The 139,075-nt window shown below is 41.9% G+C and overlaps 1 protein-coding gene and 8 gene segments (V, D, J or C); all 9 read left to right on the top strand.

The window, feature by feature from the left end:
- Positions 1 to 18,593: 18,593 nt before the first annotated feature.
- On the top strand, positions 18,594 to 19,106 carry LOC132893690 (T cell receptor alpha variable 13-1-like). The segment is given in 2 exon segments: positions 18,594 to 18,639; positions 18,724 to 19,106. Coding segments are annotated over 2 exon segments (429 nt in total).
- Positions 19,107 to 32,922: 13,816 nt separating this feature from the next.
- LOC132893689 (T cell receptor beta variable 4-2-like) lies at positions 32,923 to 33,763 on the top strand. The segment is given in 2 exon segments: positions 32,923 to 33,302; positions 33,381 to 33,763. Coding segments are annotated over 2 exon segments (474 nt in total).
- A 1,577-nt stretch (positions 33,764 to 35,340) lies between these two features.
- Positions 35,341 to 35,866, top strand: LOC132893688 (T cell receptor beta variable 4-2-like). The segment is given in 2 exon segments: positions 35,341 to 35,399; positions 35,484 to 35,866. Coding segments are annotated over 2 exon segments (429 nt in total).
- Positions 35,867 to 38,406: 2,540 nt separating this feature from the next.
- On the top strand, positions 38,407 to 39,067 carry LOC132893687 (T cell receptor alpha variable 36/delta variable 7-like). The segment is given in 2 exon segments: positions 38,407 to 38,577; positions 38,727 to 39,067. Coding segments are annotated over 2 exon segments (390 nt in total).
- Positions 39,068 to 42,177: 3,110 nt separating this feature from the next.
- LOC132893686 (T cell receptor beta variable 4-2-like) lies at positions 42,178 to 42,714 on the top strand. The segment is given in 2 exon segments: positions 42,178 to 42,247; positions 42,332 to 42,714. Coding segments are annotated over 2 exon segments (429 nt in total).
- A 563-nt stretch (positions 42,715 to 43,277) lies between these two features.
- LOC132893989 (Ig heavy chain V region-like) lies at positions 43,278 to 44,000 on the top strand. The segment is given in 2 exon segments: positions 43,278 to 43,442; positions 43,598 to 44,000. Coding segments are annotated over 2 exon segments (438 nt in total).
- Positions 44,001 to 66,990: 22,990 nt separating this feature from the next.
- Positions 66,991 to 67,548, top strand: LOC132893685 (T-cell receptor beta chain V region C5-like). The segment is given in 2 exon segments: positions 66,991 to 67,112; positions 67,211 to 67,548. Coding segments are annotated over 2 exon segments (384 nt in total).
- Positions 67,549 to 71,063: 3,515 nt separating this feature from the next.
- Positions 71,064 to 71,559, top strand: LOC132893684 (Ig kappa chain V-V region HP 123E6-like). The segment is given in 2 exon segments: positions 71,064 to 71,113; positions 71,219 to 71,559. Coding segments are annotated over 2 exon segments (390 nt in total).
- A 47-nt stretch (positions 71,560 to 71,606) lies between these two features.
- On the top strand, positions 71,607 to 75,408 carry LOC132893683 (uncharacterized). Its single transcript, XM_060932825.1, has 4 exons — positions 71,607 to 71,709; positions 71,804 to 72,113; positions 74,905 to 74,957; positions 75,068 to 75,408. Exons 1-4 carry the CDS (start codon positions 71,664 to 71,666, stop codon positions 75,406 to 75,408), a joined length of 750 nt encoding a protein of 249 aa, XP_060788808.1. The 5' UTR covers positions 71,607 to 71,663.
- The last annotated feature ends 63,667 nt before the right edge of the window (positions 75,409 to 139,075 follow it).

The raw sequence follows: 139,075 nt of genomic DNA, 5'->3' as shown, positions 1-139,075 counted from the left end.
GGATTCATTAATTAGTTCTCTTTGTTAATATATTGTTTAGCTTAGTTTGGCGATTCATACTAATCATGAAATATTCCAAGGATTAAATTAAATGTGCTTTAAAATATGCAGCTGATGATAAAAGAAATGACTGACTCATAAAAGCTGGAGCTTTAATCATTTAGAAATAATAAAAACACTACTGTTCTGTTTATGAATATTTTATGCTCCTATCCAGTATAACTCCTGAGGACAGTGTAGAATTTTTCTACATAATCTCCATTTCATTCAACACACATGTTCCAGCACCTAATGAGTGTCAAGTATTCATGGAGAAAAAAAAAAATCTGATTCAACTCTAATTTATGTTGCATTTTAAGGTGTGGGCGGCACGGTGGTGTAGTGGTTAGCGCTGTCGCCTCACAGCAAGAAGGTCCTGGGTTCGAGCCCCGGGGCCGGCGAGGGCCTTTCTGTGTGGAGTTTGCATGTTCTCCCCGTGTCCGCGTGGGTTTGCTCCGGTTTCCCCCACAGTCCAAAGACATGCAGGTTAGGTTAACTGGTGACTCTAAATTGACCGTAGGTGTGAACGGTTGTCTGTGTCTATGTGTCAGCCCTGTGATGACCTGGCGACTTGTCCAGGGTGTACCCCGCCTTTTGCCCGTAGTCAGCTGGGATAGGCTCCAGCTTGCCTGCGACCCTGTAGAAGGATAAAGCGGCTAGAGATAATGAGATGAGATTTTAAGGTGTTCTTTTGACTCACACATCTGTTTAATTGCCAACAACAAATCCTACTGCACACGAATTAACTTCACTACTCGACTAATGACATTAGCTAACACTGAAAGCATACGCAGAACCATGGCCTCACTTTCGTTTATAAATGCCTTGAGACCTCAAGAATGGCACAGGAATAGTTTTAAGCATGAACAATAAATCTAATATCGTAATTTTTATGATTGAAGTGATTCATATAGGTAGCAGTCTGAGCGAATGACCTTCAGGTCCGTGATGTCACAGCAGGAAGTCTATCGGTCGCATCGCCATTTCCACTGCACTGAAACACAGAGCTGACTGCAACTACGATCCTCCATTTTGAGCTCATTTATCACCATGCCACATAGATGTGTTTTTGGCAGGTGCAGCAACATGACAGAAGGTGGATTTATATTGCATTCATGGCCCAAGAATGTTCAAACTGCAAAGATTTGGATGCGTTTTTCAAGAAGTTCATGGGCACATTGGGTGCCTACGAAGTGGTCTCTCCTCTGCTCGGCCCATTTTACTGAAGACTCGTACCAGACCCCTGATCTGTTGAGGACCATTGGCTATAAGCCTGTATTGAAAGAGGGTGCAGTCCCAACAATTAAAGGAAAAGAAAACGACAAGAAAAGTATTCATTTTATTTATTTTATTATTCTTACTATTTTATTTTTTAAGTAAATTAATGGCCCTTTTCCACTACCCTTTTTCAGCTCACTTCAGCTCGCTTCAGCTCACTTCAGCCCGACACGGCTCGCGTTTCGACTACCTTAGAGCAGCACGACTCAGCTCGCTTCAGCCCTGCTTAGCACCCAAAACTCGCACGGTTTTGGAGTGGGGCTGAAGCGAGCCAAACCGAGCCGAGTGAGGCTGGGGGCATGAGGAGACACTCCCCTGTGCACTGATTGGTGAGGAGGAGTGTCCTCACATGCCCACACACGCCCCGCGAGCACGCTGGGATCTGTAAACACTGTAAACCCGGAAGAAAAATAATTACGAATTACGAGAATTTCTGAAGCCTTATGCGCCTCGCCTCATCTATACACTCTTGCCAGTATCTGATGGCGTTGTCGGTGACAACAAGCCACAGCACCAAGACCAGCAACACTAACGACTCCATGTTTATTGTTTACTATCCGGGTCGTGAGACTACCGCTTAAAAGATCACTGATGTCACTGTTTGCACCGCCTAACGACATCACGTGACGTCCACCCACTTTCGCTAACTCCACCCAATGTGTCCACCCACTTCCAGCCAGCAGGGTTCAGCACGGTTGTAGTCGAAATGCAACTCCAACAGCCCCACTCAGCTCGACTCAGCGCAACTCAGCACGGCATGGCTCAGCCTAACTCAGCCGCGTTGGTAGTGGAAAAGCGGCATAAGTTCAGTTGCACCAGTTCTCCTGTAGTGTGAGCCGAGGGTTGTTGGTAAAACCCGGGATGGAATAGGACATGACATATTATTGCTCGGGCAGTGACCTCCCCATAGTTGTTGCTAAAACCAGTGGCGTCCCATCCCGTCCCGGGTTTTAGTAATTGCCTGAGCTGATCAGTAATAGCGGAGTACTCAGTATGGAGAAAATGGAGATTGAGTGGAGCAGCCATCTGATTTCTCTGTTGGATATTGCTGCCATCTTGCCCTTACGTGGAAGAAGCAAATGAACGGAGAAATGAAAGAACAACTGAAAGTCAGATTGTTTCAAAACAAGGTCAGCCTTCAAGAAGCAAGAACACAGACAGGTAAGCTCCAACTCTCATTTGGATACAAAACAACAAAAACAACTTTGCGGTTGATTTTAACTCTCAAAAATATATATATTTTTCCCATTTATGCAGTATACAAGGGTCAAAGATGGAGAGATACTATCCACTCAGAAATTTATTTAAAAATAAAAGTTCTGTGTATCTCCTTTAAGCAATGTCCTAGTTATTCCAATAGAGGGCAGTAAGGAGAAATGAAACTGTATAAACAGTGTTGATTGTCATTCCGATGCATACTACTGACAGAGTGGAAGCCTGGAGAACACTTGACAAGATGGCTAAAATTATTGTCTCAAGTATAATTCTGATCAGTCTTAAAGGTAAGCATGTTTATCAAACTAACTTCATTTAATAGTATTGTTCTAACTTGATCTAACAAATGTACACATCACTTTTATATTTAGCTGCAGTTATCTCTTCCCTCAACATCCAGCAAACACCACAGCATCTACTAATGACACCTAAACAGAGTGAAGCAAAGCTCAAATGCCGACATGGTGATGCCAGCTATCCTTACATGTACTGGTATCAACAAAAGACAGTCAGTGACTCCATGGAGCTCATTGGGATGCTCCAGTCTGAAAGATACACTCTTGAGGAAAAGTTTAAAGCACGATTCAACATTACAGGACAATCCACAGGAGATGCGTTTCTGCTCATATCCAGTTTAACTCCTGAGGACAGTGCAGTATATTTCTGTGCTGCTAGTAACACAGCCACACACCTTCCCTTTCTGTTTAACAAAAACCTTCACACCAAACACCTGCAAATAAGATCTGTTCTCTGATTAGTGCAATCTGTAAAAGGACGCAATACAGGAAGTGTCCAGTAGAGGTCACTGATAAAACTGGTAGCATGTTGATGTGAAGCTCATTTCAGCTGCAGCATCCGCATGATCATTCTCACTCACAAGTCAGTTTACATTGTATTTTTTACTGTATAGTTTGCTTACAATGTTGTTATACAGTATGAGAGTTTATGCATCATTATATAATCTATGGCCTGTATTTATTGTATTGACATCACTGAAGCTTACTGGATATCTCCACACAACAACTTTCAGTAAGGAAACAGAGTTTGAGAAGTGCTTTCATATTTATGGAGATGCAAAAAGTGAAGGGATCCTGCAGATCTCCAACCTTAATTCAGATGATAGTGCGGTGTATTTCTGTGCTGTGAAAGAAAGCACAGTGCCACGGTTATCTGCTGCCTACTTCAAAAACTGACTGTATTATAACTCTGTATGCTATCTGCACATCTCCCGCTACTGCCATCTCATCTGACATCTATCCTGTAGTTTGGATGACCGTTGGGGCACTACTGAAGACCTGGCAACCAGTTCCCTCCATTCCTCTCTCTGTTCTGCCTTTTTCAGGGTGTTGCTGAGTTTCAGGCCTGTCCATTCTGTGATGTTGTCCTCCCATCTCTTTCTTTGTCTGCCTCTTTTTCTTCCTCCTTGGACAGTGCCTTGCAGGATTGTTTTTGCAGGCCCTTCTGATCTTGTGACATGCCCATACCATTTAAATTTTTGCTTTTTCACAATGGTCAGGAGATCTTTGTGGGGCCCAATGTCTTGCTGCATTCTGCTGCATACGTCTTTGTTGGTTATGTGGTCTTTGTATGAGATGCCAAGGAGTGTCTGGAAGCATCTCATCTCTGTTGACCCCCTTCAGTTTGTTCAGTTCAGTTCAGTGGACGACGCAGTAGCAATAGCCCTACACCACACTCTGCAACACCTGGAAAGCAGCAGAACATATGCCAGGATGCTCTTTCCAGACTACAGTTCTTCCTTCAATACCATCCACCCGGGCAAGCTGATCAAGAAGCTTACAGACCTTGGCATCCCATCTCCCACCTGCAACTGGATTCTGGACTTCCTGACAGAAAGACCACAGGTGGTGAGAATGGGAGGACAGGTGTCTGCTGAGCTCACAGTCAGCACAGGCTCCCCACAGGGCTGCTGCCTTAGACCCAAACTCTTCACCCTGTACACCCATGACAACACCATTATCAAATATGCTGATGACACCACTATCTTGGGGCTCATCAAGGGGGAGATGAGTCAGGGTACAGGACCCTGGTAAACAACATTCTTGTCTACGGAGAGGAGAACGACCTCATCCTCAACACAGACAAGACCAAAGAAATAATACTGGACTTTAGGAAGAATTCTCCCCCTCTACAGTCTCTCATCATCAAAGGGACTGAGGTGGAAAGGGCCAACAGCTATAGATTCCTGGGACTGCAGGTTACATCTGACCTGAGCTGGACTCTTAACACCACATCCACAGTGAAAAAAGCCCAGAAAAGGCTTTATTTCATCAGGCTGCTCAGGAAAGCTGGTCTGAACCATCACCCTCTCACTCTGGCCTACAGAGGACTGATAGAGAGCATCCTCACCGCAGGCATCATTGTCTGGTACGGTAACACCACACAGGCAGAGAGGAAGGCTCTGCAAAGAGTCATAAAGACTGCAGAGAGGATCATAGGGACAAAACTTCCTTTCATGGACAGCGCTGTCAGAAAAGAGCAGAGGGAATCATCAGAGACTCACTCCACCCAGCTCACTCTCTGCTCAGACACAAACACTGCACGTACAAACTGAGACACAGCAGATTGGACAGCATCATCACTCATAGAACACAATTCTTCAACAGCTTCTTCCCTGCCACAGTCAGACTGATGGCAAAACAAAATTATTGAATAAGTGTGGCAAGATGGACTGGGTGAAAATATAGTTTGTTTACCTTATGTCCATGGGTCTCTCTCTCTCTCTCTCTCTCTCGTTACTCTGATCATGATTGGGCTCCCCCCCCCAACTTTTTCGTTTTGGTTGGCTCTCTCCGTTGCTTTGTGACAGCCAATCACCTGATTCCTGGTTGGCTCTGTGCTTTCTCTTGGCGGCCAATCGCATCACTGGCGGGATATTATAGTTTGTATACAGCCCTAATTCAGGGCGCACTTCTGATCTTTTATACACTGCGGCTACTACATCTCCCATCATATTACGCTGGTTAATGCACCATCGTTCGGCTCACCTGCTATATCTTGTCGTGGGCTCCTTGTATCCACAAGTTGTTGCTCAGCGTTATCGCATCATTACTTGATTTGCATGCTGCATCTTGCTACGAGCTCCGTGCATTAATCAGTGTCACTCAGATACCATCTCACAAGGAAGTGACTTTGCTGGCTAGAACAACTGCTGCTTTGCTTTGCCTTGCCCGTTGTTTACGACTGCATTGACGTGTCCACATCTCTGCTCTCCAATACCGTGGGCCATTGCAGCTTGAATTCTTTGCTCTCAGACTTTGTGTGAATGAGCGTGTGTGTGCATGTGTAAAGTGACTGTGGAGTACAGCTCTTGGCTGAGTGCCAGGGCTAAGGGCTTCTTGCTCATTGTTTGGTTTTTTGTTTCTTTATTATTTGGTCGTGTCATTTTGTCATTTTTGGGTTGCATCATAGAGAGGAGGCTTATTGCTGTGGAGTCTCTTGTTGCTGTTTATATTTTTTTTTATTATTTTGTTTGTGTTTTGGGTCTTTTGGACCCCTGTGTGTGTGGATGTGTGTGTGGGTGTGTGACGCCCATAACTGTGTGGTTGTATGTAGGTTTCTGTGTGTGTATGGGTGAGTGTATGAGGGTGTGTGAGGTCCATAATTACTTGTTTTTTTGTATACACAGGAGTGGAGCGCCGGTGGTGGGGACAGCATCCTTCAGATGGTGGGTCCTCTTCTGTGTGTAGTGATTGTTCTCACTGTGTGACTGACCAATTGTCGTGTTGTGTGAGGTGAGTGTGGTGCTGCACACATGTGCCTGGGGTGGATTCTTGGCATCCATATTGAGGGGCAGCTGGACACCCACCAGTGTGCCTCAGTTGCTCCTGTGTGCGCATATCTGTCTTGTGTTGTCTGAATGAGTTTATGTGTAAGTGTTTGTGTGTTACCAACAATCAGTCTACTTAAGATCCATACACCTGGTCTTCTGCCTCTGTTCTGGTGTGAATTAACAAGTCCTTTACTGTGTTTGTTTTCTCCACCCTGAATGTGGGCATGCATGAATTGTGACTTACTGTGTGACCATGGCCAATTGAGAAGCTTTGCAGTGATTTTTATTGTGTGTTTTTAAATCAGTCTGATGTCAGCTTTTTATGTTTATTGTCGTGCTCTTGTATTAATAAAATGTATTTCTGTGTATGGAAACACGTCTCTGTCATCTCGGTACCTGAACCTGTGTCCTGGTATGAGTGTAATGGTAATTTGAGTTCCCCTAGTGTCCACCTAGGGGTGGCGTAGTCAGACATCCTAGTAGCATCCGCCACAATTTGGCGTAGTCAGCAGGATGTTACTGAGTATTGACAGAGATTTATGTTCCATTCTGTAGTTTGGTGTATAAATGTTTGGTTTGAGAGCATCTGCATAAAAAAACACTTATTGCACGTCTTTTCCTCTGTTCTTAGGCAAAGCAGCAGTTATTCTTGTGGCGATCTATAACGTGTCAGGTAAGGGTGTTGATTGTGTTGGCTTGATTGTACTGTTGTTGGGATCTGAGTTAGTATGGCAGTAGAAGAGATACAGATGTTGAAGGACTTGGTGGCCCAGTTGAGAGAAGATAATGAAAGGTTACGTCAAGAGTGGGCCCCAGCTTCCTCGTCTGCTGCAGCAATTGATGGTGCAACAACTAACAACTCTGTGCCTAGTAGTGATGGTGCAGCCGCTGCCCCGGTAACAGAAAGGTTGGTTTTCATCCCACGCGAACGTAAATGTCCCGTGTTTAGTGGGAGGTCAGGGCAACGGTTGAGTGAGTGGCTGGAGGAGGCACAGGCCAGCATGAGGGCACGGCATCTGGAAGGAATTGATAAAGCTGATTTCTTGTATGACCATTTAGAGGGGGAAGCACATGACGAGATAAAGTATCGGCCTAGGGCTGACCGGAGGGATCCAGATCGCATAATTGCTATACTGAAAGAGCTTTACCGTTGTGCTGAGTCGTATGTAGCATTACAGGAGGCGTTTTTCTCTCAGCGGCAGCAGGAAGGGGAAACTCTCCAAGAGTTTTTGTTGAGTTTGTTGAAACTCATGGACAAGGTAAAGAACCAAGCCCCTGATGGTATGCCAAATGCTGAAGCTTTACTTAGAGACCAGTTTGTTGAGCACGTCCTCGATGGCGCTTTATGCAGGCAGCTAAAGCAGATGGTGCGAGGAAAACCTACCGCCACGTTGTTAGAGGTTCGGAAGGAAGCTATTAGGTGGGAGAGAGAGGGGATGCCCAGTAGCATGAGGAGTCGCAGTCATTCTGTTCCTGCAGCCCTCGGCATCCAGTATAAGGTACAAGGAAGCCCACATGACCTGCCTCAGTCATCGTCATCATCTTCCGAGGTGAGTGACATGAAGGAAATGTTGAGGTTGCAGCAGGAACAATTGCGTTGTCAGCAAGAGCAGCTGCAACAGCTCACCCAGAGTATTGTCCAATTACAACGGTCCAACATGCGAAGTCGCTCGCCCCATACTGGGCCACTAATATGCCGTCGTTGTCAACAGCCTGGCCATGTCGCTAGCGAATGCGATGGGGTTCGAGTACCATTGAGGCCTCAAGGCCTCACGCAGAATTCATCTTCAGGTAGCAATGTCCACAGACCCTCGCCCTCAGGAAACTAGTGCCCGCCGGATTGCAGAGCCACACATCCGGTGGGGCAGTTCTTGGCTCAGGAAGTGAAGCTCCAAATTTGATCAGTGTTTTGAAATTAATGGCCTCCTACCCGCATGTTGATATTGTTCTGGGAGGGGTTAAGGTGCCTTGCTTGGTGGAAACGGGGTCCATGGTGACCACTGTTACAGAAAGCTTCTTTTTACAGCATTTTAAGCCTTGGGGACAGGAGCGCCTTCACTCCTGTCATTGGTTACAACTTAGGGCAGCCAATGGCTTAGTTATTCCATATATTGGCTACCTAGAAATGGACGTGGAGCTTTGTGGGAAGTTGATGCTTCAGTGTGGTGTATTGGTGGTTCAGGACCCACCAAATACGTCAAACATTTCAACACCTGTTGTTTTAGGGATGAATGTCATTCAGAAATGTTTCAAGGAGCTTTTCGGCAGTCATGGACCAGGTCTGTTTGACTTACCTTCTGTGTCAGGGGCACCGGCCCCCATCCAAGATGCCTTCCAGCGATGTTATGGCAGTAGTCTGCAGTCATCTGGGAGGGTCACAGGTCGGGTTAAGGTGAGAGGTAAAAGGGCTTGTAGGATACCAGGTGGTACCATGAAGCTGGTGGCTGGAACTTGTTTGGATCATTATTCTGGAGCCACGGTGTTGTTAGAACCCCCAGAGTCGGGCTTACCCGCAGGCTTGTTAGTTTCTCCTGCATTGGTGCGAGTTGTTCGAGGTACAGCCTACATACCAGTTGTCAATGTGGGCACTATGGATGTATTGCTTTATCCCCGCACTGTTATGGGTGAACTGGAACATACTCACCTTGTAAGTTTACCAGCAGGTATTATGGAAGAGCCATCATACATCGCGACTGTGTCTTCTCAGTCAGTATTACCTACCGTGCCTGACCAGATCGACACCTTGGACTTGTCGTCTTTGTCCTTGGAGGACTAAAAGAAGGTACGTTCTTTGTTAAGGAAGTACACTCATGTCTTTGCGGCCACCGAGTTAGACTTGGGGTGTACTAACCTGATTGCTCATGAGATTCCCCTTCAGGATAGCACCCCAGTGCAGCAACGTTACCGACGCATACCCCCTTCAGAGTACGAGCTGGTGAAGGAACACATTAATCAATTGTTGGAAATGCAAGTAATCCGAGAAAGTTGTAGTCCCTACGCGTCTCCCATCATTCTTGTGAAAAAGAAGGATGGCAGTCTGCGTATGTGTGTGGACTATCGTCAATTAAATAGCAAGACGAGGAGGGATGCATTTCCACTTCCACGCATAGATGAGTCCTTGGATGCACTGACAGGTGCGCAATTTTTTTCTGCTCTTGACTTGGCCAGTGGCTACAACCAGGTACCAGTTCGAGAGGAGGACAGGCCCAAAACTGCTTTTTGCACACCTTTTGGACTTTTTGAGTATAACCGTATGCCCTTCGGGCTCTGTAACGCTCCCAGCACCTTCCAACGCTTAATGCAGCGGATATTTGGTGACCAACAAGGTCAATCAGTGCTTCTTTACCTTGATGACATTGTGGTCCATTCTGTGTCCGTGGAGCAACATCTCGAAAGGCTGGGTGTGGTGCTGGGACGACTGGAGTGCGAAGGGCTGAAGGTGAAACTCTCGAAGTGTGCGTTTTTCCAGCAGCAAGTAAAGTATTTGGGCCATGTCATCTCGAACCAAGGTGTAGCCACTGACCCTAGTAAGGTCGAGGTGGTTTCGTCTTGGCCAACTCTTACCACCGTCTCTGAGCTACGATCTTTCTTGGGATTTGCGAGCTATTATAGACGATTTGTGGAAGGTTTTGCCAAGTTAGCTGCCCCGTTGCATCGGTTGGTAGCTGAGCTGACCAACGCAGCCTCTAAGGCAGGTCCTTGGAAGGCAACTATACCAACCTGGTCCAGTGAGTGTGAAGCCAGTTTTAAGGCTTTGAAGACCAAGCTGACCACTACCCCCGTATTGGCATATGCAGACTTTACACTTCCTTTCATTTTGGAGGTTGATGCGAGTCATGGAGGCTTGGGTGCGGTGCTCTCACAGGAGCAAGGGGGCAGAGTTCGGCCCATAGCCTATGCCAGTAGAGGGTTGAGACCGGCAGAAAGAAACATGCAGAATTATAGTTCAATGAAATTGGAGTTTTTGGCCCTTAAGTGGGCCATGACAGAAAAATTTCGTGAATACCTGTTAGGGCACAAATGCAGTTTATACAGATAATAACCCATTGAGCCACCTGGCCACAGCTAAACTTGGTGCTACCAAGCAGCGTTGGCTGGGCCAACTTGCATCTTTTGACTATGAGGTCAAATATCGGTCGGGGCGGAGTAATGTAAATGCAGACGCTCTGTCTAGGCTGCACCCCACAGATTCCCAGATGACTGAGGCTTTAGCCCCAGGCATGGCCCTTCCACAGCCATTGCAGCAAGTGCTGCAGCCAGGGATGGTCACGGCTGCCCAGTCGGCCGTTTTGGTTTTACCAACTCATACCACAGCCGACATCATTGCTCTTCAGCAGGCAGACCCCACCCTTAGGGAAGCCTTGGGTTTCTGGAGGCGGGGGGAACGTCCTAGTGGCCAGGAGCGCAAACAGGCCTCACTGTCTGCATTAGCCCTACTGAAACAGTGGGATCGCCTGGTGGAGCAAGATGGCATTGTCTACCGAAAGGTGTTCCGTTCAGAAGGAGGTGAGATGATATTCCAGCTGTTGTTGCCTAAGGCAATGCAGAAAGAGGTGTTGACGCAGGCTCACCAGCAACACGGCCACCAGGGGATAGAGAGGACTCTGGAGCTTCTACGGCAGCGGTGTTTTTGGCCTGGTATGGCCTCTGATGTGGCAGACTGGTGTCTGTCTTGTGATCGGTGTCAGGTGGCCAAGGACAGTAATCCAACCGCACAGAGCTTTATGGGCCATCTACTGGCGAGTCGACCGAACGAGATCCTGGCCATTGATTTCACTACCCTGGAGCCTGCCAGAAATGGGCAAGAACATGTGCTTGTGATGACTGATATTTTCAGCAAGTACACCTTGGCTGTACCGACAAGCGACCAACGTGCCTCTACTGTGGCACGGGTGCTGGTGGGAGAGTGGTTCACTAAATTTGGAGTACCTGGACGAATCCATTCGGATCAGGGCCGTAGTTTTGAGAATGGGCTTATCCAGCAGCTTTGTGGGTTGTATGGTATTAAGAAAACGCACACTACCCCCTACCACCCAGCTGGAAATGGGCAGTGCGAACATTTTAATCGAACCATGCATAACCTATTGCGAACTGTACCCACCTCACAGAAAAGGGATTGGAATTCTTGCTTGCCCCAGATTTTGTTCTGTTACAACACCACTCCCCACCAGGCCACCGGGGAGTCGCCGTTCTTTCTGATGTTCGGGCAAGAACCAAGGTTGCCCTTGGACTTTTTATTGGGTAATGTCCCAGAGCCCTCTGGCACCACAGTTCATGAATGGGTCCAAGAGCATCAGACCCGCTTGCAATTGGCGTTCCATGGAGCCAGAGAGCGACTGCAGGCAGCAGCTGCACGTCGGAAGGCCCACCATGATCAGCAGGTCCGAGAGGTACCACTACCGGAGGGTCAGTTGGTATACCTCAAGGAGCTTGGCATGAGGGGCTGTCATAAAATTCATGACCTGTGGAGTTCTTCAGTGCATCGGGTTCTGAAGGCACCAAAGGAGGGGGGTGCAGTGTATAGTGTGGCACCATTGGATGACCCGAGTAAGTCTCGACAGGTGCATCGCTCCCTTTTAAAGTCAGTGGTTGGTGAGAATGCTCCTGTGCCTCCTACGGTTGGTCAATCCACTGGTTTGCCATGCACTCAGCAGGCAACTGAGCAAGAGGATGGGATTGAGTATGACTTGGCTATCTCAGACTGGCCTATCCGTCCACAGGTGTCTGAGCTAGATGCACCAGGTGCTGCTTTTCTGATTGAGGAACTTCCACCAGGGGAGTCAGTTATCAGTGGTCCTAATGGGTCGTCCCTTGTGGTCCCTAAAATAGTGGTGAATGGCCTCCCGTGTCCGGAGGACGGCTCACTGCCCGGCCCCTTTGAAGTTGCAACAACTTTGCGAAGGACCTCACGGTCCACGGCTGGGCAACACTCAAACATCCACCACCTTCCAAGATCGTTGTGCTAGCAGTCTTGCCTGTGGCCATCGTTTGGCCATCGTCGGGGCGACGATTTAAAAGGTGGGGTAGATTGTGGCAGGATGGACTGGGTGAAAATATAGTTTGTTTACCTTATGTCCATGGGTCTCTCTCTCTCTCTCTCGTTACTCTGATCATGCTGATCATGATTGGGCTCCCCCCCCAACTTTTTCGTTTTGGTTGGCTCTCTGCGTTGCTTTGTGACAGCCAATCACCTGATCCCTGGTCCCTGGTTGGCTCTGTGCTTTCTCTTGGCGGCCAATCGCGTCACTGGCGAGATATTATAGTTTGTATACAGCCCTAATTCAGGGCGCACTTCTGATCTTTTATACACTGCGGCTACTACATCTCCCATCATATTACGCTGGTTAATGCACCATCGTTCGGCTCACCTGCTATATCTTGTCGTGGGCTCCTTGTATCCACAAGTTGTTGCTCAGCATTATCGCATCATTACTTGATTTGCATGCTGCATCTTGCTACGAGCTCCGTGCATTAATCAGTGTCACTCAGATACCATCTCACAAGGAAGTGACTTTGCCGGCTAGAACAACTGCTGCTTTGCTATGCCTTGCCCGTTGTTTACGACTGCATTGACGTGTCCACGTCTCTGCTCTCCAATACCGTGGGCCATTGCAGCTTGAATTCTTTGCTCTCAGACTTTGTGTGAATGAGCGTGTGTGTGCATGTGTAAAGTGACTGTGGAGTACAGCTCTTGGCTGAGTGCCAGGGCTAAGGGCTTCTTGCTCATTGTTTGGTTTTTTGTTTCTTTATTATTTGGTCGTGTCATTTTGTCATTTTTGGGTTGCATCATAGAGAGGAGGCTTATTGCTGTGGAGTCTCTTGTTGCTGTTTATATTTTTTTTTATTATTTTGTTTGTGTTTTGGGTCTTTTGAACCCCTGTGTGTGTGGATGTGTGTGTGGGTGTGTGACGCCCATAACTGTGTGGTTGTATGTAGGTTTCTGTGTGTGTATGGGTGAGTGTATGAGGGTGTGTGAGGTCCATAATTACTTGTTTTTTTGTATACCCAGGAGCGGAGCGCCGGTGGTGGGGACAGCGTCCTTCAGGTGGTGGGTCCTCTTCTGTGTGTAGTGATTGTTCTCACTGTGTGACTGACCAATTGTCGTGTTGTGTGAGGTGAGTGTGGTGCTGCACACGTGTGCCTGGGGTGGATTCTTGGCATCCATATTGAGGGGCGGCTGGACGCCCACCAGTGTGCCTCAGTTGCTCCTGTGTGTGCATGTCTGTCTTGTGTTGTCTGAATGAGTTTATGTGTAAGTGTTTGTGTGTTACCAACAATCAGTCTACTTAAGATCCATACACCTGCTCTTCTGCCTCTGTTCTGGTGTGAATTAACAAGTCCTTTACTGTGTTTGTTTTCTCCACCCTGAATGTGGGCATGCATGAATTGTGACTTACTGTGTGACCATGGCCAATTGAGAAGCTTTGCAGTGATTTTTATTGTGTGTTTTTAAAGCAGTCTGACGTCAGTGCTCTTGTATTAATAAAATGTATTTCTGTGTATGGAAACACGTCTCTGTCATCTCAGTACCCGAACCTGTGTCCTGGTATGAGTGTAATGGTAATTTCAGTTCCCCTAGTGTCCACCTAGGGGTGGCGTAGTCAGACATCATAGTAGCATCCGCCACATAAGCATAACAATAACCATTACTACTTCACTTCACTTGTCATATGCAATATGTGATATACTATTATCTGTGAAACAGGATTATGTGTCATATACCCTTTGATAAATGTGCAATATTTTAACTGTGCAATATCCCCACATAACTTTCATTCCCCTCCCAAAATGTGCAATATTTCTATATAACTTTCCCCTCTTTTAATAATCCAGGAACAGCACTCAGGACTAGCCTTTTATTTTATTAATGTTATTTAACATTTGCCCTCTCCTTCTGTTTAATACTTGTATTTAAAATGTTGAGCATATCACCTTTTTCCCCTCCCCCCAACATATTGTATAGTGTTTCTATATTTAATATTTTTATTATAGTGTTTTTATTTTCTAATCTGTTTGACTGAGAGAGCCCTGCACAAGAATTTCAATGTGTCTGAACTGTTGGTTTATGCACAAATGGCAAATAAAACAACCTTGACCTTGATCTGTTGCCTGTATCCTTCTCTCCAGAGCTGGAGTCAGGGTCCATGACTCAGGCATACAGGAATATGGGGATGACAAGGGAGTGCATCAGTCTGATCTTGGAGCTGAGCGAGATATTTCTATTTTTCCAGATGGTATTCAGTTTTGTCAGTGCTGTTATTGTCTGTGCAATCCTGCATCCTACTTCTGGCTTGGATCCCTGGTCTGATACAATGGCTCCCAAGTACTTGAAGTTTTGAACTGTTTCCAGCTTCTGGCCATTGACCCTGATATCGGTGCTGATGCCATTGGTGTTGTTGGTCATCAGTTTGGTCTTCTCTGCACTGATTTCCATGCTGTAGGCAGTGGAGGCCTTATCCAGGCATTCTACTAGGCTGGTGATCTCTTTTTCTGATCCTGCTAGTCTGTCAGTGTCATCTGCGAAGTGGAGGTTTGTCATTGTTCTGCCACCGATGCTGACTGATCCTTCATGATGTTCCAGTGCATCAGTCATGATTCTCTCAAGGAAGATGTTGAAAAGAGTGGGAGAGAGTAGACAACACTGCCTTACTCCGACTGTTGTTCAAAACCATTCTCCGATGCTGGTGTTGTAGTACACTGCACTGGTGGCCTTGTTGTACAGTTGTTCGATGACTTTGATCAGGTTCGTGTTGATGTTGTACAACTTTATGGTCACCCACAAAGCTGCATGCCACACCCTGTCAAATGCCTTCTTGAAATCAATGCAGACATGGTAGAGGTCTTGCTGATGTTGGAGGTACCGCTCAAAGAGTATTCGGAGGTTGAAGATCTGCTCTGTTGTGCTGTGCCCTGCTCTGAATCCTGCCTATTCTTCAGCAATAATGGTCTCTGTTTGTGGCTTCAGTCTGTTGAGTAAGATCTTCAACATGACCTTGCCTGGGTGGCATATGAGGCTGATCGTGTGGTAGTTCTGACAGTATCATAAATTTTCTTTCTTGGGGAGGGTGATGATGAGTGACTATGTCCATGGTGTTGGCCACTCTCCTGTCTGCCAGATTGCGTTGCAGATTTTTAGTAAGGTGCTAATTATGGCATCCCTTCTGGCTTGAACCACCTCTGCTGGAATGTTGTCAACCCCTGCTGACTTCCCCTTCTTCAGCGATCTTACTGCTGCTTCCACTTCTTCTCAAAGGATGGAGTGACTGTCAATATCTGTGCTTGTGGGGACATTTAGAACTTCTGTATCTCCTAAGGTTCTGTGGTTATACAGGTTGGAGCACTATTCTGTCCATCTCTTCAGAATGTCTTGGTCTTCAGTGAGGCACTTTCCATCTTTGTCCTGTATTGTAGAACTTTTTCCCTGTTTTGTCCTTGTCAGTTCTTTCACCAATTGATATGCTTTCTTGCTGTTGTTCCTCTTGAGGTTCACTTCAATGTCTTGGCATTGCTCACTGATACATTTCTCTTTTGCCTCCATCATGATCTTTTTGATTTCTTTGTTTACTGCCCTATTCTGCTCTGCTGCTTGCTCCTTCTTCTGTTTCATTCTTCTTTTTCTTCAACTCTCTACGTTTGTCGCACAGCTGTAGTATGTCAGATGTGACCCATGGTTTCTTGACTGGCCGATGTTTGCCAAGAATTTTGCTCGCTGTTTCTGTTACTGCTGCGTCGAAGCTAACCATCAATGTGTCATCTGAATCTATCAGAGTGAGTGGTGCAAACTTCCCTCCTTTCATTGCTTATGAAAAGCTTCTGCTACTTCTGGATCCTCCAGCTTCTCAAGGTCAAACTTGATCCTTGTGTTACTCTGCTTGTGAACTTTCTTCGGACACAGTCGGAATGTCATCATCATGACATCATGGTCACTCCCAATGTCAGCTCCTGGAAAGCGTTGTATCTGTGTAATGTTCACACTGGATCAAAACCATCTCTGCACCATGATGTAGTCTGATTGTGGTGTTCTCCATTTGGGCTATGCCATGTCCATTATCTGGATTTTTTGTGTGGACCAAGTGTACTCACCAGCTGGAGATCGTTGTTTCTGGCAAATTCCAGAAGCCTCAAGCCTCATTCATTTGTGTCTTTGTTGCAGTGCGGCCCACAAACACCCTCCGAGTCTTTGCAGGAGTTCTCTTTTATCTTGGTTTCCCAATCACCTTTCACAACAAGGATGTATTTCTTGGGAGTTTGGTTCAAGAGTTCTTGGAGTTGGTTATAAAACTCCCCTTCATCATCATCATAGTCTGATGTAGGGGCCTATGCTTGTACTATTGTGATGTTTAAAGGGGTTGTTCTCAGACAGATGGTGATAAGTCAACTGGACACTGGACGACAGCTCATGACAGTGTTCACGGTATCCTTGTGAACAAGGAACCCCACGCCCTGTTCGTGTTTGTCCTCTCTTCCGCTAAAATATAGTTTGTGACTGTCCTGGGTCATTGTTTCTCCCATGTTCTTCCACCTTATGGTACTTCACAGGGCCCTAGGATGTGCCAATGGTATCTGGTCATCTCGTGTGCCAGTTCTTCCACTTTGCCTGTTGTTCTCAGCATTCTAACATTCCAGGTGCCAATGGTGATGTTGTTCCTGGCACAAATCTTGCTGCTCTGTACACCAGTTGCATACTTTTCCACCTCTGCCCTGATGTGCAGCAGAAGGTGTGACCCTTGATAACCTGGGTGATGACCAATCCGGTATGGAATTAGAAATGGTTGTCATCCTCATGAAGCATGTCTAGGGCAAGTTGAGCCTGGCAGAGCCCATCCCTCTCCAGACTTGACCACAGCCGAAATCCTCCACAAGGGGGCTCACCTTGGTCATGAACACGTGGCCCTTTGGGTTCATCTGGGAGCCCTTCCGCCCTGGCTGGTGATCTGCATCTAGGAGGTCTTTCGCCCAGTGATGTTGTGTTAATACCACCCCCTCACGTGGTTTAGCCCACCAGCTGAAGCAGTTTACCGGGGTGTGGCGCTTGAAGCTAACACGTGAGAGATTAGGAGATGGATGAGGACCAATGGTCCCCATCCATTCTACAAGGTAGAACGCAGCATGCCAGACATCAAAGGTGCTACCTCTATCCAGAACCCACTACACCCCAATACAGAATGTATGATAAATTAGTTTTTGATACATGTTTTGTGTAAGACAGCTAGCTGTACTTGCAAAGTGACCTCTATGTTGATGTCCCAATAACTGAGCAACATTTGTCTTCATTTTTCCAGCTGCTACTGCTACAGAAAGCAACAGAAACAACTGACCTTACTCTCAACTAGTGTGTAATATTCCCTGGAAGTATTACACTGTATGTAATATTAGAAATGAAGAAAAACGTTGCTCACTTATTGTGACCTCAACATAGGTCACTTTGCAAGTACAGCTAGCTGTCATACACAAAACATATATCAAAAAATAATTTACCATATATTGTATATTTGCTGAACTAATCGTAACTTATAATTTTGCTGTAAAACAATAGCATATAAATAATCTTTTCATGAAGCAGACACAGGTGTAAACACTCACTCATTACCTATTTGTCCTTTGCCACTCCTTTTCCTGTCATAACTGACGCATGACCATACCCCCTCTGTCAAATTTATGCTATTGTATCTGCATTATTTTGTCTTGGATTTATTAATTAGTTCATTTTTTGGTATATGATTGTTTACCTTAGTTTGGCAATTCATACTAATAATGACAAATTCCAAGGATTAAATTAAATGTGCTTTAAAATAACCAACCGCCGATACAATAAATTACTGACTAATATAAGCTAAGAGTTTAATTATTTAGAAATTGCAAAAACACTAATGTTCTTTTTCCTAAAATGTTCTGCTCATATCCAGTATAACTCCTGAGGACAGTGTAGAATTTTTCTACATAATCTCCATTTCATTCAACACACATGATCCAGCACCTAATGAGTGTCAGGTATTCATGGAGAAAAAAAAAATTTGATTAAATTCTAATTTATGTTACATTTTAAGGTTTTTTTTCTTCACTCATACTCATCTATTTAATTCCTAACAATAAATCCTACTGCACACGATTTAACTTTACGACTTGACTAATTACATTAGCTAACACTTAAGCAATGTTCTAGTTATTCCAATAGAGGGCAGTAAAGAGAAATGAAACTGTATAAACAGTGTTGATTGTCATTCTAATGCACACTACTGACAGAGTGGAAGCCTGGAGAACACTTGACAAGATGGCTAAAATTATTGTCTCAAGTATAATTCTGATCAGTCTTAAAGGTAAGTGTGATTATCAAACTTACTTCATTTAATAACTTTGTTCTAACTTCTTCTAACAAATATACACATCACTTTTATATTTAGCTGCAGTTATCTCTTCCCTCAACATCCAGCAAACACCACAACATCTACTCATGACACCTAAAGAGAGTGAAGCAAAGCTCAACTGCCAACATGGTGATGCCAGCTATAACTTCATGTACTGGTATCAACAAAAGACAGTCAGTGACTCCATGGAGCTCATTGGGATGCTCCAGTATGGAAGATCCACTCCTGAGGAAAAGTTTAAAGCACGATTCAACATTACAGGACAATCCACAGGGGATGCGTTTCTGCTCATATCCAGTTTAACTCCTGAGGACAGTGCAGTATATTTCTGTGCTGCTAGTAACACAGCCACACACCTTCCCTTTCTGTTTAACAAAAAGCTTCACACCAAACACCTGCAAATAAGATCTGTTCTCTGATTAGTGCAATCTGTAATAGGACGCAATACAGGAAGTGTCCAGTAGAGGTCACTGATAAAACTGGTAGCATGTTGAAGATTTGAAGTTCATTTCAGCTGCAGCATCCACATGAAGTTGAATTCCATCACTCTCACTCACAAGTCATTTTACATTGTATTTTACATTATATATATATTGCTTACATTATTGTGATACAGTATTAGAGTTGAAAGGTTATTGTATAGTCTATGGCCTGTATTTACTGTCACTGTGTTACAAGGACTCTTGTTCATCACTCTTTCACATTAAGTCGAGCAGCATGATTCTGTAGGAATTATGTCTCATTCCTAACAATAACGCCAACTGGACTTGATTTGTCTGTTCTAGTTCTGTAAGCTCGGATGGCACAGTGTTAGAGTGTTTAGCACTGTCACATCACAGTGAAACGATTTTGGTTTCAAACCTTGCAGCCAACTTTCTGTGTATAGTTTGCATGTTCTCCCCATGTCTGTGTGGGTTCCCTCTGGGTGTGCCAGTTTCCTCCCACAGTACAAAGACATGGATCAGGTCAACCCGCTACTCTAAACTTCCCAGAGGTGCCCACTGCTCTTTAACTATCTCTTAATAGCATCAGTTCAGAGTAAAGATGTTCTCCAGACTCCACCATATCTACTGGGAAATCTAGAGGACACTGCTGTGCTCTACTGCTCTCATAACGTATCAGGCTATAACCGTATACTTTGGTCGAAGGTGAGCAGCTCTGGGAGTGAGATGAAATATCCTGGGAACCTTTTCCTAGAAACTCCAAACCCTGAGGAGCCAAGGTTTAGTCTGAGTGGGAATGGAACGTCGAAAGGATCACTGAGTATACCAAGCCTCTCTCGAGAAAATAGTGCAGTTTATTTCTGTGCAGCATATGTACACAGTACTTTTCCTCTTTTGTGACAACAGTGCGAAAACCCCTCCTCTCATGCCACCTCAAAAAAAAGGAGAGATGAAGTGGGGGAAAAGGATTGGGGGGGCTCATTGCACAGACTCCTGTTACTGACTGCAACAGAAATTTAATTAGGTTTTCTTTTTTACTATCTAATCTATTGTTTTTCCCCTTAACCTGAATTTATAATTCTAGACCTTCATCATTATCTGTAGCCGCTTTATCCTGTTCTACAGGGTCGCAGGCAAGCTGGAGCCTATCCCAGCTGACTACGGGCGAAAGGCGGGGTACACCCTGGACAAGTCGCCAGGTCATCACAGGGCTGACACATAGACACAGACAACCATTCACGGTCAATTTAGAGTCACCAGTTAACCTAACCTGCATGTCTTTGGACTGTGGGGGAAACCAGAGCACCCAGAGGAAACCCACGCGGACAACATGCAAACTCCACACAAAGGCCCTCACCGGCCACAGGGCTCGAACCCAGACCTTCTTGCTGTGAGGTGACAGCGCTAACCACTACACCACTGTGCCACCCTAATTCTAGACCTTATTTTTGCAAACAAATATTAGTTTATGACACAGGATGGTCACTGTATTATAACTCTGTATGCTATCTGCAGGGCGGCACGGTGGTGTAGTGGTTAGCGCTGTCGCCTCACAGCAAGAAGGTCCTGGGTTCGAGCCCCGGGGCCGGCGAGGGCCTTTCTGTGCGGAGTTTGCATGTTCTCCCCGTGTCTGCGTGGGTTTCCTCCGGGTGCTCCGGTTTCCCCCACAGTCCAAAGACATGCAGGTTAGGTTAACTGGTGACTCTAAATTGACCATAGGTGTGAATGTGAGTGTGAATGGTTGTCTGTGTCTATGTGTCAGCCCTGTGATGACCTGGCGACTTGTCCAGGGTGTACCCCGCCTTTCGCCCGTAGTCAGCTGGGATAGGCTCCAGCTTGCCTGCGACCCTGTAGAAGGATAAAGCGGCTACAGATAATGAGATGAGATGCTATCTGCACATCTCCAGCTGCTACTGCTACAGAAAACAACAGAAACAACTGATCTTACTCTCGACTAGTATGTAGTGTTCCCTGGAAGTATTACACTGTATGTAATATTAGAAATGAAGAAAAATGTTGCTCAGTTATTGTGACAATGACTGAACTGATTTTAACTTATAATTTTGCTGCAAAACAATAGCATATAAATAATCTTCTCATAAAGCACACACAGGTGTAAACACTCACTTGTTACCTGTTTGTTCTTTGCCACTCCTCTTCCTATGATAAACCATGCTTCACCACACACCCTCTGTCAAATTTATGCTAATGTTTCAGGTTATTTTGCCTTGGATTACTTAATTAGTTCATCTTTTTTTGTTATATAATTGTTTAGCTTACTTTGGCAATTCATACTAATAATGAAATATTCCAAGGATTCAATTAAATGTGCTTTAAAATAACCAATCGCCTATAAAATAAATTACTAACTAATAAAAGCTGGAGGTTTAATTATTTAGAAATGCCAAAAACACTAATGTTCTGTTTATTAAAATTTTCTGCTGGTATCCAGCATAACTCCTGAGGACAGTGTAGAATTTTTTTACATAATCTCCATTTCAGGCGGCATGGTGGTGTAGTGGTTAGCACTGTCGACTCACAGCAAGAAGGTCCAGGTTCGAGCCCCGTGGCTGGCGAGGGCCTTTCTGTGCAGAGTTTGCATGTTCTCCGTGTGGGTTTCCACCACAGTCCAAAGACATGCAGGTTAGATTAACTGGTGACTCTAAAGTGAGTGTGAATGGTTGTCTGTGTCTATGTGTCAGCCCTGTGGTGACCTGACGACTTGTCCAGGGTGTACCCTGCCTTTTGCCTGTAGTCAGCTGGGATAGGCTCCAGCCTGCCTGCGACCCTGTAGAAGGATAAAGCGGCTAGAGATAATGAGATTATATCAGGGCCCTGTACTACGAACGGAGGTCAACCTACCCAGAAGTAACCCAGGGTTCCCCCGCTAAACCGGGTTTGACAAAACCTGGTTATCTTGTTTGGGGTTAAACGGTACTACGACGCCAGTTATGAAGTTGATTTGTTGAACCTGGTTTAACCTAATCAGGGTTAATGCGCGTTCACATTAAAGGGGAGGTTATCAGCGCAAATCACCACTGTTCACAATGGCACTGTCGCCGTACTTCACGGAGGAAGAATGCGCTGTCATAATGCAAAGCTACGAGGAGTTCAAAACAACATTAAGAGCAAAATCTAACACAGCGGCTGCCAATAAGGAGCGGCAAGCATGTTGGCAACGAATTGCCGATCGGGTAAATGCGTAAGTACATTCTCCCTTCTACATGTTCCAGAACAGAAGTATAGGATGAGAGAAAGCTTCATGATCAATCACAAGTCACAGAAAATGGTCCTTCGACGTGGCCCCAGTCATATATAGCTTGTTTAATGTCCGAAAAATCCTGAATAAAATTTGGTATGGTAAATTCATGGAGTAGCCTACTTAAGCTGATATGTGCACAGAGTCACATGAATTAGGATGACTGACTGTTCAGTCCCTTTGACTAAGTTGGTGTCGGTCCTGTGAACATTTCAGAGGCAACAGCAGTGCCAAACGCACCTGGCAACAGGTGAAAATGAAATATAAAAACATCATTCAGGTGTGTGTGTGTGCGCGTGCAAGCAAGCATTCATTTGCCTTTTATTTATTCAAGTTTTATCTGTTTGCCTAATAGTTCAAATTGTTTTGTATATAGTTTATAATGTTGTTGTGTGATATTAATGATAATATTGTGGGAAAACTACTTTGCACGGACGTTCATTTAATTTATTCTATCGTCATTTTGTTTGTTCTATTTTTGTGTATTTTATTTATTTATCTGTTTGTCTAGTTGTATCTATTTTTCTAATAATAATATATTTTTTGCATTAATAGTTTTTTCCTATTAAAATAATCTTGTGTTCTTGTTATAACTTTATCTATTTATCTGACTGTTTAGTTGTATCTATTTTTGTTACAATTTCAATATTTTTAATATAGAAAGTTTGTTTTTTTCTATTAAAATGTTCGTGTGATAACTACTGTAGTTCTTGTTATATATATTGTAGTTGTATCTACTTTGTATCTCAGACTTAAATATTTTTGTAAAACAAGTGTTTTTCTATAAAATATTCTTGCGTTCTTGATAACTATGTTCTTGAGTGTTTTGTTTTTTTTTTTTACAGAAAAGCCGTTCTGCATGGACATTCATTGAAGCCTCAATTGTTTTTTAATGGTTATTTATGAGCGTTTAGGGGTTACAATAATGTAAGTCTAGGTTGCATTATATAAAAGGTATGTCCAGAAATATTGATGTCACTGTCTAAGCAGAGGGATCTGGTTTCTTTGGACACTGTCTTCTTAAAACTGAATAAATATTTAAAAAGAGCCAAATGAGCCAGTCTTTTGAACGGCTCTTTTCAAAGAACGGATCACAAAGATGCGGATCCCATCAAAGAGCCATAAATCCCATCTCTAATCTGCGCTCCGATATCGCACGGGTCATCCAGGTACGCTGGCATTGTCTCTAGAGGAAATGTCGGTGGAGAGGTGGTGTTTAAAAAGGGTGTGGTTAATCGGAAACCTCGGGTTAACCAAGAACATAACCTGAGACGAGCAGGTTTGAGATGCACCGTAAATTGCCATGGCAGCATACCTCGGTTTGAACATAGCCAACTTTCGTAGTATGGGTTAATCGGGAAGTTACGCTGCACGTGATCAAGTTACTCTCGAAGTTACCCTGGTAAGCCAGAAAACCCGCTTCGTAGTACAGGGCCCAGATCTCCATTTCATTCCACACACATGTTCCAGCACCTAATGAGTGTCAAGTATTCATGTAGAAGAAAAAATCTGATTCTAATTTATGTTGCATTTAAAGGTTTTTCCTTTGAATCACACTCATCTGTTTTATTCCTAACGATAAATCCTACTGCACACGATTTAACTTCACTACTCGACTAATTACATTAGCGAACACTTAAGCAATATTCTACTTATTCCAGTAGAGGGCAGTAAAGAGAAATGAAACTGTATAAACAGTGTTGACTGTCATTCTGATCCACACTACTGACAGAGTGGAAGCCTGGAGAACACTTGACAAGATGGCTAAAATTATTGTCTCAAGTATAATTCTAATCAGTCTTAAAGGTAAGCATGATTATCAAACTTCATTGAATAGCTTTGTTTTAAATTCTTCTAACAAATATACACATCACTTTTATATTTAGCTGCAGTTATCTCTTCCCTCAACATCCAGCAAACACCACAACATCTACTAATGACACCGAAACAGAGTGAAGCAAAGCTCAACTGCCAACATGGTGATGCCAGCAATACGTACATATACTGGTATCAACAAAAGACAGTCAGTGACTCCATGGAGCTCATTGGGATGCTCCAATATGGAAGATCCACTCCTGAGGAAAAGTTTAAAGCACGATTCAACATTACAGGACACGCAGCAGGAGATGCGTTTCTGCTCATATCCAGTTTAACTCCTGAGGACAGTGCAATATATTTCTGTGCTGCTAGTAACACAGCCACACACCTTCCCTTTTTGTTCAACAAAAAGCTTCACACCAAACACCTGCAAATAAGATCTGTTCTCTGATTAATGCAATCTGTAATAGGACGCAATACAAGAAGTGTCCAGTAGAGGTCACTGATAAAACTGGTCGCATGTTGAAGATGTGAAGCTCATTTCAGCTGCAGCATCCACATGATCTCTACACTCATAAGAATTCCCAAGAAGTTCAATTCCGTCATTCTCACTCACAAGTCATTTTACATTATATATATTGCTTACATTATTGTGCTACAGTATTAGAGTTGAAAGGTTATTGTATGATCTATGACCTGTATTTACTGTCACTGTGTTACTAGGCCTGTTGTTTGTCACTCTTTCATATTAAGGAGAGCAGCATGATTCTGTAGGAACTATGTCTTGTTCCTAACAATAATGCCAACTGGACTTGATTTGTCTTGACTAGTTCCATAAGCTCAGATGGCACAGTGGTACAGTGTTTAACACTGTCACATCACAGCGAAATGGTTTTGGTTTCAAACCTTGCAGCCAACGTTCTGTGTATAGTTTGCATGTTCTCCCCACGTCTGTGTGGGCACGGGCGCAGATAGAGGGGGGGACGGGGGGGATTCGTCCCACCCAGATTTAAATTCACCTTGTTCGGTCCCCCCCCACTTATAGGGAGGAAAAAACGTCTATGCTGTCTTTCTTTGCATAAGGCAAACCTCACGGAAAAATCAAAAGACTAATTAGCATTCGGTTTATTGAGGTGCACAGCAGTACAGACATAGCTGCAACTGCGCAGACTGCACAGGTTGCGAGCTCGAGTTTGGTTGCTATGGTTACAAGTTTGATAGGCATATCGGGGACAGGGCCTCCTAGTTCAGGACCCCAACACGGCATGATGAAGGGTGCCAAAAGGCAGAAAACGATTGCATCGTTTTCATCTCATCTCATTATCTCTAGCCGCTTTATCCTGTTCTACAGGGTCGCAGGAGCCTATCCCAGCTGACTACGGGCGAAAGGCAGGGTACACCCTGGACAAGTCGCCAGGTCATCACAGGGCTGACACATAGACACAGACAACCATTCACACTCACATTCACACCTACGGTCAATTTAGAGTCACCAGTTAACCTAACCTGCATGTCTTTGGACTGTGGGGGAAACCGGAGCACCCGGAGGAAACCCACGCGGACACGGGGAGAACATGCAAACTCCACACAGAAAGGCCCTCACCGGCCACGGGGCTCGAACCCGGACCTTCTTGCTGTGAGGCGACAGCGCTAACCACTACACCACCGTGCCGCCCGATTGCATCGTTTTTTTAAAAAAAAAAACGACTGTAAGTAAACTGTGCCTTACTTTATCATATCACCTTGCAATGTTTTGATAGTCTGTTCAAAGTAATGTCGTAGTGAAAGTAAAATCGTACGGAGTAGAGATGCCTTTCTGGTAGCCTCCTTCTTTCGGTGGTAGCCTGTAGATACAGTGCTCAGAAGGCAGTTTTAATGTTTAATCTGGCGTTCCCTGCCATAATTTCAGCGAGCATATTGTTTCATAAGGAAACTTTGCGAAGAGTTGTTGACTGACTGCCGCTCACGCAACACACAGGCATAGTTAGAAAGTCAGGATGCACTGGTTTACACTTTACACACACACACACGTAGCCCAGCCTCTCGCTATGTTTAACAGTTGGAACTTCACGGTTTTAAAACTAGTTTTGCAGTTTTGCAATTTCTGTGCGTGATGATAATGTGTAAACTTTGGATTTCCATAGGCTATGTTAAAATGTTATCATTGTCCTGGCCTGCAGGTAGTTCCTGGTGATGGCAGTGAGGGAGGTGAAATAACATGTATACATACTACCGTTCAAAAGTTTGGGGTCACCCAGACAATTTTGTGTTTTCCATGAAAAGTCACACTTTTATTTACCACCATAAGTTGTAAAATGAATAGAAAATATAGTCAAGACATTTTTCTGGCCATTTTGAGCATTTAATCGACCCCACAAATGTGATGCTCCAGAAACTCAAGCTGCTCAAAGGAAGGTCAGTTTTATAGCTTCTCTAAAGAGCTAAACTGTTTTCAGCTGTGCTAACATGATTGTACAAGGGTTTTCTAATCATCCATTAGCCTTCTGAGGCAATGAGCAAACACATTGTACCATTAGAACACTGGAGTGATAGTTGCTGGAAATGGGCCTCTATACACCTATGGAGATATTGCACCAAAAACCAGACATTTGCAGCTAGAATAGTCATTTAGCACATTAGCAATGTATAGAGTGTATTTCTGATTAGTTTAAAGTGATCTTCATTGAAAAGAACAGTGCTTTTCTTTCAAAAATAAGGACATTTCAAAGTGACCCCAAACTTTTGAACGGTAGTGTGTATATATATATATATATATATATATATATATATATATATACACACACACACACACACACACACACATATACATATATATATATATATATATATATATATATATATACACACAAAATGGAATCATTTGCTGACAGCTCAGTCCCCCCCAGTTCAAAAATCCTATCTGCACCCCTGTGTGTGGGTTCCCTCTGGGTGTGCCAGTTTCCTCCCACAGTAAAAAGACATGCGAATAAGGTCAAGTCAAATCAAATGAAGTTTATTTGTATAGTGCTTTTCACAATCGGCATTGTTGCAAAACAGCTTTACAGAAAATTAAAGACTTTAAATATGAGCTAATTTTATCCCTAATCTATCCCCAATGAGCAAGCATGTGGCGATGGTGGCAATGAAAAACTCTCTCAGACGACATAAGCAAGAAACCAGACTCAAAAAGGACCCCATCCTCATTTGGGTGATAACAGACAATGTGCTTATAAATAACTTGCTACTATTACAGTGTCCTATAGAGTCACTAAGTATAACTTTGTAACCAGGAAATTCATTGTAGTTTTAACATGAAGTCTGTTTTGTTGAAGTTATAAACTGTTCTTTGATGGAAATTTGAGTGGAAAACTGTTCATGACAACTGTAGTCCTAAAGTTAGCAGGTTAATTGTCATCCTCAGCCATAACAGCATTACTATAAGTGTCCAGAGCATCTTCCAAGTGTGACTTTCAACTGTCCATATGGGGCCGTCCTCTACAGGAGTGATGTGAGGAGACTCCAGCCAGCCCTAAGGCATCAGGATGGATCAGGCAGGTGCGAGGAGCGGAAGAGGTCAACATCTGGGTCTCAGGATCGACGTGTAACTCGGAGGGACAGACAGAGTGGGCAGGGGGCCTCCAGCAAGACTAACTATGACAGCATAACTAAAAGCAGAGAGCCAGAAGGTAACACAGCAGGTCAACCAGCTACTCTAAATTGCCCAGAGATGTGGATGTGAGTGTGAATGGTTGTTGCCTCTGTGTTAGCCCTGCAATAGATCGGCAGGTGTCCCAGGATGTACCTCACCTTTCACCCAAAGTCAGCTGCAATTGGCTCCAGCTTCCCCCGTGACTCTGACGGCTAAGTGGTACAGATAAAGGATGGATGGATAAATGGATAGCTCCATTAGCTAACACTTAAGTAACATTCTAGATATTCCAATAGAGGACACTAAAGGAAATTGAAACTGAATGTATAAACCATTTTGATTGTCAGCCTCATGCACAATAGTTACAGAAGGGGAAGATCCCATTGAGCACTGTATTTCCTTTTCAAAATGATGGATAGAATTATGCTGACAATTAGATTGGTCAAACTTCAAAAAATATTGCTATTGTTATTAACAGGTGAGATATTCTGCTGGAATATAACAAGGAACAAATATGTTCACTTCAAAGTCCATACACCTTGATACTACTGTACACTACTCTTTTTACTATCTTGTAATCACATCAGTTTGGAGTAAAGATGTTCTCCAGACTCCACCAGACCTACTGAGAAATCTGGAGGATACTGCTGTGCTCTCCTGCTCTCATAACGTATCAGGCTATCACCGTACTGTATCTTTTGGTACAAGCTGAGCAGCTCTGAGAGTGAGATGAAATATCTTGGGAACCTTTTCCTGGAAACTCCAAACCCTGAGGAGCCGAGGTTTAATCTGAGTGGAGATGTCAAGTCGAAAGGATCATTGAGTATTCCCAGCCTGTCTCGAGAAGATACTGCAGTTTATTTCTGTGCAGCATATGTACACAGTGCTTCTCCTCTTCTGTGACAACAGTGCAAAATCTCCTCCTCTTTCTCCACCTTAAGAGAAGACATGAAGTGGGGAAAAGGATTTGGGTGGCTCATTGCACAGACTCCTGTTACTGACTGCAACAGAAATTTAATTAGGTTTTCTTTTTTACTATCTAATCTATTGTTTTTCCCCCAACCTGATTTTATAACTCTAGACCTTATTTTTGCAAACAAATATTAGTTTATGACACAGGATGGTGCTTCATGTGCTGATTTTTCATGTTGTGTTGCTCTGGTTTACAGGTAGTTCTTTTAAAAATTTTCCATAGTACACCAAGATGCAGTCATGCACATAAAGGCTTTACTAAATCTGACAAAAAGGTTCAGATTAATGTACAAATATATATGATGTATATTCCTTTTCACATAACATGCTATTAATGTTGTTCTTCTTTTCAGATCCTTCATTAAGCAACAAAATCATTCAGCCTGCTGATGTGATCAAGAATTCAGGAAATAATGTGAACCTTAGTTGCAGTCACACTTACAGTAACTTTTTTTACCTTTACTGGTATCAGCAAACAAGACAAGACACATCACTGAAGCTTACTGGACATCTCTACACTACAACCTTCAATAAGGAAACGGACTTTGAGGAGCGCTTTCATATTTACGGAGATGCAAAACGTGAAGGGATCCTGCAGATCTCCAACCTTAATTCACATGATAGTGCGGTGTATTTCTGTGCTGTGAGAGAAAGCACAGTGCCACGGTTTTCTGCTGCCTATTTCAAAAACTCACTGTATTATGACTCTGTATGCTATCTGCACATCTCCAGCTGCTACTGATACAGAAAGCAACAGAAACAACTGATCTTACTCTCGACTAGTATGTAGTGTTCCCTGCAGTATTACACTGTATGTAATATTAGAAATTAAGAAAAATGTTGCTCAGTTATTGCGACATCGACATAGAGGTCACTTTGCAAGTACAGCTAGCTGTTTTACACAAAATATACTTCAAAAACTAATTTACCATATATTGAATATTTGCTGAACCGATCATAACTTATAATTTTGCTGCAAAACAATAGCATATAAATAATCTTCTCATTAAGCACACACAGGTGTAAACACTCACTCGTTACCTGTTTGTCCTTTGCCACTCCTCTTCCTATCATAACTGATGCTTGACCATGCCACTTCTGTCAAATTTATAGCATTGTTTCAGATTATTTTGTCTTGGATTTCTTAATTAGTTCATTTTTATGATATAATTGTTTAACTTAGTTTGTCGATTCACACTAATAATGAAATATTCCAAGGATTAAATTAAATGTGCTTTAAAATAAACAACCAATGATAAAATAAATTACTGACTACTAAAAGCTGGAGATTTAATTATTTAGAAATGCCAAAAACACTAATGTTCTATTTATTCAAATTTTCTACTCAAATCAAGTATAACTTCTGAGGACAGTGTAGAATTTTTCTACATAATCTCCATTTCATTCAACACACAAGTTCCAGCACCTAATGAGTGTCAAGTATTCATGGAGAAAAAAAAATCTGATTCAATTCTAATTTATGTTGCATTTTAAGGTTTTTCTTTTGACTCACACTCATCTATTTTATTCCTAACAATAAATCCGACTGCACACAAATTAACTTCACGACTCGACTAATGACATTAGCTACCGTAATACTGGAAGCATTTACGCAGAACCATGGCCTCACTTTCGTTTATAAATGCCTTGAGACCTCAAGAATGGCACAGGAATCGTTTTAAGTGTTAACAATAAATCTCATATCGTAATTTTTACGATTGAAGTGATTCATATAGGTAGCGGTCTGAGTGAATGACCTTGAGATCCGTGATGTCACAGCAGGAAGGCTATCGGTCGCATCGCCATTTGCGCGTTACTAAAACACAGAGTTGAATGCAACTCCGATCCTCCATTTTGAGCTAATTTATCGCCATGCCACATAGATGTGTTCCTGGCAGGTGCAGCAACATGACAGAAGGTGGATTTATGTTGCATTCATGGCCCAAGAATGTTCAAACTGCAAAGATTTGGACACGTTTTGAGAGAAGATCACAGGCATATTGGGTGCCTATGAAGTGGTCTCTCCTCTGCTCGGCACATTTTACTGAAGACTCGTATGAGACCTCTGATCTGTTGAGGAGCATTGGCTATAAGCCCCTATTGAAAGAGGGTGCAGTACCAATAACTGAAGGAAAAGAAAACTACAAGTATTTATTTTATTTTTTAAAAGGAAAGTAAGTTCAGTTGCACCAGTTCTCCTGTAGTGTGAGCTGAGGGTTGTTGGTAAAAAACCTGGGACGGAATGGGACGTGACATATCACTCAGGCAGTGACCTCCCCACGGTTGTTGCTAAAACCAGTGACGTCTCATCATGTCCCAGCTTTTAGTAATTGCCTGAGCTGAGCAGTAATGATGGAGTACTCAGTATGGAGAATGAGTGGACCAGCCATCTGATTTTTCTGCTGGATATTGCTGCCATCTCGCCCTTACATGGAAGAAGCAAATGAACAGAGAACTGAACTAACAACTAAAAGTCAGACTGTTTCAAAAACAATCGGCCACAAGATCGGCCTTCAAGAAGCGAGAACACAGATGGGTAAGCTCCGACTCTCATTTGGATACAAAACAACAAAAACAACATTGTTTACCTGCATTTAGATTAATACATGTAACTTGTATTGTGTATTTAAGTTACAGGTATAAGTTGATTTAATTTGCTTCAGAATGTGATTGTCTCAGTTCATCTGATTATTTAATTAGTCTTTTACGTTTTATCAGTGAAAATGCATGCATGTACATGTACAGTATGTTACATAAGTTATAGCACCTATCCTGTTTTAATGAGAGTCAACCCACAATCAATGAAGTCAAATCAGTCTTAGTTGAGCAAGTCGGTAACGGTATTTCTTACTTTCACCATAAATTTTTATTTAAATGACTTTGGTCTAAAGCTGTCAAAGGCCTCAGCCTTAAAACAAGTTACCGCTGTGATGTCACACATTCAGGGCTGGCTGGCTCAGCGGGGCAGCTCGAATGCTAACTTTGCGGGCAATTTTCACTCTCAAAAATATATATATTTTTTAATTCCCATTTATGCAGCATACAAGAGTCAAGGATGGAGATACTATCCACTCAGAAATGTATTTAAAAATAAAGGTTCTGCGTATCTTCTTTCAGCAATGTTCTAGTTCTTGGGTGGCCAACCCGCGGCTCGCGAGCCGCATGCGGCTCTTTGCCCGGTGTCATGCGGCTCTTACGTTCATATCGAAGTTTGTGTTTGTGTTTTTTTTTTTTTTATGTGCGTGTGCGCTTTGCTTGAGTTCAGTATGGTATTTTCGTCAAATGCATCTTCGCTTTGCTTGGGTATATTACGGTATTTTCAGGTCATGTCAAATGCACATGTGCGTGAGATAATCGCTAAGTTTTTGGGCAAGGTGTATCTTGTGTCAAGTAGCCTCTCAAAATGGCAATGAAAAAATGCACAGCAAAACGAAAATATGAAGACGAACATAGGACATTTTTAACAGAGTGTGAGAGTTTATACTTTTTGTTGAACGTAATGGCAAGCCATTCTGCCTTATATGTCAGTCGTCATTAGCTCATTTCAAAGCTTCCCGCCTCCCTGAATAAGCAAGGAGCCAGATATGCAACACTAATTGAAAACCTGCACGAAAGCTTTGTAACCCGGTTCTGTGGTATACAACTGAAAAGGCCACAGATTACGTTCCTCGTCGACCCACTCAATGCGGAGATGGACTGTTTGAAAGCCCCGCTTGTCACAGGTGAGGCTGCGGCTGAGTTGGAGATGATCGATCTTCGTGAGGAAGACCAACTGAAACGTGTTTTGAGGGAAGGCACCATTGAGTTTTGGAAAAGTGTGCCATTGGAAAAATACCCGAATGTGAAACAGGCTGCGCTTAAGATACTGTCAATGTTTGGGTCAACATACGTCTGCAAGTCTGTGTTCTCTACCATGAAACACGTGAAGTCAAAGCATCGTTCTGTTCTGACTGACACCCATGTGAAAGAACTGCTTCGAGTGGCAACGACGGAATACAAGCCAGATTTGAAGAGGATTGTTCAAGGCAAGGAATGTCAGAAGTCCCACTAAGCAACATGCATAGTAAGTGCACACAATATTGATTGATGTAAATGACTGGCCTGTGGTATTAGTACTGACTGAAGGAGTAAATTTCTCTCATGTTGGCGTGTGACATTTACTATTAATCTGGCTGAGCAGAGGTGTGTGTGTGTGTGTGAGAGAGAGAGAGGAAGGGATGGGTGATGTTCGTGTGCCCATGTGTATGATGTGGCTCTTTGCGGTAATACAGTAAAAAATGTGGCTCTTGGTCTCCAACTGGTTGGCCACCCCTGTTCTAGTTATTTCAATAGAGGGCAGTAAAGAGAAATGAAACTGTATAAACAGTGTTGATTGTCATTCTGATGCACACTAATGACAGAGTGGAAGCCTGGAGAACACTTGACAAGATGGCTAAAATTATTGTCTCAAGTATAATTCTGATCAGTCTTAAAGGTAAGCGTGATTATCAAACTTCATTTAATAGCTTTGTTCTAACTTCTTCTAACAAATACACATCACTTTTATATTTAGCTGCAGTTATCTCTTCCCTCAACATCCAGCAAACACCACAGCATCTACTAATGACACCTAAACAGAGTGAAGCAAAGCTCAAGTGCCGACATGGTGATACCAACTATAACTACATGTACTGGTATCAACAAAAGACAGTCGGTGACTCCATGGAGCTCATTGGGATGCTCCAGTATGAAAAATCCACTCCTGAGGAAAAGTTTAAAGCACGATTCAACATTACAGGACACTCTAAAGGAGATGCGTTTCTGCTCATATCCAGTTTAACTCCTGAGGACAGTGCAGTATATTTCTGTGCTGCTAGTATCACAGCCACACACCTTCCCTTTCTGTTTAACAAAAAGCTTCACACCAAACACCTGCAAATAAGATCTGTTCTCTGATTAGTGCAATCTGTAATAGGACGCAATACAGGAAGTGTCCAGTAGAGGTCACTGATACAATTGGTAGCATGTTAATGTGAAGATCATTTCAGCTGCAGCATCCACATGATCTACAATCATGAGAATTCACATTTCAAACTTCATTCATATGAACGTCAATTAAATTATTCTCACTCACAATTTAGTTTAGTGCTGCTGAGGAATATCATGCTTACACTGCCGAAGCTACTGTATATTTAACCCTCTATGGTACGAATTATGATCGCAATGGGTAAAAAAATATTGGTAATGTTGCCTGAAAGTAATACTGTACCAAAGAGAGTTAACAGTTATTCCACGAAATCGAGTCGTACATGAGCTGATAACCGACAAGGCACATAGGAACGAGTCGTCTCAAAACCATGTACGACGAGATAGAGTGAAATAGCGGTTTTATTCTATCCACAGTCACTGGATTTTGAGAAACAAAGCATTTTTATTTTTATGCAAATTTGATAAATAAAAACTTTATCCAAAACATCCGGCAAAATCATTTCCACTTAGAATGTAAACAAACCAGTGAAATGACAGTAGCAATTTGTGGAAAATACTTTAATAATAATAATAATAATTAATTATAATTCTTGAAAAATAAAGGACATATATGTTCTTACCATCAAATACTTTTATTCCATGTTTTGTTGCTTTTTATTGTATTTTGGGGGGCTGTTTTTGAGTCGAGGGTTGTTTTTTTTTTTTTGACCTCAGTTGGTTCACCAACATGCTCCACCATTTTGTTTTTCTTGACTCACAGTAAATGATTAAATGACTGACAGCATAGTAGTAGATTAGCCAATCAGAGTGCATGATTGCTCATATCCAGTGAATGTGGAAAGAATAATGGAGTTTTATCTTGTTTAGTGTTTGCCATGTAGTTTGTTTACTGTATTGTTTACTTTTATGTCCATTTCTTGTGTTTCTTTTTGTGTTATTTGTTCTTATGTGTCTATTTTTCATTTTGCACTGCCAGTAACGAGAGCTGCTAAACTATGTTTCGTTGTTTTCTAAAACAATGACAATAAAGTTCTATATCTCTTGTTCATCATATACTTTATAGGTTATGATGTAGGCTATGGCCTTTATTTATTTCACTGTCTGTCACTCTGGAACATGCAGCAGAATGATTCTTGGGGATCTACAAGGGTGAGTCAAATGAAAACTATTATTTTATTTTGCATTGTTTATTTCAAATAGGTGTCACATAAGTGTAGATTTTTTTTCTCCATATTCTCCATTTCATTCAACACACATGATCCAGCACCTAATGAGTGTCAAGTATTCATGAAGAAAAAAAATCTGATTTAATTCTAATTCATGTTGCATTTTTAGGTTTTTCTTTGACTCACACTCGTCCATTTTATTCCTAACAATAAATCCTACTCCACATGAATGAACTTTATTGCTCGACTAATGACATTCGCTAACACTTAAGCAATGTTCTAGTTATTCCAGTAGAGGGCAGTAAAGAGAAATGAAACTGTATAAACAGTGTTGATTGTCATTCTGATGCACACTATTGACAGAGTGGAAGCCTGGAGAACACTTGACAAGATGGCTAAAATTATTGTCCCAAGTATAATTCTGATCAGTCTTAAAGGTAAGCGTGATTATCAAACTCACTTCATTTAATAGCTTTGTTCTAACTTCTTCTAACAAATATACACATCACTTTTATATTTAGCTGCAGTTATCTCTTCCCTCAACATCCAGCAAACACCACAACATCTACTAATGACACCTAAAGAGAGTGAAGCAAAGCTCAAGTGCCAACATGGTGATACCAACTATTTGTACATGTACTGGTATCAACAAAAGACAGTCAGTGACTCCATGGAGCTCATTGGGATGCTCCAGTATGAAAAATCCACTCCTGAGGAAAAGTTTAAAGTACGATTCAACATTACAGGACACTCTAAAGAAGATGCGTTTCTGCTCATATCCAGTTTAACTCCTGAGGACAGTGCAGTATATTTCTGTGCTGCTAGTAACACAGCCACACACCTTCCCTTTCTGTTTAACAAAAAGCTTCACACCAAACACCTGCAAATAAGATCTGTTCTCTGATTAGTGCAATCTGTAAAAGGACGCAATACAGGAAGTGTCCAGTAGAGGTCACTGATACAATTGGTAGCATGTTGAAGATGTGAAGATCATTTCAGCTGCAGCATCCACATGATCTACAATCATGAGAATTCACATTTCAAACTTCATTCATATGAACGTCAATTAAATTATTCTCACTCACAATTTAGTTTAGTGCTGCTGAGGAATATCATGCTTACACTGCCGAAGCTACTGTATATTTAACCCTCTATGGTACGAATTATGATCGCAATGGGGAAAAAAATATTGGTAATGTTGCCTGAAAGTAATACTGTACCAAAGAGAGTTAACAGTTATTCCACGAAATCGAGTCGTACATGAGCTGATAACCGACAAGGCACATAGGAACGAGTCGTCTCAAAACCATGTACGACGAGATAGAGTGGAATAGCGGTTTTATTCTATCCACATTCACTGGATTTTGAGAAACAAAGCATTTTTATTTTTATGCAAATTTGATGAATAAAAACTTTATCCAAAACATCCGGTAAAATCATTTCCACTTAGAATGTAAACAAACCAGTGAAATGACAGTAGCAATTTGTGGAAAATGCTTTAATAATAATAATAATAATAATAATAATTAATAATAATTCTTGAAAAAATAAAGGATATACGGTATATGTTCTTACCATCAAATACTTTTATTCCATGTTTTGTTGCTTTTTATTGTATTTTGGGGGGCTGTTTTTGAGTCGAGGGTTGTTGTTTGTTTGTTTTTTTTACCTCCGTTGGTTCACCAACATGCTCCACCATTTTGTTTTTCTCGACTCACAGTAAATGATTAAATGACTGACAGCATAGTAGTAGATTAGCCAATCAGAGTGCATGATTGCTCATATCCAGTGAATGTGGAAAGAATAATGGAGTTTTATCTTGTTTAGTGTTTGCCATGTAGTTTGTTTACTGTATTGTTTACTTTTATGTCCATTTCTTGTGTTTCTTTTTGTGTTATTTGTTCTTGTGTGTCTATTTTTCATTTTGCACTGCCAGTAACGAGAGCTGCTAAACTATGTTTCGTTGTTTTCTAAAACAATGACAATAAAGTTCTATATCTCTTGTTCATCATATACTTTATAGGTTATGATGTAGGGTATGGCCTTTATTTATTTCACTGTCTGTCACTCTGGTACAAGCAGCAGAATGATTCTTGGGGATCTACAAGGGTGAGTCAAATGAAAACTATTATTTTATTTTGCATTGTTTATTTCAAATAGGTGTCACATAAGTGTAGATTTTTTTTCTCCATATTCTCCATTTCATTCAACACACATGATCCAGCACCTAATGAGTATCAAGTATTCATGAAGAAAAAAAAAATCTGATTTAATTCTAATTCATGTTACATTTTTAGGTTTTTCTTTGACTCACACTCGTCCATTTTATTCCTAACAATAAATCCTACTGCACATGAATGGACTTTATTGCTCGACTAATGACATTCTCGCTAACACTTAAGCAATGTTCTAGTTATTCCAGTAGAGGGCAGTAAAGAGAAATGAAACTGTATAAACAGTGTTGTCATTCTGATGCACACTATTGACAGAGTGGAAGCCTGGAGAACACTTGACAAGATGGCTAAAATTATTGTCTCAAGTATAATTCTGATCAGTCTTAAAGGTAAGCATGATTATCAAACTCACTTCATTTAATAGCTTTGTTCTAACTTCTTCTAACAAATATACACATCATTTTTATATTTAGCTGCAGTTATCTCTTCCCTCAACATCCAGCAAACACCACAACATCTACTAATGACACCTAAAGAGAGTGAAGCAAAGCTCAAGTGCCAACATGGTGATACCAACTATTTGTACATGTACTGGTATCAACAAAAGACAGTCAGTGACTCCATGGAGCTCATTGGGATGCTCCAGTATGGAAGATCCACTCCTGAGGAAAAGTTTAAAGCACGATTCAACATTACAGGACAATCCACAGGGGATGCGTTTCTGCTCATATCCAGTTTAACTCCTGATGACAGTGCAGTATATTTCTGTGCTGCTAGTAACACAGCCACACACCTTCCCTTTCTGTTCAACAAAAAGCTTCACACCAAACACCTGCAAATAAGATCTGTTCTCTGATTAGTGCAGTCTTTAAAAGGACGCAATACAAGAAGTGTCCAGTAGAGGTCACTGATACAACTGGTGGCATGTTGAGGACTCGAAGTTCATTTCAGCTCCAAACCGTATACTTTGGTACAAGGTGAGCATCTCTGGGAGTGAGATGAGATATCTTGGGAAACTTTTCCTGGAAACTCCAAACCCTCAAGAGCCGAGGCTTAATCTAAATAGAGATGGAAGGTCGAAGGGATCGCTGAGTGTTCCCAGCCTCTCTCGAGAAGATAGTGCCTTTTATTTCTGTGCAGCATATGTACACAGTGCTTCTCCTCTTCTGTGACATCAGTGCAAAAACCCCTCCTCTGACTCCACCTCAGAAGAGAAGACATGAAGTGGGGAAAAGGATTGGGGTGGCTCATTGCACAGACTCCTGTTACTGACTGCAACAGAAATTTAATTAGGTTTTATTTTTTACTATCTAATCTATTGTTTTTCCCCCCAACCTGATTTTATAACTCTAGACCTTATTTTTGCAAACAAATATTAGTTTATGACACAGGATGGTGCTTCATGTGCTGATTTTTCATATTGTGTTGCTCTGGTTCACAGGTAATTCTTTACAGATTTTCCATAGTACACCAAGATGCAGTCATGCACAAAGGCTTTACTAAATCGTACAAAAATTTCAGATCAACGTCCAAATATATATGATGTATATTCCTTTTAACAGAACATGCTATTAATTTTGTTCTTTTCAGATCCTTCATTAAGCAGCAAAATCATTCAGCCTGCTGATGTGATCAAGAATCCAGGAAATAATGTGAACCTCAGTTGCAGTCATACTTACAGTAACTTTAATTACCTTTACTGGTACCAACAAACAAGGCAAGACACATCACTGAAGCTTACTGGATATCTCACCATAACAACCTTCAATAAAGAAACAGAGTTTGAAGAGCGCTTTCATATTTACGGAGATGCAAAAAGTGAAGGGATCCTGCAGATCTCCAACCTGAATTCACATGATAGTGCAGTGTATTTCTGTGCTGTGAGAGAAAGCACAGTGCCACGGTTTTCTGCTGCCTACTTCAAAAACTGACTGTATTATAACTCTGTATGCTATCTGCACATCTGCAGCTGCTACTGATACAGAAAGCAACAGAAACGACTGATCTTACTCTCGACTAGTATGTAGTGTTCCCTGCAGTATTACACTGTATGTAATATTAGAAATTAAGAAAAATGTTGCTCAGTTATTGCAACATCGACATAGAGGTCACTTTGCAAGTACAGCTAGCTGTCTTACACAAAATATACATCAAAAACTAGTTTACCATATATTGTATATTTGCTGAACCGATCTTAACTTATAATTTTGCTGCAAAACAATAGCATATAAATAATCTTCTCATAAAGCACACACAGGTGTAAACACTCACTCGTTACCTGTTTGTCCTTTGCCACTCCTCTTCCTATCATAACCCATGCTTGACCACACCCCCTCTCAAATTTATGCTAATGTTGCAGGTTATTTTGCCTTGGATTTCTTAATTAGTTCATCTCTTTTTGTTATATAATTGTTTAGCTTAGTTTGGCAACTCATACTAATAATGAAATATTCCAAGGATTAAATTAAATATGCTTTAAAATGAACAACAGATGATAAAATAAATTGCTGACAAATAAAAGCTGTAGGTTTAATTATTTAGAAATTTAAAAAAAAAAAACACGAATGTTCTTTTTACTAAAATTTTCTGCTCATATCCAGTATAACTCCTGAGGACAGTGTAGAATTTTTCTCCATTTCATTCAACACACATGTTCCAGCACCTAATGAGTGTCAAGTATTCATGGAGAAAAAAAAAATCTGATTCAACTCTAATTCATGTTGCATTTTAAGGTTTTTCCTTTAACTTGCACTCATCTATTTTATTCCTAACAATAAATCCTACTGCACACGGATTAACTTCACTCCTCAACTCATGACATTAGCTAACACTGAAAGCATATATGCAGAGCCATGGAAAAGGTATTGGAGGTGAGATTGACAAGAGAGGTAGCAATCTGTGAACAGCAGTACAGGTTTATGCCAAGGAAGAGCACGTCGGATGCAATTTTTGCTCTAAGAATGTTAATGGAGAAGTACAGGGAAGGCCAGAGAAAGCTATTATTGTGTGTTTGTTGACCTGGAGAAGGCATACGATAGAGTACTGAGAGATGAGTTATGGTATTGTATGAGAAAGAGTGGAGTGAATGAGAAGTATATTAGAGTGGTACAAGACATGTATGAGAACAGTGAAACAGCAATGAGGTGTGCAGTTGGAACTACTGAATGGTTCAAGGTGAAGGTGGGACTCCATCAAGGATCTGCTTTGAGTCCTTTTTTGTTTGCCATAGTGATGGATAGCTTGACGGACGAAGTGAGGCAAGAGTCACCATGGAACATGATGTTTGCGGATGATATTGTGATATGTGGTGAAAGTAGAAAGGAGGTTGAGTTGGGTTTGGAGAGATGGAGGTATGCATTGGAACGAAGAGGAATGAAGGTGAGCAGTAGCAAAACAGAATACATGTGCATCAATGAGAATGGGGATGAGAGTGTAGTGAAGATGCAAGGAGTAGACGTAAAGAAAGTTGGTGAATTCAAGTACCTGGGGTCAACTCATCTCATCTCATTATCTCTAGCCGCTTTATCCTTCTACAGGGTCGCAGGCAAGCTGGAGCCTATCCCAGCTGACTACGGGCGAAAGGCGGGGTACACCCTGGACAAGTCGCCAGGTCATCACAGGGCTGACACATAGACACAGACAACCATTCACACTCACACCTACAGTCAATTTAGAGTCACCAGTTAACCTAACCTGCATGTCTTTGGACTGTGGGGGAAACCGGAGCACCCGGAGGAAACCCACGCGGACACGGGGAGAACATGCAAACTCCGCACAGAAAGGCCCTCGCCGACACCGGGGCTCGAACCCAGGACCTTCTTGCTGTGAGGCGACAGCGCTAACCACTACACCACCGTGCCGCCCCCTGGGGTCAACTGTGCAGGAAAATGGGGACTGCGATAGTGAGGTGAGAAAGAGAGTGCAGGCAGGGTGGAGCAGTTGGAGAAGGATTTCGGGAGTCATTTGTGATTGGAAAGTCCCAGCAAAAGTGAAAGGTAAGATGTATAAGACAGTAGTGAGACCAGCTGTGATGTATGGATTGGAGATCGTACCCTTAACGAAGAGACAGGAGGCAAAGTTGGAGGTGGCGGAGTTGAGGATGTTAAGGTTTGCAATGGGAGTGACAAGGTTGGAAAGGATAAGGAACAAGCATATCAGAGGGACAGCACATGCGGAGAGCTTGGGAATTAAGTTAAGAGAGATGAGACTGAGATGGTATGGGCGCATCCTGAGAAGAGATGCAGAGCATGTTGGAAGGAGAATGTTGAGGATGGAGCTGCCAGGCAAACGAAAACGAGGAAGGCCAAAGAGGAGATACATGGATGTGGTGAGAGAGGACTTGAAAGTGGCAGGTGTGGTAGAGAAGGCTGCGGAAGAGAAGGAGCAATGGAGATGAAAGATCCGCTGTGGCGACCCCTTATCAGGAGCAGCCAGAAGAAGAAGATTAATACATGTAACTTGTATTGTGTATTTAAGTTACAGGTATAAGATTATTTAATTTGCTTCAATGTGATTGTCTCAGTTCATCTGATTTTTTAATTAGCCTTTTGCATTTTATCAGTGAAAATGCATGCATGTACATGTATGTTGCATAAGTTATAACACCTATCCTGTTTTAATGAGTCAACCCACAATCAATGAAGTCAAATCAGTCTTAGCTGAGCAAGTTGGCAATGGAATTTCTTACTTTCAGCATAAGTTTTTATTGATATGACTTTGGTCTAAAGCTGTTAAAGGCCTCGGCCTTAAAACCGGTTACCGCTGTGACGTCACGCACTCAGGGCTGGCTGGCTCAGCAGGGCAGCTCGAATGCCAACTTTGCGGTCGATTTTAACTCTCAAAAATGTTTTTTATTCCCATTTATGCAGCATACAAGAGTCAAGGATGGAGATACTATCCACTCAGAAATGTATTTAAAAATAAAGGTTCTGCGAATCTCCTTTCAGCAATGTTCTAGTTATTCCAGTAGAGGGCAGTAAAGAGAAATGAAACTGTATAAACAGTGTTGATTGTCATTCTGATGCACACTATTGACAGAGTGGAAGCCTGGAGAACACTTGACAAGATGGCTAAAATTATTGTCTCAAGTATAATTCTGATCAGTCTTAAAGGTAAGCGTGATTATCAAACTTACTTCATTTAATACCTTTGTTCTAACTTCTTCTAACAAATATACACATCACTTTTATATTTAGCTGCAGTTATCTCTTCGCTCAACATCCAGCAAACACCACAACATCTACTCATGACACCTAAAGAGAGTGAAGCAAAGCTCAAATGCCAACATGGTGATACCAACTATAGATACATGTACTGGTATCAACAAAAGACAGTCAGTGACTCCATGGAGCTCATTGGGATGCTCCAGTATGGAAGATCCACTCCTGAGGAAAAGTTTAAAGCACGATTCAACATTACAGGACACGCCTCAGGGGATGCGTTTCTGCTCATATCCAGTTTAACTCCTGAGGACAGTGCAGTATATTTCTGTGCTGCTAGTAACACAGCCACACACCTTCCCTTTCTGTTGAACAAAAAGTTTCACACCAAACACCTGCAAATAAGATCTGTTCTCTGATTAGTGCAATCTGTAATAGGACGCAATACAGGAAGTGTCCAGTAGAGGCCACTGATAAAACTGGTAGCATGTTGAAAATGTGAAGTTCCTTTCAGCTCCAAACCATATACTTTGGTATAAGGTGAGCACCTCTGGGAGTGAGATGAAATATCTTGGGAGTCTTTTCCTGGAAACTCCAAACCTTGAGGAGCCGAGGTTTAATCTAAATCGAGATGGAAGATCTAAAGGATTGCCAGCTTCTCTCGAGAAGATAATGCAGTTTATATACACAGTGATGGTTGTCTGTGTCTATGTGTCAGCCCTGTGATGACCTGGCGACTTGTCCAGGGTGTACCCCGCCTTTCGCCTGTAGTCAGCTGGGATAGGCTCCAGCTTGCCTGCGACCCTGTAGAAGGATAAAGCGGCTAGAGATAATGAGATGAGATGAGATGAGATATACACAGTGCTTCTCCTCTTCTGTGACAACAGTGAAAAAAACCCCTCCTCTTACTCCACCTCAAAAGAGAAGACATGAAGTGGGGAAAAGGATTGGGGTGGCTCATTACACTGACTCCAGTTACTGACTGCAACAGAAATTTAATTAGGTTTTCTTTTTTACTATATACTCTGTTTTTCCCCCAACCTGATTTTATAACTCTAGACCTTATTTTTGCAAACAAATATTAGTTTATGACACAGGATGGTGCTTCCTGTGCTGATTTTTCATATTGTGTTTCTCTGGTTCACAGGTAATTCTTTACAGATTTTCTATAGTACACCAAGATGCAGTCATGCACATAAAGGCTTTACTAAATCGTACAAAAAGGTTCAGATCAGATTCCAAAAATATATGATGTCTATTCCTTTTCACATAACATGCTATGAATTTTGTTCTTCTTTTCAGATCCTTCATTAAGCAGCAAAATCCTTCAGCCTGCTGATGTGATCAAGAATCCAGGAAATAATGTGAACCTCAGTTGTAGTCACACTTACAAGGACGTTTTTTACCTTTACTGGTATCAACAAACAAGACAAGACACATCACTGAAGCTTACTGGATATCTCCACACAACAAACTTCAATAAGGAAACAGAGTTTGAGGAACGCTTTCATATTTACGGAGATGCAAAAAGTGAAGGGATCCTGCAGATCTCCAACCTGAATTCACATGATAGTGCGGTGTATTTCTGTGCAGTGAGAGAAAGCACAGTGCCACGGTTTTCTGCTGCCTACTTCAAAAACTCACTGTATTATAACTCTGTATGCTATCTGCACATCTCCAGCTGCTACTGATGCAGAAAGCAACAGAAACAACTGATCTTACTCTCGACTAGTATGTAGTGTTCCCTGGAAGTATTACACTGCATGTAAAATTAGAAAAGAAGAAAAATGTTGCTCAGTTATTGTGACATCGACATAGAGGTCACTTTGCAAGTACAGCTAGCTGTCTTACACAAAATATACTTCAAAAACTAATTTACCATGTATTGGGTTGTGGCAGTGCAATGGAGTTTTTTCTTGTTTAGTGTTTACCATGTAGTTTGTTTCCTGCATTGTTTAATTTTATGTCCATTTCTTGTTTCTTTTTGTGTTATTTGTTCTTATGTGTCTATTTTTCATTTTGCACTGCCAATACCGAGAGCTGCTAAGTTATGTTTTGTTGTTTTCTAAAACATTGACAATAAAGTTCTATCTCTTGTTCATCATATAGTTTATAGGTTATGATATAGGCTATGGCCTTTATTTATTGAATGTATTAATTACACTGGTATTCTCGTACAAGCAGCAGAATGATTCTTGGGGATCTACAAGGGTGAGTCAAATGAAAACTATTTTATTTTGCATTGTTTATTGCAAATAGTTGTCACAAAAGGATAGATTTTTTTTTGACATATTCTCCATTATGGTGGTGTAGTGGTTAGCACTGTCGCCTCACAGCAAGAAGGTCCTGGGTTCAAGCCCAGCAGCCAGCGAGTGCCTTTCTGTGTGGAGTGTGCATGTTCTCCCCATGTCCACGTGGGTTTCCTCCCGGTGCTCCGGTTTCCCCCACAGTCCAAAGGCATGCAGGTTAGGCTAATTGGTGGCTCTAAATTGACAGTAGGTGTGAATGTGCGCATGAATGGTTGTCTGTATCTGTGTCAGCCCTGTGATGACCTGGCGACTTGTCCAGGGTGTACCCTGCCTCTCGCCCATAGTCAGCTGGGATAGGCTCCAGCTTGCCTGCGACCCTGTAGGACAGGATAAGCGACTACAGATAATGGATGGATGGATATTCGCCATTTTTATTCAACACACATGTTCCAGCACCTAATGAGTATCAAGTATTCATGAAAAAAATTCTGATTCAATTCTAATTCATGTTGCATTTTAAGGTTTTTCTTTGACACACACTCATGTTTTATTCCTAACAATAAATCCTACTCCACACGAACGAACTTTACTGCTTGACTAATGACATTAGCTAATACTTAAGCAATGTTTTGTTATTCCAATAGAGGGCAGTAAAGAGAAATGAAACTGTATAAACAGTGTTGTCATTCTGATGCACACTATTGACAGAGTGGAAGCCTGGAGAACACTGGACAAGATGGCTAAAATTATTGTCTCAAGTATAATTCTGATCAGTCTTAAAGGTAAGCATGATTATCTAACTCACTTCATTTAATAGCTTTGTTGTAACTTCTTCTAACAGATATACACATCACTTTTATATTTAGCTGCAGTTATCTCTTCCCTCAACATCCAGCAAACACCACAGCATCTACTAATGACACCGAAGCAGAGTGAAGCAAAGCTCAACTGCCAACATGGTGATACCGACTATAGATACATGTACTGGTATCAACAAAAGACAGTCAGTGACTCCATGGAGCTCATTGGGATGCTCCAGTATGAAAAATCCATTCCTGAGGAAAAGTTTAAAGCACGATTCAACATTACAGGACAAGCCACAGGGGATGCGTTTCTGCTCATATCCAGTTTAACTCCTGAGGACAGTGCAGTATATTTCTGTGCTGCTAGTAACACAGCCACACACCTTCCCTTTCTGTTGAACAAAAAGCTTCACACCAAACACCTGCAAATAAGATTTGTTCTCTGATTCATGCAATCTGTAAAAGGACGCAATTCAGGAAGTGTCCAGTAGAGGTCACTGATAAAACTGGTAGCATGTTGAAGATGTGAAGTTCAGCTGCAAACCATATATTTTGGTACAAGATGCGTAGCTCTGGGAGTGAGACAAAATATCTTGGGAATCTTTTCCTGGAAACTCCAAACCCTGAGGAGCCAAGGTTTAATTTCAGTGGAGATGGAAAGTCGAAAGGATCATTGCGTATTCCCATCCTCTCTCTAGAAGATAGTGCAGTTTATTTCTGTGCAGCATATGTACACTGTTTTTCCTCTGCTGTGACAACAGTGCAAAACCCTTCCTCTCACTCCACCTCAAAAGAGAAGACATGAAGCAGGGAAAAGGATTTGGGTGGCTCATTGCACAGACTCCTGTTACTGACTGGAACAAAAATTTAATTTGGTTTTCTTTTTTACTATATACTCTATTGTTTTTGCCCTAACCTGATTTTATAACTCTAGACCTTATTTTTTGCAAACAAATATTAGTTTATGACCCAGGATGGTGCTTCCTGTGCTGATTTTTCATATTTTGTTGCTCTGGTTCACAGGTAATTCTTTGCAAATTTTCCATAGTGCACCAAGATGCAGTCATGCACATAAAGGCTTCACTAAATTGTACAAAAAGGTTCAGATCAACATCCAAATATATATGATATATATTCCTTTTAATATCACATGCATTTCATTCTGCTCTTCTTTTCAGATCCTTCATTAAGCAGCAAAAGCATTGAGCCTGCTCATATGATCAAGAATCCAGGAAATAATGTGAACCTCAGTGTCAGTTATACAGTAACTTTTTTTTTTTACCTTTACTGGTATCAACAAGACAAGAAACATCACTGAAGCTTACTGGATATCTCCACACAACAACCTTTCAGTAAGGAAACAGAGTTTGAGAAGTGCTTTCATATTTACGGAGATGCAAAAAGTGAAGGGATCCTGCAGATCTCCAACCTTAATTCACATGATAGTGCAGTGTATTTCTGTGCTGTGAGAGAAAGCACAGTGCCACGGTTATCTGTTGCCTACTTCAAAAGCTGACTATATTATAACTCTGTATGCTATCTGCACATCTCCAGCTACTACCATCTTATCTGACATCTATCCCGTAGTCTGGACAACCATTGAGGCACCACTGAAGATCTGGCAACTAGTTCCCTCCATTCCTCTCTCTGTTCCGCCTTTCTCAGGGTGTTGCTGAGTTTCAGGCCTGTCCATTCTGTGATGTCCTCCCATCTCTTTCTTTGTCTGCCTCTTTTTCTTCCTCCTTGGACAGTGCCTTGCAGGATTGTCTTTGCAAGCCCTTCTGATCTTGTGACATGCCCATACCATTTCAATTTTCGCTTTTTCACCATGGTCAGGAGACCTTCGTGGGGCCCAATGTCTTGCTGGATTCTGCTGTATATGTCTTTGTTGGTTATGTGGTCTTTGTAGGAGATGCCAAGGAGTTTCCGGAAGCATATCATCTCTCTTGCTTGTATCCTTCTCTCCAGAGCTGCAGTCAGGGCCCACGACTCACAGGCATACAGGAATATGGGAATGACAAGGGAGCACATCAGTTTGATTTTGGACCTGAGTGAGATATTTCTATCTTTCCAGATGGTATTCAGTTTTGACAGTGCTGTTATTGTCTGTGCAATCCTGCATACTACTTCTGGCTTGGATCCCTGGTCTGATACAATGGCTCCCAAGTACTTGAAGCTTTGAACTGTTTCCAGCTTCTGGCCATTGACCCTGATATCAGTGCTGATGCCGTTGGTGTTGTTGGTCATCAGTTTGGTCTTCTCTGCACTGATTTCCATGCTGTAGGCAGTGGAGGCCTTATCCAGTTATTCTACTAGGCTGGCGATCTCTTTTTCTGATCCTGCTAGTCCGTTCCATGTCATCTGTGAAGCGAACGTTTGTCATTGTTCTGCCACCAATGCTGACTGATCCCTCATGATGTTCCACTGCATCAGCCATAATTCTCTCAAGGAAGATGTTGAAAAGAGTGGGAGAGAGTAGACAACCCTGCCTTACTCCTACTGTTGTTCAAAACCATTCTCTGATGCTGCTGTTGTAGTACACTGCACTGGTGGCCTTCTTGTACAGTTGTTCGGTGACTTTGATCAGGTTCACATTATTGTTGTACAATTTTATGGTCACCCACAAAGCTGCATGCCACACCCTGTCAAATGCCTTCTTGAAATCAATGAAGACATGGTAGAGGTCTTGCTGATGTTGGAGGTACCGCTCAAAGAGTATTCGGAGGTTGAAAATCTGCTCTGTTGTGCTGTGCCCTGCTCTGAATCCTGCCTGTTCTTCAGCAATGATGGTATCTGCTTGTGGCTTCAGTCTGTTGAGTAAAATCTTCAACATGACCTTGCTTGGGTGGCATATGAGGCTGATTGTACGGTAGTTCTGACACTATCATAAATTCATTTTCTTGGGGAGGTTGATGATGAGTGACTATGTCCATGGTGTTGGCCACTCTCCTGTCTGCCAGATCTTGTTGCAGATTTTTAGTAGGGTGCTAATTATGGTATCCCCTCTGGCTTGAACCACCTCTGCTGGAATGTTGTCAACCCCTGCTGACTTCCCCTTCTTCAGCGATCTTACTGATGCTTCCATTTCTTCTCAAAGGATGTAGTGACTGTCAGTATCTGTGCTTGTGGGGACATTTAGAACTTCTGGATCTTCTAAGGTTCTGTGGTTATAGAGGTCAGAGCAGTATTCTGTCCATCTCTTCAGAATGCCTTGGTCTTCAGTGAGACACTTTCCATCTTTGTCCTGTATTGTAGAACTTATTCCCTGTTTTGTCCTTGTCAGTTCTTTCACCAATTGATATGCTTTCTTGCTGTTGTTCCTCTTGAGGTTCACTTCAATGTCTTGGCATTGCTCACTGATCCATTTCTCTTTTGCCTCTGTCATGATCTTTTTGATTTCTTTGTTTACTGCCCTATACTGCTCTGCTCCTTGCTCCTTCTTCAGTTTCATTCTTCTTTTTCTTCAACTCTCTGCATTTGTCGCACAGCTGTAGGATGTCAGATGTGACCCATGGTTTTTTGACTGGTTGATGGTTGGTTTGTTTGTTTGTTTGTTTGCCAAGAATTTTGCTTGCTGTTTCTGTCACTGCTGTGTTGAAACTAACCATCAATGTGTATTCTGGGTTTATCAGAGTGAGTGGTGCAAACTTCCCTCCTTTCATTGCTTATGAAAAGCTTCTGCTATTTCTGGATCCTCCAGCTTCTCAAGGTCAAACTTGATCCTTGTGTTACTCTGCTTGTGAACTTTCTTCAGGCACAGTCGGAATGTCATCATCATGAGTTCATGGTCACTCCCATGGTTGCTCCTGGAAAGCGTTGTGTCTGTGCAATGTTCACATTGAATCAAAACCGTCTCTGCACCATGATGTAGTCTATCTGATTGTGGTGTTCTCCATTTGGGCTATGCCATGTCCATTGTCTGGAGTTTTTTTTTTTTTGTGGACCAAGTGTATTCACCAGCTGGAGATCGTTGTTTCTGGCAAATTCCAGAAGCCTCAAGCCTCTTTCATTTGTGTCTTTGTTGCAGTGTGGTCCACAAACACCCTCCGAGACTTTGCAGGCATTCTCTCCTATCTTGGCATCTCAATCGCCTTGCAAACAAGGATGTCTTTCATGGGAGTTTGGTTCAAGAGCTCTTGGAGTTGGTTATAAAACTCCCCTTCATCATCATCGTAGTCTGATGTAGGGGCCTATGCTTGTACTATTGTGATGTTTAAAGGGGTTGTTCTCAGACAGATGGTGATAAGTCGACTGGACACTGGACGACAGCTCATGACAGTGTTCATGGTATCCTTGTGAACAAGGAACCCCACTCCCTGTTTGTGTTTGTCCTCTCTTCCGCTAAAATATAGTTTGTGACTGTCCTGGGTCATTGTTTCTCCCATGTTCTTCCACTTTACTTCACAGAGCCCTAGGATGTGCCAGCGGTATCTGGTCATCTCGTGTGCCAGTTCTTCCACTTTGCCTGTTGTTCTCAGCATTCTAACATTCCAGGTGCCAATGGTGATGATGTTCCTGGCACAAATCTTGCTGCTCTGTACACCAGTTGCATACTTTCCACCTCTGCCCTGATGTGCGGCAGAAGGCGTGGCCCTTGATAACCTGGGTGACAACCGATCCGGTATGGAATTAGAAATGGTTGTCATCCTCATGAAGCATGTCTAGGGTAAGTTGAGCCTGGCAGAGCCCATCCCTCTCCAGACTTGACCACAGCCAAAATGATCCTCAAGGGGGCTCACCTTGGTCGTGAACACATGGCCGTTTGGGTTTGTCTGGGAGCCCTTCCGCCCTGGCTGGTGATCTGCATCTAGGAGGTCTTTCGCCCAGTGGTGTCGTATTAATACCACCCCCTCATGTGGTTTAGCCAGCTGAAGCGGTTTACCGGGGTGTGGCGCTTGGAGCCAATACATGAGAGATTAGGAGATGGATGAGGACCAGTGGTCCCCATCCATTCTATAAGGTAGAACGCAGCATGCCAGACATCAAAGGTACTACCTCTATCCAGAACCCACTACACCCCAATACAGAATATATGGTAAATTAGTTTTTGATATATGTTTTGTGTAAGACAGCTAGCTGTACTTGCAAAGTGACCTCGATGTCGATGTCACAATAATTGAGCAACATTTTTCTTCATTTTTCGAGCTGCTACTGCTACAGAAAGCAACAGAAACAACTGACCTTACACTTGACTAGTATGTAGTGTTCCCTGGAAGTATTACACTGTATGGAATATTAGAAACAAAGAAAAATGTTGCTCAGTTATTGCGACATCGACATGGAGGTCACTTTGCAAGTACAGCTAGCTGTCTTACACAAAATATACATCAAAAACTAATTTACAATATATATATATTGTGTATTTTCTGAACTGATCATAACTTATAATTTTGCTGCAAAACAATAGCATATAAATAATCTTCTCATGAAGCACACACAGGTATAAACACTCACTCGATACCTGTTTGTCCTTTGCCACTCCTTTTCCAATCATAACTGACACTTGACCATGCCCCCTCTGTCAAATGTATGCTATTGTTTGAGGGGTTTTTTTGTCTTGAATTTATTAATTAGTTCATTTTTTTGTAATATAATTGTTGAGCTTAGTTTGGTGATTCACACTAATAATGACAAATTCCAAGGATTAAATTAAATGTGCTTTAAAATAAACAACCGACGATAATAAATTACTGACTAATAAAAGCTGGAGGTTTAATTATTTAGAAATGCCAAAAACACTAATGTTCTGTTTTAGTAAAATTTTCTGCTCATATCCAGTATAACTCCTGAGAAAAGTGTAGAATTTTTCTACATATTCTCCATTTCATTCAACACACATGTTCCAGCACCTAATGAGTATCAAGTATTCATATAGAAAAAAAAATCTGATTCAATTCTAATTTATGTTGCATTTTAAGTTTTTTTTTCTTTTGACTCACACTCGTCTATCTTATTCTGAAAAATAAATCGTACTGCACACAAATTAACTTCACTACTCGACTAATTACATTAGCTAACACTTAAGCAATGTTCTAGTTATTCCAATAGAGAGCAGTAAAGAGAAATGAAACTGTAGAAACACTGTTGATTGTCATTCGGATGCACACTATAGACAGAGTGGAAGCCTGGAGAACACTTGACAAGATGGGTAAAAGTATTGTTTCCAGTATAATTCTGATCAGTCTTAAAGGTAAGCATGATTATCAAACTCAATTTAATAGCTTTGTTCTAACTTCTTCCAACAAATATACACATCACTTTTACAACCCCGATTCCAAAAAAGGTGGGACAAAGTACAAATTGTAAATAAAAAAGGAATGCAATGATATGCAAGTTTCAAAATTCCATATTTTATTCAGAATAGAACATAGATGACATATCAAATGTTTAAACTGAGAAAATGTATCATTTAAAGAGAACAAATAGGTGATTTTAAATTTCATGACAACACCACATCTCAAAAAAGTTGGGACAAGGCCATGTTTACCACTGTGAGACATCCCCTTTTCTCTTTACAACAGTCTGTAAACATCTAGGGACTGAGGAGACAAGTTGCTCAAGTTTAGGGATAGGAATGTTAACCCATTCTTGTCTAATGTAGGATTCTAGTTGCTCAACTGTCTTAGGTCTCTTTTGTTGTATCTTCCGTTTTATGATGCGCCAAATTTTTTCTATGGCTGAAAGATCTGGACTGCAGGCTGGCCAGTTCAGTACCTGGACCCTTCTTCTACGCAGCCATGATGCTGTAATTGATGCAGTATGTGGTTTGGCATTGTCATGTTGGAAAATGCAAGGTCTTCCCTGAAAGAGACGTCATCTGGATGGGAGCATATGTTGCTCTAGAACCTGGATATACCTTTCAGCATTGATGGTGTCTTTCCAGATGTGTAAGCTGCCCATGCCACACGCACTAATGCAACCCCATACCATCAGAGATGCAGGCTTCTGAACTGAGCGCTGATAACAACTTGGGTCGTCCTTCTCCTCTTTAGTCCGAATGACACGGCGTCCCTGATTTCCATAAAGCACTTCAAATTTTGATTTGTCTGACCACAGAACAGTTTTCCACTTTGCCACAGTCCATTTTAAATGAGCCTTGGCCCAGAGAAGACGTCTGCGCTTCTGGATCATGTTTAGATACAGCTTTTTCTTTGAACTATAGAGTTTTAGTTGGCAATGGCGGATGGCATGGTGAATTGTGTTCACAGATAATGTTCTCTGGAAATATTCCTGAGCCCATTTTGTGATTTCCCATACAGAAGCATGCCTGTATGTGATGCAGTGCCGTCTAAGGGCCCGAAGATCACGGGCACCCAGTATGGTTTTCCGGCCTTGACCCTTATGCACAGAGATTCTTCCAGATTCTCTGAATCTTTTGATGATATTATGCACTGTAGATGATGATATGTTCAAACTCTTTGCAATTTTACACTGTCAAACTCCTTTCTGATATTGCTCCACTATTTGTCGGCGCAGAATTAGGGGGATTGGTGATCTTCTTCCCATCTTTACTTCTGAGAGCCGCTGCCACTCCAAGATGCTCTTTTTATACCCAGTCATGTTAATGACCTATTGCCAATTGACCTAATGAGTTGCAATTTGGTCCTCCAGCTGTTCCTTTTTTGTACCTTTAACTTTTCCAGCCTCTTATTGCCCCGTCTCAACTTTTCTGAGATGTGTTGCTATCATGAAATTTCAAATGAGCCAATATTTGGCATGACATTTCAAAATGTCTCACTTTCGACATTTGATATGTTTTCTATGTTCTATTGTGAATACAATATCAGTTTGAGATTTGTAAATTATTGCATTCTGTTTTTATTTACAATGTGTATTTTGTCCCAACTTTTTTGGAATCAGGGTAGTATATTTATCTGCAGTTATCTCTTCCCTCAATATCCAGCAAACACCACAGCATCTACTAATGACACCTAAACAGAGTGAAGCAAAGCTCAAATGCCGACATGGTGATACCAGCTATAGATGCATGTACTGGTATCAACAAAAGACAGTCAGTGACTCCATGGAGCTCATTGGGATGCTACAGTATGAAAGACCCACTCCTGAGGAAAAGTTTAAAGCACGATTCAACATTACAGGACAATCCACAAGGGATGCGTTTCTGCTCATATCCAGTTTAACTCCTGAGGACAGTGCAGTATATTTCTGTTCTGCTAGTAACACAGCCACACACCTTCCCTTTCTGTTTAACAAAAAGCTTCACACCAAAAACCTGCAAATAAGATCTGTTCTCTGATTCGTGCAATCTGGAATAGGACGCAATACAGGAAGTGTCCAGTAGAGGTCACTGATAAAACTGGTAGCATTTTGAAAGATGTGAAGTTCATTTCAGCTGCAAACCATTTCCTTTGGTATAAGATGAGCAGCTCTGGGAGTGAGACGAAATATCTTGAGAAGTCTTGTCTTTGAGAAGTCAGTGCAGTGTATTTCTGTGCAGCATATGTACCGTACGCAGTGCTTCTCCTCTGCTGTGACAACAGTGAGAAAACCCCTCCTCTCACTCCACCTCAAAACAGAAGACATGAAGTGGGGAAAAGGATTTGGGTGGCTCATTGCACAGATTCCTGTTACTGACTGCAACAGAAATTTAATTCTGTTTTCTTTTTTACTATATACTCTATTCTTTTTTCCCTAACCTGATTTTATACCTCTAGACCTTATTTTTTCCAAACAAATATTAGTTTATGACACAGGATGGTGCTTCCTGTGCTGATTTTTCATATTGTGTTTCTCTGGTTCACAGGTAATTCTTTGCAAATTTTCCATAGTACACCAAGATGCAGTCATGCACATAAAGGCTTCACTAAATTGTACAAAAAGGTTCAGATCAACATCCAAATAAATATGACATGTATTCCTTTTCACATAACATGCTATTAATGTTGTTCTTCTTTTCAGATCCTTCATTAAGCAGCAAAATTATTCAGCCTGCTGATGTGATCAAGAATCCAGAAAATAATGTGAACCTCAGTTGCAGTCATAGTTACAAGGACTTTTTTTTTTTACCTTTACTGGTATCAACAAACAGGACAAGGCACATCACTGAAGCTTACTGGATATCTCTACACTACAACCTTCAATAAGGAAAAAGACTTTGAGGAACGCTTTCATATTTACGGAGATGCAAAACGTGAAGGGATCCTGCAGATCTCCAACCTGAATTCACATGATAGTGCGGTGTATTTCTGTGCTGTGAGAGAAAGCACAGTGCCACGGTTTTCTGCTGCCTACTTCAAAAACTCACTGTATTATAACTCTGTATGCACATCTATCTGCATATGTATCTGCACATCTCCAGCTGCTATTGATACAGAAAGCAAGAGAAACAACTGATATAGAAACTAGAAAATATGACCATCATCCCTGTCTTATCCACACTGTGTTGGCTCCCAATCAAATTTCATATTGATTATAAAATACTACGATTGACCTTTTAAAGCACTGAATGGTCTTGCACCACAGTACCTGAGTGAACTTCTGCTCCTCTATGACCTGCTACGCCTACTTGGATCAAAAGTTGCAGGCAACAGTATCTGCTGGTACCTCATGTAGTGAAGGCTACATCAGGGGGCAGAGCCTTTTCTTACAAAGCCCCACAGTTATGGAACAGCCTTCCAAGTAGTGTTCGGGAATCAGACACAGTCTCAGTGTTTAAGTCTAGGCTGTAAACATATCTGTTTAGTCAAGCCTTTTGTTAATGGTGTTTTATGAGGTAAAGGTGTAGATCTGGAGGGTCCTCAGACAGTGTTTTGGTAAACTGGGATGTATGGATGCTGTCAGTCCCCACTCACTTGCTCACTCGAGTTTGTTGATGGTGTAGTGGCTGGCTGCTTTATGTCCCGGGGCTCCCTCATGCCTGTGTTACCTTCTGGCTCTCCCCTTTTAGTTATGCTGTCATAGTTAGTTGCCGGAGTCCCTGCTTGTACTCAGTGCAATATGTATACTGTTCCTACTTATTCAGGTGACATTGGGCATACCTAACAACCTGTGTTTTCTCTCCCTCTCTCTCTCTCCCCCCCCCCCCCCCACCCCCAAATCTGTCCCTCTGAGTTACATGTCGGTCCTGGGATCAAGATGCTGACCTCTTCTGCTCCTCGGACCTGCCTGATCCATCTTGGTGCCCTGTGTCTGGTTGGAGTCTCATCGCATCGCTCCTGTGGAGGACGGCCCCATGAGGACAGTTAAAAGTCACACTTGGAGGACGCTCTGGACTCTTACAGTAATGCTTTTATGGCTGAGGACTACAGTTGACTTGTTAACTTTAGGACTGCAGTTGTCATGAACAGTTTTGCACTCAAGTTTCCATCAGTGAAGAGTTTATAACATCAACAAAACTCACTTCTTGTTAAAACTGTTAATATTATAGTCATGCTGTCTGTTGTTGCCAAATGAGGATGGGTTCCCTTTTGAGTCTGGTTCCTCTTGAGGTTTCTTCCTCATGTCGTCTGAGGGAGATTTTCCTTGCCACTGTCACCACAGGCTTGCTCATGGAGGATAGATTAGGGATAAAATTAGCTCATGTTTTAAGTCGTTCAAATTGTGTAAAGCTGCTTTGTGACAATGTTTATTGTTAAAAGCACGATACAAATAAACTTGACTTGATCTTACTCTCGACTAGTATGTAGTGTTCCCTGGAAGTATTTCACTGTATGTAATATTAGAAAACAAGAAGAATGTTGCTCAGTTATTGTGACATCTACACAGAAGTCACTTTGCAAGTACAGCTAGCTGTCTTACACAAAATATACATCAAAAACTAATTTACCATATATTGTGTATTTGCTGAACCGATCTTAACTTATAATTTTGCTACAAAACAACAGCATATAAATGATCTTCTCATTAAGCACACACAGGTGTAAACACTCACTCGATACCTGTTTGTCCTTTGCAACTCCTCTTACGATCATAACCCATGCTTCATTATGCCCCCTCTGTCAAATTTATGCTCATGTTGCAGGTTATTTTGTCTTGGATTTATTAATTAGTTCATCTTTTTTATATATAATTGTTTTACTTAGTTTGGCAATTCATACGAATAATGAAATAGGCCAAGGATTAAATTAAATGTGCTTTAAAATAAACCACTGACGATAAAATTAATTGCTGCCGAATAAAAGCTGTAGGTTTAATTATTTATCAATGAAAAAAAAACACGTTCTTTTTCCTAAAATTTTCTGCTCATATCCAGTATAACTCCTGAGGACAGTGTAGAATTTTCCTTCATAATCTCCATTTCAGTTAACACACATGTTCCAGTACCTAATGAGTGTCAAGTATTCAAGTAGAAAAAAAAATCTGATTTCAATTCTTACTCATGTTGCATTTAAAGTTTTTTTTCTTTAACTCAGTCGTCTATTTTATTCCTAACAATAAATTCTACTGCACACAAATGAGCTTTACTACTCGACTAATTACATTAGGTAACACTTAGGCAATGGTCTCATTATTCCAATAGAGGGCAGTAAAGAGAAATGAAACTGTATAAACAATGTTGTCATTCTGATGCACACTATTGACAGAGTGGAAGCCTGGAGAACACTTGACAAGATGGCTAAAATTATTGTCTCAAGTATAATTTTGATCAGTTTTAAAGGTAAGCATGATTATCAAACTCACTTCATTTAATAACTTTGTTCTAACTTCTAACAAATATACACATCACTTTTATATTTAGCTGCAGTTATCTCTTCCCTCAACATCCAGCAAACATCACAGCATCTACTAATGACACCTAAACAGAGTGAAGCAAATCTCAGCTGCCGACATGGTGATACCAACTATAACTACATGTACTGGTATCAACAAAAGACAGTTGCTGACTCCATGGAGCTCATTGGGATGCTCCAGTATGGAAGATCCACTCCTGAGGAAAAGTTTAAAGCACGATTCAACATTACAGGACACGCAGCAGGAGATGCATTTCTGCTCATATCCAGTTTAACTCCTGAGGACAGTACAGTATATTTCTGTGCTGCTAGTAACACAGCCACACACCTTCCCTTTCTGTTTAACAAAAAGCTTCACACCAAACACCTGCAAATAAGATCTGTTCTCTGATTAATACAATCTGTAATATGATGCAATACAGGAAGTGTCCAGTAGAGGTCACTGATAAAACTGGTAGCATGTTGAAGATCTCGTCTCCTCTCTAGCCGCTTTATCCTTCTACAGGGTCACAGGCAAGCTGGAGCCTATCCCAGCTGACTACGGGCGAAAGGCGGGGTACACCCTGGACAAGTCGCCAAGTCATCACAGGGCTGACACATAGACACAGACAACCATTCACACTCACATTCACACCTACGGTCAATTTAGAGTCACCAGTTAACCTAACCTGCATGTCTTTGGACTGTGGGGGAAACCGGAGCACCCAGAGGAAACCCACGCGGACACGGGGAGAACATGCAAACTCCACACAGAAAGGCCCTCGCCGGCCCCGGGGCTCGAACCCAGGACCTTCTTGCTGTGAGGCGACAGCGCTAACCACTACACCACCGTGCCGCCCCATGTTGAAGATTTGAAGTTCATTTCAGCTGCAAACCGTATATTTTGGTACAAGGTGAGCATCTCTGGGAGTGAGATGAAATATCTTGGGAATCTTTTCCTGGAAACTCCAAACCCTCAGGAGCCGAGGTTTAATCTACATGGAGATGGAAGGTCTAAAGGATCGCTGAGTGTTCCCAGCCTCTCTCGAGAAGATAGTGCAGTGTATTTCTGTGCAGCATATGTATACAGTGCTTCTCCTCTTCTGTGACATCAGTACAAAATCTCCTCCTCTCACTCCACCTCAAAAAAGAAGACATGAAGTGGGGAAAAGGATTGGGGTGGCTCATTGCACAGACTCCTGTTACTGACTGCAACATAAATTTAATTTGGCTTTCTTTTCAACTATATACTCTATTGTTTTTCCCCCCTAACCTGATTTTATAACTCTAGACCTTATTTTTTGTAAGCAAATATTAGTTTATGACACAGGATGGTGCTTCATGTGCTGATTTTTCATATTGTTTTGCTCTGGTTCACAGGTAATTCTTTGCAAATTTTCCATAGTACACCAAGATGCAGTCATACACGAAGGCTTTTCTAAATCATACAAAACATTCAGATCACATTCCCCACATGATGTATATTCCTTTTCACATAGCATGTAATTCATTTTGTTCTTCTTTTCAGACCCTTCATTAAGCAGCAAAATCATTCAACCTGCTGATGTGATCAAGAATCCAGGAAATAATGTGAACCTCAGTTGCAGTCACACTTACAGTAACTTTTATTACCTTTACTGGTATCAACAAACAAGACAAGACACATCACTGAAGCTTACTGGATATCTCTCCACATCAACCTTCAATAAGGAAAAAGACTTTGAGGAGCGCTTTCATATTTACAGAGATGCAAAAAGTGAAGGGATCCTGCAGATCTCCAACCTTAATTCACATGATAGTGCGGTGTATTTCTGTGCTGTGAGAGAAAGCACAGTGCCACGGTTTTCTGCTGCCTACTTCAAAAACTCACTGTATTATAACTCTGTATGCTATCTGCACATCTCCAGCTGCTACTGATACAGAAAGCAACAGAAACAACTGATCTTACTCTCGACTAGTATGTAGTGTTCACTGGAAGTATTACACTAGATGTAATATTACATTTGTAGTTTCTGATATACTGTACAATGGAAAGTTGAAAGTTTGTGAACCCTTTAGAATTTTCTACATTTCTGTATAAATATGACCTAAAACGTCATCAGATTTTCACAAGTCCTAAAAGTAGATAAAGAGAACCCAGTTAAACAAATGAGACAAAAACTATTATACTTGGTCATTTATTTATTAAGGAAAATGATCCAATATTACATACACTGACAGTCAATGAAAATGTCCAGGTGACATTTATGAAAATAATTTTATTCATAAGCTATGAAATCATGTACTAGAAGCTTACAGATCAATATACTGACATCAATATACTGACACTCGAGATGAATAAACAAAAAATCACAATTGTTGTGAGCTTTGATAATGTACAGTCCGAACAAAATGGATACCCTGTAATTGGAAAGTTGCAGCTTCAGTACCGAGTATTGTCCCCACCAACAGCAATACAAGCTGTCAGTCTGCGACGCATACTGCGTATCAAACGGCGAATCCTGTCTTGTGGAATGGCCTGCCACTCCTCTTGAAGAGCCTGGATCAGTTGACCTCTGTTCATGGGACGAGGAACACGGTTCTGGATCTGAACACCAAGGTGATCCCATAAATGCTCAATGGGATTGCGATCAGGTGAATACGCAGGCCATGGCAGGGTTTGGACATTCAATCGACGCCCAACTTCTGAAAAACTTAGGCCGGCTTGCACCATGCCGAGGGCCCGCCATCTGTCATCTAGATTTAACCGTGGCATCTTGGACATAAGGAATACAAAAGTCGGCTTTTTCATGGCCTTAATAAAGGCTATCCAACCCATCCTTTCAACCATGTACAAATTTTTGTTTTTCTCCAAAACAGCACTTTGAGCTGATTCCTAAAGACCACTCCCTGAAGACTATTGAAAAATGTTTGGATTGAGGAGAACTCATTAATGACTTCTGTGCACGCTATTCAATAGAAACATCTCAAAACAAACATTTCCCCAACTCCGTATTGCATAACATGTTGAATTATTGACCTGGACTTTTTCATTGACTGCCAGTGTATCTGTGAGTGGCAAAAGTATGTGAACCTTTGCTTTCAGTATCTGGTGTGACACCCTTGTGCAGCAATAACTGCAACTACCGTAAACATTTCCGGTAACTGTTGATCAGTCCTGCACACTGGCTTGGAGGAATTTTAGCCCATTCCTCCATACAGAACAGCTTCAACTCTGGGATGTTGGTGGGTTTCCTCACATGAACTGCTTGCTTCAGGTCCTTCCACAACATTTCGATTGGATTAAGGTTAGGACTTTGACTTGGCCATTACAAAACATTAACTGTATTCTTCTTTAACCATTCTTTGGTAGAACGACTTGTATGCTTAGGGTCGTTGTCTTGCTGCATGACCCACCTTCTCTTGAGATTTAGTTCATGGACAGATGTGCTGACATTTTCCTTTAGAATTATGGCAAGCTGTCCTGGCCCAGATGCAGCAAAACAGGCCCAAACCATGATACTACCACCACCATGTTTCACAGATGGGATAAGGTTCTTTTGCTGGAATGTAGTGTTTTCCTTTCTCCAAACATAACGCTTCTCATTTAAACCAAAAAGTTCTATTTTGGTCTCATCCATCCACAAAACATTTTTTCCAATAATCTTCTGGCTTGTCCACATGATCTTTAGCAAACTGCAGACGAGCAGCAATGTTCTTTTTGGAGAGCAGTGGCTTTCTCCTTGCAACCCTGCCACGCACACCATTATTGTTCAGTGTTCTCCTGATGGTGGACTCATGAACATTAACATTAGCCAATGTAAGAGAGGCCTTCAGTTGCTTAGAAGTTACCCTGGGGTCCTTTGTGACCTCGGCGACTATTACACGCCTTGCTCTTGGAGTGATCTTTGTTGGTCAACCACTCCTGGGGAGGGTAACAATGGTCTTGAATTTCTTCCATTTGTACACAATCTGTCTGACTGTGGATTGGTGGAGCCCAAACTCTTTAGAGATGGTTTTGTAACCTTTTCCAGCCTGATGAGCATCAACAACGCTTTTTCTGAGGTCCTCAGAAATCTCCTTTGTTCATGCCATGATACACTTCCACAAACGTGTTCTGAAGATCAGACTTTGATAGATCCCTGTTCTTTAAATTAAAAAGGGTGCCCCTCGCACCTGATTATTCATCCCATTGATTGACACCTAACTCTAATTTCACCTTCAAATTAACTGCTAATTCTAGAGGTTCACATACTTTTGCCACTCACAGATATGTAATATTGGATCATTTTCCTCAATAAATAAATGACCAAGTATAATATTTTTGTCTCATTTGTTTAACTCAGTTCTCTTTATCTACTTTTAGGACTTGTGTGAAAATCTGATGATGTTTAGGTCATATTTATGCAGAAATATAGAAAATTCTAAAGGGTTCACAAACTTTCAAGCACCACTGTATGTGCGAGCTAAAGGTGCTTTATATGTCATAAGACATTTACTTTTTATCACAGCTGCATACCATGAAAACAGTTTCTGATTGTGCAGGCTGACTGTTTCCAATGAACTTACATTTCTGACATGCTCTTCCTTTGTTTCTTATTTCTTTCGTGCCTTTTATAACAAAGTCTTTTTATGTGTGATTACGTGTAGAAACATACTTTAACCAGAATTGCATACAACCAGAAACAATGTTGGAACAGTCGAGCTGAAAATGTTTCTCTCCAAGGTGAGCCAACAGGTGGTGATATAACTCAAGAGGTTTTAGTTAAATCATGAGGTTTTGGAAAGAAAACTGGTATCTCCTTCTGCTTCCAGTGGCTTCTGTCACTTTGTCTCATTCTGACCAGAAAAGGATATTTGATTTGTTTGATGATATCTTCTTTCTTCTTGTATCCAGTAGGATACTGAATCTTTCAAAATGTGTAATATTTTACTTTTGTAACAATCTCCTTTGAACATGATGACAATATAGGTGCCAGGTTATGAACTCGGTGAAGGAAAGAGAGCACAACTCCGGGTTTGATCAGTTATAACTATGCCACAGCAACACCAAACTATGAGGCTGGATACACAACAGGGTTCAAGCATAACAGAGTTGACACTGTCACTGGAGATCTGACCATCTCGAATCTCAACCTGTCAGATTCTGCAATGTATTACAAAACATACTGGAAGGCAGGCTGTGTTCACAGCTGGCTTGACCACATGAAGGTTAATTTCAGTGCAGTATTCCTGAGTTTAGATTTTTTTTCTTACAGAGTCTCTCCTAGGAAATGAAATCAAATTGCTCTCGCGTGATAGAATTTTAACATTGACAAAATTGTCAAATCTGCTTTAACAGATTAGGGGAAATTATCAATAATTTTTCCCCTTACATGTTGGCTGCTAATTGGTGGTGTCGTGGTTAGCACTGGCACCTCACAGCAAGTAGGTTCTGGGTTCGAGCCCAGTGGCCAGCAGGGGCCTTTCTGTATGGAGTTTGCATGTTCTCCCCGTGTCTGTGTGGGTTTCCTCCAGGTGCTCCGGTTTCCCCTACTGTCCAAAGACATGCAGTTAGGTTAACTGGCTACTCTAAATTGTCCATAGGTGTAAACGTGTGTGTGATTGGTTGTTTCCTGAGCCTAATGGGATGGTTGTGACAGGAAGGGCATCTAGTGTAAAACTATGCTTTGATTCATATGACATGCAGGTCAATAAGGTCCACATGGACCCAGACCTGGCAACAGTCCCTTATGAAAAAGAAGTTCATTCAAGTGTGCGTCTAGTATACTTCTTTTAAACTAAAAATAAGAGTATGCTTTCAGTTTAATTTTTATTTAGTTACCAGAGATATACTTCATAAAGTTATACATAAGTATACTTGGCTTATACCAAAAAGTATATACTGTAGAAAAGCCTAAGTGTATTTAGCTTGTACTTAAAGTTTTGATGAAGATATACTTAACAAAAGTGTAAAAAAGTATTAAAATATTTGTGCCTTACGTTTAAGTGTACTTGCCCTGTAGTTGTGCTTCAGCATTGTTGACTCTGTGGTTCCATATAAGTTTTTTTTTTTTTTTAATTTCTCCTGAGTGGAATTATTTTTATTTATTTATTTTTTAAAGAGCTTGGATGTCATTTTTCAGTTGTCATTGCCATGTTTTTATACTTTGGCATTTAATGCAATGTTGCTTTAAATTCTGATTTTTAAAGAAAATGAATATGTTCTTAATCCTGAGTATCTGTTGTTATTTTGTGAATTCTTACCTTTATAACTTCATTGCAACTTCTCATCTCATTATCTCTAGCCGCTTTATCCTGTTCTACAGGGTCGCAGGCAAGCTGGAGCCTATCCCAGCTGACTACGGGCGAAAGGCGGGGTACACCCTGGACAAGTCGCCAGGTCATCACAGGGCTGACACATAGACACAGACAACCAGTCACACTCACATTCACACCTACGGTCAATTTAGAGTCACTTAAGGTGTCTACTACTAGTGTGCATGAGGTAAGGGTTAGTGCTAGAAAGCTAATAGTATACCTCGAAAGGAAATTGCAGTATACTTCAAAACTAAAAAGTGAACTAGAAGTATAAAACAAGTAAACTCATCATATATTTCCAGTATACTATGAAGTATGCTTTTGTAAACTAAAGAGTGGACTACAAGTATAGAACTAGTAAACTATTAGTATATACGTTTACTTGTGGTATACTTGCAGTACAAAATAAATACTAGTTGTATACTCAGAGTTTACTTCTCTTAGACTTAACGTATACTTTTTAAAAAATAAAAGTGGGCCAATTTAGTCCCAGGAAGTATTAGATTAGTTTACTTACAAGTATACTGTAAGTACATTGATATCAGGATACTTGGTACACAAAAAGTGTACTTAAGGAAATATACTTTACTTAAGTATACTTAATAAAATTAACTTGAAATATACTTTGTTTTGATAAGGGGTGTTGGAAAAGGGAGGAGAAGATGACATGTTGGCTGCTAATGAAGAGATGAGAAAATAGAGCTTTTTGTCCTTGGCACAATGTGCTACATTCGGCAGAAACCCAACGCCATTCTCTAAATGAAGCATGATATTGATAGAATCACGGTCTGAGTATGTTTTTCCTCAGTAGGAACTGGGAAACTGGCCACAGTTGAGGGCAAGATAGATAGAACCAAAGACAGAACAATCCGAGAAGAAAATCTGTCCAACTTTGCAAAAGACCTGAAACTGAGATGGAGGTTCACCTACCAACCAGACAACAACCCTAAGAACACTCGAAAAGCTGCAATGGAGTTGGTCAGAACTAAGAATTTGTTGGAATGGTTAAACCCATTAAAAGCCAGTTAAACCCAGACCTTAATCCATGAAACAATCTTTCACAAGAATTAAAAACCACTCACTTAACAGTCTTCATTCAATCTGACAGAGCTCGAGCAGACACTGACATGTAGCACTGACATGTAGACAAGTGTTTCAGGTGGAGCAGGCCATACCGCTAGCTTTGTGATCAGCTACAACTTCAACACTACAAAAAAGTGTGTTATGTCAAACAAAGAAGTTAAATAATTTCTACATACAGCTGAAAACAAACTGAAATAAGCAGCCGTCACCCAATAAACCTTCCAAAAAAACCACCATTCACGAGTGTTTTGCCAATAGGGGGAGATGTGTACAGGTGTAAAGGTCCTAAAAACCCTTTGTGCTCTTTCAGTAGTTGCTCACTCTAATGCTCAGTCACCAAGTCTCTCTTTCTCTCCAATTATATAAGGGCCTTTTGTATCTGAATGAGTTTCTCACTCAAGATGTGTATCAGAAGGACATATGCAACTGTTTCTATGTTGTGCCTGTACATGTATTTGTTTCCAGGTAGTACCTTTTAAAATACAGTACTTTAACTACTGTCAAATATGATGTTAAATCCTGTGTTTATTGGGAATTATGGTGGATTTATTTATTTATTCAAAATTGACATCATTTTTCATCTACAGGGAGGACAAACTGCGCTCAAGTTCACCAGAGTTCTTCACTCCTAGTGAAGGAAACACAGAATGTAACAATTGAGTGTAGCCATAATGATGATAACTTATGTTATGGTATCAGCAAAAGGTTGACAGTAGAATGGCGCTGATTGGATATAGCTATGACAAGAATGAGCCAAAAATGAGGATGATTTTAAAAATCGGTTCAAGCAGAGCAGACAGAGCACAACACAAGGACAAATTACCATCATTAATCTACTTCAGTCAGACTCTGCTGTTTATTACTGTGCAGCACGCGAGCACAGTGCTGCAGATTCACATCATCTCCTTACTAAAAACCCCAAACGCCCAGGAGTACAAATATGGGCTTGGCATTAAAGTAAGCAGCTGTGTGTCTGACTTGCTATCTTTTGAGGTTATACTACTATTTGGTGTTTCCTATTTCCGTTTTGGGGCGGCACGGTGGTGTAGTGGTTAGCGCTGTCACCTCACAGCAAGAAGGTCCAGGTTCGAGCCCCGTGGCCGGCGAGGGCCTTTCTGTGTGGAGTTTGCATGTTCTCCCCGTGTCCGTGTGGGTTTACTCCGGGTGCTATGTTTCCCCCACAGTCCAAAGACATGCAGGTTAGGTTAACTGGTGAATCTAAATTGACCGTAGGTGTGAGTGTGAATGGTTGTCTGTGTCTATGTGTCAGCCCTGTGATGATCTGGCGACTTGTCCAGAGTGTACCCCGCCTCTCGCCCATAGTCAGCTGGGATAGGCTACAGCTTGCCCGCGACCCTGTAGAACAGGATAAAGCGGCTAGAGATAATGAGATGAGATGAGATTTCCTTTTTTTTTTTTTAAGGCAGGAACAACTGGCTGTATTTTACACGCTGCAACAATAAACCTGTTGGTACTGTTTTGTGCTTTAAATCCTTGTGATTCCCTTTGGTATCATTAATTCAGTCTCGCCTGTTTACTGATTGGTCCTATTAAAGGAACAAATGTACACAGATAAAGAGAGCAACAGCAAGCACACATGAAGGCAGATTTCTGTGCTTATCAACATGTGCTCTGTATTTATGCAAGTAACAGCATCACTTTGCTTCACTGTATAAGCTGGCCATGGGGAAGCCATGGCCTAATGGTGAGAGAAGCAGCTTTGGGACCAATAGTTCGCTGGTTTGATTCCCTGAACCAGCAGGAATGGCTGAGGTGCCCTTGAGAGAGGCACCTAACCCTTAACTGCTCCCTAGGCTGCTCTGGGTATGTTGTATGTTGCTCTGGATAAAGGCGTCTGCTAAATGCTATGAATGTAATGTCATTTGGAGCTCATACGATTTGATGGCACTGTATATGATGCAAAAAGAAAAGGGCTAAAAGCATTTCTTTGCATTCGGTCCAGTAGGGGGAGATATAACTCAAGAAGTTTAGATGAGGCTATAGGATTGTCAGTGGAGAGAAAAACAGTGTTTCTCCTTCGTACAGCTCCTTTGCAATCACTCTGTCTCATTCAGAAAGATGTGGGTTTGGGCTTACAGGCTCTGCATTCTTCTCTCTCTATTATCCAGTATGATATCAAGAATTTAAATTCCATCTAAATCTGTAGTGTTACTTTGCTTTGCTTTGCTTTTATTATTGCCATATACTGTATGTTATGTACTTATATGTATTTTTCCCTACAGGTCTGTCAGACTGTGTCCAGGTTAAGCAGCCATCAGATCTGATTGCAAATCTCAATGATAAAGTTCACATCTCCTGTCAACATAATGATGACAGTTTAGATGTCATGTTGTGGTATCAGCAAAGGAGGGAAACTGCAACTATGGCTTTGATCGGCTATAGTTATGCTACAGTTCCACCAAACAATGAAGCTGGATACCCAGCTACACGGTTCAAACAGAGCAAGACTAACACTGTAACTGGAGACCTGACCATCTCTAATCTCACCCTGTCAGATTCTGCTGTATATTACTGTGCTGCCAAAACTACACAGTGCTTGTGTTTCATCACCTGCCTGACTTAAAACCCACGCATACAGGAAATTCACACAACAGTGCTGCAGCTCAGTAATACACATCATGTCAGAGGAGCATCATCAAGTTTCTTCTGAACCAAGTCAAGAGCAACATGACTGGAGCTCTCTTATACATACTCTTGATCATTTTGCTGAAAGGTATGCAACTCGAAATTACTTGTAAGATACTAAATCAAATGTAAGTAAGTGTCATGCTATAGATACTTAATCCTATAACATTCCCATGTCTCTTTTAGGCTCCTGTTGGGGTGTGTTGATCACTCAATGGCCTAAATATATCTCCAGTTTTAAAAGCACCTCAGGGGACATGCACTGTTATCAGAATGACACAAACTATGAGTACACTTACTGGTACAGACAAATCGAAGGGAAAGAGCTCGTACTTATATCCAGATCTGTCTCTGGCAATCCTAGCCAGGAGAAAGGTTTTGAAAATGGCTTCAAAGCCTGGGGAACAAACAAGAAGTGGTCACTGACAGTGGATGTTCAAGAGAACAGTGATGCAGTTTACCTGTGTGCTGCTCGTTTCCACAGTGAAGAAATGCTGTTTGTCTGTGGGACAAAAACATACTGAATGGCTGCCAGTGATCACAGCTGACTCAACCATATAAAGGTTAATTTCAGTGCAGCATTACTGAATTCTCAATAGGAAATCAAAATGCATGAGAATCCATGCATGTTAACTTTTTCTCATTTCGAATATACATGTAAAACCGGTAAATAAATGAAATCCTGTTTCAATTTCAGTTGAAATGCTGACAAATACAGTGTCATGCAAAAGTATTCATCCCCCTCGGTGTTTGTCCTGTTTTGTCACATTACAAGCTGGAATTAAAATGGATTTTTGGAGGGTTAGCACAATTTGATTTACACAACATGCCTACCATTTTAAAGGTGCATATTGTTTATTATTGTGACACAAACAATAATTTAAGATGAAAAAAAAAACCAGAAACCTGGAGTGGACATAGGTATTCACCCCCCCAAAGTCAATAGTTTGTAGAGCCACCTTTTGCTGCAATCACAGCTGCAAGTATCTTGGGGTATGTCTCTATTAGCTTAGCACACGTAGCCACTGGGATTTTTGCCCATTCCTCAAGGCAAAACTGCTCCAACTCCTTCAAGTTAGATGGGTTGTGTTGGTGTACAGCAATCTTCAAGTTATGCAACAGAGTCTCAATTGGATTGAGGTCTGGACTTCGATTAGGCCATTCAAAGACATGTAAATGTTTCCCTTTAAACCACTCCAGTGTGGCTTTAGCTGTAGGTTTAGGGTCATTGTCCTGCTGGAATGTGAACCTTCATCCCAGTCTCAAACCTCTGGCTGACTCAAACAGGTTTTCCTCCAGAATTGCCCTGTATTTAGTGCCATCCATCTTTCCTTCAGTCCTGACCAGCTTTCTTGTCCCTGCAGATGAAAAATATCTCCACAGCATGATGCTGCCACCACCATGCTTCACTGTAGGAATTGTGTCCTCAGGGTGTTTGCTTTGCACCATAAATGGCATTTCCCATGATGACCAAAAGGATCAATTTTAGTCTCATCTGACCAGAGAATCTTCTTCCATGTGCTTAGGGAGTCTGCCACATGCTGATGGGTAAACCCCAAACGTGTTTTCTTAAGCAATGGCTTTTTTCTGGTCACTCTTCCATAAAGCCCTGCTCTGTAGAGTGTACGGCTTAAAGCGCTCCTATGGACAGATACTCCCATCTCCGCTGCGGACCTTTGCAGCTCCTTCAGTGTTATCTTTGGTATCTTTGTTGCATGTCTGATTAATGCCCTCGTTGTCTGGTCTGTGAATTTTGGTGGGCAGCCATCTCTTGTCAGGTTTGTAGTGGTGAAATATTCTTTCCATTTTGCTATAATCGATTTAATGGTGCTCCCTGAGATATTCAAAGTTTGGGATTTTTTTTATAACCCAACCCTGATCTATAGTTTTTCACAGCTTTGTCTTTGACCTGTTTGGAGGCTCCTTGATTCTCATGTTGCTTGCTTAGTAGTGTTGCAGAGTCAGGGTCCTTCCAGAACAGGTTGATTTATACAGACATCATGTGACAGATCATGTGACACTTTAACTGCACACAGGTGGATCTTAATCAACTAATTATATGACTTATCAGGTGAATTTGTTGGACCAGCTCTTATTTATGGGTTTCATACGAAAGGGGGTGAATACCTATGCACACCCGATATTTCTGTTTTTTCATCTTAATTATTGTTTGTGTCAGAATAAAACAAACAATTTGCACTTTTAAAGTTGCAGGCATGTTGTGTAAATCAAATTGTGCTAACCCTTCAAAAATCCTTTTTAATTCCAGGTTGCAATATGACAAAACAAGACAAACACCAAGGGAGATGAATACTTTTGCAAGATACTGTACAGGTGGAAACATGATTTCAGTGACTTTGACTGTGGCATAGTGCTCGTGCCAGACACGATAGTTTGGGGGTTTTATTTTATAAACTACTAAATGTAACTATAATCACTTAAAAATATGACTTGACCTGTATGGCCAAGAAGGGAAGGTACACAGTCAGTGTATCTAATAATGTGAATACACTCTGCTGAGTGTATTATCCCAGTCAGAGTAATGGAACGGGACAAATTTATCCACAAACTATAAAATAAATTTCTTAGATCTGAAACTAATCCCCCTGCCCCAAAATTATTCAAAACACAACCATTCCTAAGTGTTTTGCCAATAGGGGGAGATGTCTACAGTAGAACATGTGCTGTTCAGGTACCAAAAAGTAACTGTGCTCTTTCAGTGGTCACTCACTCTCATTCCGAGTTTCTCACTCAAACTGTGCATCAGAAGGATGTATACAACTGTTTGTATGTTGTTCGTGCTTTTACTTTTGTTCATAGGTAGGACCCTAAAATACAGTGTTTTAAATATTTAAACATATATTTTGTGCTTATTTTATTACAGTGCTTTTTCAAAATCGGCACTTGTTATTTTTCGTCTACAGGGAGGACAAACTGCAAAGTTCACCAGAGTTCTTCACTCCTAGTGAAGGAAACACAGAATGTAACAATTGAGTGTAGCCATAATGATAATAACTTATATGTTATGTTATGGTATCAGCAAAAGGTTGACAGTAGAATGGTGCTGATTGGATATAGTTCTGGCACAAGTGAGCCAAACAACGAGGATGATTTTAAAAGTCGGTTCAAGCAGAGCAGACAGAGCACAAAACAAGGACAACTTACCATCTCTGATGTACTTCAGTCAGACTCTGCTGTTTATTACTGTGCAGCACGCGAGCACAGTGCTGCAGATTTGCATCATCTCCTTACTAAAAACCCCAAACACCCAGGAGTACAAACAGAGGTTTGGCTTTAAAGTAAGCAGCTGTGTGTCTGACTTGTTATCTTTTGAGGTTATACTACTATTTGGTGTTTCCTATTTCCGTTTTTTTTTTTTTAGGCAGGAACAACTGACTGTATTTTACACGCTGCAACAATAAACCTGTTGGTACCGTTTCCATGCTTTAAATCCTTGTGATTCCCTTTGGTATCATTAATTCAGTCCCGCCTGTTTACTGATTGGTCCTATTAAAGGAACAAATGTACACAGATAAAGAGAGCAACAGCACGCACACATGAAGGCAGATTTCTGTGCTTATCAACATGTGCTCTGTATTTATGCAAGTTACAGCATCACTTCGCTTCACTGTATAAGCTGGCCATGGGGAAGCCATGGCCTAATGGTGAGGGAAGCAGCTTTGGGACCAAAAGTTCGCTGGTTTGATTCCCTGAACCAGCAGGAATGGCTGAAGTGCCCTTGAGAAAGGCACCTAACCCTTAACTGATCCCCAAACTGCTCTGAGTATGTTGTATGTTGCTCTGGATAAAGGCGTCTGCTAAATGCTATGAATGTAATGTCATTTAGAGCTCATACGATTTGATGGCACTGTATATGATGCAAAAAGAAAGGGGCTAAAAGCATTTCTTTGCATTCTGTCCCAGTAGGGGGAGATATAACTCAAGAAGTTTAGTTGAGGCTATAGGATTGTCAGTGGAGAGAAAAACAGTGTTTCTCCTTCGTACAGCTCCTTTGCAATCACTCTGTCTCATTCAGAAAGATGTGGGTTTGGGCTTACAGGCTCTGCATTCTTCTCTCTCTGTTATCCAGTATGATATCAAGAATTTAAATTCCATCTAAATCTGTAGTGTTACTTTGCTTTTATTATGGCCATATACTGTATGTTATGTACTTATATGTATTTTTCCCTACAGGTCTGTCAGACTGTGCCCAGGTTAAGCAGCCATCAGATCTGATTGCAAATCTCAATGATAAAGTTCACATCTCCTGTCAACATAATGACGACAATTTAGAAGTCATGTTGTGGTATCAGCAAAGGACGGAAAGTGCAACTATGGCTTTGATCGGCTATAGTTATGCTACAGCTCCACCAAACAATGAAGCTGGATACCCAGCTACACGGTTCAAACAGAGCAAGACTAACACTGTAACTGGAGACCTGACCATCTCTAATCTCACCCTGTCAGATTCTGCTGTGTATTACTGTGCTGCCAAAACTACACAGTGCTTGTGTTTCATCACCTGCCTGACTTAAAACCCAAGCATACAGGAAATTCACGCAACAGTGCTGCAGCTCAGTAATACACATCACGTCAGAGGAGCATCATCAAGTTTCTTCTGAACCAAGTCAAGATCAACATGACTGGAGCTCTCTTATACATACTCTTGATCATTTTGCTGAAAGGTATGCAACTCGAAATGACTTGTAAGATACTAAATCAAATGTAAGTGTCATGCTATAGATACTTAATCCTATAACATTCCCATGTCTCTTTTAGGCTCCTGTTGGGGTGTGTTGATCACTCAATGGCCTAAATATATCTCCAGTTTTAAAAGCACCTCAGTGGACATGCACTGTTATCAGAATGACACAAACTATGACTACACTTACTGGTACAGACAAATCGAAGGGAAAGCGCTCGTACTTATAGCCAGCTCTGTCTCTGGCAATCCTAGCCAGGAGAAAGGTTTTGAAAATGGCTTCAAAGCCTGGGGAACAAACAAGAAGTGGTCACTGACAGTGGATGTTCAAGAGGACAGTGATGCAGTTTACCTGTGTGCTGCTCGTTTCCACAGTGAAGAAATGCTGTTTGTCTGTGGGACAAAAACATACTGAATGGCTGCCAGTGATCACAGCTGACTCAACCACATGAAGGTTAATTTCAGTGCAGCATTAGTGATTCTCAGAAGGAAATCAAAATGCCTGAGAATCCATGCATGTTAACTTTTTCTCATTTCTGATATACATGTAAAACTGGAAAAATAAATGAAATTCTGTCTCAATTTCAGTTGAAATGCTGACAAATACAGTGTCATGTAAAAGTACTCATCCCCCTTGGTGTTTGTCCGGTTTTGTCACATTACAAGCTGGAATTAAAATGGATTTTTGGAGGGTTAGCACCATTTGATTTACACAACATGCCTACCACTTTAAAGGTGCATATTATTTATTATTGTGACACAAACAATAATTAAGATGAAAAAAAAACCCAGAAATCTGGAGTGTGCCTAGATATTCACCCTCCAAAGTCAATATTTTGTAGAGCCACCTTTTGCTGCACTTACAGCTTCATGTCTCTTAGGGTACGTCTGTTTTAGCTAAGTACATCTAGCCACTGGGATTTTTGCCCATTCATCACGGCAAAACTGCTCCAACTCCTTCAAGGTAGATGGATTGTGTTGGTGTACAGCAATGAAGTTATGCCACAGAGTCTCAATTGGATTGAGGTCTGGGCTTTGATTAGGCCATTCCAAGACATTTAAATGTTTCCATTTAAACCACTCCAGTGTGGTTTTAGCAGTATGTTTAGGGTCGTTGTCCTGCTGGAACGTGAAACTTGGTCCCAGTCTCAATACTCGGGCAGACTCAAACAAGTTTTCCTCCAGAATCACCCTGTATTTAGTGTCATCCATATTTCCTTCAGTCTTGACCAGCTTTCCTGTCCCTGCAGATGAAAAATTACCCCACAGAATGATGCTGCCACCACCATGCTTCACTGTAGGAATGGTGTTCTCAGGGTGTTTGCTTTGCGCCAGACATGGCATTTCCCATGATGACCTAAAGGATCAATTTTAGTCTCGTCTGACCAGAGAATCTTCTTCCATGTGTTTGGGGAGTCTGCCACATGCTGTTGGGTAAACCCCAAATGTGTTTTCTTCAGCAATGGCTTTTTTCTGGCCACTCTTCCATAAAGTCCCGCTCTGTAGAGTGTACGGCTTAAAGCGCTCCTATGGACAGATACTCCCATCTCCGCTGCGGACCTTTGCAGCTTCTTCAGTGTTATCTTTGGTATCTTTGTTGCATCTCTGATTAATGTCCTCCTTGCCCGGTCTGTGAGTTTTTGTGGGCGGGGCCTTCTCTTGTCAGGTTTATCGTGGTGCCATATTCTTTCCCTTTTGCTATAATGGATTTAATGGTGCTCCCTGAGATATTCAAAGTTTGGGATTTTTTTTTTATAACACAAATCTGATCTATACTTCTTCACAACTTTGTCTCTGACCTGTTTGGAGGCTCCTTGATTCTCATGTTGCTTGCTTAATCATGTTGCAGAGTCAGGGTCCTTCCAGAACAGGTTGATTTACACAGACATCATGTGACAGATCATGTGACACTTTGATTGCACACAGTTGGATCTTAATCAATTAATTATGCGACTTATCAAGTGAATTTGTTGGACCAGCTGTTATTTAGGGGTTTCATACGAAAGGGGGTGAATACCTATGCACACCCAATATTTCTGTTTTTTTCAGAATCAGAAGCACTTTATTGCCAGGTATGTTACACACATGAGGAATTTGACTCCGGTTCGACTTAGCTTTCATAGTACAGACAGAAAAAAGTATAGAAAGAAAAACACACACAGAGAGAGAGTCTCACTGCAGTGAACTCCAGGGGGAGAATTGCGTTTCTACAGCAACGGCCTTGAGGCAGTGCTGGCTATGGAGCCAAGATAAGATTGGAATTTGTTTAGACTTAAGATGGGTAGACGTGTCCTTTTTCGCCTAACCCGCTTGTCCATTCTGGCCACCAAAACGATCCATTTCTCTTTGCAAAGCCATCAACTTCTGCACAGTGCTGCAGATTCACATCATCTCCTTACTAAAAACCCCAAACACCCAGGAGTACAAACAGAGGCTTGGCGTTAAAGTAAGCAGCTGTGTGTCTGACTTGTTATCTTTTGAGCTTATGCTACTATTTGGTGTTTCTTATTTCCATTTTTTTAAGGCAGGAACAACTGGCTATATTTTACACGCTGCAACAATAAACCTGTTGGTACTGTTTCCATGCTTTAAATCCTTGTGATGCCCTTTGGTATCATTAATTCAGTCTCGCCTGTTTACTGATTGGTCCTATTAAAGGAACAAATGTACACAGATAAAGAGAGCAACAGCACGCACAAATGAAGGCAGATTTCTGTGCTTATCAACATGTGCTCTGTATTTATGCAAGTAACAGCATCACTTCGCTTCACTGTATAAGCTGGCCATGGGGAAGCCATGGCCTAATGGTGAGAGAAGCAGCTTTGGGACCAAAAGTTCGCTGGTTTGATTGCCTGAACCAGTAGGAATGGCTGAAGTGCCCTTGAGAGAGGCACCTAACCCTTAACTGCTCCCTAGGCTGCTCTGGGTATGTTGTATGTTGCTCTGGATAAAGGCGTCTGCTAAATGCTGTGAATGCAATGTCATTGGGAGCTCATACGATTTGATGGCACTGTATATGATGCAAAAAGAAAGGGGCTAAAAGCATTTCTTTGCATTCTGTCCCAGTAGGGGGAGATATAACTCAAGAAGTTTAGTTGAGGCTATAGGATTGTCAGTGGAGAGAAAAACAGTGTTTCTGCTTCATACAGCTCCTTTGCAATCACTCTGTCTCATTCAGAAAGATGTGGGTTTGGGCTTACAGGCTCTGCATTCTTCTCTCTCTGTTATCCAGTATGATATCAAGAATTTAAATTCCATCTAAATCTGTAGAGTTACTTTGCTTTGCTTTTATTATTGCCATATACTGTATGTTATGTACTTATATGTATTTTTCCCTACAGGTCTGTCAGACTGTGCCCAGGTTAAGCAGCCATCAGATCTGATTGCAAATCTCAATGATAAAGTTCACATCTCCTGTCAACATAATGACGACAATTTAAAAGTCATGTTGTGGTATCAGCAAAGGAGGGAAAGTGCAACTATGGCTTTGATCAGCTATAGTTATGCTACAGCTCCACCAAACAATGAAGCTGGATACCCAGCTACACGGTTCAAACAGAGCAAGACTAACACTGTAACTGGAGACCTGACCATCTCTAATCTCACCCTGTCAGATTCTGCTGTGTATTACTGTGCTGCCAGAACTACACAGTGCTTGTGTTTCATCACCTGCCTGACTTAAAACCCAAGCATACAGGAAATTCATGCAACAGTGCTGCAGCTCAGTAATACACATCACGTCAGAGGAGCATCAAGTTTCTTCTGAACCAAGTCAAGATCAACATGACTGGAGCTCTCTTATACATACTCTTGATCATTTTGCTGAAAGGTATGCAACTCGAAATGACTTGTAAGATACTAAATCAAATCTAAGTGTCATGTGACTTCAGTGGACATGCACTGTCACTGTATCAGAATGACACAGACTATGTATTTTTCCCTACAGGTCTGTCAGACTGTGTCCAGGTTAAGCAGCCATCAGATCTGATTGCAAATCTCAAGGATAATGTTTCCATCCCCTGTCAACATGATGACAACAATTTAGATATTATGTTATGGTATCAGCAAAAGATTGACAGTAGAATGGTGCTGATTGGATATACCTATGGCACGAGTGAGCCAAACAACGAGGATGATTTTAAAATTCGGTTCAAGCAGAACAGACAGAGCACAACACAAGGACAACTTACCATCTCTAATCTATTTCAGTCTGACTCTGCTGTTTATTACTGTGCTGCACGCGAGCACAGTGCTGCAGATTCACATCATCTCCTTACTAAAACCCCCAAACACACCTGAAAACAAACTGTTGCTGGGTTTCCATTAACCTGCTAAAAAACAAGTCATGGAAACTTTTGAATTTCAAACAGTCTCTCAAATATCCAAAAACCTTTATACACTTCCATGAGATGACTAATAATGAAATCAGAAATGAAATGGAAATACATTTATTGAATTCGATTAAACACTGCCACAGCTACTGCAGTGGATGCAAGCAAAATCCCATGCCAAATATCAGGTCTAGTTGATCTGAATGATGACTGCAAGATGAGGAATCCCAGTTTTAATCGCATAGCATCACTCAATGGAAACCAATTACATTTGGTTGACTTTAAAAAAATAATTAATTTAATTTTGCACAATAAATACAGGGTTTCTGCAATGGAAACCAGGCGAGTGCCTCTGCTTCAAACTGGAATTTTATGCTTCTGGTTTGTTTTCAGATGTCATTTTTTATTACGGCAGCACGGTGGTGTAGTGGTTAGCGCTGTCGCCTCACAGCAAGAAGGTCCGGGTTCGAGCCCCGTGGCCGACGAGGGCCTTTCTGTGCGGAATTTGCATGTTCTCCCCGTGTCCGCGTGGGTTTCCTCCGGGTGCTCCGGTTTCCCCCACAGTCCAAAGACATGCAGGTTAGGTTAACTGGTGACTCTAAATTGACTGTAGGTGTGAATGTGAATGGTTGTCTGTGTCTATGTGTCAGCCCTGTGATGACCTGGCGACTTGTCCAGGGTGTACCCCGCCTTTCGCCCGTAGTCAGCTGGGATAGGCTCCAGCTTGCCTGCGACCCTGTAGAACAGGATAAAGCAGCTAGAGATAATGAGATGAGATGAGATTTTTTATTACCACAGTAGTATCTCTCAGTGGCATTTTAGCATGAAACTGTCAGTACCTAGCCTGGGAAATCCCATGCTGCTTTGCACAATCGTTCCGATCTGAAAAGACAGCATGGAAACTATGGTCTAAAGGCTCGCCTGAGTTAGGGAGCCAATCAGAGAGTGGGGAGGGGTGGAAAGACGGTGACGCGTACTACTTGACAAACGGAAGCTTGTAGTTTATTTGGGACTGTTTACGGATCACATTTAACATGGCGGCGAGCGATACGAACCAAACTTTTGATCAAGCTTTGTCTTGCACAAACGGCAGTAATCGTTCGGTGCCATTGTTTTCCTATTTTTGTTTTGCCTTCTCTTTCTCTTTCCTTCTCTTCTTCGCCTCTTCGTCTTCTTCGTCGCTCTAACTACGTAACCAGGTACAACTGCCATGATTGGCCATGGGCTACGTATACGCCAAATTATAGACATTCGCAACGTCCAATAAATGTCCGTTGACAATCGTAAACCACACCTCCCCTACGAGAAATTCAATAGGCGGATTCCAGACCATATTTCACTTGTGATATGGTCTGGTGTTAACCAGACTAGTCAGTACCAATGGTGTCGTCTGAATCCAAATGAGGCATTTTAGAAACTATTTTAGGTCAGTTTAGGCCAATAGGGGGAGATGTTGCTCAATCTGTACCAAACCCCCCCCCACCACCACCACCTGTCTCCACTTATCTGTTTTCAGTTTTCAATATAAAAGCGACTGAACCTCAACTCATTTTATTTTCAGAAGGATGTATCGCATTACTTATGCACTTGGCTTTCATTTTATTGTTTTTTCTTTAAGTATGGAATGTTATATCTATCTGTCTATCTCAGAGTATCTATCTATCTGTCTATCTATAGACAAATAGCCTACATATGTTAAGTTGCAGTTTATCAAATGTGCATTTAAAATCGTTCTAATAATATTACTTTCATGTTCAACAGGAATGGTGGATAGCATTAACTTTCAACAGGATCCACACTTGATTGTCAGCCAAACTGCCAAAGCAAAGATTCCATGTAGCCATAATGACAGAACATTAACCTTCATGCTTTAGTATCGCCAAGAGAGAGACAGCACTAACCTCACCTTGATCAGCTATGGCCGCAGTGCTGGAACTCCATTTTATGAGCCTGGCTTCACTGAGCGATTTGAAATGACCAGGCAGGACGTATTATCTGGAGAGCTGTCCATCTCTAACTCCAGCCTGTCAGACTCTGCTGTTTATTACTGCGCAGCCAGGATACACAGTGCTACATTTCCAATCATTTGCTTACTAAAATGCTTCTAGAATCTGGTATGTAATGTTACAGTTAGAGGCTGTTATCTGACAGTTTGAAAATGGTTAGCCACAACCAGGTGCTGTGGATTTCTACTAGCAAGAACTTTCATTAAGAACCATTTGTTCTGTTTCCCTTTGATTTATTTATTTTTTCGTATATTATATTTTTATCTTCACCTTAGGGTACTAAGTTGAGTACTTTAGAAGAAGAGAAATAAGAGCAAAATTATTAGCTCCTTTAACCAGGGATGCCAAGTCCCAGAATTCTATCTAATCACAAAATGCTTCCATATCAGACTCCATTTCTCAGGAACCCAACAGACCACAAACCTTGTCACATACTTAATCACGTCACTCATTCATAAGACTATAATCACCAGACTTCTATCTCAACCAATAAACTTGCATTTGTATTCAAACCCAAGCCAGTTCCCTAACCATCATATGAATATAATAATTTCAGAGAAGCATTACATGTGATATTCCACTTGAAAATGGTAAACATAGTGAAATGAGCAAAAATTAAACCTAATAAAGGCGGCATGGTGGTGTAGTGGTTAGCACTGTCGCCTCACAGCAAGAAGGTCCTGGGTTGGAGTCCAATGGCCGACGGGGGCCTTTCTGTGTGGAGTTTGCATGTTCTCCCTGTGTCTGTGTGGGTTTCCTCCAGGTGCTCTGGTTTCCCCTACAGTCCAAAGACATGCAGGTTAGGTTAATTGGTAGCTCTGAATTGACCGTGAGTGTGAATGGTTGTTTGTCTCTATGTGTCAACCCTGTGATGACCTGGTGACTTGTCCAGGGTGTACCCCGCCTCTCACCCATAGTCAGCTGGGATAGGCCCGTGACCCTGCACAGGATAAGCAGTTACAGATAATGGATGGATGGAAACCCAATAAAGACAGCTTACACTTTCAGAAATGAAAGTGCCAAACTGTACCTTTAATTTGTTGCAAGGGTTGTACCATTAATGGTACAGCTTTTGTGTTTTTCATGGATTTTACATGAAAAACACTTTTTACGTTCTTCAATTTAGATATTATTCAAGGATGAGGCTTAGTCGATGAAGAGAGAAACAAGCAGAACTCCATGCCAACAGCATTGACAGGGATGGCTCCAGCAGAATTAGTCCTTCTTTTCACTAATTTCTATGCCTGAAATTCCCCCAAGAAGGAAGGTATTAGTTCAAACATGTGACCTTGCTGTGACCTTGACCCTGCTGGAATCAATTCCAAACTCTAATCTCCTGGTTACAGTGATAATTTCATATAAATCCTCCAAACATTCAACCACTCATTCTTGAGAAATTGTGTTAACAAAAATCTCTCACTGATACACAGAGAACAAATAATAATAATAATAATAATAATAATAATAATAAATTATAATTCTCCACTACCTATCTGAAGCTTATGTTTTATTTGAATGATGTACAAAAGCAGTACAGATAAAAATAACGATTATAAACTGATTACATGGAGCCCTAAAATGTTATAAATGGTTTCATAGTCCTTCGTTGGAACTCGACACACTCCTCCCATGTATAGCAATATAAATGCAGTGTGAATGTGTGCATCACAGGATGTGTGAGCAGTGCATCATAAGGATGTTCAAGCTGTTTGGATTCTGTGTGTTCTTCAGTTTGATTTTTGGTAGGACTTAAAAAAAACATATTGGACATTCAGATGTCATATTTGATTTTATTAGGTATTAGAGTCTTTGGCTTCGTTAGACTTATTTGAATTAAAGTGTCTCTTAAAGTTGTGGTATTTATTTATTTATTTATTTATTTATTTTTACAGGGAGAGCAAGCTGTGTAAAAGTTCACCAGATCCCATTGCTACTAGTCAAGGAAGGAGAAAGCATAACGATCCAGTGCAGTCATGATGACAATAGCTTATTGCTTATGCTGTGGTATCAGCAAAAGAGTGACAGTAGAGATTTTTCCCTCATCACTTATGCATATGGTACGAGCCAACCAAGCAACGAATATGGATTTAAAGATCGGTTCACACTAAGCAAAGACAGCACACTGAAAGGAAGCCTGACTATCTCTAAACTCCTCCAGTCAGATTCTGCTGTTTATTACTGTGCTGCAAGTAAACACAGTGCTGCACACTTATACGCCAGCCTTACTAAAACATCTCTATCTCTATCACACACACACACACACACACAGCATCTGCTTCAATGGGCTTTTTTGTTTCTGACGCTCCAGTATTTTGCAATATGATATATTAAGTAGCACATACATTTTGAGGTACGCCAGTAGTTTGTTATATATATTTATTTTTTTTAAACAAATGTACTGTATGTGTCAGTATATATGTGTCACGCCACGGGATTTTTTGCTCCAGATGTTCTGTTTACAGAACGTGAAGAAATGCTGCTGAACATCCATCCATCATCTGCAGCCGTTTATCCTATACAGGGTCACAGGCAAGCTGGAGCCTATCCCAGCTGACTATGGGCAAGAGGTACACCCTGGACAAATCGCCAGGTGATCACAGGGCTGACACACAGAGACAAACAACCATTCACACTCACATTCACACCTACGGTCAATTTAGAGTCACCAGTTAACCTAACCTGCATGTCTTTGGACTGTGGGGGAAACCGGAGCACCCGGAGGAAACCCACGCGGACACGGGGAGAACATGCAAATTCCGCACAGAAAGGCCCTCGTCGGCCACGGGGCTCAAACCCGGACCTTCTTGCTGTGAGGCGTCAGTGCTAACCACTACACCACCATGCTGCCCTGGTGCTGAACAGTGCATGATATTTTGCACCGTTTTCACTAGCTGATAATAATAATAATAATAATAATAATAATAATAATAATTTACTTTTTTAAACAAAGATTGCAAACATATAATTATTTAGATATTTAAAAATGAGGACTTCCTGGCTTAAATGAAGCTTGTGACACTCCACCCACTTCCAATGGTAGATATGCAGTGTGAATGCCTTTAAAAAAAATGAGTCAGAGTCAGTCAAGCTGTGGATGAGAAGGATGTCTGGTACTTATGGATTGTGCGTGTTCTTCATTTTGCTTTTTGGTAGGACATTTTTAACAGGATAAGGCACTTACAGACATTCAATGAATAAATACATGAAGTAATATTGACTCATATTGGTTTTTGAAATTGATGCTGTTGAAATTATACAGTGTTTTTGTTTTCAATTTTGACACTTTCTTTTTTTTTTCAACAGGGAAGGCAAACTGTGTCAAAGTTCAACAGATGCCATTGCTCCTAGCCCAGGAAACAAGCGATGTAACAATCAATTGTAGTCATGATGACAATAACCTACGAGTAATGTTATGGTATCAGCAAAAAAGCCATACAGTTATGACACTAATTGGATATACGGCTGGAGCAACGGCTGACCCAAACTACGAGGATGGATTTAAAGATGGGTTCAAAATGAGCAGACAGGGCACACGTATAGGACATCTGACCATCTCTAATCTCCACCAGTCAGACTCTGCTGTTTATTACTGTGCAGCCAGTGAGCACAGTGCTGCACACTTACACAACAGCCTTACTAAAACATCTCACACACACACACACACACACACACACACACACACACACAGGCTTGTTATCTGAGATATATACTGTAGATAGATAGATAGATAGATAGATAGATAGATAGATAGATAGATAGATAGATAGATAGATAGATAGATAGATAGATAGATAGACTACCATTCAAAAGTTTGGGGTCACCCAGACAATTTTGTGTTTTCCATGAAAAGTCACACTTTTATTTACCACCGTAAGTTGTAAAATGAATAGAAAATATAGTCAAGACCATTTTTCTGGCCATTTTGAGCATTTAATCGACCCCACAAATGTGATGCTCCAGAAACTCAATCTGCTCAAAGGAAGGTCAGTTTTATAGCTTCTCTAAAGAGCTCAACTGTTTTCAGCTGTGCTAACATGATTGTACAAGGGTTTTCTAATCATCCATTAGCCTTCTGAGGCAATGAGCAAACACATTGTACCATTAGAACACTGGAGTGAGAGTTGCTGGAAATGGGCCTCTATACACCTATGGAGATATTGCACCAAAAACCAGACATTTGCAGCTAGAATAGTCATTTATCACATTAGCAATGTATAGAGTGTATTTCTGATTAGTTTAAAGTGATCTTCATTGAAAAGAACAGTGCTTTTCTTTCAAAAATAAGGACATTTCAAAGTGACCCCAAACTTTTGAACGGTAGTGTAGATAGATAGATAGATAGATAGATAGATAGATAGATAGATAGATAGATAGATAGATAGATAGATACCAACCATCTGGTCTGAGTTTTTATACAAATGAAGCACCTGATGATTAATCTGTAAGCATATTGTGTTACATTTCCATTAAGTGATATTTTAATAGAAAGCTTGGACATATTTCCCAAAATTAAAGTCTGAAAGAGAACTGCTTGCAGCACTGTGTAATGTATTTGCAGTATTAATTCAGTGTCTAAGATGGGTATGATGGTTCACTTTCTCTGCACGTGCTTCAGGTAATTCCAAAGTTTACAAACCTTTTTCTTGCAATTATTACTGGATATGGTATGAGTAAGGAGGGGATGGTAGTGCAGGAGAAGACGTGGTAAGGCTCACTAAGATCTGGGTAGCAGGCAAATGAGATATTTCATAAGCAATGTATAGTATGTCTTTGTTCAGTTGCATGTCTCTAAGTATAAATTTAAATTTGGATCAGTAGGGGGAGATATTTCTCTATCAGTACAATTCTATTCTCTCTCGTTCTACAGTGAATAATGTTCGTAAACTACATTCATTTTATTTAACTGATAACCCTTTAACCCTTTGATGCACAACATGGGTCAAAAGTGACCCGGCTGAGTTTTTATTTAAGCTGGGTTTGCTTAGCTTGTGCATCAAAGGGTTTAAAAAATAATAATTATTATTATAATTATTATTTTTATTATTATTATGGAACATGGTGGTGTAGTGGTTAGCATTATCACCTCACAGCAAGAAGGTTCTGGGTTCGAGTCCAGCTGCCAACAGGGGCCTTTCTGTGTGGAGTTTGCATGTTCTCCCCGTGTCTGCGTGGGTTTCCTCCGGGTGCCTTAGTTTCCCCCCACATTCCAAAGACATACAGGTTAGGTTAACTGGTGGCTCTAAATTGACCATAGATGTGAATGTGAGTGTGAATTGTTGTTTGTCTCAGCCTTGTGATGATCTGGTGACTTGTCCAGGGTGTACCCCGCCTCTCGCCCATAGTCAGCTGGGATAGGCTCCAGCTTACCTGCGACCCTGTAGAACAGGATAAGCGGCTACAGATGATGGATGGATGATGGTAAACACATTTGGAGATTTTTTTAAAAATCAGACTTCCTGGCTTAAATGAAGCTTATGACACTCCACCCACTTCCAATGGTAGATATGCAATGTGAATGCCTTTAAAAAAAAAAAAATGAGTCAGAGTCAGTCAAGCTGTGGATGAGAAGGATGTCTGGTACTTATAGACTGTGTGTGTTCTTCATTTTGTTTTTTGGTAGGACATTTTTTTAACAGGATAAGGCACTTACAGATGTTCAATGAATAAATAAGTGAATGAATATTAATTCATATTGATTTTTGAAATTGATTCCATTGAAATTATAGTGTTTTATTTTCAATTTTGACTTTTTTTTTTAAATAGGGAGGACAAAGTGTGTCAAAGTTCAACAGATGCCATCGCTCCTAGCCAATGAAGAAAAGGATGTAACAATCGAATGTCGTCATGATGATAGTGCTTTACTTCGTATGTACTGGTATCAGCAAAACAACCATACAATTATGGCACTAATTGGGTATACGGCTGGAGCAACAAGTAAACCAAACTATGAGGATGGATTTAAAGATCGGTTCAAACAAAGCAGACAGAGTACAACTGAAGGAAGCCTGACCATCTCTAAACTCCACCAGTCAGACTCTGCTGTTTATTACTGTGCAGCCAGTAAGCACAGTGCTGTACATTTACACAACAGCCTTACTAAAACATCACAGACACACACACACACACACACACACACACACACACCACACACACACACGGGGATTGTTATCTGATGAGGTTTTATATATTGCTATGTGGTATTTATACCGATATAGTAACTCAACACTACCATGATTATTTGAGTTCTTATATAAATGAAGCAACTGATGATCTTCACAGCTGTTAGCATTTGTTCAGAAAAGCTGTGTGGATTCATTTGTAGGCTATTGTGTTGGTCTTCCATTAAGTTGTGCAAGATTTTTTTTTCATGTTCTATTTGTATTATCCTCATGCTTAGCAAGAATTGTATATGACAGGTTTGGGAATAAGGAACATAGCTAGCTCTCTCTCTCTCTCTCTCTCTCTGATTACCAGCTTCTCCTGCAAGAACACAGAAAAACACACAAGGGTAAATTGACAATAATTAAACACAGGTGAAACTCATCACATGTTACCTGCCAGTTCTACCTGACTCCTCGCCATCCACAGCTGATGCTCAACCATGCCCCCACTGCCACATACCCCAACAGCCCAACTCAGGCTGGGGAGCCATCTGGCCTACAACTGACTCTCCCTGGCAGGAGAGGTAATCCACCACCACCATCTGTGCCACAGGCCTTTGTACTACCTCAAGCGTAAAGGACTGAAGAACTAGATACCAATATCCTTCATGCAGTGCAGCCACTGGAGTGGGGCATGGTCAGAATAGAGAGTGAATGGGCATCCCAGAAGGTAGTATGGGAGAGTGAAGACCACCCATGTAATGGCAAGACACTCCATCTTGATTGTGCTATACTTCTGTTAGGGTTTTGCTGGGAATCAAACCCAGGTCGCTGGTGTAGTAATCCAGCAAACCCCCACTAGGCCACCAGGGGAATGACTCAAGTGCAGAGGAGTGAGGCGAAAGTAGAGTAGAAAAAAAACAGTTTATTTACAATGCAAAAAATCCAAGGCAAAAAACAAAAGTATAATCCCAACGCTCAGAAGATATACAAGAAAAAATAAAAAATCCAAAAGTTCAAAGTCAAAACAAAAAGCCAAAGATAAGAAAAGAAAAGGCAAAAATCCAAATGCTCAGAAGATCCCAAAATGGTAAATACAAAGTCCAAAATGTCCACAATAAAACAAAGTACAAAAGACCACAAAGACAAAGGCAAGAAACACGGAACAGAGATCTCAGGTGATAACATAACAGCACAAAGACTCCATGACTAGGGACCAAACTGAGGAAGTATTTATACACAGGGTAATTAGAAACTAGGCGGGGCAGGAAATGAGGAACAGGTGGGTGTAAAAGGCACATGGAAACAGGCAATAAAAACAAACACAAAACACAGAAGCAGTGGCAGCCTCTAGAGGCCAAAACAAACATGACCAGATAAGGCAATGACAGCGGCCTCTAGAGGCCAAGACAGTCCCCAGTCCTAACAGGACCCCCCCCCCTCAAGGAGCGTCTCCTGACCTTCCCAGGGCGATCCGGATGGGCCGAATGGAAGTCCCGACACAGACCCTTGTCTAACACATCCCGAGCGGGAACCCAGCAGTGCTCCTCAGGGCCATAGCCCTCCCAGTCCACTAGATAATGGAGCCCACCGTGGACCAGGCGGGAGTCAAGCCGGCGGCGCACGGTGAACACAGTCTGACCCTGGAAGATGCGGGGGGGCAGGGGATTCCTAGGGGCAGGGGCATACGTGGACAACAGTACAGGCCACAACAGGGAAACATGGAATGTGGGGTTGATCCTTAGAGTCCGGGGCAACTGGAGCCGGTAGGCAACAGGGTTCACCCTGTGCACAACCTTGAAGGGGCCAATGTAGCGAGGAGCAAGCTTGCAATTCTCCACCCGCAGCGGAAGGTCCTTGGCGGACAGCCAAACCCGCTGCCCAGGGCGGAAAACGTGGGCAGGTCTTCTATGGTGGTTGGCCTGAGTCTGGTTGGACCTGGAAGTCTGGATGAGAGTCCTCCTGACCTTGTTCCAGGTCTTGCGACACCGTCTCACGTACTGGTTGACCGAAGGCACCCCAGCGTCCTCCTCCTGGTCCGGAAACAGAGGTGGCTGGAACCCGAATTGGCACCGGAATGGCGACAACCCAGTGGCCGATGACTGCAGGGTGTTGTGGGTGTACTCCGCCCATGGCAGCCAGGTGCTCCATGATGTCGGGTTATCCATCACCAGGCCTCACAGGATGGTTTCCAGGTCCTGGTTGAGTCTCTCCGTCTGGCCATTGGACTGGGGTTGGAACCCAGAGGAGAGGCTGGCAGTGGCCCCGATGAGCTTGCAGAACTCGCGCCACACTCAGGAGGAGAACTGGGGCCCCCGGTCTGAGACGATGTCCTGTGGGAGACCAAAGACTCGGAAGACATGAGTAAAGATAAGTTTGGCAGTTTCAAGAGCAGAAGGGAGTTTGCACAGTGGTATGAAGCGGCAGGCCTTCGAGAATCTGTCGACAATGACCAAAATGACTGTGTTACCTTGTGAGTCAGGAAGACCCGTGATGAAGTTGACTGCCACATGGGACCAGGGACGCCGGGGAATGGGCAGAGGATGCAGGAGGCCCTGGGGATGCTGTCGTGGGTTCTTGCTTCTGGTGCACACCTCACAGGACAGGACAAATGACCTCACTTTCTTCTCCATGCTGGGCCACCAGAAGCATCTTTTCAAGAAGTCCAGGGTCCTCCGAGCTCCTGGGTGGGCGGTGAGAGGGGACGAATGACCCCACTGGAGAACCTTGGCCCGGGCTTGACAAGGGACGTACAGGAGGCCCGGTGGCCCCGTCCCAGGACCTGGGTCCTGGCGTTGAGCTTGTCGGACGGCCTCCTCAACACCCCACCGGACAGGGGCCACAATCTGGGACACCAGGATAATAGGCCCAACTTCACTTTCCCTGTTGTTGGGCAAGAATAGCCTGGAGAGCGCATCCGGTTTGGTGTTCTTAGAGCCAGGGCGGTACGATAGAGTGAAATTGAATCTACTGAAAAACAAGGCCCACCTAGCCTGTCATGGGTTCAGTCTCTTGGCTTGCTGGAGGTACTCCAGGTTCTTGTGGTCCGTCCAAGCCAGGAATGGATGTTGTGCTCCCTCCAGCCACTGCCTCCACTCCTCAAGGGCCAGATTAACCGCTAGCAGTTCTCGATCCCCCACATCATACCGGGACTCCGCAGGGCTCAGGCGGTGGGAGAAGTATGCGCAGGGGTGCAGCTTTCCTTCCGAGCGTTGAGAGAGCACCGCGCCGACACCACTGTCCGAGGCGTCCACCTCCACGATGAACGGTTGGGAAGTGTCCGGGAGGACCAGAATGGGTGCCGTGCAAAAGCGGTGCTTGAGGTCCTTGAATGCCTTTTCCGCCCGAGGAGACCAGACATAAGATCTACCAGTCTTTTTGGTGAGATCCGATATGGGTGCTGCTACAGAACTGAAGTTCCTGACGAACTTGCGGTAGAAGTTAGCAAATCCTAAGAACCACTGAACTTCTTTGACGGACTTGGGAGTAGGCCAGTCCCGGACGGCCAGGGTCTTGGCTGGGTCCATTTGGAGTTGTCCCGTCTGTACAATAAACCCCAGGAAGGAGACCTCGGGGGCATGAAACTTGCATTTCTGGGCTTTAGGAAACAGATTATTCTGTAGTAGTCTCTGGAGGACTTGGCAGACATGGTGGTGGTGCTCCTGTAAGGTCTTGGAAAATATCAAGATGTCGTCGAGGTAGACAAAAACGTACTGGTTAATCATGTCCCTCAAGATGTCGTTGATTAGGGCCTGAAAAACTGCCAGTGCGTTGGTGAGTCCGAAGGGCATAACTTGACACTCAAGCACAGTGAACCCCTTTAACCCATCTGAAGCATTGAACACATGCACACACGAACACACACACACACACACACACACACACACACACACACACACACACACACAAGTGAGCAATAAGCACACACACATACCCAGAGTGGTGGGCAGCTATGCTACAGCACCCCAGGGGTTAGGTGCCTTGCTCAAGGGCACTTCAGCCCAAGCCCACCTCATGTTAACCTAACAGCATGTCTTTGAATTGTGGAGGAAACCAGAGCACCCAGAGGAAATCCACAAAGACATGGGAAGAACATGCAAACTCCACACAGAAAGGCCCCCATCAGCCACTGGGCTCGAACCCAGAACCTTCTTGCTGTGAGGTGACAATGCTAACCACTACACCACCGTGCCACCCTGATGAATTTATTTGATGGATAAAGTCCTTCTTAGTATGCTAGCAGTTCTGAGGAGGACGATCTTCTGCACTTCTTGTATCTTGATATTACTACAGTAGGTTTTTTGTTATTGTATTTCTCCATCCCTTTCTTGACTGGACCAGGAGCTCCCATAACCACTGGTATGGTTGTGATCTTCATACCCCACATTCTCAATTTCTATTTCCTGATATTTATATTTGGAGAGCTTTTCTGTTGTTTTTAGGGAGGTGTTTCTTTCAGTGGTGACAGACGTGTCATTATTATCTCATATCATTATCTCTAGCCGCTTTATCCTGTTCTACAGGGTCGCAGGCAAGCTGGAGCCTATCCCAGCTGACTATGGGCGAGAGGTGGGGTACACCCTGGACAAGTCGCCAGGTCATCACAGGGCTGACACATAGACACAGACAACCATTCACACTCACATTCACACCTACGGTCAATTTAGAGTCACCAGTTAACCTAACCTGCATGTCTTTGGACTGTGGGGGAAACCGGAGCACCCAGAGAAAACCACGCGGACATGGGGAGAACATGCAAACTCCGCACAGAAAGGCCCTCGCCGGCCACGGGGCTTGAACCCGGACCTTCTTGCTGTGAGGCGACAGTGCTAACCACTACACCACCGTGCCGCCATTATTATTATTATTATTATTATTATTATGTCCTGGGTATGACATTAAACTGCATCCCCCAGCTATGGGTCAAATAGTGAAGCCATGGATGCAGGTGGTGGATCCTCTCATCAGGCATCTGGAACATCTTTTCTAGTCATGGCTGCTGAGGGATGTCAGTCTCTTGACTGGCACTGCAGTCAACCATGGCAGCAGGTGGTTGATATCCTGACTGGGCACCTGGGACATCCTTCACAGAAGTGCCCACCAGGAATCTCATCAGCTTAAACTGATACTGCAGGGCAGCTGCCAACTGACCAAGCTGTCAGGATCTTTTCCTGCTGTTTGACTCTTCAGCTGACAGCCCAGAGGGTGGGTAGTGTACCTGCACAATGCACCTCCCACCTTAAAACCCTTATGCAGGCTTAACCGGCAACCCTTCAAGACACAAAGCGATGAGTCCCCTTATGGTACCAGCAGGTGTGAGACCCGGCAGCTGGTAGTAAGGACTTGCATTTGTGTGGCCCAGGAGTGATGGTCATGGATGCACTGAGGGTGACCGTGGTCCAAGGTCCTTCCTGGGTAACCAGGCAGCCCTTTTCAGGGACACCCCGCCTGCCTCAATCTGAGGATGCCTCAAGAAAACGTGAGGTAAACAAGGCTCACCTACCCCCTTACCTAGCTGGTTTCCCATGGCCAGCAGGTCTCCAACCAAGTGGGTGCAACCACAAACCTACTCTACATTTTGCCTGTTTGAACATACAAACCTTGCTTGACAACGACTCAAAACACGCTCAATGAAAATCAGCTCTACTTAGCAAAGAACTTGAGACATACAGCATCGATCTTGCAGCACTCTCAGAGGTGAGGCTATCAGACAGTAGTGAGAAAAGAGAGCAGACACACACATTCTTCTGGTCAGGCACCCCACACAGATCACCTTGACAAGGCACATCAGGTGTTGGATTTGCCATATCCAACCGACTGCTCTCAAAGCTCTCAGAAATGCCAAAGCCAGTCTCTGACAGGATCATGACTCTCTGCTTTGCAGTCAGCCCAACTATACATGCAACAACTCTGATTGTGTATGCTCCAACCCTCTGCAGTGAACAGACTGACACTGAAGCCTTTTACACCCAATTGAAAGCAACCCTCAGTTGTATACCACGCAATGACATCGTAATCATCCTGGGGGACTTCAGTGCACGAGTTGACAGTGATTACAACACCTGGCCAAATGTTCTCGGAAAGTTTGGAAGAGGGTCCTACAACAGCAATGGAGAACTGCTCCTACAACTTTGCTCAGAATTTTAACTTGCCATCTCTAACACCTTCTTCAAGACCTCAGACCATCATTTCTTCTCATGGAAGCATCCCAGATCAGCCCACTGGCACCTGCTCAATTACATCTTAGTCAGCCAGAAACATCTGAAGGATGTTTGTATCACACGTGCCATGAGAGAAGATGAATGTGACACGGACCACATTACGATTAGAAGTAGGATGAAGCAATCAGTGCACTGCACTCTTAGGAGGTCAGCCAGCAAACCACTGAAGAAGTTGGATGTGCAGAAAATGGATGATATGGACATTAGACAAACACTCACCCAAGCTTTCCAAGCCCACTTCACTCAGGCACCAGACACCTCTGCTGAAGAAAAGTGGGAGAAGTTCAAGACCTGCCTAATGACACAGGCTGAAGAGGCACTCGGCCACCCCAAACGCAAAAGTCGAGATTGGTTCGAGGACAGAGTTGGAACCATATCAGACCTTATACAGGAGAAGAGAAGAGCTTTACAAGCAAAGCTTGCAAACCCCAACTGCCCAAGAGCCCAGCAGGAGTTCACCAGAGCCAAAGCCACACTGCAGTAAGAATTTCGTCAGATGAAAGACAAATGGTGGAACGATTTGGCAGACAAGATACAAGGGATGGCTGATGCCGGCGACACACGAGGGTACTTCCAAGCACTTAAAACAGTGTACGGCCCACAAGGTGACCAGTCCTGTCCCCTACTCGCTGCCGATAGCTCCACAATCCTAACTGAGCACTCAGAGATCCTAGAGAGATGGAGAAAGCACTTCAATCAGTTGCTCAACCAAAGCTCCAATGCGAATCCAGCAGTCATAAGCAATATCCAGCAATTCCCAGTCCTGATAAGCACAGACGATGACCTTACCCTGGAAGAGGTGAGGAGAGTAGTGAAGACCCTTGCTCTGCGTAAAGCTCCTGGTATAGATGGCATCCCAGCTGAGATGTACAAGAAAGGAGGAGACTGCATTGTTGAAGTGCTATTTGATGTCCTGTCAACAATCTGGCATGAGAGGAAAGTCCCTCAGGACTTCAAAGATGCCTCAGTCATTCCTATCTTCAAGAAGAAGGGCAGCAAGCAGGAATGTGGAAACTACAGAGGCATAGCGCTCCTCGCTATTGCAGGAAAGGTCCTTGGCAAGATTATTCTCTCCTGCATCAAGCCCATCTTGGACGCAGTCCTCCCAAAGTCTCAAAGCGGCTTCAGAAGTGCAAGGTCGACCATTGACATGATTTGCACCTTGAGACAGCTCCAGGAGAAGGCAAGAGAACAGCATAGACCTCTATACATAGTGTTCATAGACTTTATTAAAGCCTTCGACACTGTGAACCAGGACTGTCTCTGGCTGCTCTTACAGCGATACGGCTGCCCTCCAGGCATCACTAGCCTCATCACTCAGCTTCACACTGGTATGAAAGCGCAAGTGTCAACAGACGGAATGACCTCAAAGCAGTTTGAAGTGAATCAAGGAGTTAAACAGGGCTGCGTGCTTGCACCGACCCTCTTTTCACTCTACCTGTCTGTTGTCCTCGAGCTCTGTCCTGCCAACAACAATGATGGTGTCTCCTTATGCACTCGCTCAGATGCCAAGCTCTTCAATGCCCGATGACTCAAGGCCAAGACAAAGACCTGAAGAGTGTGTGTGAGGGAGCTGCTTTACGCTGGTGATTCAGCCATGGTGTTCCACTCAGCACAGAATCTCCAGACCATGCTGAACTCCTTCTGCACTGCTGCTTCAAGCCTCGGACTGACCATCAACGTGAAGAAGACAGAAGTGATGTTCCAGCCACCACCTGCCTCAGACGATCAGCCACCAGACATCCTGCTCAATAACAAATGTCTGAACTGTGTTGAACATTTCACTTACCTAGGGAGCACAGTCCCACACGACACCAGCCTTACAAAGGAAGTAGAGAAGAGAATCAGCACTGCCTCTGCTGCCTTTGGGAAATTGCAAACCAGAGTGTGGAAACGTCCTGGTATCAGACTTAGCACCAAGTGCAAAGTCTACAGAGCAGTTGTCCTCTTGTGCCTTCTCTACTCCTCTGAATCTTACACATTGTACCGTTGTCATATACACAGACTCCAGAAGATGCAGATGTCTCACCTCAGGCAACTACTCAAGATCAAGTGGAGTGACAGGGTCAGCAACATGGAAGTCAGGATTATAGCAGGAATCCCAAGCGTTGAAGCCTTGTTGACACAGAGCCAGCTGCAATGGACAGGCCACGTGGTGAGGATGGAGGACACCAGGCTTCCTAAAGCAGTGTTCTATGGGGAACTGTCGGAGGGAAAGAGAACTGTTGGACGACCCAAACTGTGTTACAAGGACTGCCTCAAGAGACATCTTGCTGCCTGCAGCATTAACATCAACTCATGGGAAGAAATGGCACATGATCGCAAGACCTGGCACCACCTCATCAAGAATTCTGTGAAAGTTGTTGAAGATCGCCTCAAAGCTGAAACCCAGCAGCGCAGCCTGAGAAGAACCAGCCGAGCCAACGCAAGTGACACTCCTCCCAACATTGGCAACAAACATCAATGCCAGCACTGTGGCCAAACATGCCTACACCGTATCGGCCTATTCTCCCATCGACGAAGATGCCAGTTATGCCATACTCTGCATGAGTGACAGCCTGATGTGACGTATTATTATTATTGTTGATAGTAGTAGTAGTAGTAGTAGCAGTAGTACTAGTAGTAGTGAATAGTTCATTATTTATTTTTTATTTTTTTATTATTATTTTTTTAATAATGATTGCAAACACATTTGGAGATTTTAAAAAAATCGGACTTCCTGGCTTAAATGAAGCTTTTGACACTCCACCCACTTCCAAAGGTAGATATGCATTGTGAATGCCTTTTTTAAAAAATTAGTCAGAGTCAGTCAAGCTGTGGATGAGAAGGATGTCTGGTACTTATGGATTGTGTGTGTTCTTCATTTTGCTTTTTGGTAGGACATTTTTTAAACAGGATAAGGCACTTGCAGATGTTCAGTGAATAAATAAATGAATGAATATTAACTCACGTTGATTTTTGAAATTGATTCCATTGACATAGTGCATTTTGTTTTCAATTTTGACTTTTTTTTTTTAAACAGGGAAGGCAAACTGTGTCAAATTTCAACAGATGGCATCACTCCTAGCCAATGAAAAAAATAATGTAACAATCGAATGTCGCCATGATGATAGCGGCTTACCTCGTATGTATTGGTATCAGCAAAACAGCCATACAGTTATGACACTAATTGGATATACCATAGCAGCAGCAAGTAAACCAAACTACGAGGATGGATTTAAAGATCGGTTCAAACAGAGCAGACAGAGCACAACTGAAGGAAGTCTGACCATCTCTAAACTCCGCCAGTCAGACTCTGCTGTTTATTACTGTGCAGCCAGTAAGCACAGTGCTGTATATTCACACAACAGCCTTACTAAAACATCACACACACACACCAGAGGCGTGTTATCTGATTTATATATTACCATCTGGTATTTATGCAGATAGAGTGACTAAACTCCACTATGATTATTTGAGTTCTTATACAAATCAAGCACTTGATTATCTTAACAGCTATTAGCATTTTATTCAGAATGCTAATGCTGTGTGGATTCATTTGTAGGCATATTGTGTTACACTTCCATTAATTTGTACAAGATTTTTTTTTCATGTTCTATTTACACTATTACCATGGTCAGCAAGAAAGTTATATTGTGCAATGCATCAGTTTTTACAGTCATGCTCTGTATTTATCCATCCATTATCTGTAACCACTTATCCTGTGCAGGGTCACGGGCAAGCTGGAGCCTATCCCAGCTGACTATGGGGGAAAGGCAGGGTACACCCTGGACAAGTCACCAGATCATCACAGGGCCGTCACAACTCACACTCACACCAAAGTCAATTTAGAGTCACCAATTAACCTAACCTGCATGTCTTTGGACTGTGGGGGAAACCGGAGCACCCAGAGGAAACCCACACAGCCACGGGGAAAACATGCAAACTCCACACAGAAAGGCCCCTGTCGGCCACGGGGCTCAAACCTAGAACCTTCTTGCTGTAAGGCGACAATGCTAACCACTACACCATCGTGCCACCTGCTCTGTATTTATGACATTCTTAATCTTTCATTAAATTCTGTTTTCTTGCAAAACATTTGTTATTTATTAAATGGTTAATGCGGTATCATATTTTATGCTGGATCATAGATAGTACTCAATATGGCTTGTAAAATAGTAGCTATGAAGATCCTATATCATTCAAAAATCATTGAAATGTCAACATATGAACATATTTAGGACTATTAAGCCTGTATGGCCTAGGTAAATCGTGAGTGTTCTAGACCTGACCATAGGAATTTGCTCTTAAAAACAGGCATGTTCAAAATGCAAATACACTGTATCTGAATGTCTTTTTCTAAATGATAGAGTTTGCTTTTGCTTTGTTAGTGCAAAAGGACCCAACCTTGATCCTAGAGTACCTGCTGTCCTTCACGTTTTAGTGTCTTCCCTGATCTTGACACACCTGAGCTACTAATCTGCTAATTAACACTCCTTCCTAAGTTGAAATGATTGAACAGGGAAAACATTAAAAGGAGCAGGACCAGGGTTGGTAACCATAGTGTTTCAGTGGCATTTAGTTTCTTACTTGTTTCTTATTAGGCACAGCTCTATTTTTCTCATTACTGCATTAAATTGATTACTGTAGTTATTGGCAGTGTTGGGAGTAACGCGTTACAAAAGTAACGAATTACTGTAATGCATTGCTTTTTGCAGTAACGCGGTAATATAAGGCATTACAGAAAAAAAATTGGTAATATTCTACTCGGTACAAATGTCAGTAACGCGCGTTACAATGCATTTTTAACCTGGAATGAAGTGGTGGGCTTTTTTTTCCTTCATACAAATTTGCCAAAATCACCGCGAGATCAGCAGAGGCGAAACGTCCGCGCAAAATGTTTCACTTCCTTTTCCTTTAGGCTAGTCAGACAGGAGAGAGAGATGAGTGAACCTGCAGCTGATCTAACATCGGATAGCACATTCTCCAGATGGGCGTACGCCCATTACTTTAAGTTTGTGAAAAATAAGGATGTGAAGAACATCGTAGTCAAATGCACTTTGTGTGCTAAACCTAAAGAACTGTCCACTTCCCGAAATAGCACCAGTAATTTAACTAAGCATTTCCAGAGGTGCCATAGTAACATGAAGTTACCAAGGAAGCAAGCGGAGGATGAGAGTGGCGATAAAATCACAAAACAGCCAAAATTAACGTTTTGCCGCTCTGAGATGCTCCTTCAGCCTCAAGAGGTTAGGAGACTTGTGGCGGAGTATGTCTATGTCGGAGTATGTGGCGGAAGTCAGACTAAAGTGATTGAGCTGCCTTTCCTTCGAGGGCTAATATGCCTAAGCACTTCAATATCATTAAAAGCACTTTGATTTTGTTATTTCTAATTCTGTTTTTCGAAATGTGACTGGGTAGCCTCATATAGCTAATAGTCACTGTCTAGCTGTGATTTAAAAGGCTTGTGGGTTTTTTTTTCAGGCCAGTTTTATTGTAGGCTACGATTTGCCATAATATGTTCATTTTTGTTAAATTTCTGAAATGGAGTCATATCCCTTAGGGCTAATCTTTTTTTTTTTTTTATGAAGCATAAACTATGCTTAATGCTGTAAACTTGAAAACAATAAAGGCATAGAAATGCTAATTTTGTATCCTGTCATATCTTTAGACATTACAATACAATACAGTTCAATTAATGTTAATATGAATAGGCCTAAAGTTACAGTATTTCTATCACAATTTGCCAGACTTTCACCTTTTGTCTGTTCTTGTGATGATTGTTTCTTGTATTGTGCCTTGAGCCATCACTGTGGCTATTATATTCTACTGTTTTTTAACCATAAGCCTAGCTCAGTCAGATACCACATCACCTTCCACTGGATGTGTGATGAGCTAATTGAGTGTCTTGAGCTACATTTAGATTGCCAAATCCATATTTCCAGTTATTTTGGTGAGAGTAACTTAAAAGTAATGCAATAGTAGTGTAATGCCTTACATTTTAAATACAGTAATATTGTAATGTAACTAATTACTTTAAAATGACAGTAACAAGTAATAAGTAATATAAAACAGTTTTGAAGTAACTTGCCCAACACTGGTTACTGGGAGAGTTCTTCTGATTTGTGTCCAGATCAAGTTTTGCATAAGCATCTACATATCTCAGGATCATTGCAGCTTCAGATCAGCAGGAGGAGCTGTTTCTCAATCAAAACATTTCTTGGTTCTGGTTAAAATGTTGAAGTTTATGACATCATCGCCTGCCCATCTCTAATACTGTAAATTAAATGTAAATGGTTTAAAATGAGGCGGCACGGTGGTGTAGTGGTTAGCGCCGTCACCTCACAGCAAGAAGGTCCGGGTTCGAGCCCCGGGGCCGGCGAGGGCCTTTCTGTGCGGAGTGTGCATGTTCTCCCCGTGTCCGCGTGGGTTTCCTCCGGGTGCTCCGGTTTCCCCCACAGTCCAAAGACATGCAGGTTAGGTTAACTGGTGACTCTAAATTGACCGTAGGTGTGAATGTGAGTGTGAATGGTTGTCTGTGTCTATGTGTCAGCCCTGTGATGATCTGGCGACTTGTCCAGGGTGTACCCCGCCTTTCGCCCGTAGTCAGCTGGGATAGGCTCCAGCTTGCCTGCGACCCTGTAGAACAGGATAAAGCGGCTAGAGATAATGAGATGAGATGGTTTAAAATGAGCCAGACTCACTCAAGATGTGCATCAGATGGGTGGATGGTACTCATGGACTCTGCCTGGTCCATGCAGAGCCTATACTGTTGTTTGGTTGGACATTAAAAAAAAAAAAGCATATCTCTGAGACCGTGGACAAGATAAAGCCGTGACTGAAGTTGAGTGAATGAATGTCCATGACTCCATCGATCCTCACCAATGAAACAAGTGACGTAACAATCCAGTGTTGTCATGATGATAGTAACTTATGTATTGGTATCAACAAAAAAGCCTTCCAATCATGGCAGTAATTGGATATACTATTGGAGCAACTGATATTTTATAGATATATAGTGTCTGAACTCTAACTATGATAATTTTATACAAATGAAGCTGCTGATGATTCAAACATTCTATTCATATTATTCCCATGTTTCAGTAGGAGCAGTGCATAGTGCAAGATTTCAGTATCTGCAAGGATTATTTAGCTAAACCACCAATCAAAGCTCTCATGTACCCATGCTCTTTAGTTACCTAATTTTATTAGTTTAAAAAAAAAAACACTCCAGAAAATCCATTTAAGGTTATGTAATGTTGTGCATATTGTATACTATAAAATTTCAAGTAAAATTTACTAAATATGAAAGCCTCATGAAATTTGCCCAATAACGCAGACATGAGCATCAGTCAGAAGCCATGCTAAGGAAAGCCTGCAAGAAGCTGATTCTTTCTGGTTGTTCATTTGGATTTTTTTAATGGGATATCTTAGCAACTCATTACAGAAATTAACATTACAACCTCTCCTGGTACATTATGCTAGTTGTACACATACTTTGAAATAAATTGCTAATGATGGATTGTAAAAATAGTGAGCTAACATTAATTTTTATGGTTAGCCTCGCCATATCGAGCTAATAAGCTACTGCTCCTAAGTCTACTGATCTTACTAGTGATATTAATAAAGCAGACATGTGGATGTAAAAACTGACACAGTTTGATATGTACAGCATTGTAATAATATGATATAATATAATGCAATATAATGTATTATTATACATCCATGACACTTTTTTGATGGAATAAAAACATGTTCTATTCCCTTCTAGTGGGTTTCATTCATTTGGTTTGATAGCATGCAATATTGTTAGCATATCACTTATCCTATGTGTATTACATCACTCTACCCAATGGAGAATGAGTGTTGAATATGGTGTACGATATTGCATGGTTGTCAAGACAACATGATGTCACATGTCAGAGATGTAAAACTTCTACACTAGCGAGTGACTGAGAATTTATAAACAAACATGGCTGCCAGGTTTGCGTTGTTAAATATGTAAGATTTTGAGAGAATTTTGAAAGAGAAAGATGTGTTGAACACCTGAAAGGAATGTGTATAATAATAATAAGAAGAAGAACAAGAAGAACAAGAAGAAGAATATTGGCTGGCTTTTTGTGGTATATCAGATATATTCCATTCAGCTACTCATCTTCGACTCATTCAGTATCATGCTAGCTAAATGGAATATATCTGATATACCATTCAATGCCAGCCAGTATTATTTAAATATAATATATTTGCACTCAGTGTTTACAGGGTGCAAATATATTTAGCTCAGTGCCACATTATCTTGGACAAGTTACTGCGTACTGTTTTAGTCTGTTTTTAAGTGCCATGTAGAGTGAAGATAGTATTAAAACTGCATGAACTTAGAAGAAGAAACCTTTATTCGTCACATGCACACTTCAAACACAGTGAAATTCATCCTCTGCATTTAACCCATCTGAAGCAGTGAACACACGCACACACTCAGAGCAGTGGGCAGCCACACCAGAGCGCCCGGGGAGCAGTCAGGGGTTAGGTACCTTGCTCAAGGGCACTTCAGCCCAAGGCTGCCCCACGTCAACCTAACTGCATGTCTTTGGACTGTGGGGGGAAACCGGAGCACCCGGAGGAAACCCACGCAGACACGGGGAGAACATGCAAACTCCACACAGAAAGGCCCTCGCCGGCCGCTGGGTTCGAACCCAGAACTTTCTTGCTGTGAGGCAACCGTGCTAACCACTACACCATCGTGCCGCCCAAATTTTAATTCATTGTATTTATTTCAAATGTTAGAGTATATAATTTTTTGACAGCACCCCTAACGAAGCCAGACGGCACCCCAGGGTGCCAGAACACCCCAGTTGAGAAAGGCTGCTCAATAATAATAATAATAATAATAATAATGACAACTTCTTAATAAGCAGAAGTATTTAATTTCACAACATTTTCAGTCCCAACTCAACACCAACACAGTGATCAGAAACATTAGTAAGCATTTTTACACCCAGTGAAATTTCTACACCGGTGTCATCTTATTGTCACAAAGAATCCATCCATCCATTATCCATATCCGCTTATCCTGTGCAGGGTCATGGGCAAGTTGGAGCTTATCCCAGCTGACTATGAGCGAGAGGCGGGGTACACCCTGGACAAGTCTCCAAATCATCACAGGGCTGACACATAGAGACAAACAACCATTCACACTCAAATTCACACCTACGGTCAATTTAGAGCCACCAGTTAGCCTAACCTGCATGCCTTTGGACTGTGGGGGAAACCAGAGCACCCGGAGGAAACCCACGCGGACACAGGGAGAACATGCAAACTTCACACAGAAAGGCCCCGTCAGCCACTGGGCTCGAACCCAGAAACTTTCATGCTGTGAACCGACAGTGCTAACCACTACACCACCGTGCCGCCCTGTCACAAATAATTTGTGAATAATTGTGATTTGAGGGGCGGCACGGTGGTGTAGTGGTTAGCGCTGTCGCCTCACAGCAAGAAGGTCTGGGTTCGAGCCCCAGGGCCGGCGAGGGCCTTTCTGTGTGGAGTTTGCATGTTCTCCCCGTGTCCGCGTGGGTTTCCTCCGGGTGCTCCGGTTTCCCCCACAGTCCAAAGACATGCAGGTTAGGTTAACTGGTGACTCTAAATTGACCATAGGTGTGAATGTGAGTGTGAATGGTTGTCTGTGTCTATGTGTCAGCCCTGTGATGACCTGGCGACTTGTCCAGGGTGTACCCCGCCTTTCGCCCGTAGTCAGCTGGGATAGGCTCCAGCTTGCCTGCGACCCTGTAGAAGGATAAAGCGGCGAGAGATAATGAGATGAGATGAGATGAGATTGTGATTTGAGCCTCTAAGAGTGTTCATCTCCTCCCCAGATGGATTTCTGCAACACTGACACTAACAAAAGACTCATGAGGGAGACTTGCCTGTTTAATGTACAACTCTAAACATTATTTCGTATAGTTAAGCCTACTCAATATAACATGGGGTAAAATTTACCCAGTAAAAATGACTGCATTTTATAGACCTGGTGCAGGGAGAAATAAATGAACTGCAATAGCGTTACTTTCAATACTTTTAGAGGATTTCCTGGTTTATATGTGGAAGCTGAGCACAGCCCGCCCCTCTGTAATGGTATGAGGCTCATGTCAATGTGTTCACTCAAGCTGTGCCTCATAAGAATGGCTGGATTTTGTGGATTCTGTGTGTTCTTCATTTTGTTTTTCGGTAGGACATTGAAAAAAAAAGGTTGCATGATATGAGCCTTTGTCTTTGCTTTAGAAATAAAAAAAAAAGTGTTTTAATATTTCAAGGTTTGATGTTTGACAACGATTTCCTTTTTTTCCAACAGTGGGAGCAAATTGTGCAAAATTCCAACAACAACCATCAGTACTGGCAAATGAAGGGGATAATGTAACAATCAATTGTAGTCATAATGACAGTAGCTTACAAATAATGTATTGGTATCAGGAAAATATCAGCACAGTTATGGCACTGATTGGATATACCTATGGAGCAGCTGGTGATCCAAACTATGAGGATGGATTTAAAGATCGGTTCAAAATAAGCAGACAAGGAACACTTAAAGGAAATCTGGCCATCTCTAAAGTCCTCCAGTCAGACTCTGCTCTTTATTACTGTGCAGCCAGTATGCACGATGCTCTATGTTCACACAAACACATTACTAAAACTTCACACATGCCAGAGGTTTGTTATCTGATGAGGTTTTATATTAGCATCTGGTATGGCTATAGTGACTGAACTTGAGTATGATTGTTTGAGTTTTTATATAAATAATATTACTGAGGGTCTTAACTGCTATTTTCTCTTGTCTAAAAAAAAAAAAAGCTTTTTGGATTTTTTATAGCCTTACCATTACTGATTACAGATTGAATAATGCACTTATCTACTCACTAAATTATTCTCTTTTGTTGCAAGATATTTTGCAGATAGCTTAAGTATTTTAGCCCACAAGAGTGACAGAGCTTTGCTGTAAATAACAGAAGATCTTGTTCAGTTTAGTTCTCTGAATTGAGCAGATGTCCAAAAATTTATGTCTGCAAACCTCCCAATAAAAAAAATATATATATATTTTTTTATATATATAAGATTGATATTGGTTTTGGGGCGGCATGGTGGTGTAGTGGTTCGCGCTGTCGCCTCACAGCAAGAAGGTCCGGGTTTGAGCCCCGTGGCCGACGAGGGCCTTTCTGTGTGGAGTTTGCATGCTCTTCCCATGTCCGCGTGGGTTTCCTCCGGGTGCTCCGGTTTCCCCCACAGTCCAAAGACATGCAGGTTAGGTTAACTGGTGACTCTAAATTGACCGTAGGTGTGAATGTGAGTGTGAATGGTTGTCTGTGTCTATGTGTCAGCCCTGTGATGACCTGGCGACTTGTCCAGGGTGTACCCCGCCTTTCGCCCGTAGTCAGCTGGGATAGGCTCCAGCTTGCCTGCGACCCTGTAGAACAGGATAAAGTGGCTACAGATAATGAGATGAGATGAGAATTTCTGACATTTGTTCGGACAGAGATCACACTTTAAAGCCCACTGTTTCAAAAGTTAATTCAAAGAAATTGTACAAGGAATTGAATAGCAATTTTAACAAAATAATTTTATTACGAGTTAATTAGAGACCTTTTTTTTTACCTTTAAAAGTAGACAGCCTTTCGATTTCATAATCAGTGAAATTTAGTCCCGTCTGAAATTTGGTCATTGTGTTGTAGTATCCAAAAATAAAAAATAAAAATCAGGCCATTCTGTGGCTCTATTTAATTTGAGGGGATTAAAGCAAATAATGTGCATGAAATCACTCATTTTGTGTAGTCAAGCACACAGAGGAAGTCTATGTGCACATGCGTACATTTACCTTAGTTGTCGTCTTCTTCATCTTTAGGGTTTTACGGCACCTGGCATCAATTGTTGCATTACTGCCATCTACAGGTATACCTTTGAAGATGCACTGACCGTTCCATCATTCTGTCGATAAACGAACAGCTGATCACACCTAGGTGCTCGCTGGTCGCCGATATTTATTAGTTTGGTCCTGCGTTTCCTTTCCTTCGTATATAACATAACGTCTTTTCTTCTTCTCACTTTCCATTACTGTAGTCGGTCTTTCACGTTTCATTCACACACTCACGTCCTCCATTTTTGTCTCCTGTTTCAAATTTGTATCCCACAATGCCTTGTGCGAATAGGGAAAGCCCACCATGTGATGCATGACATAGTATCTTGTATTGCGTCATGGTGAAGAAAGAAAAAATAGCAGAGAATTTAGGGCCATGTGACTCTTAAATTAATTAATTGTTATATTAAACAAATTGGAAGTCTGTGATTCAAATTCAGTAGCTTTCGGTCCACTAAACAAAAATAATTGGGTGTCAGGGAAAATTCTTTTTGTGACCTAAACTTGAAAAATCTGAAAGGCAGTCTACCTTTAATGCTTTTAGGGAATTTCCTGTTTTATGTGTAGAAGATGAACACACCCTGCACCCCACCTCTCTGTAATGGTACAAGTCTCATATCAAGGTGTTCACTCAAGCTGTGCCTTCTAAACATGGATGGTTCTTATGAACTCTTTGTGTTCTTCATTTTGTGTTTTGGTATGACTTTTCTCTTTAAAACACTGCATTATAATGACTTGTGCCTTTGATTCGGAATTAAAATATCTTATTGATGTTTGACAGCTATTTCCTTTCTTTCATCAGGGAGGACAAACTGTGTCAAATTTGAAAAGTTTTCATCACTCCTAGGCAATGAAACAGAAGAAGTAACAATCCAGTGCAGTCATGATGACAGTAACTTATTAGTAATGTTATGGTATGTGCAAAACAGTAGCACAGTTATGGCACTGATTGGATATACTTATACTGCGACGGGGAAGCCAAATTATGAAGACTGATTTAAAGATCAGTTCAAACAGAGTAGACAGAGTATGATGAAAGGAAGTCTGACCATCTCTAATCTCCACCAGTCAGATTCTGCTGTTTATTATTATGCAGCCAGTCAGCACAGTGCTGTATATTCACACAAACACTTCACTAAAACCTCAAATACACTGAAGCACAAATGCAGCACCTGTTTTAAACCGCAGTGAGGGTTGTTTTTTTGTTTGTTTGTTTGTTTGTTTGTTTGTTTTTGTTTTATTTAATCTGATGTTTTAGAAATGGAAAAATGGTGAGAATTAGCTATAATAATAATAATAATAATAATAATAATAATAATAAACATTTATAGTGCTGCATGAATATATGATTGATTAAAACAATATCTACTTATTAAAAGCTAAAAATATACAATAATATAAAAATGAGCTAAAACTACAATAAAAATCTCGTCTCATCTCATTATCTCTAGCCGCTTTATCCTGTTCTACAGGGTCGCAGGCAAGCTGGAGCCTATCCCAGCTGACTACGGGCGAAAGGCGAGGTACACCCTGGACAAGTCGCCAGGTCATCACAGGGCTGACACATAGACACAGACAACCATTCACACTCACATTCACACCTACGGTCAATTTAGAGTCACCAGTTAACCTAACCTGCATGTCTTTGGACTGTGGGGGAAACCGGAGCACCCGGAGGAAACCCACACAGACACGGGGAGAACATGCAAACTCCGCACAGAAAGGTCCTCGCCGGCCACGGGGCTCGAACCCGGACCTCCTTGCTGTGAGGCAACAGCGCTAACCACTACACCACCGTGCTGCCCTATGATAAAAATATAACATTAAAAAATAAAATGTCTTATTGAATTTTATTTATAAAAGCTAACTTAAATAAACTCCAATAAATATTACAGCATGTCTTTGGACTGTGGGGGAAACCGGAGCACCCGGAGGAAACCCACGCGGACACGGGGAGAACATGCAAACTCCACACAGAAAGGCCCTCGACGGCCACGGGGCTCCAACCCGGACCTTCTTGCTGTGAGGCGACAGCGCTAACCACTACACCACCGTGCCGCCCTACGATAAAAATATAACATCAAAAAATAAAATGTCTTATTAAATCTTATTTATAAAAGCTAATTTAAATAAACTCCAATGAATATTACAGCAGTATTTAGACAATGGCAGCTAGAATATTCTGAACAGCTATTATTGAAACTTTTTCTGAGTTATGACATCTCAGCTCAAACTCTAATGCATATCTGTCTAGAGTAGGGAAGTAACTGAATATATTCGGAACAGATCAAATACAGGAACAAATACAACATAATTTACATTATGCCCGAAACATTCACAGGCCATCTGGGCAGGTCTCAGGACAGAGAAGTTGTCCTCATCTCATTCTCATCTCATTATCTCTAGCCACTTTATCCTTTTCTACAGGGTCGCAGGCAAGCTGGAGCCTATCCCAGCTGACTATGGGCGAGAGGTAGCGTACACCCTGGACAAGTCGCCAGATCATCACAGGGCTGACATATAGAGACATACTCACAGTCAATTTAGAGCCACCAATCAGCCTAACCTGCATGTCTTTGGACTGTGGGGGAAACCAGAGCACCCAGAGGAAACCCACATAGACACAGGGAGAACATGCAAACTCCACACAGAAAGCCCCCCGTCAGTGACTGGGCTCGAACCCAGAACCTTCTTGCTGTGTGGGGACAGTGCTAACCACTACACCACCATGCCGCCCCACAGTTGTTCTGAGATTCAGAATGTGCTGTTAAAAATGTTAAAATACAAATAAGCTGGGGCGGCACGGTGGTGTAGTGGTTAGCGCTGTCGCCTCACAGCAAGAAGGTCCTGGGTTCGAGCCCCGGGGCCGGCGAGGGCCTTTCTGTGCGGAGTTTGCATGTTCTCCCCGTGTCCGCGTGGGTTTCCTCCGGGTGCTCCGGTTTCCCCCACAGTCCAAAGACATGCAGGTTAGGTTAACTGGTGACTCTAAATTGACCGTAGGTGTGAATGTGAGTGTGAATGGTTGTCTGTGTCTATGTGTCAGCCCTGTGATGACCTGGCGACTTGTCCAGGGTGTACCCCGCCTTTCGCCCGTAGTCAGCTGGGATAGGCTCCAGCTTGCCTGCGACCCTGTAGAACAGGATAAAGCGGCTAGAGATAATGAGATGAGATGAGACAAATAAGCTGTATCTAAATATCTTTTTCTCTGTGACAGTTTGCTTCTGTTTAGTCAATGCAAAGTTTCCCAACCCTGATCCTAGAGTACCCACTGTCCTTCACATTTTAGTGTTTTTCCTTGCTCTCAGCACAACTGATTTTACTAATTAGCTAATTATCACTCCTTCCTGAGTTGAAGTGACTGTGTCAGAGCAGAAAAAAAAAAACACTAAAAGTTGGAGTACATGGGATTCTGTAGGATCAGGGTTGGTAACCATGTTGTTAATACTTGCGATCCATCCATCCATTATCTCTAGCTGCTTATCCTGTGCAGAGTCACAGGCAAACTGGAGCCTATCCCAACTGACTACAGGCGAAAGGCGGGGTACACCCTGGACGAGTCGCCAGGTCATCACAGGGCTGACACAGAGACACAACCATTCACACCTACGGTCAATTTAGAGCCACCATTTAACCTAACCTGCATGTCTTTGGACTGTAGGGGAAAACGGAGCACCCGGAGGAAACCCACACAGACACGGGCAGAACATGCAAACTCCACACAGAAAGGCCCCCGTCAGCCAGGACTCGAACCCAGGACCTTCTTGCTGTGAGGTGACAGCACTAACCACTACACCACCATGCCACCGTAATTGCGATTTCATTACTATTTAATCTTTTGTATAAAACTCAACTCCATATGACTAATCACTGCATTAAAGTGATTATTATAGTTATAAGGAAAGTTGCATGGTTTGAATCCATATTAGGTTTTCCATAAAGGATGAATTTTGATATCTTCAAGTTCACTTACAGTACATGTCTTGAAGGATCACTGCAATTTTGGGTCAATAGGGGGAGACGTTTCTCAATCAGATCTCTCTCTCTCTCTCTCTCTCTCTCTCTTGCTCAGAGCTCTTTGTTTAAATGTGAAAGATCACCACATCAGCAATCCCCACCCAACTGTAATAAAGTAAATGAAGTAATGCTCTAAAACGAGTCAGACTCACTCAGGCTGTGCATCAGAAGGATGTATGGTACTTGTGGACTCTGTGTTTTCTTCATTTTGTTTTTCGGTAGGACTGATAGACTGTATGAATGAATTAATTAATTAATGAATGAATGATCACATTGACTCTAATCCATTGAAATTATAGTGGGGTTTTTTTTTTCAATTTTGACAACTTTTTTTTCTTCAACAGGGAATGCAAACGGTGTAACATTTCAAGAGACTCCATCAATCCTAGTCAATGAAATAAAAAACATTACAATCAATTGTAGCCATGACGACAGTAATTTAGAGCGTATGTATTGGTATCAGCAAAACCGCCATACAGTTATGGCACTGATCGGATATACCATTACAGCACTGAGTGATCCAAAATATGAGGATGAATTTAAAGATCGGTTCAAAATAAGCAGAGAGGACACATTTACAGGACGTCTGACCATCTCTAATCTCCGTCAGTCAGATTCTGCTGTTTATTACTGTGCAGCCAGTCAGCACAGTGCTGCACACTTACACAACAGCCTTACTAAAACATCTCACACATCAGAAGTTTATCATCTGGAGTGGTTTTTCTATTACCATCTGGTGTTTATAAGCATATGATACCTGAACACTATTATGATTATTCTTTTTATACAAATGAAACTAATGATGTTATGTTGTAGACAACAGTATATATTGGGGGGGTTTGTCTTTGTTTGTTTTTCATGCTGTTTCTAACTGGAATATTTTTACCTGCTGATATTTTATAGAATGAATAAATAAATAAATGAATGCTGCAAAAACATCACTCCAGCACTACAAGTTGACTTTTTTTTTTAATGTATTTATTTATTTGTCTCACAAGCTTCATATCTGACTGTTCACTTGGAAGCAAAAATCCCCCATTGACATTATTTTGTTGCATCCTGTGGGATCCCCTTCCTGATGCACACCTCTGGTCTCAAACCCATGCCCAGTGAATACGTCTTGCATGTTTAAGTTAAAAGATTTGTAATTATATTTTTACTTCTACTGTATCTGTTTAGAACACATTAGCTATAGAACCCCACAACCACCTTGCATACCCTTGGAGAGGTAAAAAAAAAAGTCAATCTCTTCCCACACCATATGGCGCATTGGGCGGCGGCAATCTCCGTTTCCGTAGCCCTCAGCCTCTCACCTATTATATAGCTAGGGTTACAGTGGGGGGGCTAGTCCTCTGGTAACCGCGAGAGTTTGACTACCCACTCACATCTGTATTGCAGCGTGCCTTGCCAGACAGCAGTAGGTACCATTTTTATGATGGTCTTTGGCATCTCCCGATCGAGACGCGGACACGCTAACCACTAGGCCAACTCGCAGTCCCTTGAAAAGGTAATTGCCACCAATCCCCTGAAGACTTCCATATACCCCCAAAAGTCCCCATCCCCACCAATTACCCCAACAGCCAACTGCTCTCACACCTACAAATAACATCTGTGTAACACATGAAGAATATTCTTGGAAAGTTCCGGGAATGTTATCACAGGAGAATCTCATCTCATTATCTGTAGCCGCTTTATCCTGTTCTACAGGGTCGCAGGCAAGCTGGAGCCTATCCCAGCTGACTATGGGCGAAAGGCGGGGTACACCCTGGACAAGTCGCCAGGTCATCACAGGGCTGACACATAGACACAGACAACCATTCACACTCACATTCACACCTACGGTCAATTTAGAGTCACAAGTTAACCTAACCTGCATGTCTTTGGACTGTGGGGGAAACCGGAGCACCTGGAGGAAACCCACACGGACACGGGGAGAACATGCAAACTCCACACAGAAAGGCCCTCGCCGGCCATGGGGCTTGAACCCGGACCTTCTTGCTGTGAGGCGACAGCGCTAACCACTACACCACCGTGCCGCCCCCACAGGAGAATATTGTTGAAAATGTGTAAACATTTGAATGTATTTAAGATGAGTAAACCTATATAACCTAACTGAATCATGAGCCTTACATAGTTGACCATAAAAAGTGCTGTTAAACCCATGCCACAAACACACGTCAGTATCTGCTGAGTTTATTCACAAGTAGCCAACTTCTGGGTCATTTACTGATAGTTGCAGAGAAGACATAAGTTTGTTAAAGTTGTGTCATTTCATAAGGGTTGTATCCATGCTTTTGACATAGTATTGTATTGAAAAGCTTATATTTAATAAAAAGGGTGGAATGATGGATACACCACAGATTGAATACCCCAGAAATGCTAAATGCTTACAATTACAAATGTCCTCCTACAGCTAATTGCCACCATGCCCTTGAACTGAGATGGGAAGGAACGAAGTATAATTACTTCATTACTGTACTTAAGTAGAGGTTTCAGGTATCTGTACGTTACTTTCGTATTCATTGCTCTGACAACTTTTCACTTTTTCTCCCAACATTTTAACACAAACATCTGTACTTTGCACTCCTCATGTTATTTTAGAAATTGTTGTATTAAAGTAATTACTCAAGTTGTTTAGAGAATCCTTGTCATTTGAGTCTTAATTAGTTATTCCCTAAAGAATTAATTTTTACAGGCCTAGTTAATTTCTGACAATCCAGGGCCAAGGCCAGGGAGCAGACGAACAGGCTAAACCGACAGTTTGCTAGCTGCACAGAGTCGTCACTCAGGGTCCACTACATCGAGACTGTGTCTGTTCCCCGAGCTCAACAAAAAGGCAGAAATATTCAGAGAGTTTGTTCCAGTAACCTAATCAATATAAAATTAGATCATACTGACTGTACAGCTGCTGCCAGCTCCTTTGATCTAAAGGTGGGGCTATTAAATATTAGATCTCTTACATCTAAAGCGCTAATGGTTAATGAACTCATTACTGATCAGAAGTTTAATGTACTTTGTTTAACTGAAACATGGATTAAGCCAAATGAATATATAGCATTAAATGAAGCGAGTCCTCCTGGATACAGTTATATACACCAGCCTCATCTAACTGGCAGAGGAGGTGGCGTTGCGGTTATTTATAATGATTATCTAGGTGTAACACAAAAACCTGGTTATAAATTTAATACATTTGAAGTTCTTCACACTCATATAATGTATGTAGCCTCTAAAAATAAGTCTACCCAGTTAATTTCATTACTTATTATTTACAGGCCCCTGGGGCCATATTCTGAGTTTCTTTCTGAATTTGCAGATTTTATCTCAGATCTGGTTATTTCCTTAGACAAAGCTTTAGTTGTCTGAGATTTTAATATTCACTTCGATAACCCAGAAGACCCTTTAAAAACAGCGCTTGTGTCCATTTTAGATTCAGTAGGGATTAATCAGAATGTCATAGGACCGACCCATAATGGTGGTCACAACCTCGATCTAATACTAACATTTGGGTTAAACGTAGAAAATATAGTCATACTTCCACAGTCTGAAGTTCTCTCATCTCATTCAAACTATGTCTGAGTAATAATATATGCACCTCACCACGCTACTGTATTAAACGTACATTCACGTCAACTACTGCACAGAGCTTTATAAATGATCTCCCAGAGTTATCAACTTTGATTGGGTCACTGTCAGCCCCTGCAGAACTTGATCAGGCAACTGAATGCTTAGAGTCAACGTTACGCCATACTTTAGATAATGTAGCTCCCTTAAAAGGAAAATGGTCAGAGACAAAAAATTAGCACCCTGGTATAATGATGACACTCGCACATTAAAACAGACCACTTGAAAATTGTAACATAAATGGCATCAAACAAAATTGGTAGTGTTCATATTAGCGTGGAAGGAGAGCTTCCTGAAGTATAGAAAAGCTCTTAGTGCTGCTAGATCAACATATCTCTCCTCCCTAATAGAAGATAACAAAAATAATCCTAGATTCCTATTTAATACTGTAGCAAAATTAACCAGGAATAAGTCCACTATAGACACCTGCAGTATGTAATAGCAATGATTTCATGAATTTTTTTAATGACAAAAATTGAGAATATCCGACAAAAAATTCAAACTACTAATTTAAGGTCAGACAATGTAAGTGACCTTGTAGTTAACCATATAACTGTATCAGATCATCAATTAGAATGTTTTACTCCCCTAAAAGAAACTGAATTACTTTCATGAATCTCCGCATCAAAAGCCTCAACTTCCATACTAGATCACTTACCTACACATCTATTCAAACAGATAATACCTGAAGTAATTGAACCACTTCAAAAAATAATAAATTCTTCTCTTACAATTGGCTATGTACCCAAATCCTTTAAACTAGCAGTTATCAAACCCCTGATTAAAAAACCTGACCTTGATCCCTGTCAGCTGTCCAATTATCGGCCAATATCAAACCTCCCCTTTATCTCCAAGATCCTTGAAAAAGCTGTGGCACAGCAGTTATGCTCATATTTACATAGGAATAACATCCATGAAATGTATCAGTCAGGATTTAGACCTAAATCATAGCATGGAGACAGCTTTGGTGAAAGTAGTAAATGACCTACTGTTGGCGTCTGATCAGGGCTGTGTCTTGCTGCTTGTGTTGCTTGACCTTAGTGCAGCATTTGATACCATTGATCATTCCATTCTTCTGGATAGACTAGAAAAATGTTGTGGGAGTTAAGGGAACGGCCCTCTCTTGGCTCAGCTCTTATTCAACTGATCGCTATCAGTATGTTGATATAAATGGTGATATTTCTAGACGTACTGAGGTAAAGTTTGGTGTTCCACAAGGTTCTGTCTTGGGTCCACTGCTTTTTTCTTTATATATCTTTATATATCTTTCTTTTTTTCTTTATACCTCTGGGTGATATTATTCGTAAACATTGTATTAGTTTCCACTGGTATGCTCATGACACACAGTTGTATGTTTCTGCAAAACCTGATGAGAGACACCAGCTTAATAGAACTGAGGAATGTGTAAAGGACATTAGACACTGGATGCTTATTAATTTCCTTCTGCTTAACTCTGACAAGACTGAGGTACTTGCACTAGGACCACATGCAGCTAGAAGTAAGTTTTCTGATTACACAGTAACTCTGGATGGCCTTTCTGTTTCTTTACGTGCAGCAGTAAAAGACCTTGGAGTGATTATTGACCCCAGTCTTTCATTCGAAACTCACACTGATAATATTACCAGGATAGGTTTCTTTCATCTCAGAAATATTGCTAAGATAAGAAATTTAATGTCACTACATGACGCGGAAAAACTAGTTCATGCTTTCGTTACCTCCAGGTTGGATTATTGTAATGCCTTACTCTCTGGATGTTCCAATAAGTGCATAAACAAGCTCCAGTTAGTTCAAAATGCAGCAGCAAGAGTCCTTACTAGAACTAGAAAATATGACCACATCACCCCTGTCTTATCCACACTGCATTAGCTCCCAATCAAATTTCGTATTGATTATAAAGTATTACTATTGACCTTCAAAGCACTGAATGGTCTCGCACCACAGTACCTGAGTGAACTTCTGGTCCTCTATGACCTGCTATGCCTACTTAGATCAAAAGGTGCAGGCTATCTGCTGGTACCTCGTATAGTGAAGGCTACATCAGGGGGCAGAGCCTTTTCTTACAAAGCCCCACAGTTATGGAACAGCCGTCCAAGTAATGTTCGGGAATCAGACACAGTCTCAGTGTTTAAGTCTAGGCTGAAAACATATCTGTTTAGTCAAGCCTTTTGTTAATGGTGTTTATGAGGTAAAGGTGTAGATCTGGAGGGTCCTCAGACATAGAGTGTTTTGGTAAACTGGGATGTATGGATGCTGTCAGTCCCTCACTCGCTTGCTCACTCGAGTTTGTTGACGGTGTAGTGGCTGCTGCTTTATGTCCCGGGGCTCCCTCATGCCTGTGTTACCTTCTAGCTCTCCCCTTTTAGTTATGCTGTCATAGTTAGTTGCCGGAGTCCCTGCTTGTACTCAGTGCAGTATGTATACTGTTCCTACTTATTCAGGTGACATTGGGCATACTGTACCTAACAACCTGTGTTTTCTCTCCCACTCTCTCTCTCTCTCTCTCTCTCCACCCCTCCCCCCAAATCTGTCCCTCTGAGTTACATGTTGGTCCTGGGATCGAGATGCTGACCTCTTCTGCTCCTCAGACTTGCTTGAGCCATCCTGGTGCCCTGTGTCTGGTCGGAGTCTCATCGCATCGATCTTGTGGAGGACGGCCCCATGAGGACAGTTGAAAGTCACACGTGGAGGACTCTCTGGACTCTTACAGTAATGCTTTTATGGCTGAGGACTACAGTTGACTTGCTAACTTTAGGACTGCAGTTGTCATGAACAGTCTTGCACTCAATTTTCCATCAATGAAGAGTTTATAATATCAACAAAACTGACCATGTTAAAACTGTTAATATTATAGGCATGCTGTCTGTTGTTGCCCAAATGAGGATGGGTTCCCTTTTGAGTCTGGTTTCTCTCGAGGTTTCTTCCTCATGTCGTCTGAGGGAGTTTTTCCTTGCCACCGTCGTCACAGGCTTGCTCATTGGGGATAGATTAGGGATAAAATTAGCTCATGTTTTAAGTCATTCAAATTCTGTAAAGCTGCTTTGCGACAATGTTTATTGTTAAAAACACTATACAAATAAACTTGAATTAATTTTGAAAATAAAACTTTGTTCAGGTTTACTTGCACATCTCATGAAAATATCAATGAACTTTTGGGTCAATGGTTTGCACTTACGTCACGAATCTCCCATGATGCTCTCCAATTTTGTTGCATCCGCCATCTTTGTGGTATAGCATCCATGGCAACTGAGGAGAGTACACTGGCAAGCTGTAATTTTTCACAAATATATCACAAATTAAGTAATAGTGACAAGGTCAGATACAGGGAAAAGATAAAAGAATGTTCAGGGGTGGATCCGTACAGCAATGTTATAGAGTATGAAGATGACGTACGGATGTGGCTGAGTGTGAATTGCACAGACATTGTGAATTACCTGGTGTTAACTACTAGCTTCGTCACTGGGAAGCAGATGAAAGCATACAAAAGTTTAACGCAAGCTTACTGTAAGGATCTAGTAGGTTCCTGATGCGGGCAAATGTTACACAAAACACCCCCCCCCCAAAAAAAAAAAAAACTAATTATTGACATCTCCTACAGTAAGGCAACATTTTACTGAGCTCAACTATCTACACTTTACTGGGGTTTTGTGCTCTGCATTTGTAGCTGCAAAATAAATTGGAGTAGCGCTTACATGTAGATCACTTACAGTATGTTGCATCTTTATATATATTTTTTGTCTATGGTTCACATAAGTGGTAGAAATATAAACTTACCCTTTATGAAATGATCTGCACATACTCGTACATATTTGTAGCTGGTCTCTTTTATGTCTGATCTATTCAGATTTCTCTCAATCTCTGTCAGTCTCCCTCACATATTTCAACAGTGAAAAAAGTTCTTGTTCTTTTTCTTAAATAAACTTGCCTCACCTGCCCCATGTAAATAGTTCACAATTTCTTAATGACTGTAAATCTATAATTATTCAGAGTCCTAAATCATGGATTTTTGTTGTTTTTGAAGACTTCCTAGGGGCGGCACGGTGGTGTAGTGGTTAGCGCTGTCGCCTCACAGCAAGAAGGTCCAGGTTCGAGCCCCGTGGCCGGCGAGGGCCTTTCTGTGCGGAGTTTGCATGTTCTCTCCGTGTCCGTGTGGGTTTCCTCCGGGTGCTCCGGTTTCCCCCAAAGTCCAAAGACATGCAGGTTAGGTTAACTGGTGACTCTAAATTGACCGTAGGTGTAAATGTGAGTGTGAATGGTTGTCTGTGTCTATGTGTCAGCCCTGTGATGACCTGGCGACTTGTCCAGGGTGTACCCCGCCTTTCGCCTGTAGTCAGCTGGGATAGGCTCCAGCTTGCCTGCGACCCTGTAGAAGGATAAAGCGGCTAGAGATAATGAGATGAGAGATGAGATGAGATGAAGACTTCCTGATTTAAATGTGGAAGCTCATGACATCAGCAGTCCCCACCCACATATAAAGTAAAGAATGTGTAAACGCTCTAAAATGAGCCAGACTCACTCAGGCTGTGCATCAGAAGGATGTATGGTACTTGTGGACTCTGTGTGTTCTTCGTTTTGTGTTTCGGTAGGACTGAATGAATGATCATACTGGTTCTAATCCACTGAAATGATAGTGTGCTTTTATTTTCAATTTTTGACAACTGTTTCTTTTTTGCTTCAACAGGGAATGCAAACTGTGTAACATTTCAAAAGACTCCATCAATCCTAGTCAAAGAAACAGAAAACATTACAATCAGCTGTAAGCATAACGACAATAATTTAGATCGTATGTATTGGTATCAGCAAAACCACCGTACAGTTATGGCACTGATTGGATATACCCTTTCAGCAACAAGTGATCCGAAGTACGAGGATGAATTTAAAGATCGGTTCAAAATAAGCAGAGAGGACACACTTACAGGAAGTTTGACCATCTCTATTCTCAGTCAGTCAGATTCTGCTGTTTATTACTGTGCAGCCAGTCAGCACAGTGCTGCACACTTACACAACAGCCTTACTAAAACATCTCACACATCAGAAGTGTGTTATCTGGAGAGGTTTTTTTTTTCCCCTATTACCATCTGGTGTTTTACAAGCATATGGTATCTGAACACTATTATGATTATTCTTTTCATACAAATTAAACTAGTGATGTTATGCTGTAGACAACAGTATAATTTTCTCTTTATTCTTCTCCCAAAATCTCTTAAATAAGTTTTCCATGAGATGGACAGCAATTACACTAGAAACAGTTTAAAACAGACTAGTAGTTATATTTACTATTTATTTAATATATATCTGACTTTAAGGTCCTCTGCTTCAAAGGCTCATTCTTAGAAATCTTTAGAATACATATAAATCGCAAGAACGGCACATCAATAAGACAAAAATTACAATTTTAATGAGTTAGAGACCTCAAACCTTGTACTTTTTATGCTTTTAGGGTGTTTCCTGTTTTATACCGTATGTCAAAGCTGAACACAAACACCACCCCTCCCCAAGTCATGCCTCATAAGGTTGGATGCTTCTTGTGAACTCTGGACCTAGTGATGGTAGAGGTAGGTTTGTTAAAGTTGTGTCATTTCATAAGGGTTGTATCCATGCTTGAAATAGTATCATAGTGAATAATGTATAGACCTGGTAACTTGTCCAGGGTGTACCCCGCCTCTCGCCCAGTCAGCTGGGATAGGCTCCAGCTTGCCTGCGACCCTGGACAGGATAAGCAGCTACAGATAATGGATGGATGGTTAGATAATGTATATTAAATGAAAGCGTGGAATGATGTACAACCCCGATTCCAAAAAAGTTAGGACAAAGTACAAATTGTAAATAAAAACGGAATGCAATGATGTGGAAGTTTCAAAATTGTATATTTTATTCAGAATAGAACACAGATGACATATCAAATGTTTAAACGGAGGAAATGTATCATTTAAAGAGAAAAATTAGATGATTTTAAATTTCATGACAACACATCTCAAAAAAGTTGGGACAAGGCCATGTTTACCACTGTGAGGCATCCCCTTTTCTCTTTACAACAGTCTGTAAATGTCTGGGGACTGAGGAGACAAGTTGCTCAAGTTTAGGGATAGGAATGTTAACCCATTCTTGTCTAATGTAGGATTCTAGTTGCTCAACTGTCTTAGGTCTTTTTTGTCGTATCTTCCATTTTATGATGCGCCAAATGTTTTCTATGGGTGAAAGATCTGGACTGCAGGCTGGCCAGTTCAGTACCCGGACCCTTCTTCTATGCAGCTATGATGCTGTAATCGATGCAGTATGTGGTTTGGCATTGTCATGTTGGAAAAGGCAAGGTCTTCCCTGAAAGAGACGTCGTCTGGATGGGAGCATATGTTGCTCTAGAACCTGGATATACCTTTCAGCATTGATGGTGTCTTTCCAGATGTGTAAGCTGCCCATGCCACATGCACTAATGCAACCCCATACCATCAGAGATGCAGGCTTCTGAACTGAGCGCTGATAACAACTTGGGTCGTCCTTCTCCTCTTTAGTCCGAATGACACGGCGTCCCTGATTTCCATAAAGAACTTCAAATTTTGATTCGTCTGACCACAGAACAGTTTTCCACTTTGCCACAGTTCATTTTAAATGAGCATTGGCCCAGAGAAGACGTCTGCGCTTTTGGATCATGTTTAGATACAGCTTCTTCTTTGAACTATGGAGTTTTAGCTGGCAACGGCGGATGGCACGGTGAATTGTGTTCACAGATAATGTTCTCTGGAAATATTCCTGAGCCCATTTTGTGATTTCCAATACAGAAGCATGCCTGTATGTGATGCAGTGCCGTCTAAGGGCCCGAAGATCATGGGCACCCAGTATGGTTTTCCGGCCTTGGCCCTTATGCACAGAGATTCTTCCAGATTCCCTGAATCTTTTGATGGTATTATGCACTGTAGATGATATGTTCAAACTCTTTGCAATTTTACACTGTCGGACTCCTTTCTGATATTGCTCCACTATTTGTCGGCGCAGAATTAGGGGGATTGGTGATCCTCTTCCCATCTTTACTTCTGAGAGCTGCTGCCACTCAAAGATGCTCTTTTTATACCCAGTCATGTTAATGACCTAGTGCCAATTGACCTAATGAGTTGCAATTTGGTCCTCCAGCTGTCCCTTTTTTGTACCTTTAACTTTTCCAGCCTCTTATTGCCCCTGTCCCAACTTTGAGATGTGTTGCTGTCATGAAATTTCAAATGAGCCAATATTTGGCATGAAACTTCAAAATGTCTCACTTTCGACATTTGGGATGTTGTCTATGTTCTATTGTGAATACAATATCAGTTTTTGAGATGTACAAGTTATTGCATTCCGTTTTTATTTACAATTTGTACTTTGTCCCAACTTTTTTGGAATCAGGGTTGTATGCCCCAGACATTGAGTACCCAAAAATTTTTAAATACTTAATTACAAAATGTTCATGTCAGGATGTGGTTTTGAGTACAGACACAGAATGGTCAGATAAGTCAGTCAGTCTTTTAATCCAATAAGTAGGCAGTTCACAAGAGGCAAGGCTTAAGATTCGGTGTTTACAAAAGTTCATAGAGCACAGGGAAGAAAATCACTCAAGAGAATCCAAAAGCTAAGACAGAGAGTTCCGTCCATAAGCATAAAAGTCCATGGCTTTTTGGTTAATCCACAAACAGAGAAGGTTCAGAGAATACAGTCCATGAGAGAAATATCCACAAAGAGAGAAGTCAGTCCACTTACAAAGAGTAATCAAGCCAAAGTAATCCACAAGGCCACTTGGCTGAGTAGACTCCACCACAAGCACTTGACAACATACAGAAAGCTCATAAGTGAATACGGAGGCCTGTCTCAGCTCAGTTTAAATCCCCAGCAAATGAGTCATGTGACCATCAGGTGAATCCACTCATTGAAGCTCAGCTAAAAGTGTTCCAGAAGACTGTTTCCACCTTGTGTTGACCACCAGGAACTGTGCAAGGTCTGACAGTCCTACAGCTAACTGCCACCATGCCCTTGAACTGAGGTGGGAAGGAACGAAGTACAATTACTTCATTACTGTACTTAGAGGTTTCAGGTGTCTGAACGTTACTTTCGTATTCATTGTTCTGACAACTTTTTACTTTTTCTCCCAACGTTTTAACACAAACATCTGTACTTTATACTCCTCACACCATTTTACAAATTGTTGTATTAAAGTAATTACTCAAGTTATTGAGGGAGTCCTTGTCATTTGAGTCTTAATCAGTTATTCTCTAAGAAATGGATTTTGAAACTAAAACTTTGTTCAGGTTCACTTGCACATCTTTAAGTGTCAATGAAATTTGGGGTCAATAGGGGGAGATGTTTCTCAGTATACTGGGCTTGATTCTCTCATAATTTCAACAGTGAAAAATTCTTGTTTTTAAATAAACTGCCTCCTCCAGCCTCATGGAAATAGTACAGAGCATTTTTTAACATAGTTACTGGGAGACCAAATGGTCTCCCAGTGGCCAGATTTGGTCTCCTAGTCAATGCCAAACCAGCTTCACTGGGAGACCAAATTTTAAACCGAGTTATGTCTTATCATTTGGTTCAATCAGTTGCAATTAATTAACCAAGTACCATGTAAGTATACATTTAACAAGGAAAACTTGGCACTGCATTAACTATGTTGATATTATGCTGGCTGAAACGAGGATTCGTAATGCGGCAATTTGCATCACAGAATATGCCGCAGCGGTGCAGCCGCATGGACTCTGGGGCCTGTGATTGTATTGCCCAGACCAGTTGGTCTCCTAGTGGAAAATCCTTAAAAAATGCTCTGAGTTCACAGGTTGTTGTTTTTTTTTAATTATAACTGTAAATCTATCATTTTTTTAAAGTCTGAAAACATGGATTTTTGTTCTTTTGGAGGACTTCTTGGTTTAAATGCGGAAGCTCATGACATCAGCAGTCCCCACCCACCTGTAACAAAGTAAAGGAAGTGTAAATGCTTTAAAATGAGTCAAGCTCACTCAGGCTGTGCATCAGAAGGATGTATGGTACTTGTGGACTCTGTGTATCCTTCATTTTGTTTTTCTGTCGGACTGATGAACTGTATGAATGAATGAATGAATGATAGATCACACTGACTCTAATACATTGAAATGATAGTTCGTTTTTGTTTTCAATTTTTGACAACTATTTCTTTTTTGCTTCAACAGGGAATGCAAACTGTGTAACATTTCAAAAGACTCCATCAATCCTGGTCGATTAAACAAAAAGCATTACAGTGAATTGTAGCCATGATGACAATAACTTAGATTACATGTATTGGTATCAGCAAAACCGCTGTACAGTTATGACACTGATCGGATACACCTGTTCAGCACTGAGTGATCCAAAATACGAGGATGAATTTAAATATCGGTTCAAACAGAGCAGAAAGAGCATGACTGAGGGAAGTCTGACCATCTCTAATCTCCGTCAGTCAGATTCTGCTGTTTATTACTGTGCAGCCAGTCAGCACAGTGCTGGACACTTACACAACAGCCTTACTAAAACATCTCACACATCAGAATTGTGTTTTCTGGAGTGGGTTTTCTATTACCATCTGGTGTTTATCAGCATATGGTACCTGAATACGATTATGATGATTCTTTTTATCCAAATGAAGCTAATGATGTTATGTTGTAGACAAGAGTATATAATTTTTTCCTCCTTTTTTTAATTATCTGACTTTAATCCTTGTCCAAAATGTAGGTCTAAAGTGTTGGTTTTTTTTATACATAGATATCAGACCTTAAGGTCGTCTGCTTCAAATGTTCATTGTTAGAAATCTTAAGACTACAAAGAAATTGCAAGAGCAGCATAATTTTTTGAACAGAATTACAATTTTAATAAATTTTCTTTTACTGCTTTTAGGGGACTTCCTGGTTTATATGTGGAAGCTGAACACATCCCACCCCTCTGTAACTGTATAAAGTCAAATGTCAATGTGTTCACTGAAGCTGTGCCTCATGAGGATGGATGGTTCTTGGGAACTCTGTATGTTTTTCATTTTGATTGTTGGTAGGACCATTTCATACTTTTCCATCATATTAACTTTTGTCTTTGATTTGGAATCTTATTGAAGTTTAACAACTATTTCCTTTTTTCCACAGGGAAGGCAAACTGTGTACATTTTAAAGAGTTCCCATCACAGATAGTCAAAGAAACAAAAGAAGTAATTATCGAGTGTAGTCATGATGACACAAATTTAGATAATATGTTATGGTATCAGCAAAAAAGCATCACTGACATGAGTCTAATCGGTTATATCTACGGTGAGACTGGTAAGCCAAACTATGAGGATGGATTTAACGATCGGTTCAAACTGAGCAGAAAGAGCATGACTGAGGGAAGTCTGACCATCTCTAAAATCCTCCAATCAGACTCTGCTGTTTATTACTGTGCAGCCAGTCAGCACAGTGCTGCACACGTACACAACCACCATACTAAAACCTCAAACCCTGCTTCAAACTGTGGATTGTTCACTAAGACAGTTGAACATGTGAGTAGAGATAACCAGACTGTGGCATGCTCCAGAGAGCTTCTGAAGTATAAAACAGCAGCTCTTGTCCTTTCTTTAAATTATCTGATTTGGTTGTGACTTTCTGAAAAACGTATATGAGAGGTTCCTATTATATTAGAAATAATCTACTGTCAAGGAATTAATTGCACTATTTCATCAATTATTTGGATTTAATTTGAAGAGTTGTGTTTTTTAAAGCCTTTCAGAAGCCTTTTTATCTGATCAAGATTTATATTACCAGCTGGTGTTTCGTATGGAAATGATGACAACAAGCTCAAGCAAATACTAGAGCATACAATAGACTGAACAGCTTTTTCTATGGTATGGTATCTGGCAGAGGTGGGACAAAGTCACTAATGTGCAAGTCACAAGTAAGTCTCAAGTCCTACCACTCAAGTCCGAGTCAAGTCACAAGTCAAGGCACTTTTGACCAAGTCAAGTCCAAGTCCAAGTCCTACCCAAGCCAAGTCGAGTCCAAGTCCAAGTCTCATTTTTTTCCAAGTCCCTAACAAGTCACCATTTATTCTACAGGCAATCAACACATTTTTGATCACAAATGTATTACCTCTCCACACTGCAGTGTATGTCCTCCTTTGCCAGTCACCTTGGATAAAAATGTCTGCTAAATGTAATGTAATGTCAATGATTCATAGAGGCAGCACAAGTAACTACAGTACACCCATTCTTTTCCATTTTAAAATGTTTTAGAGCTTGTGCCCCAAGACAATCAAAGAATCTCAGAGGAGCCAATGATTAGTTAGTTAACGTTAGTAAAGCATCCTAAATTTTCAGTGAGTTTAGTTTGAGTGAGTCAGTGTACATCTGAGGCTAAGGGTGTGAGAATGAGTGAAAGTATGACCATTTCCTTAAATTTTTTATTGGAAAATTAGTGAGAAATTAAAACAAAATTCTAAACAAAACTAGTACTGGTACTGTGTAACAAAAATCATTTTCTTTTCATTTCATTCATGTCATTTTTCACATAAAAATGCTTTTCATGTGCATTTTAAGACATGAAACTCAAAGTCCAAGCTAACAGATGATCTGTGTACTTTTAGAATCAAAGAATGGTTTTCCTTCTGAAGTTAGGCACTGTCCCAACATACAACATGACATGCCTTTAACACAATACAACGTGACTTGAGTACGTTTGTGTGTGTGAGAGAGACCAACTAACTGACAAAAAATTCCGGAAATATCTGTTCTCCACTACTGAGAGAGGGATGTTGCATCCAATGACCAAATCTGTTAGTACTGAATTTGTGATGGCTTTTTGTTGTGGGTGGGTGGGTAGCATTGTACTGTGTATCTTTTGCAGTAAGGAATCCAGAAATGGACGGCTGCTCTGTCTCACTTGGGATGATCTTGTTCTTCAGATATTCTGCAAATCTAAACAAGGAAAAAAAATGTAAAATTAGTAGGCCTACTTGTTTTCTGTTTTTAATCATGTAGACATTACCATGTTTTTATCATTTTCAATATCAAAGTCTGAGTTCATTTAATCTGAACATATTTGTTTATACACAGTATAATGTTTAATACAAGCCAGCCAGGATGTTCCCTTAAGCAGTTTAGCTAGACCACAATGCATTCACTAAACACTCGCTAAAATACCGGTAGCCTCAGTAAACACAGAACGTTGTGACGATGTAGCCAGAATCAGAGTCCTCTAGGGCTCTGGCCAGAATGTGAGAATGAAGCCCTGGCAACATTCTAGAGAGCCGTATAATAAAGTAGAATAAACAGTTGTTGTGAATTTCAGAATGTTCAGCGGAATCCTCCAGATCCAATTTGCGTGCTTTTGGCGAATTTGGTTTCTCGCCAGAGACTAATAAATGCACTGGTAAAGCCATGCTATGTAGAGGCATTGTGTGCCCTGTCGTTTGGGTAAGACTGTGGGATAATGCCTCGCGTCGGAGTAGGCTACACTCCAATCTGTCGGGATGTACTGCGCTATAAAACGTCAGCTGAGCTTACATTTTACATAGCCCAAATGGCCCATTATTCACATTGCCTACATGACACCAGAGAGAGGAAGAGAATAGAATTGAATGTCTCTGATGACGTGTAATCCCAGCACTAATAACACACATCGCACAGCGTCCACGACTTGGTGCAGTACGTAGCAAACAGTTAAATGCCTGGTTTAACTTGCATTGCTAGTCATCTCGTCTCAGTGGTTTAAATACCTTTCATGACAAGCACTGACTTTCCCATTGCAAAGAGCGAACTTCTGTTTTACATACTTAGTTTGCAGTCTGGGTAACTGTTTATTTGATTCACGTTTTATCCTTTGCTGTCCGGTTCTTATCATAAGTCTGTGTCGTTCTGACCAGAGCCTTTATAACAATCTTGTAAACGTTCTCTGCTCTGACCAAATCACCACCTTCTGGCTATGCCTTCCCAATGTGTGTTAACTGGTAGTCTAGCCCACATAATCTAACACTAGACTGAACACAAAAGCAATCCAATAAAAAAAAAAAATCTACTTCACTATTTTATATTCAGCAAAGCAAAACAAATCCTTGACAGCATTAATACATTAACACATTCCACTTCTAGCCACCAACTAGCCTGTACAGATTCTTGCTACCTGGCTTTGTTACTTACTTTTCCTTATGCAGCCTCAGGTGACGAGCGAAGTTTGATGTGGTTGACTGGCTGTCCGAAATTGTGGCTCCACATGTTCTGCACGTAGCAATGCGTTTGCCCTCTGTATTGGAGTATTCTTTAAATCCAAAGGAAATTACGCGGGGAATCATGTTTTTATCCGTCCGTTCATCATTCAGCGTCCTCGTTGCCCATCACCGTTTGGTTTTTCATTTGAACCAGTTGAAGTGCTTGAGCAGGGCCGGAGTGGGCCCTGTTTTCACTCCGGGAGTTTAATTCACATTCAGGCCACTTTGAAATGGAGGAAGAATTTGAGTACATTAAAAAAGATAAAACAAATAACTGTTCTTTCACAATGCTTTTTATTTGGTTTAAATTCAGGTAGTGACAATGTATGTTGTTCGTCGTTCTCTGCATTACCTTAGGGTTAATAAAACTTCCATTACGCGGTAGTTTAATGACCACAAACGTAATGCAGAGACCGACGAACGATTTCATCTAGTATGAGACGGGGCTCCACTTAAAATTGGATGGTGTGTGGCCGCGTGTCTAATCCGCATATACATTTATCTGTGTCACCAACATGTCCCAAAGTTCCTTAGTGAAAATATTTGAAAACACATCCAAAGGACTGAAGAATGCATCTTCAGAAATCGGCATCTTCGGCCCGGGTGTGGGAATGAACTTTTACGTCGGGGGCGAAATTCAGCTGCCTGCCACTCCAAATAGCAAAGCAGCGAGTATGGCTGATTGTTTCGCGTTATTTAAGACGAATTACACAACACATTTTTAGTCACATAGTCTTAAAATAACGAAAGCACCCATCTCGCGTGCATTTGAACCAATGCTTGTGCATTACATGCCGCATACGCCTTGAAAATAATGGCAAATCAGCAATGCTGGGTACTCAGCAACCGGCAGATAAAGCGTGAGGGCGCATTAGGCAACTCAAAAATGGTTAAATGAAATGTAGGCTAAAGCAAGTGTTCGATTCTGCTTAGAATATTGGCATACGCATACACCTCTTCTAAGTTATATATTTAACAACAATTATTTAACATCAAATATGACTTCTAGGCCTATGTGTTCATAACCACAATGTGCGCACGCCTGTGGAAATGCACGGTGTGACAGCGAGATGAAATAGGCTGGATGAGGAAATAACGCGCAACAGCACATTTGGGACCTGTTCATCTAAAACTGTTAATAACTGGGATGTAAAGCAATGTCCGGTTCTTCTTAGAATTAAGACATACACCACATCTATACAGTGTAAATTGCGAGATTTCACATGACATCAAAAAGCTGAATTGACATCGCAAACTATCGACACATTATAGGCCTAGCATAGACTGATAAAATCGACAAACAGGGTTATCATACTCCATATCTTTCGTAACCTACCAGCTGGTCTTGAGAACATATCTGTCAATTTGGCACATTTTGCTGCCACCTTTTTTAATCTTCGCCCTTTCGGTTCCACCTGGCCTCTTTCAGCCCTCCATCACTGACGCGCGCTGTTTCGCGCCAATGTTGTTTAAGTTCCCCGCAATACAGAGGAGGAGTCTTGGACCAAACCAACTGCAATAGAGGGGAGGGGAGAATTTCCTTATTTGGTAGCGCCTATTTAATCTGCTGCGATGCTGTCGGCGTCTGGGCTGCCATATGAAAATGCAGAGTGCAGTGGAATTGATGATTAATGCAAGAATAAGATCAGTGACCAAAATTAGTGACAATTATTTTCCCCATGCTCCAAGCAGGCCACCATTGATGGTTTGGGCCGGGGATGGTCCCTGAGTGACACCTAGTGCTAGTGGATTGAGCTGGCGTAGCCTAAGACAAGGAGCTACACCGCATTCAAATAATAACGAGTGTACTTGGATTCAAAATCGGGGGGGGGAATATTTATACCTGATACGCCAAGTCATTGCAAGCTAAAACTGTCAAGTCCAAGTCAAGTCTCGAGTCAACAGCGTGCAAGTCCGAGTCGAGTCGCAAGTCATTCCTCATCTAGGGATTTCAAGTCTCAAGTCATCAAAATGGTGACTCGAGTCTGACTCGAGTCCAAGTCACATGACTCGAGTCCACATGTCTGGTATCTGGTTAATATTAGTTTCATCATCATCGTAATTTATTCTTCCTCGAATGAATGATTGTACCCCAAAATAACCATCATAGGTGAAAATTCCCACATTCACCAATTATCACAAAAGCCAGTTGCCCTTATACCTATATTTACCCCACTTCTTATGAAATTTGCAGTAATTGGTGCAGTTTTTCAGGTAAGATTCACTGGATACAAGTGTTGGTATGGCAGTTCAGGGGTTCATCAGGTAAAGCTACTGAAGCTGTATGTTGCTGTCAGTTCTTTTTTTTTTTTTGTCAGTGTGACAGAGTTGGCTTCAGGTTTGTTCATGTAAAGTTTCCCAGCCCTGATCCTAGAGCACTCCCTGTCCTCCATATTTTAGTGTCTTCCTTCCTCTCAACACACCTGATTCAGCTCATCAGAAAATGAACACTCCTGTTAGAGTAGAGAAATTGCTCCAAATTGTGCTGTTCATAAGCAGTGGATTTTGATATATCTTCAGGTTCAGTTCCACATCTGTAAGGATCAATGCAGTTTTGGGTCAATAGGGGGAGATATACCTTAATCAGAACTCTCTCTCTCAGACTCATCTCATCTCATCTCATCTCATTATCTCTAGCCGCTTTATCCCTCTACAGGGTCGCAGGCAAGCTGGAGCCTATCCCAGCTGACTACGGGCGAAAGGCGGGGTACACCCTGGGCAAGTCGCCAGGTCATCACAGGGCCGACACATAGACACAGACAACCATTCACACTCACATTCACATCTACGGTCAATTTAAAGTCACCAGTTAACCTAACCTGCATGTCTTTGGACTGTGGGGGAAACCGGAGCACCCGGAGGAAACCCACGCGGACACGGGGAGAACATGCAAACTCCACACAGAAAGGCCCTCGCCGGCCCCGGGGCTCGAACCCAGGACCTTCTTGCTGTGAGGCGACAGCGCTAACCACTACACCACCGTGCCGCCCTCTCTCTCAGACTTCCTTGTTTAAATGTGGAAGCTCATCACATCATCACACCCAACCCACCTCTAATAGTACAAATGAAATGTCAATACTCTAACATGTCAGACTCACTCAGGCTGTGCATCAGAAGGATGTATGGTTCTTGTGGACTCTGTGTTTTCTTCATATTGTTTTTCGGTAGGACTGATGGATTGTATCAATGCGTGAATGAATGATCATATTGGCTGGAATCCATTGAAATGATAGTGTGTTTTTGTTTTAATTTTTTTGTCAAATGTTTCTTTTTTGCTTCAACAGGGAATGCCAACTGTGTAACATTTCAACAGACGCCATCAATCCTCATCAAGGAATCAGAAAACATTACAATCAATTGCAGCCATGACGGCAATAATTTATATTACATGTATTGGTATCAGTAAAACCGCCGTACAGTTATGGCACTGATCGGATATACCAGGTCTGCACTGAGTGATCCAAAGTACGAGGATGAATTTAACGATCGGTTCAAAATAATCAGAGAGGACACACTTACAGGACGTCTGACCATCTCTAATCTCCATCAGTCAGATTCTGCTGTTTATTACTGTGCAGCCAGTCAGCACAGTGCTGCACAATTACACAACAGCCTTACTAAAACATCTCACACATCACAAGTGTGTTATCTGGAGTGGGTTTTCTATTACCAGCTGGTGTTTGTGAGCATATCGTACCTAAACACTAATATGATTTTTTTTTTTACAAATGAAGCATATGATATGTTGTAGACAACAGTATATTGTATTTTTCTCCTTTTTTATTATCTGACTTTTATCCTACAAAATGTGGTTCTGACATGAACACTAATAAATAAAAAAAAGTTCTTACATGAGATGAAGATCAAATACACTAGGAACAGTTTATAACATCCAGGTAGTTTCCTTGTGATGTTTTTCCCTTTTTTAATAGATATCAGACTTTAAGGTCCTCTACTTTGTCTCAAAGTTTTATTCGCAGAAATGTTAAGAATACGGGCGGCACGGTGGTGTTGTGGTTAGCGCTGTCGCCTCACAGCAAGAAGGTCCGGGTTCGAGCCCCGTGGCCGGCGAGGGCCTTTCTGTGTGGAGTTTGCATGTTCTCCCCGTGTCCGCGTGGGTTTCCTCCGGGTGCTCCGGTTTCCCCCACAGTCCAAAGACATGCAGGTTAGGTTAACTGGTGACTCTAAATTGACCGTAGGTGTGAATGTGAGTGTGAATGGTTGTCTGTGTCTATGTGTCAGCCCTGTGATGACCTGGCAACTTGTCCAGGGTGTACCCCGCCTCTCGCCCGTAGTTAGCTGGGATAGGCTCCAGCTTGCCTGCGACCCTGTAGAACAGGATAAAGCGGCTAGAGATAATGAGATGAGATAATTTTAATATGATGATTTTGGTAGAGACCTCAAAATCTTTGCTTTTACTGCTTTTAGGGGACTTCCTGGTTTATATGTGGAAGCTGAACACATCCCACCCCTCTGTAACGGTATAAAGTCTCATCTCATTGTGCTCACTGAACCTGTGCCTCACGAGGATGGATGGTTCTTGGGAACTCTGTGTGTTTTTCATTTTGATTGTTGGTAGGACCATTTAACACTTTTCCATCATATTAACTTTTGTCTTTGATTTCGAATCTTATTGAAGATTGACAACTATTTCTTTTTTTTCCACAGGGAAGGCAAACTGTGTGCATTTTAACAAGTTCCCATCACAGATAGTCAATGAAACAAAAGAAGTAATTATCGAGTGTAGTCATGATGACACAAGCTTATATTATATGTTATGGTATCAGCAAAAAAGCATCACTGACATGAGTCTAATCGGTTATATCTACGGTGAGACTGGTAAGCCAAACTATGAGGATGGATTTAACGATCGGTTCAAACTGAGCAGAAAGAGCATGACTGAGGGAAGTCTGACCATCTCTAAAATCCTCCAATCAGACTCTGCTGTTTATTACTGTGCAGCCAGTCAGCACAGTGCTGCACACGTACACAACCACCATACTAAAACCTCAAACCCTGCTTCAAACTGTGGATTGTTCACTAAGACAGTTGAACATGTGAGTAGAGATAACCAGACTGTGGCATGCTCCAGAGAGCTTCTGAAGCATAAAACAGCAGCTCTTGTCCTTTCTTTAAATTCTCTGATTTGGTTGTGACTTTCTGAAAAACGTATATGAGAGGTTCCTATTATATTAGAAATAATCTACTGTCAAGGAATTAATTGCACTATTTCATCAATTATTTGGATTTAATTTGAAGAGTTGTGTTTTTTTAAAGCCTTTCAGAAGCCTTTTTATCTGATCAAGATTTATATTACCAGCTGGTGTTTCGTATGGAAATGATGACAACAAGCTCAAGCAAATACTACAGCATACAATAGACTGAACAGCTTTTTCTATGGTATGGTATCTGGTTAATATTAGTTTCATCATCATCATCATTTATTCTTCCTCGAATGAATGATTGTACCCCAAAATAACCATCATAGGTGAAAATTCCCACATTCACCAATTATCACAAAAGCCAGTTGCCCTTATACCTATATTTACCCCACTTCTTATGAAATTTGCAGTAATTGGTGCAGTTTTTCAGGTAAGATTCACTGGATACAAGTGTTGGTATGGCAGTTCAGGGGTTCATCAGGTAAAGCTACTGAAGCTGTATGTTGCTGTCAGTTCTTTTTTTTTTTGTCAGTGTGACAGAGTTGGCTTCAGGTTTGTTCATGTAAAGTTTCCCAGCCCTGATCCTAGAGCACTCCCTGTCCTCCATATTTTAGTGTCTTCCTTCCTCTCAACACACCTGATTCAGCTCATCAGAAAATGAACACTCCTGTTAGAGCAGAGAAATTGCTCCAAATTGTGCTGTTCATAAGCAGTGGATTTTGATATATCTTCAGGTTCAGTTCCACATCTGTAAGGATCAATGCAGTTTTGGGTCAATAGGGGGAGATATACCTTAATCAGAACTCTCTCTCTCTCAGACTTCCTTGTTTAAATGTGGAAGTTCGTCACATCATCACACCCAACCCACCTCTAATAGTACAAATGAAATGTCAATACTCTAACATGTCAGACTCACTCAGGCTGTGCATCAGAAGGATGTATGGTTCTTGTGGACTCTGTGTTTTCTTCATATTGTTTTTTGGTAGGACTGATGGATTGTATCAATGCATGAATGAATGAATGATCATATTGACTGGAATCCATTGAAATGATAGTGTGTTTTTGTTTTAATTTTTTTGTCAAATGTTTCTTTTTTGCTTCAACAGGGAATGCCAACTGTGTAACATTTCAACAGATGCCATCAATCCTCATCAAGGAATCAGAAAACATTACAATCAATTGCAGCCATGACGGCAATAATTTATATTACATGTATTGGTATCAGCAAAACCGCCGTACAGTTATGGCACTGATCGGATATACCAGTTCTGCACTGAGTGATCCAAAGTACGAGGATGAATTTAACGATCGGTTCAAAATAAGCAGAGAGGACACACTTACAGGACGTCTGACCATCTCTAATCTCCATCAGTCAGATTCTGCTGTTTATTACTGTGCAGCCAGTCAGCACAGTGCTGCACACTTACACAACAGCCTTACTAAAACATCTCACACATCACAAGTGTGTTATCTGGAGTGGGTTTTCTATTACCAGCTGGTGTTTGTGAGCATATCGTACCTAAACACTAATATGATTTTTTTTTTACAAATGAAGCATATGATATGTTGTAGACAACAGTATATTGTATTTTTCTCCTTTTTTATTATCTGACTTTTATCCTACAAAATGTGGTTCTGACATGAACACTAATAAATAAAAAAAAGTTCTTACATGAGATGAAGATCAAATACACTAGGAACAGTTTATAACATCCAGGTAGTTTCCTTGTGATGTTTTTCCCTTTTTTAATAGATACGGTATAAGACTTTAAGGTTCTCTACTTTGTCTCAAAGTTTTATTCTCAGAAATTTTAAGAATACAGAGAAATTGCAAGAACAGCATAGTAATTTTAACAAAATCAGAATTTTAATACGATGATTTTGGTAGATAACTCAAAATCTTTGCTTTTACTGCTTTTAGACTTCCTGGTTTATATGTGCAAGCTGAACACATCCCACCCCTCTGTAACGGTATAAAGTCTCATCTCATTGTGTTCACTGAAGCTGTGCCTCATGAGGATGGATGGTTCGTGGGAACTCTGTGTGTTTTTCATTTTGATTGTTGGTAGGACCATTTAATACTCTTGCATCATATTAACTTTTGTCTTTGATTTGGAATCTTATTGAATATTGACTACTATTTCCTTTTTTCCACAGGGAAGGCAAACTGTGTGCATTTTAAAGAGTTCCCATCACAGATAGTCAATGAAACAAAAGACGTAATTATCGAGTGTAGTCATGATGGCACAAGCTTATATACTATGTTATGGTATCAGCAAAAAAGCATCACTAACATGAGTCTAATCGGTTATATCTACGGTGAGTCTGGGAATCCAAACTATGAGGATGGATTTAAAGATCGGTTCAAAATGAGCAGAAAGAGCATGACTGAGGGAAGTCTGACCATCTCTAAACTCCTCCAATCAGACTCTGCTGTTTATTACTGTGCAGCCAGTCAGCACAGTGCTGCACACGTACACAACCACCGTACTAAAACCTCAAACCCTGCTTCAAACTGTGGATTGTTCACTAAAGACAGTTGAACATGTGAGTAGAGATAACCAGACTGTGGCACGCTCCAGAGAGCTTCTGAAGCATAAAACAGCAGCTCTTGTCCTTGTTCTTTGTTTAAATTCTCTGATTTGGTTTTGACTTCCTGAAAAACATATATGAGAGGTTCCTATTATATTAGAAATAATTTACTGTCAAGGAATTAACTGCACTATTTCATCAATTATTTGGATTTAATTTGAAGAGTTGTGTTTTTTAAAGCCTTTCAAAAGCCTTTTTATCTGATGAAGATTTATATTACCAGCTGGTGTTTCATATGGAAATGATGACAACAAGCTCAAGCAAATACTACAGCATACAATAGACTGAACAGCTTTTTCTATGGTATGGTATCTGGGGGCGGCACGGTGGTGTAGTGGTTAGCGCTGTCGCCTCACAGCAAGAAGGTCCTGGGTTCGAGCCCCGGGGCCGGCGAGGGCCTTTCTGTGTGGAGTTTGCATGTTCTCCCCGTGTCCGCGTGGGTTTCCTCCGGGTGCTCCGGTTTCTCCCACAGTCCAAAGACATGCAGGTTAGGTTAACTGGTGACTCTAAATTGACCGTAGGTGTGAATGTGAGTGTGAATGGTTGTCTGTGTCTATGTGTCAGCCCTGTGATGACCTGGCGACTTGTCCAGGGTGTACCCCGCCTTTCGCCCGTAGTCAGCTGGGATAGGCTCCAGCTTGCCTGCGACCCTGTAGAAGGATAAAGCGGCTAGAGATAATGAGATGAGATGGTATCTGGTTAATATTAGTTCCATCATCATCGTCATTTATTCTTCTTCGAATGAATGATTGTACCCCAAAATAACCATCATAGGTGAAAATTCCCACATTCACCAATTATCACAAAAGCCAGTTGCCCTTATACCTATATTTACCTCACTTCTTATGAAATTTGCAGTAATTGGTGCAGTTTTTCAAGTAAGATTCACTGGATACAAGTGTTGGTATGGCAGTTCAGGGGTCTATCAGGTAAAGCTACCAAAGCTGTATGTTGCTGTCAGTTCTTTTTTTGTCTGTGTGACAGAGTTGGCTTCGGGTTTGTTCATGTAAAGTTTCATAGCCTAGAGCACTCCCTGTCCTCCATATTTTAGTGTCTTCCTTCCTCTCAACACACCTGATTCAGCTCATCAGAAAATGAACACTTCTGTTAGAGCAGAGAAATTGATCCAGATTGTGCTGTTCATAAGCAGTGGATTTTGATATATCTTCAGGTTCAGTTCCACATCTGTAAGGATCAGTGCAGTTTGGGGTCAATAGGGGGAGATATATCTTCATCAGAACACACTCTCTCTCTCTCTCTCTCTCTCTCTCTCTCTCTCTCTCTCTCTCTCAGACTTCCTTGTTTAAATGTGGAAGCTCATCACATCATCACACCCAACCCACTTCTAATAGTGTAAATGAAATGCCAATACTCTAACATGTCAGACTCGCTCAGGCTGTCCATCAGAAGGATGTATAGTTCTTGTGGACTCTGTGTTTTCTTCATTTTGTTTATCGGTAGGACTCGTGGATTTTATCAATGCATGAACGCATGAATGAATGATAAATCATATTGACTCTGATCCGTTGAAATAATAGTCTCTCATTGTTTTCAATTTCTGACAAATGTTTCTTTTTTGCTTCAACAGGGAATGCAAACTGTGTAACATTTCAACAGACTCCATCAATCCTGGTCGATGAAACAAAAAGCATTACGATCAATTGTAGCCATAACGACAATAGCTTAGGTTACATGTATTGGTATCAGCAAACCCGCCATACAGTTATGGCACTGATCGGATATACCATTTCAGCAATGAGTGATCCAAAGTATGAGGATGAATTTAAAGATTGGTTCAAAATAAGCAGAGAGGACACATTTACAGGACGTCTGACCATCTCTAATCTCCGTCAGTCAGATTCTGCTGTGTATTACTGTGCAGCCAGTCAGCACAGTGCTGCACACTAACACAACAGCCTTACTAAAACATCTCACACATCAGAAGTGTGTTATCTGGAGTGGGTTTTCTATTACCATCTGGTGTTTTACAAGCATATGGTACCTGAGAACTTTTATGATTTTTCATTTTATACAAATGAAGCATATGATATGTTGAAGACAAGAGTATATATTGCATTTTGTCTCCTTTCGTATTATTTGACTTTTATCCTACAAAATGTGGATCTGCAATCAAAACTATTAAATAAAAAGTCCTTACATGAGATGAACAAGAAATACACTAGAAACAGTTTATAACATCCAGGTAGTGATACTTCTGATTTTTTTTTAAATAGAAAAGGATAAAGCAGCTAGAGATGATGAGATGAGATGAGATGAGATGAGATGAGATGAGATGAGATGAGATGAGATGAGATGAGATGAGATATCAGACATTAAGGTTGTCTACTTTGCCTCAAAGTTTTATTTTCAGAAATTTTAAGAATACAGAGAAATGGCAGAAACAGCATAATAATTTTAACAAAATCAGAATTTTAATATGATGATTTTGGTAGAGACCACACAATCTTTGCTTTTACTGCTTTTAGGGGACTTCCTGGTTTATATGTGGACGCTGAACACATCCCACCCCTCTGTAAAGGTATAAAGTCTCATCTCAATGTGTTCACTGAAGCTGTGCCTCATGAGGATGGATGGTTCTTGGGAACTCTGTGTTGAACATGTGAGTAGAGATAACCAGACTGTGGCACGCTCCAGAGAACTTCTGAAGCATAAAACAACAGAGCTTTTCCTTGTTCTTTCATTAAATTCTCTGACTTGGTTTTCACTTTTTGAAAAATGTATATGAGAGATTCCTAGATTATATTAGAAATAATCTACTGTCAGGGAATTAATTGCACTATTTCATCAGTTATTTGGATTTATTTTGAAGAGCTGTGTTTTTTCAAGCCTCATCTCATCTCATTATCTCTAGCCGCTTTATCCTGTTCTACAGGGTCGCAGGCAAGCTGGAGCCTATCCCAGCTGACTACGGGCGAAAGGCGGGGTACACCCTGGACAAGTCACCAGGTCGTCACAGGGCTGACACATAGACACGGACAACCATTCACACTCACATTCACACCTACGGTCAATTTAGTGTCACCAGTTAACCTAACCTGCATGTCTTTGGACTGTGGGGGAAACCGGAGCACCCGGAGGAAACCCATGCAGACACAGGGAAAACATGCAAACTCCGCACAGAAAGGCCCTCGCCGGCCACGGGGCTCGAACCCGGACCTTCTTGCTGTGAGGCGACAGCGCTAACCACTACACCACTGTGCCGCCCACTTTTTTTAAAGCCTTTCAAAAGCATTTTTTATCTGATGAAGATTTCTATTACCAGCTGGTGTTTCTTATGGATATGATGACAAGGTCAAGCAAATTTGACAGCATACAATAGACTGAACAGCTTTTTCTGAAATTTTTCCCAGGATATAATGTCTCTGCTCAAACTTTACTGTTAGAAAGTAGAGTAACCTGCTCTAGTATATTACTATTAGATATTAGGACATTAAAGTTTAAGTATTCAAACCAGATATAAATACAGATACAAATATGAATGTTTTAATTTAAACTTGCCAGAAATATACACATGGCATCTGGTTCATATTCATTGTCATCATCACCATTTATTCTTCCTTGAATTAATGAATGAACCCCAAAATTACCCTCACAGGTGAAAATACCCACATTTAACAATTATCACAACAGCCAGTTGTCTTTATTTCTACATTTACCCCACTTCTTATGAAATTTGCCATAATTAATGCAGTTTTTTCAGGTTAGATCCACTTTGCTTCTGGAAATTGTACACAGCTGTTGGTATGGCAGTTTAGGGGTCTATCAGATAAAGCTACCGAAAATTTATTTTTTGTCATTTCTTCTTTATTTTTTGTCTGTGTGACAGAGTTGGATTCAGGTTTGTTCATGTAAAGTTTCCCAGCCCACTCCCTGTCCTCCATATTTTAGTGTCTTCCTTACTCTCAACACACCTGATTCAGCTCATCAGAAAATGAACACTCCTGTTAGAGCAGAGAAATTGCTCCAGATTGTGCTGTTCATAAGCAGTGGATTTTGATATATCTTCAGGTTCAGTTCCACATCTGTAAGGATCAGTGCAGTTTTGGGTCAATAGGGGGAGATATATCTTAATCAGAACACTGAAACTCTCTCTCTCTCTCTCTCTCTCTCTCTCTCTCTCTCTCAGGCTTCCTTGTTTAAATGTGGAAGCTCGTCACATCATCACACCCAACCCACCTCTAATAGTACAAATGAAATGTCAATACTCTAACATGTCAGACTCACTCAGGCTGTGCATCAGAAGGATGTATGGTTCTTGTGGACTCTGTGTTTTCTTCATTTTGTTTTTCGGTAGGACTGATGGACTGGATCAATGCATAAAAGAATGAATGATCATTTTGATTCTAATCCATTGAAATGATAGTATATTTTTGTTTTAATTTTTTGTCAAATGTTCCTTTTTTGCTTCAACAGGGAATGCAAACTGTGTAACATTTCAACAGACTCCATCAATCATCAGCAATGAAACAAAAAGCATCACAATCAAGTGTAGCCATGATGACGATAATTTAGATCATATGTATTGGTATCAGCAAAGCCGCCATACAGTTATGGCACTGATCGGATATACCCGTTCAGCACTGAGTGAGCCAAAGTACGAGGACAAATTTAAAGATCAGTTCAAAATAAGCAGAGAGGACACACTTACAGGACGTCTGACCATCTCTAATCTCCGTCAGTCAGATTCTGCTGTGTATTACTGTGCAGCCAGTCAGCACAGTGCTGCACACTTACACAACAGCCTTACTAAAACATCTCACACATCACAAGTGTGTTATCTGGAGTGGGTTTTCTATTACCATCTGGTGTTTTACAAGCATATGGTACCTGAGAACTATTATTATGATTCTTTTTGTAGAAATGAAGCTAATGACGTTATGTTGTAGACAACAGTATATATTGTTTTTTCTCCTTTTTTATTATCTGACTTTTATCCTCCAAAATGTGGGTCTGCAATCACAACTAATTGTGGCAGCGGGGGCATGGCCGAGCGTCAGTCTGTGAATGGAGGGCAAAGTCAGGGAAGGTGAGTGGTAATGTCACTACACCTGTTGTCAATTAACGTGTGTTTGTGTGTCTCCTCCAGTGACCGCGCCCTATAAAAAGAGAGTGAGAAGGGGAGGTTGGCACCAAGGGCTTGCTAGTAGCCTGTGTGTGTATGTGTGTGGCTGTGAGATAGAGTCTGTATTGTGTGCTGAAAAGCAGCAATAAAGAAAATTATTTAAGTCGCAAACAACCACCTGCCGTGCTTCTGTGCTCCACCCACATCAGGGTCTTTCTACAGTGATGCCAAAACCCGGGAGAGAGCAGAAGGTAACAGCCCCATGGAGTCCTTGCCATTCAAGGACTTGATCCATGCCCTCGCCACTGCCCAGCAGAACCAGCACCAAGCGCTGGTCGCCCTCCGGAAGGAGCAAGAACAATGGTTCGAAACCTTGGTGCTGGCCCAACAGGAAGACCATCAGGCATTCCGGCACCTGCTCACATCAGCGGGGCCAGTGACCACCACCGGAGCGGACCCTCCCCACCTCATCCTATCGAATATGGGTCCGCACGACGATACGGAAGCCTTCTTCGTGCTCTTTGAGCAAGCAGCGGAGGCGTGGGGTTGGTCAGTCGACCAGCACACGGCGCGCCTCCTCCCCCTGCTGACGTGCGAGGCGCAACTGGCTGTGCTGCAGCTCCCCGCCTCCAGCCAGCTCGTGTACGCAAACCTCCGATGGGCCATCCTCCAGCATGTTGGCCGCTCCCCAGAGCAACAATGGCAGCGCTTCCGCTTGCTGCGTTTGGAGGAGGCTGGCCGACCGTTCACGTTTTGGCAACAACTCCGGGACACCTGCCAGCGGTGGCTGAGGGCAAACGACCGTGACGCTGAGGGAGTGATTGACTTGGTGACACTGGAGCAATTCATCGCACAACTTCTGGAAGGAGCCGTGGAGTGGGTCCAGTGTCATCGCCCGGCATCATTGGACCAAGCTATCGAGCTGGCAGAGGACCACATGGCGGCAGTTCCGACAGCAGGAAGGCATGTCTCCTCTTCTCCTCCCTCTTCTCCCTCTCCCTCTGCTTCCCGTCCTTGCCCCATTCCCCCACCGTAGAGGCGGGGGCCGGCTCCCCCCCAGCCGGCCCAGCACACCCTTGGTGTCCTCCTGTTTTCCCCTTCCTTGTTTGTGTCTCCTCCCCCCCAGGTGAGTGATGCCTGTAACACCAGTGCAGAGGGAGAGCCTGGGCCAGTGTGCTAGCGCTGCGGGGAGCCAGGACATCTCCAACATCAGTGCTCCGCAATGGAGGTGGGTGCAGTGGTCTGGGTCCCTGACGCGTCAGAAACTGCCCTCGATCAGGCCGGAGAGTATCGTATACCGGTAAGTGTCCAAGGGGATATGTACCAGGCTTTAGTGGATTCCATCTGTAACCAGACCTCAATCCACCAAAGCCTGGTGCAAGGTGAGGCATTGGAGAGAGCATGAGTGGTGAAGGTGTTGTGTGTGCACGGGGATGTTCACGACTACCCTTCGGTGTCCATCCACATTCTATTTCGAAGGGAAAAGCATAGTGTAAAGGCAGCGGTTAACCCTCCTCTCACCCACTCGCTAATTTTGGGGACTGATTGGCCAGATTTTAAGGAGTTAATGATGCACATAGTGAGGAGTGGGTCCTGCAGTAATCCGTCTGGGGAAAGCCCCGGAGTAGCATTGGTGGGAGAAGCTGTCACAGGCCCGTCTATGTCAGCACCGTGTCAGGGCAGTACGTGGAGTGAGGAGCGCCCCGCCCCTCCTCCCTCTCTTGGGGATTCCTTTGGGGATTTCCCGTTAAAGCAGTCACGAGACGGGACTCTGTGGCATGCATTTGACCAACTGAGAGTAATTGATGGTCAAATTCTCCAGCCAAATACGACGCCGGCCTTCCCCTACTTTGCTATTATTAAGGATAGGTTATACCAAGTGACGCAGGACACTCAAACTGGCAAAAAGACAACGCAATTATTAATTCCAAAGAGCCACCAGGAATTCATATTCCAGGCAGGTCACTTTAATCCTATGGCCGGACACTTAGGGCAGGATAAAACACTAGCCCGGATAATGGCCCAGTTCTATTGGCCAGGGATTCGTGGGGATGTCCGTCGGGGGTGTGCAGCGTGCCGCGAATGCCAATTAGTAAATCCCACGGCCACTCCAAAAGTGCCTTTGCGCCCTCTCCCTTTAATTGAGACCCCTTTTGAAAGAATTGGGATGGATCTCGTCGGGCCATTAGATCGGTCAGCACGGGGATATCACTTTATTTTAGTTCTGGTGGACTATGCAATGTGATACCCAGAAGCAGTGCCTGTTCGCAATATCTCAGCATGCAGAATTGCAGAAGCGCTCTTCTACTTTATCACCTGGGTCGGGATTCTGAAAGAAATCCTGACAGACCAAGGCACTACATTCATGTCATGCACACTGCGCGAGCTGTATGGGTTACTGGGGATTAAGCCTATCCGCACCAGCGTCTATCACCCACAAACGGATGGCTTAGTAGAACGGTTTAATCGAACTCTCAAAAATATAATTTGGAAGTTCATAAGTGAAGATGCACATAATTGGGATAAGTGGCTCGAGCCCCTGTTATTTGAGAGGGTCATTGCAGTATGAGAGGTCCCGCAAGCCTCCACAGGGTTTTCACCATTTGAATTATTATAGGCTTAAGCCGCATGGCATTTTGGACGTGCTATATGAAAATTGGGAGGAGGGACCTTCACCTAGTAAGAACGAAATTCAATACATTCTCGACCTGCACGCCAAACTCCACACACTCATGCACTTAACCCAGGAGAATTTGCGGCAGGCGCAAGAATGTCAAGTCCAACTGTATGACAGGGGCACATGCCTTAGGGAGTTCACACTGGGAGACAAAGTACTCGTGTTACTGCCCACGTCAAGCTCCAAATTGGTCACCAAGTGGCAAGGGCCCTTCGAGGTCACACGGAGAGTTGGGGACGTCGACTGTGAGGTGAGGCGAATGGACAGGGGTGGGGCATTGCAAATTTACCACCTCAGTATATTAAAACGTTGGAATGAGGAGGTCCCTGTGGTGTTGGTGTCAGTAATTCCAGAGAAGGCGGACCTGGGGCCGGAGGTTCAAAAAAGAAAATTGACATCGCCCACCGCTCCAGTCCCCTGTGGAGACCACCTCTCCCTGACCCAGCTCACGGAGGTAGCCCAGTTTCAGAAAGAA

The sequence above is a fragment of the Neoarius graeffei genome, chromosome 11 (genome assembly GCF_027579695.1).
Source record: "Neoarius graeffei isolate fNeoGra1 chromosome 11, fNeoGra1.pri, whole genome shotgun sequence".
Lineage (NCBI taxonomy): Eukaryota > Metazoa > Chordata > Actinopteri > Siluriformes > Ariidae > Neoarius > Neoarius graeffei.
The sequence above is the reverse complement of the archived record's forward strand: the minus strand, read 5'-3'. Positions and strand labels throughout refer to the sequence as shown.

Coding starts and splice junctions, on each gene's coding strand:
- LOC132893683 (XM_060932825.1), top strand. CDS start 71,664: ATGACTGGAGCTCTCTTATACATACTCTTGATCATTTTGCTGAAAG. Junction 71,710..71,803: donor CTTGATCATTTTGCTGAAAG/GTATGCAACTCG, acceptor TGTCTCTTTTAG/GCTCCTGTTGGGGTGTGTTG. Junction 74,958..75,067: donor TCTTCTCTCTCTGTTATCCA/GTATGATATCAA, acceptor TTTTCCCTACAG/GTCTGTCAGACTGTGCCCAG.